Consider the following 144,179-nt stretch of genomic DNA (forward strand, 5'->3'; position numbering starts at 1 on the left):
ATGGCGCAAGTGAAATTATTATTTATTTTATTTAACGTTTTTAATTATTTTTATGTTTGTAACTTCTAATTACATTGCCAAAAACTGCAAATAAAATAGACTTGGACTCGTTTTAAGAAACATTATAATTTGAAAATATAAAAAAATGCGGAGTTTCATCCAAAATATCCTCAAGCAACCAGCACACCAGCAACATAATTCTGAAAAATAAAAGGTTAATAATACAAAAAATCTACATCTCCCGAATATCTGTAAGTTCAACATAAACTGAGGAACAAAACAAGCACTCTCCTCATCTAACGAGCGTTTTATAAATATTTTTCCGGAGGTCTAACCGCTGTAAAAGGTTTTTGTATACGTTGCTTTTTGGCTCCTTTTGGCAGCTAATCCAATATTGACCACCCCGCCAGGCTATTGACTTACGTTTGTGTTACTCATAATAATTCTACGGGCAACGCTCGCCTTTTATTATTCAAAATATCAATTTGCTCGACTTGCTTTCTTTTGGTTGAAGCGCGCCATTAATTTTATTATGCATCGACTTAGAATTATTAATTATCTGCTTACAATTTTAGAGATGGAATATCTCTTTATTTCTCTCTTCCCTTTTATACTACATGAATATACCCATAAATGAAAGATATGGCTGTTTTAAAATTAAATCCATGTGTATTTTAAAAGGGTGTAGAAGAAACGGTTTCCGTTGCGGACAAAGAGTCATCTGTGGTATCTAAATGTTAATCTTTGGTCAGTCGCGCAAAAATTATGTTTTTCGGACTGGGTCGAAACTTACTGGACTGGAAACGGACAACCCACGCAAGCTTCATTAAATTTACTTGTATGAAAACACGAATTTTAGTAACAGCTCGTATTTTACCACAGTCCAATAAACTTTGTGGAAGTTCAGAACTCGCCACAAATATTTTATTAAATCTGGACTTTTAGAATAGAGTGTCTTTCAAAAATACCATTACCAGGATCCCAACTTAGAGGACGCTATCAAAGGCTCCGTTTTATTTCGCGTCAATTTCTACAAAGCGAAATGACTCCAATTTGAATATGTAATGGCGGCTTAAGATAATCGTCTCTGGCTTACACTAATAAAGGCGCTCCAACTTTAAAACGAGAATCGTATCAAAAGAATCGAACAATCGTTCGATTCGGTTCGGGGGGTGGTATAATTTATTCGAGTGTGGACCGCCATTTTGCGGCGGGGCGTTCTCCGCTATCGCGCGCCGGAAGACGCTTTAAGACATTGATGCTGATTCTTTTTTTTATTATGCTCCCCTGGATTCCCTTAAAGACGCTAATATAAAGACGGCCATATATAAACAAGCCGCCTTTGTGAGGATCCTGAACAGACAGGAAACCGAACGACCCCTCCATGGAAAACAATCTAAATTACATTTTCACGCAACTTCAAATGTCTTATTAATTACGTACGACTTTTCAATGCTATACATTTTCTTTTAACGCTTCCTTCTCTAAATCGGCTTAATACACAACGCTGGCTCTGCATACTGATCACTCAATTGTATTGTGAGATAACTTGTGAAACTTCCATTTTTCTTTGTTCTCATTTACGTCTTTGAATTTGGATAATTCTGTTATTTATATTCCATTTCTAATGGTGAAATTTTTATCCAAGTGAAAACATATCTGGGATCCTTCACATAAATAACTGGAATCCGAACCATCTGTTTAAAAACGAGCACCCTAGTCAAATAGAAAATACCTGGCAGGTCATGATTTAGTGGGGCCTTTAGACAGCTCGCGATACCGCCTTCATCACCTCGAGAATGACCCGGCATCCCTCAAGCTTAGATAATATAGGGGATAGTGTCGCTTATTCCCGGGGGATTTGTCAAACAAATGCGTCGCCGTGTATCGGAAAAAATCGCCGGCTCACTAGTGGCCATTAAGGCTATTTATGGGCGATTCGCAGAAGCTTTTTTTATTAATAAAACGTATATTATGCGCGCAAGTGCGTTTTATATCGTGGACCGTCCTTTCTTCGCGGATATTATCGTCCTTCTTTGGACATCTAGTAATATCGATATGAGATAGATTGGGATTTTTGTAATATCTTTCTATTGTATTTCCTTGAGATGGTAAATTCAATATCGAATGTTTTTGTTTATCGTATTGAGGGAGAACAAAGCTTCGTCGTTCAGGTATGGATATGTTCGTGTTTACCCCACAGTGGCACAGCACAAAGTAGTTATGCAAACACAAGATATTGATACGGGAACTTTGTGACAGACAAGAAAAACAAAAGTCACATTTATATAAATACGCATCGGTATCGAAAATATTTTGACGTTGGAAATATTTATAGGGAAGGTAAAGTGTAGGGTCGATATTCCTATCTGTTAAATCTCAGGGTTTATCTCGCTTCTCATAAGAATTTAGAACATCAAGAAATTTGCTTAAATTAATTTGCATTTCCAAGAATAATACTGAAGTAAAATTTTAAACAGCTATAAACAAATTTGAATAGATTAAAGTGGGAATCTCAACCGGCTATCACTGGTAATTGTCGGAAATAAAATCATTAATTCGGAACCGAATAACGCATTAAAAGTAACAGCTTGTACGCGGCTTGCCACCGTTGCGCTCCCTAGAGGAAAACTGAAACAAACTTAAGTATACAGATATTATCAGAAATATACATTCTGGAGGCAGAATATAAAGATAGCATAAAATATTTAAGATTTAAAATTGATCGGTAAGGCAATTTAGGATCTGACTGATGTTAAACTTTTTGCAATCACACTCAAAATATCAAAATGACAAGACAAATCTCAGAAAGCTATTAGATAGAAGCTGATGCTGGTAGATAGAAGCCATTTGAAAAATAGTAGGTACTTTTTTGAGTTCATATTTTTTCCAGTCTAAAATATGGGTCACCAAAATTCTAGCATAAGTACAAACCACTTAAACTAAATCGAAAAGGTAACAACACCAATTAATCCGAACCCCCGCACATAACAATACTAATTCAGAAGGCGTACCTTCCAGCCATATTCTTATAAATTAATTACTTGTAATCTACTCATGAAACGGGTCTTACAGAAATGAAGTTACAACGTTCCGTAATACCGGCCGTCGGGTTCAAGGGTTCGTAACGACTTAATGTCGCTTGGAGAGAACAAGTCTGAATTAGAAATGAACCCTGGTACAAGTACTTGGTTAATAAGGCACACATGTCGCGTTTCAATGCTACTTTGTTACAATTTGTGAAAGGATTGGGACGTCTCGCGTCTGTCGGGGAATAAAAGTTTAATTGTGTCTTGAGCTGTTAGCTTATTGACTACTTAAGTTAATAGGGTGACCAGTTTTACGAAAGATTTCTTCATTAGTGATATAATAAATCCATGAAATTCATGTTATTTGGAAAACATAAACTTTGAACAAAATGACAAAATATTGAAATCCACAATGAGTCGAGTCACAAAATAAAAGATAGTTCGCGTCAATTTTCATACCACGCGTTAAGTCATCAACTATTGCATAAAAGAGACAAGGCGAACAAAACCGACACGTTATAAAAAGTACTTTTAATTTTTCGCCACTGCAGACTCATCTGAATGCCTGGGGGAGCTACCCGAGGTGTCCCCATGATCGCGTCTTATCCACTACGCAAACATTCTTTACAAGGGACTCACTCATTCTATTCACTCCTCTAGAGGTTATCTTTTATTATTTCTCTCGACATCCTCTTTTTATTGCCTCGCATATTGACTTTTTATGCCTCTCACGAATAAATACATTTTGATTTACGCTTGCGTAGTCACTATTATGCAGACGTTGAATTAGTACGCTTGAGGTGTCAAATGTTACTTTTACTTTTACTCCTTGATTATATTTTTCTTCGACTGCCTTTATTTCTGCTATATTTTTCTTGACACTTTCGAAGTGTTAACCACAAATACTTGTGTGGAATAAAATGTGTTTCCAGTAAGCTCTTGAACAAACATTGAGGGATTGCAAAGTTCGGGCGAGGAGAAAAACAAAGATAAATCCAAGTTAAAGCTTGACAAGTGCGTATCTAAGATTTGTAGATCTGCACCGCATTTTACTGGTTTTTGATTTGAGCTAATTATCGCTGGGGTAAATGTCTTGGAATGGTATTCATTATCTGGCGTTATGAATTATATTTTTTGTGTTTCATTAAAAATAGTAGGTACCTACCTAAGTGGAGAAACCATTTAATGCAGTTTATTAAAACTTTTTTCTATTGTCAAATGTTTGGAGAACTTATAAAATACTTTAAGTAAGTAAATACAAGTTTATATTATTTGTCAAAAATAGCAAAAAACAATCTAAACCAAGCTAAACCTCGTTACCGTCCCTTGATTCTCAATTCGCAATTCTCACGACACCGTCCCTAGAGTACGATTAAACATGTAAAAGTACCAGGATAACAAAGTATCTGGGAGTCTCGTTGTTCGGCCATTTAGCACGTGCCACGATATTGCAGTAACACGTTCGCAGAACTTAACGACCGGAGAAATAGGTGTCGTCTAACGTCTGCTGAACCGATCACTTTTCTTCCTTGTTTGTGTCATCTGTAAAAGGAATTTGAGGTTAGGCTGATTTTGTCTGTCTTATAATTGCCTAGCAGCGGATTTCAATGACCGATCCATCCTTTGCTTTTCGGCTAGAGATTGAAATATATGAAGATATGAATTGTCATGAATTATATGAAGCTAATGTCAAGATACAATCTTCAATCGCAAAACTACGAATATATCAGTTATTGAAATCAGCAGTAAATTAGTAAGAATAAAATGTGATGCAATTTATGGAACTTGTGCGGAATCGTACGCTATCAATTTTCAGTTTTAGCACTAGTAGTGAGATAGTATGAATGAAAAAAGAGTACCTCGAAGATTATGTAAGAAAAATTGTATTCATAATAACGATGGCAGATTTGTATGACGCTCCCGTATACGCTGTCTGGTAAAACAGGCATAATGAGATGTTTAGGTGTCGAAGTTTCAACGCTGGCGTCCTGCCAAAACATTCTTGTTTCAAATAACATTACACTTTATATTCTTTTTCTCTTGTTTTTGTTTAATGTTGAATATTCCCCGTTCTCCTCAAAATGATTACTCGCTTTATCAAGAAAGAATAATGACAAACTTACGACCATAATTACTTCTTTTTAATGAATTAACGACTTTTGTTTTTGAACAGCAATTAAAATAATTAAAAGTGTCATTATAAGTGCCATCAATTCGATCTCAAAGGAGACGTTAATGTTTTTACTGGTTGCTCCGTCATAATAATTAATAACTTTACTATCCAAAACAGTTGTAAAATGAACTTTTATCGTGCTTGGAGATTCAATATTAGTTGAATATTTTGTTTTACTCTCTTTTCAATCATCAATGATATTCATATTTTATTATTTAAGTACTATTTTTTTATTTGAACTGTAAAATATTGAATCTTAAGTTTTGGATTCAATATATTCAAAGTTAATTTAACATTTACCAGCACCTATTATTTATCACAAACACAGATTAAGATTCGCAAAACGATACAATTTTGCAAATTTAATTACTTTACCCAAGATATTCTTACGCGTTCTTATTGCAACAATTATTGTCAAGTGCGGCGTATTCATCCGACTTTTAATTGATCCTGGAGGGCGAGTAGGAGATAAAACTTGGATATCTAAACTTTCTCTATTACAGTTTAAGAAAACCGCCGCCACAGTTTTGTTTGGCCGATAACAAAATTTTCATTGCGTTCTCCCTGTGGCGCGCGCCGTGACGAGAAACGGCCAATCAGTTTAGAATTATTGTTGTTTTGTAATTTGAGTGTGGTGAAATTGAAAATTATAGAATATGAAATATTTTTTAAAGATATGCTATATGTTATAGTTTCTAAGATTAGACTAAGTATGTGTATGTAAAAGATTTAATCATCGTTTTCAATTAAACAAACAAAAAATCAATAAAAGACTATTTATTAATCTTTTCCTTCTCGTCTCAATCCTAAGGTTGTCTGGAAGAGATCGCTCTTAGCGATAAGACCGCCTTTAACTAGGTTAAGATCAAAAAAGTGAAATTGGGGTACCTAATAAAGTATATCCATCTATCTATTTATCCAACTGCATGTACATCCACAAACCCCTAAACAATAATCACAAAGGGGTATATTTCGGAATAAAACGTTTAGTGTAAAAGTGTAACAACGAACTTCCATATTTTATTATGATCGTAATCGTAAAGGCGGGAAGCCTGCCGTTTAAAAGTTACCCGTCAATCCCTTCCCCTTGCAACCCGTTTGGAAGATTTCATTATAAAATTAAACTAAAACTAAAAGTTTTGCCTATAAATCTAATGGAATGGAAGTTTGTTTTAGTTGGTGAGATAAATGAAATAAAAATACTTGTAAACAATAATAATTATCATTTTTCTTACGAGGTAAGTACCTAAGTTTTACCTAAAGATAGGTAGATACTAAATAAATTTTAGATTTATATTGTAATAAACAAACAGCTTTTACATTTGTTTTTCAGATTTTTTTCTTTTTACACAAATAAGCTGCAAATAAAAAAATATCTACCTACTAATAAGTGCAAATTATTATAGGTTCAGATGAAGAGAATAAGCGTCTGAACTCCTAATATGCCAATCAGAAGAAAAATCGGAGGGTAATCGCAAATACATCGAAGCAGAAGTTAGGGCCCCTCCGCCACCGAAACGTAAACACATAAATTCACAGAGAAACTCCTTTTAATTGTCTACCAGCTATACCTTAACGAACAATTACATGCTGTTATTTATTTGTTTTCCAACAATAAAGAATAGGTTTACATCCACTTTTACTCTCATTCGGAAATCGTTTCCTGCGTGCAAAATTCTGGTCTAGGTAAATGTTTATTTTTTATGAAGCACATAGGCTCAGTCGAGCGAATCGGAATCCAATTAAAAGAATAACAGAGGAGTAGCTTTGAATGCACGGGACTAATCGTTTTCTATTGTTCTTGGAGCCACTATCTGGCGGGCTTTTGTCACTGGATCCCGGCAGTGAACTAAAGCTGGCCATTTAATAAAACACGAGATTGGCAAACAGAGAGCACACGCATGAAAAGGACCAGACCATTGAGATGTCTAAATTAAAGGCCTTAAAATTTTCCCGAGACTGCCAAAAGGAATGGTGAAACGTTCGAAATAAGCTTTATTTCCACGTCCCGTGAAATCGCACTTTCGGCTCCACAGATAGTGGAACTACAAAACACAAACGCTGACCGACGACCGTTCGGCGTGAACGTGACAATGACGGCTAAGCCGCTGCACGCAAGGAACGTTTTACTCCTTTTATATCCAACGTATTCGGCAACACACCGCCGCTTTCTGACGACGTTATTTTTTAATCAAATATATCCGTGGAGCGGGTGACGGACGATAGGGTCGCAGCGACAATGAAAAACTAAAAGGAAAAAGTAGCACTCTTTTAAGCAAATAGAGGCGAGACCAAGTTGATTGGTTTTGTTAGCGAGCCTGTTGATTGGCACGGGCGTAAACAATACGCTTCCAATGTTTAAGTTTCAAACGACAATTGAGACTTCTTTTAAGCAAATAGTGACTAGACGTGTTGATTGGTTTTGTTAGTGAAACTTTTCTATTGAGAGTTACGATTGGTGTTGTCGATGTTTGATTAGCAACTTTATTCGACTAGAATTTGACAATGTTTTCAATGGGAACAATGCTGCCGAACATTGTGTTCTCTTTTCAACGATGCTTGAAAGTTTTTTGAATTTGTTTTACTGTCGACATGTGATCCAGAGCCGCTTATTGACGTAGCACATAACCAAATAACCGCAAAAAATATGAACGAAACGGTGGCCAGGTAAAACCAGAAAAGCGTTTACAAAGTAAACAATGTAGTTGGGTATATTCATGGGAATATTCAGAGGTCGTAAATTCTTGGTTATATTATTCACGGCGAGTAGCCGGGTGGTTATAAATCAGCGCTTCTCAGCCGCTATCAGCTCACGCTTCCATTAGTGACCTCCTCCGCCGTAAAAAGTGCCAACTTTACCTACTTATCCAAGCGTACACTTTTATATAACTTACAGACAAAGAAATAGAAAATTGCACTGAAAATAAACCAACCTGCTTATCATCATTAATTGGACTTCTTGGAAAATAAGCGTTTCTTTCTACGTATAATTATGTTTCCAAAATCTTAGACATCATTCCAAAACATAAACATAAATAAGTCTAAAACATCAGTTTTTATTGCCCTAGCTACTCAGCAATAGACAGCACCTCAATTTCCTCTTACACTCAATAGGAAATTGTAAGAAGAAAAACAGTTTCCTGGGCGAGAAACCCTTACAAGAGAAATGTGTGTTCCTAAAAGCTTAGAATTAAAACGTTAGCGGTTGAATTAATAGGGGTTTTAATATTATCCGTAGATTATTTTTGTATCAAAATTATGCACACTCGAATGGGTGGCCAGACTTGAATAAATTTATAACGGACGAGAATTTTGGGCCGCTCATTACCGCGTATTTATGTGAGCAGATAAAAATATTAGGGACACATTTTAATCGAAAACGGATGAATAGGGTGTGGGAGCGCCCTAGTGTTGGGTACCCCTGGTCGTGTTTTGTTTGTGAGAAAAGTGTTGTACTGAAGAGACGGTCAGTGTTTTGTTTATTGTTTGTTTAGCGTTTTGGGTAACATTTCACTTGGCTACAGTGGAATTACGTTTGTTGATTCCATTGTATACACGTTGGAAATAAGGAAAGTTGCAGCCTATTTTACAAACAGAAGAGAGAATTCATTTGCCAAGTTTACAGTCAGAAAAATTGTTTTGAGTAAGATACATTTATGAGCTATACAATTTTTATAAGTGGTTTGCTATATTTTCATCTATAGCCCCATGCAAATAATGCCTATTTCTCACCCCAATCAAACTTCTTTCAGCAAACTTTTTTCCACAGATAATGAATAACAAGCGACATTTATCAAACAGCACATAAAGTCAGGCCGGTGTTTAGGACAGTTTTAAACGCCTAAATTAATTTCCTTTAAGAAGTTGTAACTCTCGAAGTGGGGATAATGCGATGATATATAAAAAAAGGTCCCAGTGAGCCTGGGCCCCTAATAAATTATACCCTCGATAACAATGGGATTTTTTCGCCGGCCCTTTGTTGCAACTTTTGATATCACCTGAACGGAGAAAACAAAAAACCAGAGTGAAATTTTTCAGGATGAATATGTTTGAACGGAATTTTGGACACATTTTTAATCTTTAACAAGTATGTGCTCATTTTTTTTTATTAATTAATACCTACCTACAGACTTAAAATGTAACCGGTATATGGCTAATTTTCGAGCAGTTAATCTATTAATTTTTACAAGCAAGTGAAAAGATAAACTGCCGATAAACGTATTTAAAAACCGTAGTAGGTAAGTAAATGCATTTACATTATGTACATTTAAAAGTTTAAATATATCCCCAATCCCACAAAACTTTTCAAATTGGTTATGATCATGACTTTTTCATTTGTCAAAGGGATTATGATAAACAGTTATACCGCCATAGCCACTTCGTTCAATATACCGCTTGAGCACTTTTTGTCCCGAACTATAAAAAATAAAGCTCTAATATCGTCCAATGTTCCTTTGGGGAGTGACTGGACAAACGCGCGACATTCGAATGTCGTTAGGGCTGTCAAACCTCGGATATATTACATAGGATAGCAATTAACTCAAAATTGGCTAAAATAGGCAATAGTAATTATAGCAGGCGGGCAGATTTGGATGGTTTTGAAGCAAAGAAGTTAGACGTTCATTGCTGAAACTTCTGATTAACTGTCAGAATGAAGTGTACAGCGATTCAAATGACAACTATTCTATACCTTCTTGTTACATGACCCCGAAGGATCTTGTAGAAGTTGAAAGTCTAAAGAATGTGGAGTCGCTAAAACCTACATACTTACTGCTAAGTGGTTCAGTGGAAAATGGCGTCGAATATAAAATTATATCAAAGAATATGTATCCTCCGGCTTTTTGAAAGCTAGTTTTCTCATTTACTATGACTTTATTTTTAAAATATTTGGCTTTTACGTGTATAAAGCAGCAGCAAAGAAAATATCTAAATATTGCAAAAAATATCTCCATGTCAGCCCTAACCAATCGAATGGGCAACTGTGGACAATTTATATAGCAATAATCCGCACGGACATTACGGCGGCCAAGTCGCAGCCGAACGATATTATCGGAGGTAAAAAGCGTTGCTAGTTTGAGGACAAAAAACGAGCTCTCATTTATCGGCCAGTCGGCACTTTCGGCCATCGCGCCTCTAGCCACCCCTCTTTAACAGTGAACATTACTCGCCATCGCTTGAAGGCTTATGGTCTCGATTATACTTTCTTGTTTAAAAAGTATTGATGAGTTCTTTTTAAGTGTGTTAAGATAAGGTTAATTATTGAAGTTAATTTAAAAGTCTGAGTAAGAAAACTGGCCAAAAAAAAATTAGAAAATACATGAAATCGTTTCTATTTCTTTTCCAAATAAAAGCTAGTGAATTTACCTTTTCATTCCTACATATTTACCCGACAGTCAAAAGGGTTATTTATGCACCCCGTATAACAAAGAAGATGCAAAATTAAGGGATACTTTATAATCATCTCAGTTTAACAGAATAAAACTGGATTATCTACTTGCAAATATGAAATATGAAAACAGACACAAAAGATGTTCATAACATCGAAAATCAACAGAAAGCCAATTCAAAGTCTTATTTATTCGGCAGTTCGTGTTTGTCAGATGCGTGTACGCCGCATTGTGATGTAATTGAAAAATCGCTACTACGAACTACCAGCGAACGAGGGATCCATTATTCAGATGACAATCACGTGAATTTTCCGAAAAACGAAGCGAAAAATGCTCGCCTGTTGTTTCACGACGATGTGACGTAATAAAAAATTCAGCGACTTAATCGCAATGGCGGACAAACAAACGACGATCCGATGAATTGATAAAGTAAATGATCGACAAATAGTTGGCAATTTGTTGGTTGTTTGCGAAAACAGTCGTTTACTTTGGTTCGGGAATGGTTAATGCGAATTACAAATTCAATGAGGCCTTTTAGAAGCATTTACAGCGCTTTTTCCTTGTCCACTAGTGTTTTCCTAAGTTTAAGACAACCTACTAAGCGTGTGTTAATGACTGACCTTAGTTAAAAGCTGCTAAGGCATGCAATAAGTAAATGTAGGACATTAAGAATGAAAACACTTTTATTGTTTTAAGAAAATTACATTGTTACATACATTAAATCCAGCTTATATGACATGCTTTATCTTAATTTACTTGGGGTATACGTGAGGTCGGCGCACCATGTTTTCTTCTTCCGTACTCTGCTATCTGACGTCATCTCACAAATTCCATTCTTTCTAACCATATCGACACTCACACAATCTATCCATCGTTTCACCAACCAAATCCCACTTCATCCAAACAAATTGGGCTGTTCCATAGAACGCCAATTTCTTCTAAAAGTTATTTTGCTTCAGGAACAGCATATGCGGGCTTAGGAAGTGCACCCAGACCCTCGTGGTGGGGGAGAAATGGCTGACTCATCAAAACAATAAACAAAGTATCGGAGCCCTATTTTATTATGTTATTATGCACGACGCCCTATGATTTAACGCTGCATAGATTTCCGCGATGACAGCTATGTAGACAGTGTTTTTCTCTAAAAAATATACAAGGTGTTGATTTGCATTTGTGCCATACGTCAGGAGGAGGACATGAAATACGTAAATAATCGATTGTAATTACAGTAGACGGGAAATAGCTAATACGCACGGCTTTTTTTGTCATTGTAATGTCGTAGCATTTCAGAAGTAATCCAATTTTATGAATGAAATTTATGAATGATCGTTACGTATGCTTTCTATTTGGGTTTGTGTGAGGGCGCAGCACGGTTTTAAGGCCAGTAACACACGCGCCAAGTTTAAATACGGCTAAAATAAAAAAAAAAAACAAAAATTTTCCTGCCAATTTTTTTGTTGATTTGGGTTGAGAATCATTAGTATAATTACGTCCTTGACTATGGCACGGATGCAAATCAACAGCTTGTATGAAGACAACGTAGATATTTCTTACATAGATTTTTCTGCAAGCAAATCGCTTTCAAATTCGAGGAAAACAAAACATGTTCTAAAACTATTTAATTTTCAGGCCCATTTAATTTCTTAGACACTGTAATTCAGGATTCATCAGAGTATTGATACTTCTAGAAAATCAATTTACATTTGTCGTTGAAATTAGTTTGCATGTAATTCCTTTCGATTGAATTATCACATTTTGAACGCTATTAAAGACGTTATATATAATGGCTTAGATGATTAGATATTGGTTTTTAATTCAAATTAATTTTCAGTACTTTCAAATATTTCCACTAAGTACCACATAAAACTGTTTACGTTAAACTCTGCTCTGCTTCCCACAAGAGCTTGGAAAGATTATCAATCAAGGAGCATTTCCCGGTACAAATTTATCACGAGGTTCTTATTGTGACGCCGGATAACACAATATCCACCGGATATCCGGAGGGGAGGCTCAACATCATATTTTTATCATCATTATGTCAAGAAAAATTTGACGTTATCATCGTATGGATCGCATTTTAAGAAAAATAATTGTGCGACACTCAAAAAAAATATGAGTTGCTAAAATGACCAAGAGTGAGGATGAACAAGAAATATAGTTCTAATTTGGGGAAATTATACAATTAAAACTTTTAATTTCTATATATATATGAAGACATGATTAATTGTTTTTATTTTATTTATGTTTAGTCTTAAGAGGCTCCAAAAGAAATATTATTATAATTATAATAGATAACCAAATATAAAGAAAAATAACTTATTTAATTTAAATCATGGATTCTACGCACATTACAAAACCGCCCAACAGAAAAAAACATAAATCTGGCTTATCCATGATATTATTTTGCTCAGTATTTTGATCCGATGCTGTTTTCAACAGGGAGTGCATCTTATTGGCTGATTAATGATTGCATAATCACCTTAAACTTTGGCAAAACAAATTCTTATTTTAAATATTGCAAGGAAACGGAATGTTTTGAAAACCAGAAATAAATAAAGATTTAAGAAATTCTGGTTGTCTGTTTTCTTTAACTCCTAGGAAACAATAATGTTTCATTAACCATTGTGCAGGTCGTGTGAAAAACATTTATTTTTATTGCAAGGGTTACAAAGGTACTGCCCATTTTTTAAAAACAATTGAAACAGTAGATTCTGCTAATTCCTGTGCCTATCTAAGTGCGTGAAACCTGTAGACTTTCACCTGCCGTCGGCAGAAGAAGAACCTTAATACCTATTTCAAAATTTTGTGAAACCAAATTATTTATCCATAGCAAGCATACATATGATTGTGTCCGGAAGTAACATTAAGAAGATATGGTTGAAAAGCAAGAGCAACATTATATTTAAAATACTTACTTAGACAATTTGTTACGAAACATCAGAATGTTAATGGCTGTAAGAAGTTGGCCTCTTGTTTGACGGATGGATCATGTTTGGAAGGAGAAGAATAAACAAGAAACTCCAAGCACTCCGTTTTTTATATAAGTAGAATGTTTGTCTTTTTGTAATAGCGATCCTACTTACCTATAAATGTGAAAGTTTGTGAGAATGTATGGATGTATGTTTGTTATTCAATCACGCAAAAACGGCTGGACCGATTTGATTGAAATTTGGTACGTAGATAGGTGATACCCTGGATTAACACATAGGCTTTTTATCAACACACCACGCGGGCGAAGCCGCTGGCGGAAGCTAGTATATAATAAATATGAGGAGCATGCGACAGTCATTTATTCATTTCAGTATTGTTAAGGCTGTCAAGCTGCTAGAAGCCTATTCCGATTTTAGGAACCCGTTCACGAGAAAAAATAATTTTATGATCCCAAATAGAAATTGGGTTCAGGTCAGGAGGATGAAGATATCGTTATCAAAAGTCTTCAACTTTCTTCAGCTATTAAATGGGCTTTCAGCAGACACAGCCAAAGACTGCTACATAATTTATGGGTTCAAACATGTGAAGACACTGCAAATAGAAACAAGAAATATTCACGATCTCCAGTTTTGGGACAGAATATAAATGTACTCGTCCCTGCAAATACAAAAGTACCTCGTAGCTTTATTATAACCTAGTGCTTATTTAAAAAAAAAATCTTTATTTCTCTTCCACAAAGGTTCTTAAAATTAAGTTCACAGCATTTTTTTTAAGAACCATTCATTATTTGGTCACATTTTATCGTTACAATTCTGCAGAAGACTCTTTCTGCAGAAGATTCTTTAAAACAAAGTAGTTATCCTTGGTAAACGTTCAACAATCAAAGAATCACAGCTACTCTGCGTTGCCTGGCAATACCTAGGTATATACCATAAAAGAATATGATACGTAGTTTCCATATGTACATTTGGCGTACAGACAGAGTATTCCAACATAGGTACCCATACGTCTGTAATCCTCGCCTAGGTATTCAATCGTCTAGAAAGTTTGAAGGATCGATATCCCAATCGCCATCGTATTACACGACCAATCCAAATATCGCCATTTTTAAAACGTTTCCATCCGACAATGGTATTTCTACATTAGCAGTATTATCAAGGATTTTGTCTCGAATGAAAGAGTACGGAACTCAGAAACTGTGTGGAGGCGGTAGGCGTGGCGATTTAAGCCACGCCTATGGTATGGGCGTGTTGTGTAGGATATTAAAATTCATTATCTGTATATGTATTACAGGAATATGCTTGGTAGTTATTGAAACAAGTGTATGGGAGAGACATTTAGCTAAGCGTAATAAGGTTAGAGATAAAGCGTCACAGCAATTTTAATATGTCATATCATAAGAAAATACAATAGAAAATAACACTATTCAAGAAAAATTTAAAACACAATAAAACTAAACAGATTTCTTTATGCTGTTATTGTCACAAGGACGTTTCCAAACACTCTGGAGCTACTTACAAATTATATAAACAAATATTTCCAAGCATCATAAATAGACAACATAAATTAGATTGATTTCAATATTTGCAAAACTCACTCACCAAGACTTTTTCGACTTTGATATAAACTTGACTGCTACGATCATCTATAGTTGCTAAAAGTCAAACTTTTTTGATTTTACAATTTTAATCACCGTTCAGTTTATAAAGGACTGATTTAGCAAAAAACTTATTAACTTCATACCTACATAAACTGCCAAAATAATTAAAAAACATAATTTCCAAGAAAATAAATTAATTTCAAAAGGCTACAACCTTGCTACGACAGTGACTACGCTGTAGCTGTTATTGGCTACGTAAAGGCGGAGCCTGAAACGACGTACCCCGAAGTTTTCCGATCACGCACGACATGGACGACACTAAAACCAATTTTCCTTGACACTTTCTTCTCCGTAGCATTTCTCCGTAGTAGTAGAATATTGGTGGCTACGAGAGAGGGGTGGTAGGTCAGCGTATGTTGGCTGCTCTCTAGGAGAAAATCAAGGGGGTTGAGAAAAGGGATTTGCCAGGATACTGTTACGTAACGTCAGTTGAGCGACGGCAGCGCTCGCGGAAGGACGACTCGCGCTTGTTGTGTCCGGAAAACATAAACAACAACAACGTGTTTATTGACGTAAACAACACGTGGAAGTTTGTTGTCGGACTTTACTTCAGTTGCAGTTTTGAAGGTAAGTTTATTTTGGTGTTGTTGTCGTTTTGTTTATTAATAAACATGTGTTTGTTCGTTGTTTATTTGCTTGTCATAATTTTCTTACAACTGGTTAATTTTAAATTATAATAGTTTGGTTAATTTATATCATGACAAACATTTACAAAGATAGGCGTTTTTGTACTTGTATAAGTTAAATAAGTTTTTCGGCAATGGTGATAACATTACCTCCATTCATAAAAATCCTACATTTTTTAGGGAAACATAAAATAATATTTTATTTTAAAGGTTTCCGTAGTACCTGTTTACTCCTTTACTAAATATTAATGTTCAGACCACACCTAAGCCAATATTAATTATCTTCTGATCACATGTGGTTTCCTACAGACTGAAAACACTGGAATCACTTCAGTTACAATTTAATATGTCCATACTGACTGCTGTAAAAAGTTTCTAGACAAATCCGCTCTCAAATCTTAGCCACATAACAGAATACCTTGTACAATTTCTTATCAACGAAAGATAATACATTTAAATAGATCTTAAATTCTTATAAATTAGTGTTGCACGATTTCAAGTTACAAGCAGCGTAGGACCCAAAAGTTGCATTACAATTGAAGTTATTTCGGTGATAAGAATAAAAATATCTGAATTGGAACCCACTTGGATTTTTACTTCATATTTTTAATATTAGTATTTAAAATTAATTAATCTTATGAGCGGTGACCACGTTTACCTCAGTCCCGTTATAAAACGCATCAAGGTCGTTTTTAATTTACACAATTATGACTTTAAAATTGTAATATTCTATTGACAGTTATCGTAGCATGCCATGTTCTTCCAGTTTCATGCGGCATAGTGATCCTCTTGAAAATACAGGCATTTGATTTATTTTAGTAATAAAGGTTCGTATATTTGTCAATTTGATTAACGTGAAGTTATTTTCATTATCAGATTACATGAAAAAATAATTAATTAAAAAAAATAGATGATATTATAATAAATAACCAACTTTAAGTCTGTAATTCCCAGTATATTTTTAAACAATACATATTTTACTTAGTAATCAATTCAACTTAAACATTATAAAGTCTTCACAGAGGGCTGTAGGTTTACTTTGGCTTTTCGTCACTGAACAGATCGAAACTAAAAAGATGGCGTAGAAAATAAAGTAAATGATAAACTTTAAAAATATTTAGTAAATTACAATTTACTATATTTAAAACCCAACTGCTCAATCTTTCTCCCTCAAATCTTAACCCCCTGATATACCTAACTATCGATCACCTTCACGCGGCACTCTCTTTCGCAAAACCTGACTAATCAAACAAGATCTGAATATTTAATTGTCAAAGCCAGAGGGTAATATAGCGGCGTGTTAATAATGCAAAGATTGAACAATTCAATCCGCCGCGATACCTGTTATTAAATATGTAAATTAGTTATTTATTCAAGTCGAGCCACTTTCCGAGGGGTCTTTACGCTAACTTTTGTCGTAATGCGCGACTCGCTTGTCATGTCAATGTAAGATGAAGTTGTTCTGAGTTATTTTGAGAAAGATATGTTCGTGGTTTGTGTACCTTTATTAATTAGAAAATTACTTTTGAACTACTTTGTTAATAACATAAATGGAAAATGTGTCATAGTCACAATGATCTAAACTTCTATATTAAGATTGTCATTCATCTTTTTGGTTGTTTAAGAAGCACTACATATTTTATATTCTTACTCTCATAACGTCTCTTGTAGTAGTAAATTAAATAGAATGAAGTCAATAGTACACCCCGAATCATCAAATCTAAAATTCAGCCGCCTTCAACTCGCAATATCAACATAATCTCAAGTCAATTTTCTAAGAAAAACGAACCGGTCTTACTAATCAAAATTATTAATTGTACGTTATAAAACAATACAGCGATACAGTCCCCAGAGAATCGTTTAATTTAGATTATTTATCATAAGACGGGCGGGCACTGGCGGCGAAGCTAGCTAATTTACAAAATAAATATTAGCTCAATCAGACGGTCGGTCTTGGCTGTTGTTGCGACTAATTGTTGTTTCGTGCAGCTGAGAAATATAGACTTGGTTTGTGGTAGGACATTTTGGCTAATGGCTTTATTATTATAAAATATTGTAATTGATATAAAAATAGAGTATTTTATTGAAACCATGTTGTTAGTCAAACTTCTACTCAAGTCTTGGACCAATGCAGCAATGGTGTCCCCCTGACAAAACAGCTACAGAGCATCAATTGAAAGTGCCGATTTCCAGCAATCCCATGGTATCGCATGGTAGTGCATAATTTATTTTAATTTAAGTTCATAATTAAACATAAAAAGATATTATTTATAATTACATATGTTATGATAATTCATTCTAAAAAATAAGACTAACGAACAAGCCAATTCATTTGACCATGTAGCAGTGGCGAGGCGTCCTTATAAGCCGATTCCCATCGGCTTCCCTTTCGAATTTCAAGAAAGAAGCATAGGTATAAGTTATAATATAGGTATAGGTATAATTAATATAATCATTTAAACTGCACAATTTAAATATGTAGGTATAACAAAACGCCTACCACCGTAAAAAAAATTGTCTATAAATTACTTGAAACATTTTGCTCCTACTAAACAAGCCGCGGCTTCCTCCGCCATACAAAACTACGCTTGCGTGACGTCATCCACGCCGCGCCGCGCGATGTTCGCGGCATATGGGCGAGCGGTAAGCCGGCTCACGGAGCGGCTTCCAGCTTTCAAAACTCGCGAGTGAACGAGAAAGAACGCGTCAAGAGTAGAGTAGCTATATCTGTCTACGCGCGAGTGACAGCGCTTAGAGCTCTCAAATATGTAAACAAACAAATCAGACAAATTCACTCTCATTGTTCTTATTTTGTTTTAGATAATATCATTAACAATTTGTTCGTTGAATTATTTAATTGAATTTAATAGTGTGTGTATCATTTGGAAATAACATAGTTCGTGTGTGTACAATATTTTATGTTAGTTGAAGTGTTTTAGTTACATTATGTCAACATAGATGGCGTTGTGCATTTTTATGCAAATCCTGAATCGCGCTGTTAAGATTCTCCGCGATTTAATGACCCTAGTTGGGATTTTTTTTTTTTTGAATTCACCAAGTATATAATTTTGTTTAAGTATACTTCGGCCGTTCAGAGAATGCGTTCCTGACACCTATCAGTTAGTCACGACTAGGGACACGGTATCGAAGCAAAAGTATCGATATCGTACTCATGAGTAGAATCGATAACAAAGTATCGTACTCATTAAAGTATCGAAACAAAAGTATCGATACTTCAAGGTATCGAGTACTTTTTTAGATCAAAATTTGCTTGGTCAATATCAGTCAGTAAATAATGTCAGTTTTACTTCAGTTCAGCAGGACATAAAAAACAAATGGTATTGGTACACTTTAATAGAATAATAGAAAATGGAATGAATGAAACAAATCGAAAATGTAGCAAAAGGAAACAATATTAAGTTATTTGAGGTATACTAAAAACTAGCAGTGTCCCACAGTTTCACCCGCGTAGTAGATTAAAGATCCCATTCCTCCTCCGTACAGTCACTTAAAAATAGAAGTTTGTTGAGCCTTTTTGGAGATAAGCGGTTTCGAATTTTTGTGATGGTACTTCCTGCTTTAGAACATAATTGTTCTGAAGGTACTGACGTCGCAGGGATTGCTATATATTCTCGTGCCAATTTATATAATTTTGGGAATACTACTTTCATATCTTCCCATTGTTTTAAGGGATCTACTGAAAGTGGCGAAACCTGTGCCGATAAGTAGTAGCTTATAAGTAGTAGTGAGCTAGAAAGCGCTGTTAAATTAAATTCTTCATTCGATACGATACCTGGGAAAAAGTACTTATTGAGTAAAAATATCGAATGCAAAGTATCGAGTACAAAAGTATCGGTATCGAACTGGAATGTACTCGATACCACAAAGCATCGATACTTTTTTCGTGTCCCTAGTCACGACTAGTGATGGGCACAACATAACACTGAGTTCGTTACCGTTCCTTCAAAATGAACCGCCGCATTATTTTAAGATTATTTTCGTTTTAAATTGGCGGAATCATTTGTTTTATATTTTAGTTATTTAAGTGGAAACCAAAAAAAGGTAATATTCATATAATAAAATTGTTTTATTTATTCTTTGTTACAAGTACATTGAATTGAATGTGCGAACAGAATATTAATCAGACTCCGATTTGCTTGAGGAGGTGGTGTCTTCATCATCATCTTCGCCTACATGTATAATTATATTATTATCAATAACAGAATCAATCCTGATATCTCGGTCTAACAAAAGCCGGGTAATCAAATAAAAACAGATCGAAAACACTTGAAAAACGTGGTCTATGCGCACGAAACGACAACGGACGACTGTTTTAGCGTCACAAAATGGCGGCCCATAACGCCATTTGGGGTTCCCTTTTTTAATCTAAGTATAAAAATGCGGTTTGGTCATAGTTTTATTTTTATTTTTCATAAAAGTTATAATTAAGTCTTATAGTCCATTATTTTCCAATTCTTAAAAAGAAAATCAAAACGTATTATTTTATATTATAACTGTATAAGAACAGATTACGATACTTGCCTGTTATTTTTAGCACAGCACTACAAAATATAAACCGCTGACATAACCTTGTAATAGCGCAGTATAGATTTAGAAAAATATTGTTTACCAAGTTATTTGACACTCAGTTTGGCACAAAATTATAACATTCATTGATTATTGATATAATAATGTTGTTTTAATGCTCCTCAATTGTTAAAACGGTAAACAACCAGCAAAAATATTTTTATCGTAACTGCAACGCCATTGCAAAGTTACGTCGTCAGTTCAATCGCGACGTGTCAGGAACGCATTCTCTGAATGGCCGAACTATAGTTGGCTGTATCATTACTCCCTACTGATCCCCGCGATCGCACCGTGTGACCGACCTGGTACTCAGTACAAGAAGTACACAGTACTACAGTGTGTGTACCTAGTGAAAATAGAGATACCTACGTTGAATTGAGTTATTTTGATACGTAGACAGTTGGCATCAGGTTTCTTTTTAGTGTACCTACTTTTAAAACTTAACTAGGATAGCATTTATCGCATTAGACTGTTTTCCGACAGATTATTTACTTTAGGAAGGAACTTATTTTTCAAGGTTAAGTTTTGAGAATAAAAACGTGTTATAAAACTCGGGCACGCCGCTCGGGTGAATTACCTACCAATATTACGTCTATATTAAAATTACTAACGTCCTGACGGATAAATACCTACGATAAATATCAATGGCTAACAGGCCGTTGTAAATTAAATACTTAAAATGTATTGTTTCTAGTGCCAAGTTTTCTCAGATTCTAGTAGTTAATATACCTAACTAAAGATAATAAAGTTTTATAGATATTAATAATCTGCCGAATTCCTCGAGAAAACATGTTCAAACTATCAGTCTCTCAGTCAGTGCTAAAAGGTGGACTGAGAAATTACCTCCATTACCTCTCCCCCCCATCCCTGAGTACTCCCCCCCCCCAGTTTTTTTTTTTGCTGCGGCTTCCCTATTTCATTAAACCACCCTTCGCCACTGCCATGTAGTATATTCTATGGCACATAACAGCAGCTATCCGCCCACCATAAGATACACAGACACACACACATGAATACAAACGGACAAGACATCCTTCCACCGTCTCCAGCATTGTTTTCAATAAATTAAACGTAGGACAAGAGGCCCGGACTACGCAAACAGCCCCGGGGCTCCGTCAACACAATTATTATACTCGGACAGCTCCCCTCGTGTCGATAAACACCCTCTAAATAAATTAACTGGACTCTATCCAAAACATTTGTTCAGTTCGGTTTCGAAAAAAAGATAATTAATTTATGTCTTAACTAGCTTCGGCTGTTGTTTTGGGATGTCTGCAATAATAAAGTATACCTGACAGATAGTGTCTGTATAATCCTACTAATATTATAAACGCGAAAGTTTGTATGTATGGATGTATGGATGTTTGTTACTCTTTCACGCAAAAACTACTGAATGGATTTTAATGAAACTTTACAATAATATAGCTTATACATCAGAATAACACATAGGCTACAATTTGTAAACATATTGTTCGAAATACTAAACCTGCGCAGACGAAGTCGCGGGCACCAGCTAGTAATGAATAAAGCAAACATGCAATTTTTAAGTTGTTCGTCTTGGTCCGTCGGAGAACTTTTTACTACTGATGAATAGATGTCTGGGTATGATAAGTACCAAATGGTGCCAAGTCTAGTGCATGTTAGTTCAGTTATATATTCTATGCTTTATGATTCTTCAAATGATTAAATACCTACATCCAAGAAAGTACTTGGCACGAAGCACCACCAATTAAAACTAATCATGCATTAGGTACCCGTGATACAAAGTAAATATGCAACGATCTATTTTAATAAACCTTTCATGTTTTGTTGCAGATAAACAATGGCAGCTCGACCAGCAACAACTGTTCCCCGCACAAAGAAACAGAACCATGCAAACATTCCATGTCCTATAGAAAACTGCGCACGATTCACCTACGGCAAGCTACCCGACCATCTCACCAAGATTCATGGTCTCACCGGCGCTGAACGAGACGCCCTCAACGAACAACAACGTAAACGATTCTTCAACGGCGAGCTATGCCAAGTGCGATACCTCAAAGAATCAGCAATCAGAGATCTCTGGGGATCAGACTATGAAGATCCCAGAATTCGTGCCAAAATACACCAAAGTTTTGCTCTAGTCAAGATACGAATTATACCACTGGCAGCTACACAGCGAGCTCGCCCTCTTACTGAACAAGATGCTAATGTTCTGACAGCTTATAATGCCAGAACTGCACCAAGACCAGCGCGAGTACAGAAAACGAGGACTCGACCGCGGCCTTACCCTGCACCTGAGGCTAGTCCTGTTGAACGGAGAGCTTCTAGTGAATCCAGCGAAGAAGAAAATACTCAGAATCCATTACCACCATCACCGCCTCCGTCATCACCATCCCTTCCACCTTCACCAGCTCCTTACGAACTGCAACCAGTGGAAACTCGCTTACGAGACATATTTGATTCAAAAGTCGATGCTGGATATAAAGCTGTGATCGATGACATGAAGAAATCAATGACCATGGGTAGGACACTCGGAGCGAGGAAGCGCAAAGCGTATCGAACATACCGACGGTACGCAAAGAGATTGATCGCCTTCCTTCACAGACAACATTCACCACTAGCATACGATGTGGACGTACTTCTTTGTGGAGAAAGCCAAGTCTGCGCGTTCCTTGAACGAATCAGCGCTGAACATAAGACGAAAACTTTAAGGAATTATATTGTGGCTGCGATCAAGCTGCTGGATTCGCGACTCTTTGCCATCGAAACTGATCCTTCTTGCAAGGAGAAGGTAGCTTCAATGACACGAGTATACGATGTACTTCATGGACGTCTTACAGAATGTGACAGATTGCTGGCACAAAAAGAAGCCTGCCAGAAAAAATCATCGCCGTCTTTCGAAAGTGTCATGGAACACAGTTTTAATGATTCATACGATGAGTTGGTTTAAAAAGTGGAGTTTTAAATGACTGTATTTTATAATTATTCGGAACCCTGCTGCTAATTCGTCCCGGCTTTCTTCGTAGTCCGCTAAGCGAAGTGTTTCTAGAACTCGTTGATGTAAATAAACAGCACTTTGCAATTGCAATTAGAAGAATATGCGCTAAGATATTTATGAACTTAATGTTTAAGATAACAAGTTATATTGGAGTTTAAAAACCTTTGTAAATACAATTAACTACGTGTCTCAAGCAATAAGCTTATTAACCTGAATGTAGTAGTTAGTTAACATTATTATATTTCTGTGGTAATCAATGAGAGTGATACTTTCATTAATTGTGCAATAATTATTATGCCAAATATGACGTATTATAATAATTTATGAATTATGTGTATTTATTAAGTCACTCAAGTACTTTTCATGTAATGGATGGATCTCACTAGACTTATTTTCATGTAAATGTTATACATAATGTTTTATTGATTGTGTAAATATTTCTCTGATAGTTAAATTATTTCGAACCAAAAAGTTTTTTTATTTAAATAACCAAATCAAATAGATCTTAATAAACCTAACCTAACCTTGCACCCGAAGAGCCCCAAGTTTAAAATGTGCCGAGTTTGTAGGAAAAGTCTGATGCACAACTACGATTTCCCTAAACAGGCAACGTGTATGAACAAAATATTCTACGAAATATTACAGTTTCAAAAATAAAACTTTCTAAATGCATTTAATCAAATATGTTTAATCATTGTGGCAACACATAAATTATAAACATCGCACAACTCAGTTTCCCGCCATTTCATTCTGACTCATATCTTACTTGCTACCAGAAAAACTTTTAAAACAGCGATATCTGTTGACGCAATGAGCAGATAAAAGTATGCGTCATAGCAAGTTTTGCTATTGCCCGACAGAGGGCAGTAAATCCGTCTGAGAACGTCTACTCACTTCTGTTGTCCTAGTACATGGCGATCGTAACTGCCTGCTCCAGATTCTCCACCTACGTTCCAAACGTGCCATTCTTGGCGCCCCACGCGACTCGTTGTCTGTCTTGATAGCTGACCTCTTTATATCAAGGAATCTTTCAAGCCAGCAGTTTTATCTGGAACACGTTTGAATTCGAATGATGTAGACATTCTAGAATTCGTTTATAACAATAGTAAAGTATTCGAATTAATTTTGAATTGGTACAACGTGACACTGTTCCACTTTGAAATGAAAAATTAACGAAGGCTTCGGTTAATTTTGATGCTTATTTGTGGTTTCTGGGGTTATTATAGTTCGGCCATTCAGAGAATGCGTTCCTGACACGTCGCGATTGAACTGACGACGTAATAACATTCATTGATTATTGATATAATAATGTTGTTTTAATGCTCCTCAATTGTTAAAACGGTAAACAACCAGCAAAAATATTTTTATCGTAACTGCAACGCCATTGCAAAGTTACGTCGTCAGTTCAATCGCGACGTGTCAGGAACGCATTCTCTGAATGGCCGAACTATAGTTTGGTATTTCAACATGCTTAGTCTGAAAATAAAACTAAGCGCAATAAATTCTTAGAAAAAAAAATAGTTTTAAAAATATTGCTGGCAAACACATTTTCCAACTCTGCCAAGTCGGTTATACAATATAATTTGCCTCGTAAAAAGTAGCTCTGACTCATAAAAAACATTTTGTAAAATCGGTAATACAGCCTACACACATATTTTCACTGTTCTTAACTTAGACTTAGAATATTCTAGAAATATTGTGCTTTAAAAATATATTTAAAAAAATTAAGTATAGCGATCTTGATTCTTGAATATAAAGTTATTTTTCTAAGCCACATCGATATTACTTAGGTATTATTTTTTTAATAAAAATATTCTGATAGCTACGTTTTTTTAAATACTAGTACTTTTTAATTGCAGTATGACCAACTTTTGAGAGATTACAAAAGAAAATATTTTCGTCTCTCTAATGAGTTAAGGTTGTGTTGCCCCCAATATCGACTAGATGGTGCCGATAGACGAGCGAACGGAGCGCGAACGACATCTGTGGGATGATATTTATTTTAAGACGTTTACTCACAGGCTATTCCTGTCCCCATATACTACCTTGAACCGGTCAGAAGTACGACCTATTTCAGTTTACTGACTAACGAAACGTCTCGTTCATGACGCGAATATAACATGTTTTTCAATAACCTTTGATGGTGGGACGTAAGGACAAATACGTCAATGTGTATGACTGAGTTAGTCATTTTAAGCTAGAAACTTCTTTTATTTTATTATTGTTTAGCATGGAAGATCTGTATAAAAATAAAATTAGTGGTCTGGAGCAATGTGACTAATACAAAAATTGCATCAACGATCAATAGGGTGGCCCTAAAATTCCCAGGATAAAATATTTATTTTATTATTTTTTTTATCTTTGAAAAGTTGTACAGCCAAGTTAGAATTACTTTATTGTCGTTTCTTTTAATTTAATTACATTATTAATTTGTTAAATACAGTCTAAGAACAGGTATTTAACAGTAAACCCTATAAATCATGTCCTGTATTTTTCTTTATAATTTTAAATTATAAATAGAGCACGAAACACCGAGCAAAATATTGCGAGATACAACAGCACCAGTAAATGAATGATTACATTACAAAATTGCAATGCAGTGGTAAACAATGCAGCACGAACTGGGTGACGTCACGCTCATTCGGTGCAAAGTGCATGTATGCAGCTTAACCTTCTAGCGTTCATGTTACCCTGGTGCTCGTTCCTTTTGTGAGCGACACCAAAGGGGCCCTATCCCCTTCGAGCACCCTTCTCTGGGTCAATGCGCATCTCTCGGTCGTTCACCGGACCGACCTTCATCCGCTGGTTATGTCTTTGTGCGTATCTAGTTGTCATTTTTGCAATTGCACTTGCTCTCATGCGTATTTGAATAAAATTAAAATAATTTCAATTTAATCCTGAAAACTACTAGCAATACTTTTGTAAGAAATAGACAAAGGAAGTAAACTATGCTTTCTTTTGCCTTGGTACCTAGTTGCTCTTCTAGCTCTGAAGATATTTTCTCTTAGTTACTTTTTAAATTCATTTATTTACTTATTAAGGTAATGTTACCCAAAAATGTAAGTGTTAATCCCCAACATGAGTAAGTAAAATGATCTAAAAATAAATTAATAGAGCAATAGATCTTAAACTACGAGAAATAAATTCAGTTGCATGAGTCGCAAGTAAAGCTGACACATAATTTAGTCTGTAATCTCGAATGATCCGCGTTAAGATGCTGCAACAAAATGTCTTACCAGGAACTCGATGTACGAGGAATGCATAATAAAGAAGTAGTTCGATGCACAAAACCGCATGAACCGACCGTGCAACATAAATGCATCGATGTTGATGACTGATATGGCGCGAACGCACACTAACGCAGTTTTTATGGTTCACCTACACATTGATAGAACGTGAAAATTTAAATTATCAATGAGTGCTACTATTATTTTCGGCATATTAGTAATGTTCTGTACGTTGTTAGTGCTTAGTTTTTTTTTTTTTTTAAATCATTCTCTTTTTTTCATGTTATGTAAGCTGGTTCCTCACTGTAATCTATGACTAAGCATTGATGCAGTACGTAAAATCTGACCACATCAATAAAACTCGGATATGAATCGTAAAGCTTGAAAGAAAGTGTGAAAAGTATTAACCTCGTTTAATATAGGTCGGGATCAAACTGGGGCCCGATTCTCCTAATTTTACTTAAGCAATATACGACTCACGTTCGACTCGATTCGACTGATATCCAATCCCGACTCGATTACGATTGAAACGTATGTGGCATTCCGCTATTTTTTCTTTGAAATAAACGTTTTTATCCTTTTCTGTTATTCAATAATGAATCATTTTGTCTGTAAATGATTTACGATTGCAAAATGATTGTACAGCAAACTACCGTATTGACCAAAATCACCAAAATAGCAGATCAATCGCACACCAATCAAATGTCAATCGAATACGATTGGTCTTTTATTAGTAGCAGAATGACCGATATGGTTAAAACTGCTATTGCGATCATATTGCGATTCGATTTCTATTCGATTTTGACATTATTAACTTAGGAGAATCGGGCCCCTGCTTGCTTGTGATTCAGCTCTTAAGAGAACGTACTATTTAGATAAAGGCCTAACAGTTTGCTAATTCTGGATCAACTATATGTCCACTTTTAGTATTCAATTGTTTACTTTTATACTTACTGGATGTGCAATTTAGACCAATCGCATAATTCAGACTTGAAGTAGAACCTCTCTTTTTATTAATCAGATCATCCAGGGGAAAGGCATCCTTGGAAGGTTTTCAGTACATCAATTATGGAGCACGAAGATACCTACAACTCTTGCTTCAATTATCTTACTTAACTTACTATGAAATGAGTGAAGTCTCGATAAAATCTATTAACTATAGATATCTATAAATCACCTTACTGTTGTACTGTTACTGTTACAGCCTTTTTATCGTCCCACTGCTGGGCACAGGCCTCCTCTCACACGGAGAAGGATTGAGCATTAGTCACCACGCTTGCTCAATGCGGGTTGGTGATTTCAGACTAAATCATATAACTATATAAATCACCTTATTAACGCATAATTGTGTTCTCAAAATATAAATAGAAAACGGTTTTCAATCTTACTTGTCTGTCTATCCCTGTTAAAATTTTTATGATCCAGATTTCTAAGACACCTTAAATTATGGATATTCTAGCCATTAAATTTTCAAATTACTATGAAATATGATGGTAGGAAATGCCAACACGTGGATATACCACTCTCCATTGGAACAAAACAACTTGCAAGATGAAATCTATTTATACATCCTAAAAGTATAGACATGGGTGTGAATTATCATCGTATGTAGGTATTTATTTCGATGAAATTCCACAATAAACGTACTGACCACGTAAGGGGATATTTCTGTCGATCGTTCCCTCGTTTCTGCGTCGTGTTCCTTCGCACTGGTATTTACATCGATAGAATTTTGCTGGCGTATAAAACAGCTTATAGAAGCGGGTAACGCTTATTTTGTTCTCAACTTTGGTGAGAGAGCCATCTAGTGATTACTGCTTGAAACACTCGCGTGTGATTTTGTGTACTAAGTGACATTTTTTGAAAATCCTTGTGATCCAAAATGCCTGGACGTCCTATTTGGCAGGTAAATAAAATATTTTATTACTTTTGTTTTGCGGTTGGAAATCTTGGGATCAGGAGTGACGGATTACAGTGTTAATGATTTTACGGGTTCTATTTTTCATGACAAGTATAAATACAGAGGTATACCTAAGTAGGTACCAGCAGTTAAATTGTTGAGTTGTCTCTACCATTTATTAACTTTAGTTATGAAATATCGTTTCTAAAAAGTCTCAAGAGTTGTAATATTTTTTTAAGGTTAATTCAAATAAGTCATCGAACACTTCAAATGCTGAACATTTTGTAGTCAAACATTTGCAATGAATGCATGAGTTTTAATACAGTAAACAGTATTCTTAATTAAAAAATTTCTTTGGATAATGTAATTCTGTCTGATGACTAATGTTAACCTTAGCCTAGCTACCTGAAAATAACAGGTGTGTAAACAAAGTGTGGTTTCGTAAAAGTCCACGTTTTGGCACGGTGTCAAATTTCACTGAGGATAATTATTTATTTACCAAACTTCAGTAAAGTGCAAGGACGAAATAGAATCATTAAATCGTAGCACTACTAATTGGGTGGTTAAAAATAAAAATGCAATCAATCGGTGTTTATAGTTTTCAGTATTTACACAACACAACCATTTTTCAGTCAAGGTAACGCAACTTCATTCGAATTTCATACATCTCGCTCAGTTTCCAATAGATTTTAATTAGATTTGAGATTCAGGTTTCAAAGTATTTTACCTAAATATCACGCTGAAATACTTTAGTAAGTATAAACGAATAGTCAAATAAGTATGTACCTACAGACACTCATACACATAGGTATAATATTTCACGTCAAGATACTTCAGAATTAATTTAAAATTACGTTAAGACATTTTCTGAATAATCCTAATGTAACTAATTCTTTTTAAATAATTTTTTGTAACTTAAAACTATAATAATTATACTTTCTTATCCGTCTTTTTACTTGGCAAGTTATTTTTCACGTCCCCGATCATGAAATCTCCAGGTAAATTATTGAATAATCTTTGCATAAAACCAAGTAAAATATCTTCTATAGTCTTTGATAAAATCGGCCGCAAAGATTCGGAGACAGGTCGCCAATTAGCATTCAAATAGGCGTTAGTACTCTCCTCTGAAAAACAAACAAATAAATGTTGTAAGGCTACAAAATACATATTATTCAAACCCTATATCAAATAAGCTTTTAAATAACCATGACAATAAACCTACATAATAAAATAAAGATTAATAACAATCCAAACAAAACTAATGTTCCAACTGCCATCTATTGTTGAGTTAAGAAACAAAACTTCAAGGTTAGGAATACTCGCAAATATTTTGCGACATCGATCATTGAATAATTCCGACCATTATTTAGCTAATTGGCTTCATATTTAGTAGTTTTCAATGATTAATAATGTAATATAAAATCATAAATATATCATACAACCAATCAGCAAGAAATATAAATCAAATTAAGATCTCAAACGGACTTGCGAATAAAATTGGCAACAGTGAGCGAGCGGTTGTCAAACGTACAGCGACGTCTCAACGTCTCAACGTTGCAATTTGTAACACGTTAGTACTAGGGCAGCATAAACTGACAGAGGCAGAAGCGTCTGGTAACAATTCTCGCACATTAACGCCATCTACCAGAAACGGTCGCAACTATAGCAACTATTTATGCTACTCGATAGCAGATGGCGCTTTTATAGTTCGCTGTTGAAAACATAGATGGTGGTAGACGGTCTACCAATGTAGTAAAATAATTTGAATAACAATTTACAACAACTGTTAACTAGTAGTAGTGTCTACTTAAGATATAAGATATAGCACTAATGTAAAAGTACCCATTAAATATACGTTTACTCAATCCGTTTCTGCAATACAAAATAATATTTCACACTCACCCAACGACTCAATGCCGTCGAACAAATTGTTCATGCGTAATTTTAACCCTCCGATGGCATACTTGACATGTGCCCCAGTGACATTGAAAAATACAAATTCATCCTTATTGTACACTTTAACATCGCTGATGATATCAATTGTCATATTTGCTGGAAAGAGATTTACATATTAGAGATCATTAAATGAATATTTAGAATTTTTTGCCCCTCAGCCATTTACTTACTCGGCTCAAACCAACATACACCGCGACCAACCAAAGGAATTAATAAAATCTTTCCTTTCAGGTCATAAGTGCCTTCTATTCTTATTTTTGGAACTCGAACCTTTGTATGAAAATCGTAGGTTTTGCCATCCACTCTGAAAATAGGAGACAAATACATATCATCATTTTCTAAAACTGCTGTTGCTGTATCTACAAAGTTGATCAGTATAAGAATTTTTTATAAACTCCCAGCATAGATTTGTTACTTAACCACCCTGGGTTAAACTTTTGATTAAAGCGAGGTATGAAACAATCAATCGAATGAAAAATCGGGCTACTCGACTACAATTTGCTCAACTTGGTCGATCAAACAGTCGTCCACGGTACTAGGGTGTGAGAAATCCACAGCGATCATACTTACTGACTCGACAACACTTGCGTCTTCCCAAAACCTGTAACCGTGACGTCATCCAAAGCAGCATTGACGTTAACAGGACCGTCACCTTGCAAAATCCTTATTTTAGGTATTTTGAGGGGGTCTAAAGGTTCCATTCCGATATCTGGTAGACCTAAAATAAAAAATAGTGTAAAGAAATTACAGATGTCGCTAGTGGTTCTTATTGATAAGATTAGATATTAATGGTGAATATTCTGCATTTCTACTGGCTCGTTGTTAAATGCAACTAAAGGCATATAAAATCATATTTGATACCTCGAGGCGTCACATGAGTATGGTGAAGAAATAGCGCTTTCGCTTTCCGCAAGTTATGTACAAATGTTTCGTAATTGAGGCTATGTGACTAGCCCAGTGGCTTGTGAATCTACCAGCCCACTATCATACTTGCTATTTATCTACACTTAGGGAAATGTTTCTACCTTTGTATGCGAAAATTAGGAGGTAATTAACGGATAACCTTTGTCTACACGTAGGAGTTTCTAGTCTACTATTATTATAGTTAGGTATTGACTAAATTTTGCACATAGTCCGAATTATTAATGATGCAAGTTTATGTTCGCAACTAGCCAATAAAAATAGTTTATAAATATCCGATTATTAATTTGAAACAAAAGTAATTAGTCGTGTTATGACAAAACACAGTGGAAACGTTAACAAACGCGTGGGGGCACAATGTACTAGGAGCGCAGCGCCGACAAGTGGCATACAGTCGTACAAGGCGCGAAACACGAACAGCTGTGAGCAGTTGTGCAATGAACCAGGCACTCAGAAAGCGTGCCAGCTACCTACAAAGTTGACTGGTCGACTGGCAGCCACTACAGTACCTAAATAACAGTGTTCAACTCAAACCAATCAAAAGCGTTGCGCCTGTTTTGGTAATTTCTCTAATATATTGCAGTTACAAGCTATGGTTGTTCGAATATGTCTACAGATGTTTTGATTGAGCAAGACAGGTTTGATTATTTATAGACTGCGTATTAGTGGGTTAGCAGTTGCACAAGATAAGATATGCAAATCAAAATGTAAATACACAATCGGCAATAGCGGTCTGCAGTTCAACAGACCCAACCTCTACGATTGTTTTGTCTTTCAAAAAAAAAACTATCGTCAAAAAATTTGATGATAATCCTGAATGACAAGTTTAATAAAAATGTGAAGAGTTTTTTATTTACCTGGACCGAGCGCATTGAACAACTGCTGCACGGCTTCCCGCGAGCAATCTTCGAAATTTGGATCGCTTTTGTAGCATGTCTTCACGAAACTAGCTGAAATTAAGAAAACACAAAAGAATTAATCCACTAATATTAGAAAAAATAAAAACAGAACTACTTCTGTAAAGAGAAATGCAGTTGTAACGAAGAAATGACACGACGAGAACCACTTTAGACAACCTTGACATTGACATGAATAAGTGTATTCAAAACAGTACGCATGTTACCGTGACATCTGCACGACTCTGATGCTACGAGTAGTAAGGGGTTAACAATGTTTTCCTAAACAAAAAAGGACAGACTTACAAATAAAATTTCAACGAGGTACTAAATATAGTGCATCCAGTTCAAATCTTAACTAATGGTTCTGTGATTTTATCCCTGTTAAATAAGGAGACCTATGCAAAACATCAGCTTTTGGAACAACTGCGTATAATGTTCTTAGAGATTCTAGAACCTTTAGCAGAACCTACAGCATTAAATGGGTTATTAGCTTAGATAAACATCTTTGCATTGCTACACCTAAGTTTCATTACATAACATAGTTATTATACTCTGCTCAAAGATTAACATCAACTGCAAAGTATGCAAACATTAGAATAACAGATTTACATACAATAACGTCTTTTTTTAGGGGTATGAACCATTTGAAACTTACCGACATAACAATATTGCACTCTAAATTGCAACTAGGTATTACACTCGTAGCCAACGAAGTGGCCAACAGTATTGTAGCTGTATTTTATTGTAATGAACAAATTAATATTTCTTGATCCACATATTTGTAAACAATATTAAACCACTTTTACTTGCCCCACAATCAAAATAAGGACGCACTGTTACAAAAGACTGTTACTGCAATTCATACTGTGAGAAAGTTCTATTGCAAAAAGTATTTATTAATTGAACATTGCAATCGAGTATTGTCTCACCGACTCGATCATTCCGCTATCGATACCTTAGAAAATGCCGTAACGCTACATGATATAACGGCCGTAACCGATTTATGCAATACAGCAACATTATGGAACGCAAAGAACCGGCAAGCCAGGACAGTATTGCCAGATAATCACAGAAATAAAACGTTTTACACTGCATGTAGGTCATCTCATGAACTGGCACGATGCAATAGCGTGTACTATATACAAAAACACTTACGTTTCGTTTTAAAATATTCTCCGGTGGTACAGTGGAGCACTAATGTCACTATAAATAATTTAAACTGCATGTTTTGATTCGGCATCTGTTGTTGTGGAAGGTAGTCAGGGTGCCCCGAGCAGGCAGCTCGAGGTGGTGGTGCGATACTAAGGCCCCGCTCTGCGGGTCTCCACATGCCTCAACAGTGCCACGAGGAGGGGGGCTGTACGCAATTGTTAACTATGTAAATAAAGCTTAAACTTATCGTTGCTCAAGTTAATATTGCTAATAATGCATATAAATTTCAAAGTGAGTTATTTTTATTTCTACCGGGAGCCGGTTATGTCATAGAGTTGAGAATAGTGAAGCAATGTTTGTTAATGAAAATTACAAATGAAATAGAAGTGAACCTAACGTGAAGGTTGAAGAAAATATATTTAAAAGGCGATAGAAGTAACCTTAGTGGCAGTAAGAAGATTAAAAATCCAATGGATTCTAGACCACTGGTTACGAAACTTCTGATAAAAACATCAATGAAATTAAATACTAAAGAAAGGTACATTTACATAACTGCTGGAGAAGCTATTGCTGTTTCTGTAGAAATCAAGGAAATCTAGACGATTTCCTCAAAGACATGCACATAACTAGTTCAGGTTAAATAGACTAGTTGACTTGCAATTAAGACCTTACGTGTAGTAAGTAGTAAGTGTTACATTCGTTCCGTAACATCGATTCCCTCTTCTTCGACACGCCGAACGTTTGGTAATCGTCTACATAGATTTATAGTTTCAGTATTGGCTAGTTTATTTTTAATCTTAATTACAATATTATATTTTATAGCTTTACAATTAGGTCTTCTTAAATTACTTTCGTCATGCTTCACTACTCATATAATTAGTGCAATGGTGGGCAGTCTGGTATTCTAGTCGTGACTGAACAAAATGTATCATCTGGTGCATGTGGTATCTATCTATCAATTCTGGTAAAATTCCGAGATATTGCTCGAACGACTGAGAAAAAATGCATCGCAGAAATTGGGGCAACTATTTTTGTACAAGCAGACATATTCAACATTGCGTTTTCATGTGTGTCTATAGATTCGAAAGAGGTTGCGTGTGAGTTTTGTCACTGTCGATCGTGCGATGGTTTTCGTACAAGTTCTTTGCACAACCTTACAACACATGACTGCAGACAAACCCTCTTGATACTCGTAAAGATCATACAACTTGCTTTATAATTTGCTCTTTACTTTGCGTAACCCTAATTCATTGCTAAATATTCATCGCACATTAGTTCTACTAGAATCCCAAATGTGTTACGATGTCGTGATATTGCTAGATCACCTTGAACTCAGATAATGATGGTGTCTAGATTATGATAATTTAGTCTTTATTGATAAGAATCACACTCATAATTTATCGCGTTACATTTTGCATTTAGTTTATGATAATGACGTCAGCGAAGAGTCCTGAGATCGATAAATGTAAACATACAAATAAACTAGTATTTTTTTCCTCAACGTCACCTTGATCTATAAAAGCATCTCTCTGCCTATAAAAAGCTGTGATGCAACTTCTTTTCCCATAGAGAGGTTACGATGACATTATCAAGTGAATCTTATATCATTGCATGCCGATGACATAAAAGACTCGAGAAAAAGAACAAAAAGACTAATATTAAGACTTAAACTAGACTATGGATCGTGCTTCCTAGACCTGAAGAAAATATTAAAGACTAGCTGTTGCCCGCAACTTCGTCTGCGTGGGCAATATAATAGTCAAAATACTACTTATCCCGTAGGTGCATTCTTTCACGTGACAGTATAATTAGGATTAGCACTTAGCAGTCGCATAGATTCATGATCAAGGTTGTGTTGTGGATGTGACCATTTATCTAAACAAAAGAAGTAAAGTTTGTGACGCTGTGAATATCTCTGGATCTAGTCAGCCAATTTGGAAAATTATTACGTATGGTGCGTAAGTAATTTTAACAGGAAACAGCTATAATCTATGTCTATATGCTTTGAGTCTGACAAAGCTGTCATTTGTACATTTTCTGCAGCTGCTGCGACTAATCAGAAGCCAGAAAGTCTGTCAGTCTTACCATGGATATCGTCTTGTGTAGTTGACTGGATTGAAGATAGGTAGATAGGTAGTCGCTCCAAGCAAAATGTTGGTACTCAAACGGATTCGGTGACTGGAAGCCAACACCAACATAGTTGGGGAATAGCTGGATGGATGATAAAATGAGTCATCATCATCAGCAGGTGCATAGGGTAGGATAGTTTCACTTACTCACTATGGTAAGGCTGACCCCACATCAGGCGTGCGCGATCCTCGGGCGTGTGAGTAGCGCGGGAGTCGCGAGCGCGCTGCGTGAACGTGTTTTGCTGCCCTGCGGCATGTGTGGAGAGTGCAAGCGACGCGCTCGTGGCGAGCACGCGGCGCTCGAGTTGCGTTCTGACCACTTCGCCCGCTATCCCCGCCGCCCGCTAAACGCCTTAGCAGTTAAACGTCAAGGAGAGCGGCGCGTGCGCGCCGCGAGCGCGCTGCTTTGTCATTTCTTGGTGGAGCCAGCAAATCAAAAGAAACATAAGTGTTGTATACTGTGCGTCACTACCGCACACCGGGAAAATTTCGCTCTTGCGGAGGACGTTTATATACCATATTTTGTGTCACACGTAAACAGGACGACAGTAAGTATCCACCGAAACACTTTCAAAGATCGACGAACAAATCAGACCTGACTTGGTCACCTGGGGCCAATCAGAGCTCTATGAAGCGATAATACGCTTTGGCTCCTACTGTTATTGTGGTTTCTGAAAATTTATTCACCTCATTCAACGATGAATGTAATTCTGATGGTACTATGAAGAACACTTGCTTAGCGCAGAAGCTGACGTTGGCAGGTCAACTCTTTTGACTTCTCGAATAGGATACCATTGGTTTTTGTGCAATGGGTGTGCAATGCATTCTGGATTAGGATAGGAGGTGGATAGGATTTGCAACAGAGAACAATTCTGTCTTTGTGATTAAATGACATCAAACGTAGTTTTATATAAAAGGTGTTTTTAGGGTTCCGTACCTCGAAAGGAAAAAACGGAACCCTTATAGGATCACTTTGTTGTCCGTCTGTCTGTCTGTCTGTCTGTCTGTCTGTCTGTCAAGACCCTTTATCTTAAGAACGCGTAGACGTATCAAGCTGAAATTCACATGAAATACTCGGGTCTATTGTCCCTTTAGGCTGTGAAAATATCAAGCTTCTAAGCCAAGCCAATCAACAGATACAACCGATTATGTCGATATTTTCAACAAATTCTCGACATTCGCAAAGGAATCAAAACCTACAGGGTACTTCCCGTAAACTCAGAATCTTGAAATTTGGCATGAAGCATTGTTATATAATGCAAATATAGGAAAAATTGCGAAAATCTCATTTTTTTTGTTATATAATATAATAAAAAAATTTTAATAAAATGAAACTTACTACCTTATTTCTCACGAACGAATAAAGGTATCAAATTGAAATTTATACCAAATACCTAGGTCTATTGTCCCTTTAAGCAATGAAAAAATCAAACTTCTAAGTTAACGCGATCAAAAGATACAGCAGTTTTACCGACACCTTTGACGAATTTCCGCCACACGCTAGGGAATCAAAACCTACAAGGTACTTCCCGTGAACTCAGAATCTTAAAATTCGGCACGAAGCAACGTTATATAGTACAGATAAAGGAAAAATTGCGAAAATGATAAATTTCAAGGTACATAAAATATTAAAATATTATTTTTGCTTACATGACATAAAATATTTTTTTAATAATTATAAACTTACTACCTACCCTTTTTCACATGAACGCGTAGAGATATTAAAGTTTTGAATAAAAAGTGAAATTCATATCAAACACTTCTTAAATATAATGGCCTCTAAACTGTGAAAAATTTTAAATCATTCAAAGGTCATTGGGCATCTTAGTATGAAAACCATACCCACGGCGGATACGAACGAAATATAGCACAGTATAATGATAAAGGCTCTGATTTACTATGGCATTAGTCGCATCAATGTGAACCATGGGAATCTAGAGAAAATCAGGTGTAAACATCAAATATTTTCTTCATTTCAATGGGGAATTTAAACGACCAAGTTTGACGGATTTGAGAAATCATTTCTTTGTAGTGAAAGAGTATACTCGCCGTTTATTTCCATTGTCATCAGGTCAGGATCTGATGATGGAAATCCTGAGAAATCGAGGGCAACTATCAAAAATTGTAGGCATGCATAGGATTAAAACTTGATTCTCAGATGTATGTCTGGTGATACTATCAAACAGTGAAGGTTTAGAGCTTATCTGATGATGGAGACGTGAGAAAGTCGAGAGAACTCGGTATGTTTTAGTTACGTCGTGTTTGGGCTTATATTATTCGTATTGACGAGAACTTTTCACAAAAGTTATAAAAATAAAAACTTTTTACAAAAAAAAACAACTTCTAAAACAACAAGAAAACTGTTTATATGCATCGGTCTAGATCTCGGTGGTTAAATAAATATAGATGCATCCTCTAGACACCGACTTCTAGACCGATGCACCTAACATCTTTTTAATTTCTTTTTTGCTTTTGTTTTCTTGTTGCTTTTTTATATGTTTGAAGTTGGATTTGTTTGTAAAATGCTACAAAATAAAATAATGCCGACTTTATAAAACAAAGAAAGGGACAGAATTACACTTTTGTCAAGGCTCTAGAAACGTAAAGCCAGCAGCCCCGAATCCTACTCTCTAGAAGTCGTTATTACAATTCGACAGCTACAAGTCGTCAGGCGGTTTCGAAAAAAACCTGAAACTGGGGCTCTTTAGGTGATTAATCCCTCAAAAATAAAAGATCCCATTCCTGCAATGGCTGCTTTAACCCAAGTTAGTAGTGAATTCTCATCACCTAAAATAAAATAAGCTCCAACACAAGGTTACGTTATAAATTGTAAAGGAGTTCCCATAACTATATCTGATCTTAGCTGTCGATCCCACAATGGCAGTCAAACCTATCTTTGTGGAAAGTCTTCGCCAATACGAATAAAATAAGCCCAAACACGTGGTAGTTGCAACATACCGTTCGGGAGTTCCCTTGACTCTATGTAGTCTCCATAATCAAATCAGCTCCAAACCTTCACTGTTTACCAGTACCCTCAAAAATACACTCACATGTCTGGTTATGACTCGATGCGTGCCTACAATATTCAAGAGTTGCCCTCGATTTCTCAGGGTTTCCAGATCCTCATCAGATCCTGGTCATCCGGATTGGCACCTTCCTTCTTTATGAAATGTCTTTAACAATAAAAACTAGCATTGCAACCTGTACAATCCTCTGAAACTGCTTGTCTTATATTTTTCAAACGATCCTGGACATTCGTCTCCATGGAATTTTAATAAAATATTTATATTCAAAGAAACGTCATACCATTCTCCACGATTTAAAACTACTTTGATTCATGTCCGCCACGTTTTACAAAGCGGGTCAGATATGCCCCATGACCAAGACATAATTAGTTATTTTCAATCAGATTTCTGAATGATGACTATAAAATAACTTCAATAAAATAACTTTTACAAGGTACTGGCCTACTATTTTAGTTATATTATAAAATAAAAAATATTAACTATTTTGACTCTCACGAAATTACCATAACTATGATTGTTCTAAACTGAACGGTTGGCGCGAAACTCACTTTTTATCTATACAGCATTTGTACGGAACCCTCGGTGCGCGAGTCCGACTCGCACTTGGCCGGTTTTTTTAGGGTTTTTAGACTTGGCTCGGGTCTTACTGAGACTGTTCGTAATCGTGAACAGTGTATTTGCGATCAGAAGTTGAAAGTAAGCACGTCTCTGGAATGCGGCGCGTAATTTGTACGTTTTCAGACGCATAAAGCATTTTACGTGTGTATGGTATTAAATAGAGAGAGCTCCCATTTCTTATCTGCTCTTTGTATCTGGGCTTCTACCTCACGCTTAGCAGCGCTTGCGAGAGATAGATCCTCATTTCTTCTAGGATTAAGTTTACATATTTTGCATCAGAAAAAATAATTAAGGTCTACTTAATACTACTCACTCAAAGTTATTTGTTTTAAGGCCACCACGTTAGTGGAAGATAAGCTAAACTATGTTTATGAAAAAATCCTGATATGAACTCCATCTGTAACTTTAAATGATAATTAATAGTTCCACTAAAGTCAACATTTTTGACATAATGTTCAAAAAATAATTAAGATGGCACCGTTTTAAATTTGGCTGAGAACTATTAATTTTCTTTTCATCAAGGTAATAATTATAGTTGGATTTTGATGTGGCACGGCAAACTGACAAACACTATTGAAATGTCTATCGAAAAATTACACTACGTGTTAAAATATGGTGAATTACGGAAAATACACAACTCCATCTGTTGAAATAATAATCCTCTATAAAGAATGTATGGTAATATTGTCATTTACCACCTCGCTCCTTTGACAAATTGATTATGTATTTTATTTACCACAGATGGAGGTACTTTAACCTTGGCTAAACAAAATTTTCATTTTTTTTTTCTTCCGAAGTTACTTATAAAGGTGTGATTTTCTGTGTAAAGATTAATAATAGGCCGATCAACTAATATAAGTACAACATTCAAATGTACAGTTTTGACAAATAGACTGCGTGTCGTAATATTTTACATCTTGAATTCACAAAATTAATCATATCTTTTGATAGAGTGAATCGATTTCGATGAAACAAAAACTAAGTAATACCCCAAGTACCGTAGAATTTTTGTATATAAGCATTGTCTGCATTTAATTCGTAGATTTTACGTGAATCCCGAACAAACAAACAGATAAACAGACAAACAGACAAAAATGACAAAAATGATGGAAATGGGTTCTGTTAGTTATCCTTTAAAATGCTGGCTATTTTTTTTGTCAATTTCTTCAATGTACAAAAATTACTTTTCTACAGATTTAATAAATGTATAGATTGTAAGAAAAGATTACATAAAGATACTTTATTAGCTACCACTTAGCGTTACTGAAGTCTGAGTTAGCTAAAACCTACATGATACTGAAGAATACAGAGAAGAAAGAAGCTAACGAAATAAAGGTACCTACCCGACGTATCCCTGACCTCCATTAGGACACTTTAAGTAAACAATGTTTAAATCCATAAGCACATTTAGTTGTTCAATAACATTATATAATTTGGACAACAACCGAGCATACCTTGAGTGATTCATAAAAATTGGAAAACGAATATTTCCAAACAATTTTACGCTGGACTAGTAAAATTAGCCAATTCGTATTCACTTATGCGTTCAAAACAAACAATGTAGCTTCTAGCGTGAAATAAACTAGACAAGCTTACATAGGTATGTGTTTGACCTCATGCTATAGAATTGTGCAAAGGGACAAACAGGTCATCGAGCTACGCAACTACGTGGGACAACAGACAAAATTAACGGCGAAGAAAAAAGAGAAAGGAGCATAAAAATAATTCTCATTCCAGACACTCTAACTGAAATGTCATCATGATACATTTGATTTGCGTTTACAGATCATAAACAACCTTCAGCCAACTAGATACATCAACAGTTCCACATGATGTTTTAAGTTTATTTTCGTCTGGGATATTTCCTAAGAGTTTTATAATAATTCTTGGGTTTGTCCTCGCGGTCGCTGAACGACTTTGACCCGTGGGTGAGATGCAATCGGTGCAGTTTAGTAAACCATCAGTATACGACTCGTGGTAGCAGTTACCCGGGCGCTAGACATTTAGAAGAGGTTGGTCGTTGTGAAATAATAGTACTGATCATATCTTAGAAGGAAAGGTACCTAATTGTTGCACTTATTTGCATTAACTAAGTGGGGGAACTAGTACTACACGAATATAAAACTAAAGAAGATTTGACTCATTACTTTACATAGGAAAATAAATGCAATACAATTCCAAAAAGTGTTTGGAATGCCTTAGGGCAAAAGTGACTGCATGGTAGGCTTGTCTAGATTATTCCGCAAATGATTTCAATGAGCACTTGTGTTCATTGGACCCATAACCGGCCCTGCAAGTCAAATTCTATAGCGGTATTTATATTAATACTAGATGTTTCCAACACTTTATTTTTCATATTTATAGCATTAGCAAAGATTACTCTTATTTTGCGAAACCGACTAATTTGCAATTTACCTATTGGCGTAGACCATGAGTCTAGACTAAATACATTTATTAATTCTAATAATTTATGAAATTGGAGCATACTATATATTTATAGGTAACAATTTCAAAATGGAATGATATCATAATTTAATTGTTAATTTGCTTAATGAGGTGAATAATTCCTCTAATAGGAAAATAACTGAAAATCTTACGATAATGTTACGCAACGACGCTGAAATGTTTTAAGAATATTCTAAAACAGTGTTGTTGTCAAGAGAATTACACGGTTAGTGTAAACTTGTAAATCCCTTCGTGTACAACGTAAAGCTTTTTATAAACGAACCCAAAACATGCCAAAGTTGAACCATTGCCAAAATACTGGCAACAATGTGGATAGGTACGTTGTAATTATCACACTTTAACTAGAAATTTGGCGTATACCTTGAATATTGCCTTGACCTTGGTGAAATGTCTAGTAATTACAAGTAATTAGTTCTTAAATATAATACGTAATGGTGGTCAAGGTGTCGTGTGTCGTGAGGATAAATCCAATAGCGGCTTCGGATCTTGGCCGTGGATCAAGATAAACAATCTTCATAGTAACGTCGAACCCACGCTTGGATGATGGAACTACTCTTTCTGGAACATTAGCTAACTGATGTAATAATTTATTTATTTTTATAGTTATATACAGAAGCACTTTAATGCTGGCGTAAAATAAATAGTAGCTACTGAAACTTTGCACGCCTGTTCGCAGATGACTTAGCAAGGACTAGGCTAGCAGCCAATTGAAGAAGCGTAGTGTAGTGTATTGAAGTAGAGGCAAAGTAATGGGTGTTTGTGCACCCAGTGTTGATAATCCTATCTTTAAAGGATTTTAAGGCCCTTATTTAGACAATCAATACCCTGAATGATACCAATAGTTGACATCGTCAGTTTTCAATTTGGAACATTTCTGTTTCACTGAACACAAACAAATCATGACCTAACTCTTCAATTTATCACAATCGTAAAACACTTAACCTAATATTGTTACCGACATCGCAAGGTCACAAACATACAATGTACGAGACTATTATTTCCAAGACCACCTATTTTCTGAAGATCACAACAAAAACACACAGTTTGCATAGATTCAAGAATGAATAGAGGTTGAACGACCTCCTTATGTCTTTGCGCTAAAATGTTAATAATAATCAAAATGGCGCACACTTGTGTGCCATCGTAAATTATATTGCACACTGTGACATTGGACGCTGGTATTTCGTAGAACTTCCTATAGGACACCATGTTTTTCAACAAAATGCATTAATTAATTTGGATATGTCTTAATTAACTCGTTAAAATGCCAGTGGCAGCTAGCTCTTCACTGGTTGTTGATTTTCAAATAAACTCGATCACTTAAATCGAAAGGCTTGGAAAAACAACGTCGGTGAAAATCAGAGAAGAAAATAAATAAAATATATCTGACCACAAAAATGTCTGCCGGATGAGACAAATAAATTAAAAATCTGTTCGGAATTTGTTAAGAAAACACAAAATGTTACAGCACTTTAATCTATTTATTTCGAATATGTATTTATCTGGCACAATTTTAGACAGACGAAGATTGAAATGAATAGATGAGACATTCGTTTCTAACACATTTTAAGCCCAATATTTTAAAGTAACAATTCTTTTCTCGTTATTGATTGGTTTCATGTTTGTTTTAAGAACCTTATTATAACAACAATGTTTATTATTATCACAGATATTAAGTTCTGGATAAATCTAGTAATGAGATAGGTTATCACAAGTCGGAGTATTATAATATAATCAATCAGACGACAATGTTTGATAACCTTACCTATAATGACGAATTCCAGTCAGGTGATGCATGACCTTTGGAGTGACCCGTTCAAAATTAGACATACCAAAGGTGTACAAAGGTATGCATGACCTATTCGTCCGATTAGTTAAAGGATTACCTGCAATTAATCGTAGATAAGCAAAAAATAATAATGAAAGATATGAAAAAAGGACATCTATATCCCTGGATTAAGTTTTTTTGTTGAGAATGAATACCTGTGTTAATCTTAATAAGAGATTAATGATTATAGAAACAAAGCAATGACAAATAGTGGTCGATGGTAACGACTTGGGACCTTTGGTCGAAATGCAATTGATAACGATTAAAAGGATATACATAAATAGTAGCTTACCTCTAGAGAGATGTGTTATGTTTTGATATGTAAAAGAAATGTAGAGTTTGGCTCAATGGAGATTTTGGATATGTTTCTCGTGGCAACCCACATCTTGGGGGAACTTCTTTCTGCACCTATCTAGACACACGGCAGTGTGTCCGCCAAGTTCGAGCAAAAAAGGCGACACACCGGCCGTGGGTTATATTACACGAACCATTTCGGGCCAAATTCGACCCCCCTGTAACTCAAAATCTATTTTATTTACGCATATCAAATTTCTAGTATCTGTTGAGACCACCTCACTTATCTAAAATACAAAATTTCATTAATATACCTATTGTAGGTCTTGAGATATTGACGTCAGAAAATCGCTATTTTTACTATACACTCACTGACTGACTCACTCATCAAAAACCTAGACCACTTCCAATGGTCGTATTGACTTGAAATTTGGCATGGAGGTAGGTCTTTATGTCAAGGTAAAGGAAAAAATCTGAAAATGGCCAAGTGTGAGTCGGTTTCAAAATAATGAAGGTGTTTTATACCCGGTGTAAATTTATACCCCTAAGGAACTAAAACGAACTAAATTTATCTATATTTATATAATATATCTTCGAATGGTACAAAGGTTTGTATTTAGTCAAAGTAAAGTAAAAATCTGAAAACGGCCAAGTGTGAATCACTTTAGAAAATAACGAATGTGTAACTTTGATCCACGAACATAATATATGATAACATGTCATGTCAGTCAGTTGGTAAATCTAGTCATAGTTAATCTAGTTCATTTCTTTGTAAGAAACATAGTGCATATTAAAAAATCTAAAAGATAGTATAAATGAGACATTTCTTTAACTAACTTCATCATAAGAAAAAAATAAAATAAACAACCTTACAAAAATAAATTAAATCCCACCCAAAACAAAAATGTGAAAGACTGCCAAGTTCGATAATATGGGAATGCTTTGCCTATAAAAGAAGTGAGATCTGAATAAGTACCAAGTTCCATACACATACCTCAGTTAAAAATAGTTACTTTTTAATGATGATTACTTGGCAAGTTTTAATAGAAAATTAAATACTTGATTCATTGCGTTTAGTAGGTTTATAACAAGGTGTATGAAAACTTGCCAAGTAACATCATAAAAAGTAACTATTTTTAACTGAGGTATGTGTATGGAACTTGGTACTTATTCAGATCTCACTTCTTTTATAGGCAAAGCATTCCCATATTATCGAACTTGGCAGTCTTTCACATTTTTGTTTTGGGTGGGATAAAATACAGCGAATGTCACCCGGTGATTAGCTTCATAGCAGTAAATGATTTTTTCGAATCGTTTCGGTACTCTAAAAGCCCGTGGGGTCCGAAGAAACAAACATTTTCCTGTTTACAATATTGGTATAGAAGTATATATAGAGCTGTAGATTAATATAACGATGAGAGTCCACACTCCACAAAGGACTTATCATAATCATAATTTTGTAATATATATATGTGTTTAGTATTTTAAAGTGGAACCCTTTCAGTCTATTCAATCTTTACTTGATTTCACCATTATTGATTACACTCAGCCTATCATAATTATAATCCTGGTCTTAATTTAGGTAACACTTAAATGCAAATGCATAATTATTAATTTTATTTGCATCCTAATAATTCTGCAAGCTGTCAACTAGAATTTGGCACATGCGCAGTACGTATGATGGATTTGGTTACTAGGTAATAATTCTTAACAAGTCATAAAGTTGTCATAAAATTGGTGCTGAAGGTAACTTCTATTGCTAGACATTGTAAGGCATTTGGTCTAGCCTATAACTAATTGCAAAATCATCAGGAATGAACTCATTCCAAAATTATAAAATATTTCCATAATTATCATCATCATAAACTACTTACAAGTACTTCCCAACTATTGTTGTGACACCTTTCATTTTTCAGGTTCTGATATCGCCGACATTGTAGATGTGTTCCTTCTTGAACATTTACAGTATATTATCTACTGTTGATATTCGATCATTTTTTTAGATCATTTCATCTCTCTGCTTATTCCCATTTCACCCAATCACATTATTATCGTACAGTCTATGCTCACGCACTTTCTTTTCGAAACTCATTATAGATTAACTATTGTAGCACTAGCAGGATAGGTAATAAAGAAACCATAATTACTTACAAATGATATTTAATAGATAAAGTTAAATATTTACAAATAAAATATCGGTAAAAAAGACTTATCGAAAATAGCGCTGTTAGGAGTTATAATAGGTCCTACCTAGTTACTAAATAGTAATAATTTAACACTATCACACAATCTTTGACGTTGTTAAGCACTGCAGACATTATTGACTTAGAAGAGAATACAAATCATGTAATTTCGACCTTCATTTGACATTCATAAAAATACTGTTTTACACCGACATGTTCGGCTGGTCTCATTGGCAAGCTTGTAGGAAAGAAGCGATGACTTGTTGATAGAGATTTACATATGGCGGGTGTTGCCGAAACCACCGTGGCCTGACTGGGAAGCTCCCTTGTTGTAACCCATTTGGAGGTTCAGTTCGCTTTCGTGAGCACGGAGCTGTTCCTCAGTGAAGGTACGCTCGTTCTTCTCAGCCATCTTGGGGCCAAGCTGAGGACCGGTCCATTCGGGGTGCTTTTGGGTCTGTAAAATACAAGAATAGAATTTAATAAATAATTGTTTTAGTTACTTCTGCTTCAGTTTGGTTCAGCTATGAAAACTGTACTTACGATCCTTCCCAAAGCGTATAAGCAAAGTGTGACTTGAGGAATGTTACGCCTCTCGAACAGATCAGCGGTTTGGAAGATTTCTTCTTCAGGTACTCCGTACTTCTTAATGGCGGCTTGGAATCTGAAAATATCGCAAAAAGATACATGATTAAAAACTAATATTTCTAGGAAAATTCTCGAAACAATTATTTATATGAAATTGTTACTTTTAAACATGACAGTCATATTTTGGCAACAGACTCTGTTTATTTTTTGTTTACAATGCGCTAGGAAAACAATATTTTATGATTACCTCTGAATGTTTTCCATGAGCTGGAAGTTGGTTCCTCTCTCCTGGATCTTCTTGACGGATCCTGGGGACAGTTTGTTGATGAGCTTGCAGAGGATGACACCGTCCTTCAGGTAGTCTTCGTAGGCAGCGCTGGGGAGGGGCTCTCCGATGACAGCGCTGATCCAGTTCAGGACCTCCTGTTCTTGTTCCTTGTTTCTGGGCTGTAAGAAAAAAACTTTGTTAAAGATATCTCATCTCCAGTACTAACAAGATCCAGTTTAATGTCTACTGAAAAATTAGGGAGCATAACGACGGCATGAAATAACATTACCCGAGTTTTACTACGCTCATAAATTACGTTTGAAAAAATCGAAACTTGCAAGTTTCGAACGGAGGCCGTAAAACATTCGCTCCAGTGCCAAATCGTTTGATGGCGGGCGGGCGGATTCCAGCATCACCGACGAAAATAGCTCAGTTTACGAAACAGATCGCTGTTATCCCTTACTGACGAGATGGGGTACATCTGGAAAGCTTTTAAGAGTAACCTACAGCAGGTTAGAGGTATGATGGGCGGCACACAGCTGCGCGCGCGCCGGTCATTAATCTAAAGTATTCTAAAACTATTGACGTCATCAAACGTTCGGTGAGTGTGTTATTATAATGTATTGTAAAACAAACTTTTAAGATGCTTAGTTTGTTGTGTTATTGAGTCAATAAATGTTTAGTATGTAGTGTTCAATAACTAACTACAATGTGAGATAGATAGATAGTCGTCGATGAAAGTACAGTAAGAGGAAAAGAAGACAATTAATGATTTTTTAATGAAGGAATTTTCTGAAGAAGGGAATAGAAAGTGAAAATAGAAAAGATAATAAAAAAAATGTCCAAAAATGCAGAAGTCTAAATGAGAACATTGAGAAATTAATTATCAAATGATTAGTGTATAGTGTAAAACAGTGTAAAGTCTAAACGATACGTACAGCCATGTTACTAAATGTCACTAAACTTTTTCTATTAACACTAGTAAAGCGAGCTTTCGCTTCGAGATCGTCTAGTGGACTGTAGGCAGTGCACTCCGCCCGCCCAAGCCGGCTCGCGGGGGCGGGAGTATTCACCAGCTCTTCACAGACTTCGTAACGTACATAATATACGTAAATATAACATGGCGTCAACGTTATTTACATCATGAAGAAGCTACCGTTGAATAAAAGACGATTATAAACCCTTTTCATTCATGAGGTCGGCCCACGGTTACTGTCGAATAAATACAACGTTCATTTTTGTTCTTTGTATTCAATTGTTTATCTTTGTATTATTGGGTAACTGTAATTTACTTACGGTGGTACATCTGTTCTGGTTTTGTAAGTTTTCTTTCAGTTTTCATAGTTAATAATGGGGATATTCTATTCTGCCTCCAAAGATGTTTGATGAAAACTGTCTAAATGGATTTCCTTAAACTTGGGCTTATTACTTTTTCTTGTGGTTGTAACTTAACTATAGTCTGTGTACTTAGGTCCTATTTTGCTTTTAGTAAATGCAGTACTTATTGATACAGATCTTTGTAATTTGTAAGTAGCAACTCTGAACAATTAAACAGCTGTTGAATGTAGTCATTATTTCGTCGCCCTTTGCTCGGTTTCGCAAAAACCTAGAGTAATTTGTAAGATGATTGCGTTAAACAATATTTCCTATGAATTTTATAAATATGATGAGGTTCATTTATTCAAAGTTTTAGGACAACCGGACATGGTTCAATGATTTACTTTCAGAAACTCGGCTAATGATGTTATTTAAGAAAATATATTTCATAACAGTCGGATTATCTTCTTATATAGTACTATTTTTAACTCTAATTTGCGTGTTTTTCCGAGTTTCGAGGAAATATGGAAAAACACCGATTTCCACACAAATGTTTCAATGTAAACAAGACTTATTCGCAAAGAAATAACTTTCTGTAGAAATATAAATAATAGTTCTGTCTGGTTCTCGGTGCGTGGAACAATATCTAATCACAACGGACAGTCGTATGAAAAACCTCAACATTAGATTCAATTCACAATTTTCCATTACGTTTTCGTTTATGTGTTCTTACATTCTGGCATTATTTTACCCTTACTTTTTTATTTTAAAACCCATTTTTTTAAAACATGACAATAATGGTATTAAGGCGTATGTTTTTAAGGTAAATAATTATTTTTCTCAAACCCTGTCGCCTGAAAAATCGTAAATACTTGTGAGTGAGAGTTTTCGGATCTTAATTATAATTAATACCTACTGCCGTCAGGTTTTCCATCATGTGAAGCAGTTAAAATTCTTACTAACATTTCATGTAAACCTGACGAGTAGTGCCGTGTGGCGAAGATAGTATTATAAATAAAGAGCTTAGCTACAAAACAGCTGTTTAATACATAATGTAAGGCGGGTTATGCGTTTAATACCTCACATAAAATTGGATCACTTTTGAACGAATGACGATTTGATTTTAATTTTAGAACCCGTGACGTCACAGTTTAACGTCAATCGTGCGTGTAGATCAAGATCCTGGTTCTAGATATGTGTAAACGATTTTTATAAATGGCTAATGTATGTTTTTTTGCCTCTAGCTAACGATAGTTATAAGTCAAAGAAAACGAAGTGTTTTGTAATTTTATCGAATTGTCCGTTACGCCCTCAAGAATTGAGACCTATGGTCTAACCGTTTTTTGTTGCAGTTGACAGTCGGTGCAAAATATACTATTTTCCCTTAAAAATTGACAGCTACTAACTCCAAAAAAAATCAGTACCTCTATACCTAAAAAGAGATTTTTATCTAGTTGCAGGGTCCACACTGAACTTTTTTAATAGACTACTGAAACCATTATAAATCAGCCTGTATTGAGAATCTTTGTTCTTGTCATAGTCACGAATGAAACATTAAAAGTAATAGCATTGTGTGTAATGTAATATCCTTGAAAATAGTGTTCTAATAATTTTACTGTTTATGAGTTTGGCATAGCTGGTAGTTTATTGCTCTGTCTTTGTTGATTTGAAATTTAAACCATTCATTCCTTTTCTATCGATAAATTTTCCTCCATCTGATTTTTTTTCGAGATTTCAAATGTTTACTTGATCGAGTATTTTAGAATAGTTCTAAATTAACGACTATTAGTTTCCTGTCGGATGCTGTCAATCAGTCTCCGGAAAACTCAAAACATTTTTTTCAACTCTTCAAGGCTAAAAACTGTACCATTAATTTATCAAAAAGAAAATGGTTTCCAATTTCCTACCATTCATCAACTTCCACATATTTTTACACCTAAGTATACATTATTTGACATTGTCGCTATTGCAGGAGCTACGAACATCTAAAACTAAAATCTTATTTAATACAATATGCACACAGAATGCACCCAACATACTACAAATTCTACGAACAAGTCAAAGCCAAACATAGATTAAATGATTTACAGACACAACAACATACAGATGTGACATCTAACACAAGTTATGAATATGGCTCTGTTTATGCCTACGTCGGAAGATGCTCAATGTATTCTATAAATATAAGCCGAGTTGGCAAACAGCCAAGCATAGAAGCACGTCCGGAGTTGCGGGAAACCCCTGGGGTATCAAATTCTCGTAATCTTGTCCAAATTATGCAGTTTTGGTAGTAAAATTAATTTGTTTTTGGGAACATTTTCACGAAAAAAAAACTCGTGTCGACTTGAAGATACTTTTATTTTTTGGAAATCAATGAGTAGATTCAAGTTTTCGCCTAATGCAAATATTTTTTTTAACATGACCTATCAACGTTAGGCTGATATCGAGTCTTCTAAGTAGCCATTAAAATATTTTAAAAATTACATTAAATAACCAGTTTAACGCAAAAACTTTAGATAGCTCTTAAGCCCGACATGGCGTTGCCCTAACCAAGGTTTCAATATAGGTAACAGTATTCGAGAATGATATAGAAGGTCCTAACCTGAGCCGGTATCAAATGCAATTAGGCCCTAATTGCAGTCACTGGCCTTAACCAGATTAATAACCAGTGACATAAGCTAAATAACTGTACGCAATTGTAAATGTTATTGTGCCATGATTATTACAGCTAAGCATTTGCGTATTAAATTACCTATATTAACTGTAAAATGCTATACATTTCCAAAAACTTTCGACGACGACGATGATTAAAAATAAATATCCCACATTATGTCAAGTGGGTGAAGCGAATTTTATACCTAAATCAACCACTTTTTTGCCAAATCTTTTTGAAATTATTTTAAAAGGCTTTTCGTTTTTATCTCGAAGGTAGTCTTAACAGCTTTGTGCATACATTTTCTTTATTTAGATTGGTAGTGTTCGAGGAGTTTGAGTCTAATCTACCACAGTGCAGCCACCTCGTGTACCAGTTTGAAACTATGTAGGTACAGGTTTCTATGCTCTGAGAGCCTCTAGAGACTGCAAGTGCAATTCATATAGCACGTGAAGGTGATCACTTCATTAACACCGTTCACTTCCAGCTAAACTCGACAGGTGGCGTTGTTAAAAGCGGCCCAGAAAATTTAAACCCTTCACTTTTTTTCAATCTATTGTGGTTAGTGGTATTGTTCATGAGCTACCAACGATACCAAACTCTGTGTTTTTTTAGTGGAAAGACCTAAATACACTGTATATGTCTAAAAATATCTACTGCATTAAAGAAACGACAATGTCAAACGGCAGATGAAAATAAAATAAGGTTACAAACCGTTTCAAAAATAGAGAATTTTTAAAGGACCATGGGCAAAAATGTATGAAGCCTGGGCTCACCCACCAACAGAGATGAGACCACTTTGAATATACTTGTAAAGCACTAAATATAAAGATTTAAACTCATTTTTGCGAAGAATCCATGGGGTTATTTTGCTATAAATATTTTTCTCCGACCATAAATAAACTAATATTCTGCAAAAAGTAGTGCTGTTATGGCAGTGTAGGTTTTGTTATTGAACACCTTTAACTAGTTTTAATTCCAGGTTTAATGTATACATAAAAAATAAAACAGCTGCTAACAGTTAAAATTATTTTTGTTAACATTTCAATCAATATCAATAATAATGTCGTCTAAATATCCTGCCGGTGGATAAAATTGTGAGTGCCTGCCTCACCCTAGATACCATATTATTGAAATGATATGAGCACAACTTCCTACTGAGCGTCTACCTGTTAGACACGAGCAGTAATACTGAGCGATGGCATCTCGACCCATTTCGTTTCTGTTAACCAGAATGTATACCTACGTAATATGTAAACCTATTTAGGTGCATATCTTTTTTTTGCCATGGAATTGAAGGTAGTGCCCATAGTAACAATTTTAGTACAAACAAAAACCTACACAACGGCATATGCTATAACTCTGTTGGACAATGAGCCCAATTTGACTCATGGTCCTTTAAGTTCTAAAAGTTACTTCTTGAGTGCTATCATTATTAGGGTCATTGAGACATCAACCTCAAAAGAGTTAATACATATATCAAAGAAAAACGTATCCTTAAAAGATGTTGTTTACAAAGGAACATCAGATCTATGACTATAGGTCTACATGAATTTTATTATGGTTAACATAGCCATTGTGTGTGTGACCACTTCCAAGGACCATACCACAACCATAAGGTAGGTGTATGGCATAGCAATACCTCTACATAATGTCTGCCTGCCCATTGTTACATTGTTTGGCGCAAAAAATGCATTCCAAATTGTTCAAACGATGTGGTCAAAAATAACTCAGGACTTGTTGCATTACCGGTTGCCTTGAAGAATATAATATCGTTATAGGAATCTTTACACTTCTACCTATTCTTGCTGGGGAGTTAACTGCGCCACTACTTATCGCAGCAAAAACATATAGGAAGTGGTGAAGGATGGGCGTTTCGGGTTTTTTCTTTTTGACGTTTGAAAAGTGCTGACGTATCTGCCTTATTTAAATTATAATAACCTATTAGGTATAATTAAATGACCAATTTCATTGTCCTCATACAAAAATGGCAGGCAGCCATTTATCTTGTAACTTTTTTTGTCATAATAATTTAACATTAAAATAAATAAAACGTTATAATTTATCTTCCTGTAAACTGAAATCTTAATTGGCATTGGAAATATTCCTAACAAAAGTCACAGATGAGTTATTTATGAAAATGAGACCTTGTATCAACCTTCTCTCATAACAGTCATAAGCCTCTTGTTGTTTGAAAAGGTACCAACGTCATATGCACATTAAACGCTGAATAAAAAACACATTAGGTACCTACCTATTCTAATGAGAATTTTTATTAGGTACTATTGTAGTACCTCCTTGTATGATGTATACTTTACTAGCTGTTCCTTGTGGTTCCACCCGAGGCTCTAGAGAACTACAGCGGGGCCCAGCAAGGCCAAGGCCTGCCGGGGCTGCAGGATTGTTCGAAAGAGTTAGCGCGGCTCTGGTACATAAAAGGCCTACGACGGAACACGATCATTTTTAGTCAGTAAAAGTGTGACACTTCCTCACCGCTGCGTTGGTAACCCGCAGCGGGAGGGGTCATTTGATGATTTTTGACGTCGTTAAAAAAAACGAAAAAAAGGCCCTAGAGAACTATGTACTTAAGTTTACTAACGTAAGTTTAGCCCCGGCAAAATCATAGTCTATGCGCTTTCTCAGATCCTAGACTATCATCTGTGTTCCAAACACAAAGAGACGGAGTTACTGTCGCATAGCTTTTCATAGAATTCTCAGGAGCCCGAATCTGCCCCTTATTAGTTTTATTAAATGTTTCTAAGGTCCTAGCTATTCTGTACTTTTTTTGAAAACGGTAAAGAAATATTGCAGAAACATTAAATATAAATAATTGCCAAGAATACTTATTTTTACGTACCTTGCTATAAGCAATCCTTATTTGTCTAATTATTCCGCCAATCACACTTACTGAATTTACCAAAATATTAATACTAATAAAAAACTATTGATAAAAACTAAACCAACAATAATAATCAAACATTAAAATGTCAAAGAGAAATGTTTTGGCACATAGAAAAATAAGAAGAGCATAATAAAGGGATGAGTTTTCACCGCAGAATATAATAGCACGGAACATAAAATTATGAGCAACATTTTTAAAACATGCAAAGTTGGATAATCACAAATAATGTTTACGCGGCACTTGTATGCACTACACGTTGCACTCAATGAATACAGTATTTTTGTTAACGTAACTTAATATATAAAAATAAATGAAAGTCAAGGTTTGTATCAGTCGGAGCGTTATCAATGACTACCGATTGTTCGCCGGCGCTTGACATAAATGATGACCTGTAGAACAAATAAATATCTTTTGTCTGCACATTAATTACTGACCGTAGATGTCCTGTGCTTAGCATTTGAATTGCAAAAACTTGAACGTGTTTTGAATAAAATGAGATTTAAGAAGAGGTACTTAAGGTACAATTTACATGTGGTAGTGTTTACCTATTAGTGTAATTTTAATTTACTGTAGGTGTTTTTTCATATACAACAATGAATATGCAGTAGTCTTTTTTTCCCTATTAAGACTAATTACTTGGTATATTTAAATTCTAGCACCTTCCAGTATTAAAATAGCTCATTTTATGCCAGTAGATAGGTACTTCATTTAATTCTTCCAAAAAGAGAATGAAAAAACGTTAATTAAATTAACTCAAAGTTAGTAATAATTTCAAGTTAACACAAAGACTGGAGTTTTAAATAAAAAGAGCAGATTAAATTAAATTAAGGTCAATTTTGACTAATATTAAAGAGTAAATCATGATTATATTTTGGCAGCTATTGTTTAAGTAGTTACTTAATTTATGATAGTGAAGATATCGTATCATTGTTTTCATTAAGTAGGTCCCACATTCTCACCAACAAGAATGATGGAAATTAGAATGCCCCTTAAACAATCAACATCGTACTATCTTTATTTGTTATCGTTGGCTTTTATATCCTTTATCGTTGGTTCTCAACTTTTGTCTTATCCATTCCAGTGTGCTGGTAAGCGCGAACCCGAGAAGGAGCAAGAAGCCCAGCAATGGATCGAAGCAGTGATCGGCGAGAGGTTCCCCAACATGCCTTACGAACTGGCTCTTCGCGACGGTATCATCCTGTGCAAGCTAATGAACCGTCTACAGCCTGGCATCATCACCAAAGTCAACGTTTCTGGTGGGGACTACAAGTACATGGACAATATTAACCAGTGAGTATTTAAGAAGTTCACATAAATGGTTTGAATGAGAGCTCTTTATTGGAAAACCAGTGTTCCGTGGGACCTACTGGCCGTATCGGAATAAAACGTACCTAGGGAACAGCTATAGCTTTCCAACAGTGAAAGAATTTTTCAAATTTGTTCAGTAGTCCCGGAGCCTTTTAGAGTACAAAAAAACAAGAAAATGTTTCTTCTTTTTTATTATGTAAGATACAAAGCTAACTGTATCCATACTTATTGTGTGTATGACACATCAGGATATGAACTTGTAACTTGCTTTTAGGTTTTATTTTATTTCCATTCTACTGGCTTCCTGCTTTAATATCAAAATCGAAATTGAAGGTTTACTACTTACACGGAAAAAATATCTCGTTCAAAACTTTTAGTTAGCCTTCAAACTTTTCCGTTACCATTCACATGTTTTGTTTGTTTATCTTAAACAACTTTTCTGTGCAATTTTCCTTCGATAGTAATAAAAGACTTTCCTGCAATAACATAATGTCATTGTTTACAGGTTCCAAAAAGCGTGTGTAAAGTACGGAGTACCTGATGTGGACCTCTTCCAAACAACAGACCTTTGGGACCAGAAGAATATCGCTCTCGTCACACAAACCATCTTCGCTCTTGGCAGGACGGTAGGTTCCAACTTTGTTCTAGTCAGTAGCTTCCGCCAGCGGTGTTTACCCTCGTAACGTGAGGACTAGTCTGCGCACCCGGATAAAATGAAGCCTTTAGCCTTCCTTGATACATGGGCTATCTAACAGAGAATGAGTTTTGAAGTTCTAGAGATTAGGGCGTTCAGACAATATCTTTAGCTTTATAAAACCTTACCTAGGTTTTATTAACTAAAAGATAGGAACGATACCTTATTTCAAATACCAGACATCCAATTTACATATTTTTTGGTAAAAAACCAACAGACAAGGTTACATTAATAATTCATATTTAATTTTCAGGCATACAAACACCCGGAATGGCGCGGCCCCTACCTAGGACCCAGGCCTGCTGAAGAGAACCGACGTGACTTCAGCGAAGATGTGCTCCGTGCTGGCAATGCTGTGATCGGTCTTCAAGCTGGCACCAACAAGTTGGCCAATCAATCCGGCCAGAACTTTGGCGCGTCTCGCAAAATCATCCTTGGCAAGTGAAGTACTAGGCTGCCAGAAATCAAAGATGGTATTTTCGCAACAGTACTTAATTGTTTATTTATTTGTGGAATTTGTCACTTTGGTTTATTATTAATTTTTTTTAATGTAGAATAAGTTTATAATATATGGTATTTTGGTTTAGTTTAAATATCTATGTATGTATTGATTGCCTAATTTTTGTAGTTTCTTGTCCCAAAATTGTTTGTAGAATTAATGTGATCCTAAAGATTGTTATACAAACGTTTACCTACGTGTTATTATAATTTTCAATTTTGTTAAAAGCCAAAATAATGAATAGGTATAATTTACCAAAGTTTTTTGACTTGTCATAGAATTTTATAATTTTAGTTATTTCTATATTTTATTTGTTTATATTTAAATATGTTTTATTTAAACAATGCCTACTTTTAAGTTCTAATCAATAAACTGTGATTTATCGAGTCGGACGGGGCTTTACATTTGGTACAAAAACTTTTATTAAATTACAACAACGACTGCATACAAAATAAATAGTATAAAACCATCAAGGATAATTTATTGTGGTCAACACAGAGCTCCTTATATTTAATTGGATGAATTACCTACGTGCCTTTTATAAATAAATGTATGTGGTACCATCACACTTTTTTTATTTTCTTTCAAAAATTATACCCACATCTACTTTCTTACATAAAAAAAGTAAAATAAATAGGTAGCTAAGTATATTACGTCCCGATCGTCATTTTTTAGGGTTCCGTACCTCGAAAGGAAAAAACGGAACCCTTATAGGATCACTTTGTTGTCCGTCTGTCTGTCTGTCTGTCTGTCTGTCAAGACCCTTTATCTTAAGAACGCGTGGACGTATCAAGCTGAAATTCACATGAAATACTCGGGTCTATTGTCCCTTTAGGCTGTGAAAATATCAAGCTTCTAAGCCAAGCCAATCAAAAGATACAACCGATTATGTCGATATTTTCAACAAATTCTCGACACTCGCAAAGGAATCAAAACCTACAGGGTACTTCCCGTAAACTCAGAATCTTGAAATTTGGCATGAAGCATTGTTATATAATGCAAATATAGGAAAAATTGCGAAAATCTCATTTTTTTTGTTATATAATATAAAAAAAATATTTTAATAAAATGAAACTTACTACCTTATTTCTCACGAACGAATAAAGGTACCAAATTGAAATTTATACCAAATACCTAGGTCTATTGTCCCTTTAAGCAATGAAAAAAACAAACTTCTAAGTTAACGCGATCAAAAGATACAGCAGTTTTACCGACACCTTAGACGAATTTCCGTCACACGCTAGGGAATCAAAACCTACAAGGTACTTCCCGTGAACTCAGAATCTTAAAATTCGGCACGAAGCAACGTTATATAGTACAGATAAAGGAAAAATTGCGAAAATGATAAATTTGAAGTTACATAAAATATTAAAATATTATTTTTGCTTACATGACATAAAATATTTTTTTAATAATTATAAACTTACTACCTACCCTTTTTCACATGAACGCGTAGAGATATTAACGTTTTGAATAAAAAGTGAAATTCATATCAAACACTTCTTAAATATAATGGCCTCTAAACTGTGAAAAATTTTAAATCATTCAATGGTCATTGGGCACCTTAGTATGAAAACCATACCCACGGCGGATACGAACGAAATATAGCACAGTATAATGATAAAGGCTCTGATTTACTATGGCATTAGTCGCATCAATGTGAACCATGGGAATCTAGAGAAAATCAGGTGTAAACATTAAATATTTTCCTCATTTCAATGGGGAATTTAAACGACCAAGTTTGACGGAATTGAGAAATCATTTCTTTGTAGTGAAAGAGTATACTCGCCGTTTATTTCCATTGTCATCAGGTCAGGATCTGATGATGGAAATCCTGAGAAATCGAGGGCAACTATCAGAAATTGTAGGCATGCATAGGATTAAAACTTGATTCTCAGATGTATGTCTGGTGATACTGTCAAACAGTGAAGGTTTAGAGCTTACCTGATGATGGAGACGTGAGAAAGTCGAGAGAACTCCTCAACAGTATGTTTTAGTTACGTCGTGTTTGGGCTTATATTATTCGTATTGACGAGAACTTTTCACAAAAGTTATAAAAATAAAAATTTTTTACAAAAAAAAACAACTTCTAAAACAACAAGAAAACTGTTTATATGCATCGGTCTAGATCTCGGTGGTTAAATAAATATAGATGCATCCTCTAGACACCGACTTCTAGACCGATGCACCTAACATCTTTTTAATTTCTTTCTTGCTTTTGTTTTCTTGTTGCTTTTTTATATATTTGAAGTTGGATTTGTTTGTAAAATGCTACAAAATAAAATAATGCCGACTTTATAAAACAAAGAAAGGGACAGAATTACACTTTTGTCAAGGCTCTAGAAACCAGGCGGAAAAAAACCTGAAACTGGGGCTCTTTAGGTGATTAATCCCTCAAAAATAAAAGATCCCATTCCTGCAATGGCTGCTTTAACCCAAGTTAGTAGTGAATTCTCATCACCTAAAATAAAATAAGCTCCAACACAAGGTTACGTTATAAATTGTAAAGGAGTTCCCATAACTATATCTGATCTTAGCTGTCGATCCCACAATGGCAGTCAAACCTATCTTTGTGGAAAGTCTTCGCCAATACGAATAAAATAAGCCCAAACACGTGGTAGTTGCAACATACCGTTCGGGAGTTCCCTTGACTCTCTGTAGTCTCCATAATCAAATCAGCTCCAAACCTTCAGTTTACCAGTACCCTCAAAAATACACTCACATGTCTGGTTATGACTCGATGCGTGCCTACAATATTCAAGAGTTGCCCTCGATTTCTCTGGGTTTCCAGATCCTCATCAGATCCTGGTCATCCGGATTGGCACCTTCCTTCTTTATGAAATGTCTTTACCAATAAAAACTAGCATTGCAACCTGTACAATCCTCTGAAACTGCTTGTCTTTTATATTTTTCAAACGATCCTGGACATTCGTCTCCATGGAATTTTAATAAAATATTTATATTCAAAGAAACGTCATACCATTCTCCACGATTTAAAACGACTTTGATTCATGTCCGCCACTTTTTACAAAGCGGGTCAGATATGCCCCATGACCTTTAAGACATAATTAGTTATTTTCAATCAGATTTCTGAATGATGACTATAAAATGTTGTATATAAATAACTTCAATAAAATAACTTTTACAAGGTACTGGCCTACTATTTTAGTTATATTATAAAATAAAAAATATTAACTATTTTGACTCTCACGAAATTACCATAACTATGATTGTTCTAAACTGAACGGTTGGCGCGAAACTCACTTTTTATCTATACAGCATTTGTACGGAACCCTCGGTGCGCGAGTCCGACTCGCACTTGGCCGGTTTATTTTTACCATTGTGAAAACTATAGGCGTAGGTCAATGACCTAACAACTTTTTCGTGTAGCTTCAAAAACGTTTTCTCTCTTCCGTCTACATTGAAGATCTTCAAATAAAATTTACTTAGGAACACCTAATTATTATGTAATACAGTAGTATAAATCACTTCAACCTACTTAATATTTATTCAGTGTCGACACTATATCCATGTGCGAGAAGAATGATAATTTAGCAAAGCGCTTTATTCAATCAATCATTCAATACACTTAGCAGAAAGCTGTTGGTATCGTACAAAAATTATAAAGCTGAAGAGTTTGTTTCTTTGCTTGAACGCGCTTATCTCAGGAACTACTGATCATATTTGAACAAAAATAATTTCAGTGTTAGATAGCCCATTGGTCCTTATGGTTCAGATATTACCTAATGAGAAATTGGATGGGAAAACTTTCTTAAAACCCTCTCTAAGTACCTACCTAGGTAGATATCCATGAAGGTTTATTTAAACACTAGCTTCTGCCCGCGACTTCGTACGCGGATCCTGTCCCTTATGCCAGCGACTACGGGGTCAGCAAAATCAAAGATCTGAATTGTCTGATATTGAATTTTAAGGGCCCGTTACCTTGAAAACAACGGAATACGCATAACCATTAGAAACGTTCCATATATTTAATTTTTGTACTTTAACGCCAAAAGCACAGCAGACTAAACAAAACGCTGAGAACTGAACCGCAATAGACGTGACCATAGGGATAAAAGTAGTGATTCTAATTAGTCCGCATTTAAGTTGTGTGTGGCAAAAATATTACACGTATTATTACGTAAAAAAACATTAAATAGATGACAAAGTCGTGGTGACTTAGTGGAAGTCGTGGTGGTTTAGTGGGTAGATAACCAATCTCTCAAATATGAGCGTGCGTCTTTGATTCCAGGTCTGGCAAGTGCCTGCCAATGCAACTTTTCTAAGTTCGTATTCGTACTTTCTACGTATATTTTGGATACCAATGACCGTTATTTGGAGGGGATGTTAAACTGTAGTTGGCAGTCGTTATGGATAGTCAGAAGCCAGTAAGTCTTACCAAGGGGTGTTGGGTTGAGCGGGTAACCGGGTTGTGGAGGTCAGATAGGCAGTCGCTCCTTGTAAAACACTGGTACTCAGTTGCATAGTGACTGGAAGTCGACCCTAACATAATTGGGACAAAGGCTCTTGAGATAATAACGACAATAATAATGAGATATAGGCACCGCAGGACATCTGAGGCTGATGACGGGGAGTAGCGACCCCGCGGGGCTATATATACTGAGTTCTCCAGGGAAAGTATACTGCCCCCATCTCCGGCCGGTCGGAGTGAACCATGACGGGGGTAGGTCTCACGCTTCTGGCTTGGCTTGGCCGTCCAGAGTGGAGTCGCTAGAGCACTATTAGTAGCCCTGCTCGGAGGGTGGGTGCCTCATGGTAAGCACAGGGAGCGCGTAATCTGCGTTTAAAGTCCGCCGAGGTATCCTCACCCTTCAGCCGCTCATGTCCCTGTGCCCTCTTGTTGCTATTCAGTGACTGGTTCCCGGGGGCCCAGTAAGTGAGGTGGCGAGTCTCCACCTGCCATTTTTACATGTACCTAATACATTGTCATCCACTAACATCCCATCACAATAGCCCAAGTAGTTTCCTCCATAGTTAGCAATAGTTTAGCACAGAACCGGGGATTGTCTTTTTTTTAACGACGTCCACCGGGGATTGTCCTTGGGTTCATTTCTATAGTGTATAAAGGGATAATCGTCGGTTTTGTGTCACCATTTAATTAAAGTTGTCTCAAAAGGGCTTCAGCGTGTTGGCTTCGGCCCCACGTTTGCCTCCCAAAAATTCGGAACTCTGTAGTCCCGAGGTATGGAAGAGACATACAAAATAATAATGAGATATAACGCAACAAAGTCGGAGAGTGGGGGCTCGTGACACCACGTCTAGATATGTAAAATTTGTACTAAGCAGTGACTTAACACAAAATTCAAGCGTTGTTGCATCTTCGTTATTATTTGTTTGTGAGAGAGAGAAAAGAAAAATACGTGTCCATTATTTTAGGGTTATCTAAAAGACGGACTAATTACTTTTTTTGATTCACCATACCTATTTCATAACATTCATTTCTATACATTTCAAGTGCAGTATTGCTCTTGAAGTTCCACATCAGGTGTTTTAGAGAGTGCTTATCAGATTGAATAACTTTTGCTAAAACGTCATACCTCTATATGCAATAGTCTGGCTAGGCCCCTGGAGTTCCACATCAGGTGATTTAGATCTTCAATTTGTATAAGTCAATAGAAAGTGCTTATCAAATTGAACAACTTTTGCTAAAACGTCATACCTGTATATGGTACAGAGAAGCTGGGCTCTTGGGGTTCCACATCAGGTGTTCCAGATCATAAAATTTATTATCTCAGCTGAAAATGCTCATCACATGAAACAATTTTTGCCATGGCATCATTTTTGTATCTCTTATAATTTTGTTGGTCTGTTGGTGTTCTGCATCAGGTCTTCAAGTTTCGAAGATACATTATAGCCTATATGTTGACCAGGCTTAATACTGATACAACAAAGAAAAAATCATTGAAATCCGTCCAGTAGTTCCGAAGATTAGCGTGTACAAACAAACAGACATACAGACATACAGACATACAGACAGAATTTTTTTTTTGGATTTGTGCTCCATTACTGTTTCTAAACCCCACCCAATTATTATTTTTTTAGTATATTCAATGTACAGACACAGTTTTTTTACAGATTTATTATATGTATAGATTATTATATGTATAGATAATGTTAGAGGCCCTTTGTACCTACACATCAATAGGTATCAATCATTTATTCCATCCGGCCTTCACCACAATAGGTGCATGTCCTACCATACAACACACAGCCTTTTTTGGAATCTTCATAAATAATGACCTCTGTTGCATTTTTGGACTGATTTGTTCATTATTATTCTACTCATGACGGAGGAAAATGTGTTGTTAATCTCTGCAGATTGACCACCCAGAGAGTGGAAAGGTATTCTTCATAATGGTGAGGGCATGGTGAGGGTCTAATTACTATAACGCCATCATCATCATCCTCCGAGCCTTTTTCCCAACCACGTTGGGGTCGGGTTCCATTCTAACCGGATTCAGCTGAGTACCAGTGCTTTGCAAGGAGCGACTGCCCTATCTGACCCTCTGTCCCGACATATCCATGCTGTATTAGATCCTTAACGATAACGAGACACATATAATAGGTACTAATATTCTGAATAAAAACATTTCACATCCATAAATATACATAAATAGGTAGTGAATTTCAGTTTGATGTTCAGAACTTCTACGAGTCTACAAAAAGCAGGTGTAGGTTGGTAAGTCCTTAAATACTTACCTGTCAATAGGTAAGATGGAATAGAACAATTTTATGGTTATTAGCTAAAGTAATGAGGCATTAGCTGGACCCGTAAGCTAGAGACCATAAAGCAGCATCAAATGAAAATGAGCCTTCTGTGCCATGATTTCAATGCTACTCGATTCGATAACGTGTGTTACCTGAAGTGGGTACAAACAAACGAACAAAAAGTGCGAACTGTCTAACGTATAAATAAGGCACTCTTACCACCAAAATCTAATTACTATAACATCGAAAATAATAATTGTATTTTTCATTTTGAGTAACAATAGTAGTGACATCTAGTATGAAGTAACGGAACTTCTATCACACACTAGCCAGATACACAATTCTCAAATACACATTTTTGTAAATAGGTGGCGCTAATTCGTCAACTCAAGGCCGCGAATAGTGATGTCCACGTTCAACACGATTTCCACAAAATCTTTATGTGGAATGTTCAAAAAAAAAAATATATTTTGATAAAATATTATTTTATAGTTTTCGCTTCTTCCTGTTATTTGTTTTGCACATTTTGTATGTCTATAAATTTCAAGAAATATGTGTGAAAATGGCTAGTTGGCTACTTTTTATGGACACAGTAATCTGATTTTTGTGGTGCTATCAATACTGGAATATAAATATAATAATATATACACATAATGGTATATCCATTGCACGTACTAGATAAGATTAATCAAAGTGTATTTTTATTCTAATTAGAAATCGAAACTAACTGAGAGCATAAAACGGTTTACATACAATGACACAACCAACAGTTTCAAGTTTTGACACCGACTACAACACAACAATGTTGATATCATGTGCGCTACGACTGCGACTGCGAGCGGTGCACATCACTAATGTTAAATAACACAAGCCCGCACAAATACTTGTTGCGGAATTTATTTTTTATGCTGCGTAAATTGAATGTGAAATGTGTGTATAAACTATCCAAATGTTAATAAACACGTGAGAAAATGATAACATTCGGCGGTGGGAACAATTCCACAGCGTTAGAAGATACAGGTGCGGTGTTGTGAACTTTGTTTTTCCGTTTTCGTCTTGTGGGACTTTGAGTTATTGAATTGTTATTTTGTAGGGGAAGTGAGAAGTATCTGCGAGAGTGTGTGCAGCGATGGGTCCAGCGCGACCGTGCAGCCCGGGGGCTCCAACCAGCGGCCTCGGATGGATATAGCATGTGTTTTGGATGTAACCCAAACATTGAATCTTGCTCATAGGAAAAGAGCTCTAGAAGAAGTTCGATTGGCATCTGAACTGGTCAATGCCAATTTGCATCATATACATGTAAGTATTTTTTAATTGTTCCTTTTTTTATAGAAAATCACCAAAATATTGATGGTCATAGATGTCCTTCAAATACCTCTTTCCTGTTACCAAAGTTGCTCTCATTGTAATTTAGAATGTAACCAGTGTCTGCTTTTAAAATAATGTGTTACTTTTGGCATTGACAACAGATAAACCAAATAGGAAAAACCCACATACAATAACAGTTTACTCTCATTACCATTGAGATTGCATTAAAACCTTTATTTATCTGTTTTGAAGACTGTTCTGTACCTATATTATTCAATAGTCAACTATCAGCTGTGGATACTTAAATAATCGCCTTATATTTGAACATAAATAGATAAAAAAAATTACTTACGACCAGCCGGTACATCATTTACTTTCATGACTATCTTCTTCAATTTGATACACATAAAACCTTTTCTGCCAATCCGACCTTGCTGATTGACCTTGAAATATTTTTATAACCTACATGGAATACAAATAAATGTTAATGTACATACTAGCAGGCATCGGGCTTTCCCCTGAAACTATTTGTAAGATATTGTGTATGTACATAATATACCTATGTACTTGGTTATCATTGTTTCCAAGGAAACACTGAGTCTTGGCAATTGTTAACGTAAACAAAACAGTCATTTCCTTTGATCAATGATAAACAACAATGCATTTATCTGCATTTATGTGTTATGTAATTATGATAAGTTCTCTAAAAATCAGACAGATGTTCTTATAATCCTCATGCTTTGTCATGATGAACAGTATGTGCAGAAAATATAATTTAAAGCATCTAATTGTTAACAATACTTCATATTATAACAAACAATAATAATTGATCTTGGATTGATGCAAGTATATGGGTCATTCTAAGTTAAGAAGTAGGGACACGAAAAAAGTATCGATGCTTTGTGGTATCGAGTACATTCCAGTTCGATACCGATACTTTTGTACTCGATACTTTGCATTCGATATTTTTACTCAATAAGTACTTTTTCCCAGGTATCGTATCGAATGAAGAATTTAATTTAACAGCGCTTTCTAGCTCACTACTACTTATAAGCTACTACTTATCGGCACAGGTTTCGCCACTTTCAGTAGATCCCTTAAAACAATGGGAAGATATGAAAGTAGTATTCCCAAAATTATATAAATTGGCACGAGAATATATAGCAATCCCTGCGACGTCAGTACCTTCAGAACAATTATGTTCTAAAGCAGGAAGTACCATCACAAAAATTCGAAACCGCTTATCTCCAAAAAGGCTCAACAAACTTCTATTTTTAAGTGACTGTACGGAGGAGGAATGGGATCTTTAATCTACTACGCGGGTGAAACTGTGGGACACTGCTAGTTTTTAGTATACCTCAAATAACTTAATATTGTTTCCTTTTGCTACATTTTCGATTTGTTTCATTCATTCCATTTTCTATTATTCTATTAAAGTGTACCAATACCATTTGTTTTTTATGTCCTGCTGAACTGAAGTAAAACTGACATTATTTACTGACTGATATTGACCAAGCAAATTTTGATCTAAAAAAGTACTCGATACCTTGAAGTATCGATACTTTTGTTTCGATACTTTAATGAGTACGATACTTTGTTATCGATTCTACTCATGAGTACGATATCGATACTTTTGCTTCGATACCGTGTCCCTATTAAGAAGTACTTTCGACGGCAACAACAAAAAAATACATTTTTTTTCAATAAACTTTACAAATAACCTATTTATCACTTAAAACTAAATGTTTCCTATGTGGTCACTCAAATTTATTGCAGAAATGTACGTAATTAAGTCACAATAAGCTCTAATATATGAAAAATGTCTCTCCCCTGGTCTGTCCCCCAACCGACTTTATTTGTAAATCAGTAATTATGAATGTATTAAAATTCAATAATTATTATAAACTCTTTAATTTTATAGGGACAGTAAACTTAGTAATAGTATCTTACAAGTAAAAGTGCTTTTATTTCAATTCTTTAAAAAAAATATGAACACCGAAATTTGTCCACCGAGTTTCGTGTCTCGTCCCCTGGTCTTTTGTTTTCGTTCAAAAATCAGTTTTGCTCTCCTAGTCTGTAGAAGTTGTGACCTTGAATGCATAGTGTGTAACGTGAAGTTAGCAGCAAACGGCGCATAAGCAACTGCGCCGCCTTTATTGTCGGCCATTTCGTTCACGCTACTCGCTGGGTGCAGAAGAGTTATGTGAATGCAGTCTTTCCTCTGGTAAGTTTTACATTGCAATTTTTTGTTAAAATACTAACATATACTTCAATATTTACTATGAATAGTGTGTACATTGTTATGTTTGTGTGTGAATGACGTGCGCGAAATACTTTTACGGCTATTTTAGATTTCCATCGAAAATGGATCATAATCGAAAATGTATCTCCCCTGGCGTATTTCCCCTGGCTCTTTTGATGGCAGGGGAGATACTTAATGTCCAGGGGAGATACATTTTTACGCGTTTCCATTAATACTTCTAGTTTTCTCTAATCCTTTACTTGGCGTTATGCTTATTTTAGCTTTACAATACAATATTACGTTTTATTTACAGAAAAATGGCTTGAAAAGAAGAAGATAGCAAACGATTACGATATCAAAGAATTAAAAATGACCCGGATAAGTATTTCATCGTTGTACTTGTTTTTTTTTTTTGTAGCGTTGGACTGCACAGATTTAAGTGGATCTATTTCTTCCGCTTGTTTTTTTATTTTCAGGTTTCTTGCTTTTCTTGCTCGAGTGGACTTTTGCTGCACGATCTCCCGCGAAGCAGCTGGCCTACTGCCAGACTGCCACCGTGGGATCTGGAGGCGAGAGTCTTCTTGCGCCTGTACTACTGGCGCGAGGAGGCTCAGGAGGGCCGGGAGGGAACTCCGTTGCCGCGGCAAGTTGTCGAGCAGCGGGCGGAGCTCCGGCGCGATCTCATGGTGGCCTGGAGGGAACGACTGTCGCAACCCAGTGCAGGGCACGCCACCATAGTGGCGGTAAGTCCCCTCTTTGAGGAGTGGCTCGGGAGGAGTCACGGCGCCCTCACGTACCGCATGACGCAGGTCCTCACTGGACACGGTTGTTTCGAGAGGTACCTGCATCGAATCGGTCGTGAGGAGGCGCCTGGGTGTCACCACTGTGCGGACAGCCCCGAGGACACGGTGGACCATACAGTCCAGGAGTGCCCTGCGTGGGAAGGGCACCGCCGGGTCCTCGTCGAGGCTTTAGGCGGCGGCGACCTCTCGCGTCCGGCCCTGGTTCAGGCCATGGTCCGGGGCGAGAGGGAATGGGATGCCGTCGCCTCCTTCTCGAGCATGACTGTTTCGCACCTCTCATCCCGGCCGCCGCGCTGGAGCAGGTAGACACCACGGACGCCGGGTGTCGCGAGACGACTCCCGGCCACCGTAGGCGTAGGTCTGTGAGCGGTGAGTTCGGGTGGCTCATCGCTCATGTCTATTTTTAGACAACAGACCCGTGTCGGCGGCGCGCGTTGTTCCACGCGCTCCTCAAAGAGATGTCAGCATCCCCAGCGGGGCCCAGTAGGGCCAAGGCCTGCCAGGGCTGCGGGTTGTTCAAAAGAGATACCGCGGCCCTGGCACATAAAAGGCCTGCGACTTTTGATGCTATTTGACGTCGTTAAAAAAAAAGTTGACTTTTGCTGTGCTGCCTGCGTTCGCCTGTTTATATTTTGAGGAGGCGGTGGGCCTTCATTATCTGAACATGGTGGTGTTACAAAAGCATTACTTATATCTTGGAGTGCTAAACGTCTTCTACGAATTTTTGCTTTTTCTCTCCATATTTCAAGTTACTGTTATTCAAAAGAGAATTTTTTGTTTTTGTTTCTTTTTATTATTGTTTTTCATGTTTTGTACCTAGCACATAAGACTGCTAAGAAATGAAAAGTCTGATTATAAATAATTCATAATTAAAATAAATAAAGATGATTCTTAAAATTAACCTTGTTATATTTTTTATCTCTTCCCTGTTCATGAAGTATCTTCCCCTGTACACCTTGTCTCTCCCCTGTATTGTGTATTTCCCCTGGTCACTTATAAAACGAGATAAACCCAAAAAATTGACTGGCCCCTTTGTAAACGTTTTCAACGTAGCCGTTTACATTTAAAAATGTATACTTAAGTAAAAATATATAAAAAAAAACTCGTGCCGCCATTTCATACAACGAATTACCTCTTAACTTAGAATGACCCATATATTATAATAGTAGCTGATCCCACAAACTTCGTTTCGTTTAAACCATCCCTGAACCAAAATTAGCTAAACCGGTCCAGCCATTCTCAAGTTTTATTAAGACTAACGAATAGCAATACATTTTTATATATAAGAAGATTACTTATAAAATTTATTTTTTAAGGATCTAAAATATTGTCCTACACAAATAACCCAGAAAGCCTCAAGTGTAGTGTTTACCCTTTTATTTTTATAATAAAACAAATTTAACTATTTCAGTTTGAAAAGCTCGACTTCGGTGAGACAAATGTGCTGGACACGTTCTACAATGCTGATGTGGCACTGGTGGATCTCAGCTTGCAGCTGCAGCAGAGTTCATTGTTGTACCATCTGGGAGTACGGGAAAGCTTTGACATGAAGGAAAATGTTCTGCTGTACAATGATGTTGATGCGGACTCCACGCTCAGGCTTAAGGTAAATAAAATAAAAGTTAAGTAACATAACGTAGCACGTTGAGATTCATGAGTTTGACAAAATGGCCCAGATATAACATTGAATGAAAAATGAGGATGTTTGACAGTTATTCTAAGGTTCATCAAGAAAAAAATAAACAAAATATATTCCTGAATTTACTTAATAAATACACATATGCTATCGTCTATCTATAGCCATCAAATAAGTTTCCTTTTTCAAAGTGACCATGCAACATGCATAGCTATGCAAAGTAACTAACTATTAGATATTTGCTAACACATTTAGATTATCGGGAAGTGATTAGAACCCAGTTTTGGCTGAGCAAACCATAACTAGAATTAAATATGCACTGCCAGATGTTAATCTAATATTTAAATATGAATCAATAAGCTACTTAAGCTTGTATGATATAATAAATTGTTATTTGGCTTCTGAACGCAGACTGTCATGCAATCGTTTCTCATTGTTTTGACTTTAGTCAAATAGATTTGACTGTTTAACATTGCTATATGGGCCAATAATGAATAAAATTCTTACTTTGGAGCATTATTATTTATTGCATTTGCATTGAGAGAGACTAGATTGCAACTATCAATGGCTTAAGATATTAGATTTACCTACATACATTAGTTATGAGCATACTTAAGTTCTGCTACCAAAAGAGTAGCTATTTGATACTGACAAACGAGTAAAAAAAAACGAAAGAGGTTCTCAGTTTAAACTATGTTTGTGCGCGATTATCTCACGTTTGGCTGAAGCGAAATTGATTCAGTTTTCAGCATGTTTTTTCAGCATTATTTGTCAGAATTAGGAGGTTTTAGGTTTATTATTATTGAAATATAAAAAAAATATATTAATATATAAAAAAATATATTTTTTTGTTAAAAGACAAAGAAAAATATTCAACCAGCATTAACAATATCTAAGCGCCAGCGACCATCGCGCCACTTATCTCAATAATAGACAAAGTCGCTTCGTACCTATACAGCACTATTAACTGCTTTAACATGTAATCATGTTATAAGTCTATATGCACCTGAAACTAAAGTTTTATTGTAATTTACCTACAAAAACAAAGTGCAGCACTTTATTTTTGTAACCGAGTAAATATTGGACATTATTGTAAAAGCTGTCATTAATATGTACTTCTGTGGTTGGAGTTATTTTCCATGTATTTTAATTAAAATATTGGTATTTTTTTTTTAGTCAGACAATGCTTTGTAACATAAAGCCCCATTAACCACAACCAGTTAAATGGGTCGCAAACAGTTTAAGTATAGAACAGATATATAAAAATCATACTTCCTTTGAAAAAAAAATCGAGCTAATAATTTTTCGTCTGGGTAACGCTTCAGTTCCCATTCATTAAGACATTGTTAAGAAGACGCAGCGTAGCCCTCTTTTTGCGATAGGGTATTTGATAATCAACTGAAAAACAATGGACCATAGAAGTTTTATAAAAGTAATTGAACTGACATACTTAATTACTAAAAGTAATAAATTACACTTCAAGTAAGATGTGGTCACTAATCTCTTTAGCTGACAGTACATGACTAATATACTCCATTAAGTTTAAAACCATTACATGGTATTGTCCTATCTTTTCGTGGGAAGGAGGAAAATTATCTCCTTGCTTCTTTTGTTTACTGCATGTAAATTAATTATGATTTATTCAGATTAGCACACGAGTGTCATACATCATCGTGCATTTATTGTTTGCGTTCTTTATTTAAATTATGGATGTAGGTACAGTAAACTGCACATTAGTAGTAACTGTCATACACCTTAACTCAATAGTAATAAGTACGATTTTTCTATAAAACTGTTACCACTGACCTGAAGTTGACTGTATCTTTTGTTTTAACTGTCCCCCAGTGATTCTCCCGTGTTGCGTGGGAACTACTTCCCGCATCTGTATAAGTAGGGTGTCCTATAAATATGTTACTGTAGAAAAAGTCGGTGGCCTAGTGGGCAAAGAACCAACCTTTCAAGTAAGAGGGCTCGGGTTCGATTCCAGGTCAGGCAAGTACCAATGCAACTTTTCTAAGTTTGTATGTACTTTCTAGGGATATCCTAGACACCAATGACTGTGTTTCGGATGGCATGTTAAACTGTAGGTCCCGGCTGTCATTGAACATCCTTGGCAGTCGTTACGGGTAGTCAGAAGCCAGTAAGTCTGACACCAGTCTAACCAAAGGGGTACCTATTGGGTTGCCCGGGTAACGGGCCCGGGTTGGGGAGGTCAGATAGGCAGTCGCTCCTTGTAAAGCACTGGTACCTACTCAGCTACATCCGGTTAGACTGGAAGCCGACCCCAACATAGTTGGGAAAAAAAGGCTCGGAGGATGAGAAAAAGTACTAAACAGAATATCTTGATTGTTTGAAAAGAATATATACAACGTTGGCAAAATCAGTTCATGGTTAAAATAATCCAGAGCTGTTATTGCTTGATACACTGTTATAACAAACCTCGACAGCTGCATAAAACATTTTCAGACCCCTCATCACCTAGGACGTTTAGATGCAATTTTCCTATTACATAAATACATATGCTATATACCTATTATATACTTACGGACTGTCAACTGCGTATTACATGCACCTATCAAGCTATTACTCTCAATTTGTCAAATTGTCCCATTGCTGTGTTCAATCATACAAGAATGACAATTCAAATACCTCTATGCCTAATTCAATTATGGGTCCGGTTTTTTATTTGAGGAATTGTATGTGCATTGTATTGGGGTCTACTGTTCAGCAATTGCTGGTCTTGTGACCTATATAAACTCAAACTCAAAATCGTTTATTCTAATTAGGCTGATAAATCAGCACTTTTCGAACGTCAAAAACAAAAGACAGCCCCCAAAACGCCCGCCCTTCAGCACTTCCTATGTGTTTTTGCTGGGAAGAAGAAGTGGCGCAACAAACTCCCCAGCAACACATGTCTGTCTGTAAGGTTTGAAAAACCAAAATGTATACAATACAAGTCAAATAAAAATATCATTATCACATGATAACTATTATATAAAATTAAGAAAGAAAAAAAAACAAACTGAACACAAGTAGGCTAGCACACAGATTTACACCTATAAAGACTAAGTACTCAAGCATTACTTATAGTCCATTAAGTGTATCTAAAGCCTCCTGTTAATAAAATAAAAATGCATTTTTAATATAAGCATAAAATCGGCGTGCCCACCTACATGCGCAGATGTTTATGTTGTAGCTGTACAACACAAACAAGGTGTACCTGCTAGGACTACAGTATTATTATTTTCTTAAAAAAAAAGCTAATAGAAAATCATACTACCCGACCCCCAACGCTACCGCTGGCTATAAACTGGGGTACCAATCTATAAGTACGGTTTAGGTCAGCAATAGGTACAATTGTTTTCTTGTTCATTTTTATGCAAGACCATATAAAAATGTATGTCTTAAAACTGTGTGAGGCATCGCCTTAATCCAAATTTTGATTAAAAAAATGTTAATCGGATTTTTATATCTTTTCAGTAGGTAGTTTTTACATGCAGATGGCATACGATTTTTATTGAGATTTTTTTGTCTGACAATTTATAGTAACAGTCGACCACACTTCAAGTAAATAACATAAACATTACCACTGTAAGTAGGCGTTATATTTTACCTACCACATTGAAGTTCACAATAATACTTATATGTAGATACCTGACTACCTTATGGAGTACCTACCGATATTTACGTACTTACGTAGCAGAAGCATGTCATGATTTGCGTGGGCCTACACTGATAATAATTATACCACTTACGAAGCTTATAAAAATGATAATCGCGTATTATTCACCAATAATGGTTTCCTATATAGATTCCTCATGTAAAAGCTGTAGTAAATAGGATTTTTAGGCTTTATCTAAGATATATCAGATAAAAAATCCCAGTCATAGTTCTATTTTGGATGTTGACTCTCTCAAAGTTTACAATATGTATAATGTTTTCCTTAAGGAATAATTGAAGTCGCATGATTTATATTAAAATACTATTTATTTTGTTTATGAATTAGGTACTCAACATACACTCAATGTTCCTATTGAATGGATGACTCAGACAGCTTCAATGATTTGCTCATTTACAGTTGTCAAATCTGTTATTTCCCATTGGCAGTTATCTCTTCCGAATTTCCTGTTCGTGTCATACAAACTCACGGATGCTGGTACCTGTGTGACCACCAACCCTGCTGCTACGAAGTTCAAGGGTGAGGATTCAGCTGATCCCAAACAGCATCTGACCTTGAGGTTGAGGAACATACTTCAAGATGTTGAGGTCCAGACGAAGTAAGTATGATATTGACTTAATAACTCCTCAATTTTAATATTTAAGTTCAGAATTTTGGATCGTCATCATCGTATCTGCCTTTGTCCAACTATATTGGGCTCGGCGTTCTTGTTATCATGTTTGCGCAATAGTCTTATTTAGACTGCAATTTATTGGTTGTTAGACAATAAAATATAAGTTAGAATAAATATGTAAATATTTTCCTGCAATCAAAACTAATTCATTTTTTGTTTTCTTGTTTTTCTTTATAAATCTTGTTAAAAGTCAATGTCATGTTCATTGAGATGTTTTTCGCTCAAAGAACAAGTTTCTGTGGAAGTCTTATATTATTATTAACTGGAATTAATAGTCCAGTTGCAACGCGCGATGTAAACACATTAAGTGATTTTATTGTACCTCTTCCCTGATACCTACGTCTGTTGAACGTTATTTAATGATGATCATAATGATTTAGTCTAGCTTCATGTATTGTAGGCGTATTTAATGCCGTGACGTTTTTATCAATTTTTTGTCTATGGCATTTAGAATGCTTCAATAAAAGTACCTTTTCTGTAGCAAGTTTATATAATTGACCTTTCACGTTTAATTATGAAAACCTTTTCTTCCCCAGAGCCCACCTCCAAGAGAAATTCCTATCAGACTTACGGAAGGCGCGCGAAACATACACCGGTATCGAACTTGCAAACATGTTACACGCTATGCGCAGACGCCTCGACGACCCAGCAGTCCTTTCAGGAGATACCATACTTAACATGCTTATATCCTACCGTGAAATACAGGATTACGATGCCATAGTACATGTGGTAGACGACCTCAAAACCATAATGAACAGAAAAAATTACGTCAACATGCCTATAATAAGGTTCATGTACGCCTTTGCTATGAATCGGTGAGTTCTCTTTTTAAATTGTTATTGTATAAAAAAGGTCGCATTGTAATGTTGCGAACGACAGTTGTTTGTTTTAAAAGTATATTTTCCAAGTATTATAGTCGTTGGTTGTTTGTGATTCTCGCCTATTTGCCTACTAGAAATCCTGACTTTGTTATTAGCTAGTTAATTAAACATGATTTCATAGAACTTTGGCACGCTTCTTTGTCTATCATTGTGACTAGCAAATATGTCCATATACTTAATTTTAAGTGGCTCTTTAACGGCTTGATAATACATATTTCCACCAGATTGATAGATACTTGGAATGCCATTCATTTATATCTGGGTGATAACTGGCACTCGAGCTCGTGATTATCAATCTTAAACTTGCTTGTTACCTTGATAGTTGTTACTTTGTATACCCGGATAGAATTACATCCCCATCGGTTCTTCCCGTTTAGCAAGCATGAGCGCCTTAAAGAAACTTAATTTCGCAGCACCCGTTTGTTCTTGAATCTCAACACAGGTAGGTATAGTTGCATTTGCGAAACTCGATAGCGGTCCTTCTAAATTCCGATCACCCTTATACCTAAAAAAATATGAGAATCGACTCGCCAAATATCCTGTGATGACAGCAAAATTGGCGAGAACTTATACCTTATGTATACCCATCAAATGGTACATGGTTTCAACTGAATCTTAAAACATATATTTACTAATTGTTTCTTCCAGTCGCAATAAAGAAGGGGACAGGGAGAATGCTCTAAAAGTCTGCGTGAAAGCGTTAGAGAAGAAAGAGAATAGATTCCCCGATATGTTGTGCCTTTGTGGCCGTATATACAAGGATAAATTCGTCGAATCTCAACACACGGATAAGGAAAGCTTGGATCATGCTATACATTGGTATGTATTGTACTTAAGTTTATTTATTTATTAACAGGAAATATATGATAGTTTTCTTCTAATTCTATTTCTTTTATGACCAGTATCGGTGGCCTATGATTTTTTTTACGTGGACTCCTAGTAACTATATCTGATTATTGTTATGTTTTTGATATCGTTGTTCTCTATGTATCTCATGGTGAACCTAGGATGGGTTAAAAAAAAAACAGTAGATACATGTACCGAAGATGCAATTGGATTATTTTGATGCAGCTGTCCTCCATTAAAAAAAATAAGCGGAAATGAAAGAATGCTAAAAGTGTAATAATACTTAGCTATTTTGTAACAAAAATAGATGAAAGGAAGATGATATTTCGCAGTGAAAGTGAACATGACTAAAAGTTGCCAACTTTTCAATCATATAATAAACAATTACATTAATATTTCAGGTACAGACAGGGTTTCGAAGTGCAGCCAAACGAATATGCGGGCATTAATTTGGCAACACTACTCGTTATAGCTGGCAATGATTTTAAAAACTCACAGGAATTACAGCACATTGGTAAGTTACCTATGTAATTCAGATCTTTGACAGATTGGTCTAACTTGGTTTTAACTATTATATTCTTCATTTCGATTCGCCTGCGTTTCAAGGGAACTATTTTATGTAGCTAAATAAAAATCGGTCTTAACCGTCTTAGGGTTTCATCTAATTATATTCTTACCTAATTTAATACTATAATATCTATCAGCTAAGCCGGCTAACCGTGACATACAAGATAATAAATTATTGCGGTCAATACCTGGGGGTAAAATAATATAATAAAATAAACTACATAAAGTTCCTAGGGAATGCTGGGTTTAGAAGTGGTTATAATTCTAAAGTATTCTGAATAAGTTAATCGCAAATCTAAAAACATACTGTAGATTTTATATGGGAAGTCGAATGAAGGATTTCTTTGAATAAATTGTAGTATTCAAACGACGCCAGGTGCTACACTTATAGAATTCAATGCAACATTATTGAAATACTTAAAATAATAATGTTTGATGTGGCATTGGTCTACCGCGTATTACTCAGAAATTCTTTCAGTTACATTCTGGCTGTCAGCCAAATAGTCAAATGTCTAATGGTTTAATAATTTTATGTGACCATATTTCAAGAAGGTTGACACTATAAGTTGTGTAATAAACTTGTTTATATTATGATTCGTTTTATCGTCGCGGCTTCGGGTTAAATAGCAAATGCATTTATCACATTGTGGTAGGTTTTAGCCTAGTAATGTGAGTTTTATTACGTCATTGTTTTTTATTGATAATAAATAATGTAAATAAAAAATTGTGTTTTTACCTATTTATCGTTTTCCTTAATGCCAGTTTTATTTCATATACTTACGCAGGATTTTAATCTGACTACCAAGCAATCAATATGATATGGAAAGAGCATATCCCGTGGGTTCCAAGTTTTTCTATGTATTTTCTTTATAGCTGTACTTTCGTTCTTTAATTTTAAGTTACATACCATGACGTTTTTCTTCTATATACTCACCACATCTCACATTTATTATATTTCTACCTGGAAATCAACAAAAAATATCGAAGTACGTTAAACTTCTTTCTTCAATATTTATCTTGCTCAATACTATGCAGAAGTTCAAACCAAGCATCCATAAAATACACTCTAAAACTATTACCATTACCATTTACTGCCATTTTGCATTACATTTATTTTGCATTACATTTATTTTGCATTACATTTATTTTGCATTACATTTATTTGCATTACATTTATTTTGCATTACATTTATTTGTGGCCATTTACTGTTTAGTTTGTAAGGAAATATAGTTAAGGAAACATATCTATTTGTAAGTACTATGTCGAATTAGATTAAGTTATCTGTAAGGGCAAAGTAAATTTGTGATAAATAAATAAATAAACTCTGAAACGTATCTGTTTGTTCACAGGAATGGTATTGAATCATCTAATAGGCAAAAAAGGCAGTCTATCATCTCTCAAAGACTACTGGGACGTGGCTACCTTCTTCGAAATATCAGTACTGGCCCAAGACTATGTGAAAGCGATACAGGCAGCAGAATGTATGTTCAAACTCAAACCACCGAATTGGTATCTCAAGTCTACTATTGGGAATATCGAATTGATTGATAGGTAAGCTTCTTGTTCTTGTAAGAATATTAGACATTTAAATAAAACTACTTTAACGGATTTTATCGCGTTTATATTAATATTATTTAATTCCGACGTTAAGTTGTTGTACGCCTGAGTCTGCGCGTGACCATGGATGCTGTAAAGGATCCGAAACGTCGGGATTAAATAATCTATACTACCTAATATTATAAAGAGGAAAACTTTGTTTATTTGTTTGGACGACCTCGATGGCGCAATGGTCACCATGCCGGACTGCCAAACCTGAGGTCCCGGGTTCGATTCCCGGTTCGGTCGACATGTGTGTGATGAGCATGTTTGTTGGCCATGGTCTGGGTGTTACAATATATATTTATCAATATGTATATATATGTAGCTATATGTAGTTTATCAGTTGTGTTAGCACCCATAACACAAGTTAATTAATAACTTACCATGGGGCTAACCGACCGTGTGTAAAAATGTGTCCAGACATAAAAAAAATAATTATTATTATTGCTTCTTAGAGAGCTGCAGCAAGATAAACAATGATGCATTTGTTAGCAACGAGCTTGTCCGGCACTAAAAAAAATTAATTAAATTTGTTTGTTTGGTTGTAATGGATAAACTCAAAAACTACTGAACCGATTTTAAATATTCTTTCACCATTAGAAAGCTTTATTATCTGCGAGTAACATAGGCTATATTTTATCCCGGTGCCGGCAGTAGATCCCACGGGACCCGGGTGAAACCGCGGGAAAACGGCTAGTATTAATATAACCGCGATAAAATCCGTAACAGTAGTTTTATTTAGGTGACTTTCTTGTTGGAAGTAGTGCAACAAGTTTATGGTGGGTCGCACCATTTAAATATAATAATCATCAGCCGTCCAATCGCCCATGAAACCATTTTGCGGCAATTTAACGGCAGGTTATGTTTCAGTTACCGTTATATTTTATTACCTACTTACCTATATAAAATGGAACTATTGTAAATCATTAAAATATGCATTTTTCCTTCTAGATTTAGGAAAAGTGAAGATATATCACCAGAACAGCAAGTATTTTCTTTCTGGATGGAATACTTCGTAGAGGCAACTAAAAGTGAATGTGAAAATATTATTAGGTTTCCTGTAAGTACAATTTTAAACCTTCTGCTTGTATCAAACACTGATAACTTGAGAATATACCTACGTTTCAAATGTCCAGAGGTCACGCACTTATTCACATGTACCAACTAAAACATCGATGTTTGCACCCCATAAGTCCATTTTTTTGCAGATAAATTTTCAGTAAATGCTTTCTTAATTTTGATCTTCTTTCCAGGTGTTAATATTAGAAACAACAAAAGAATACATACCGTCTTACGTAAATGTGAACATGGGTGCGGAACAAAAATCCGTAGAAATTCTCAACTTGTGCTTAGAATCTATGCGGGGCCAGTGTCGACGAGTACATCGGTGGCTTTTCACTTCCGATATGATTAGGAGCTACAGGTAATTTACTGATCTATAAGATATGTCAAATTGTGTCGTAATTGTAATAATATTGACCTCGAAGTTTTCGTATGATTGTCCATCTTTCACTCGTTATTTCTTAGTTTTCTGGAACTATAACTCTTGCGTTCTAGATAATTCTATGCTTAGCTGATATTGTCTGCTATGAATTAAAATGGATCGTGTTTTTTACACAAGAAGAAAAAGTAATTAGCTCTTTTTAACCGACTTCCCATAGAAGGAAGTTGTCAATTCTAGAAAGAAAGCAATGTTTTGATGTAGTATATTTTTTGTCACAAAAAAAAAATATCCCTGTTTTATTCAATTTATTTTTAGCTGGCAACACTAAACCACAGTACTTTTAATTCTCATTTCACCCCACAGTTTATACAAACGCGATGAGCGTTGCCTCTTTCTGTACGTGAGCGAGAATTCTGACGACTTTCAAATCTTTCTGCCGTCTCAAGCGTGTCGACAGCGCTTACATGATCTTTTAGGAGAACTGACGGCAGACCATGAGAAGGTCACTGATTTGGATACCAGTGTCATGCAAGATCAATTAAAGGTAGGATTTGGTGTTTGAGAATATTTTTCTTGTAAAAGATATGATGATTTCTGGTTAATATTTTATTTTTTCACCAAGTATGTCATGTATTTGTATAAAGTACTTTTACTATGTTCTACAAAGTTTAATTTGAATACAGAATGATTTCAACTCTCGTCAATTAACCTTGTCTTTCTGAAGTTTACCACTAGTAATTGCTATAGAATACATTGCGCTTGCGCAAGGCCTCAAAGTATAGCCTTTACAAATGCAAAGTTAAATAACGAAGTGCTTGTACATCTAGATTACCATGAAGTCGCGGAACGGCTGAGTTATTTGTCGAGACCTTTTCTTCAAAAAATCTTTATTAACATTTTTTTAATTGTCTTTTTCCCCAGTTCGAATACGAGCTAGACGACAACAACAAACGCGTGGTCCTAGGCAAAGGTACCTACGGCGTAGTGTACGCCGCTCGGGACCTCAACACACAGGTCCGCATCGCCGTCAAGGAGATCCCCGAGCGCAACCTCGGCGACGTGCAGCCGCTGCACGAGGAGATCCTGCTGCACTCGCAGCTGCGGCACAGGAACATTGTGCAGGTCATCTATACTAATATTATAAAGCTGAAGAGTTTGTTTGTTTGAACGCGCTAATCTCAGGAACTACTGGTCCGATTTGAAAATTTCTTTCAGTGTTAGATAGCCCATTTATCGAGGAAGGCTATAGGCTACTTTTTATCCGGGTACGGGAAGTAGTTCCCACGGGATGCGGGTGAAACCGCTGGCAGAAGCTAGTATTATATAGTCCTCGGCAAGGGTACATACGGCGTAGTGTACGCCGGGACCTCAACACACAGGTCCGCATCGCCGTCTAGGAGGAATAAGGGTACGTCTTGCATGGGCAAATCGCGAACGTGAAGTAACTGGAACAAATTTACGCTGCGCCGTACCGCACAACGTCGCATTGGCCACTTTCACAGAATAAGGAAAGATGAGTGGAGATTCCATCAGGAAGATAGGTCAGGCGCCTTCTTGTAGTCAAGTAAGATAGGTGTCATAGTCGGTAGGTGTAATCAGTTACTAGACCTAACGAGGCGTTCGTATTCCCTGTCAAAACCAATCTGGCAAAGATTGGTCTTAAATAAATAATATGCGGGTTCGAAAGAAAGCGTGAAAGAGCGGAACTAGTAACGCACCTCGTTCCCCTAACACCCGCATTTTGGCGCACATTCTTCTCAATTAATACGAAAAAGCACTATTTTCTTTTTAAAAGTAATCCCTATTTACTAACAGGTGTGTTTTTTTATTTCAGTATTTAGGTTCAATATCAGAAGACAACTACTTCAAAATATTCATGGAGCAAGTACCTGGAGGTTCGTTGTCCGCACTGCTTCGGTCCAAGTGGGGCCCGCTCAAAGAGAATGAAGCCACCATAGCTTATTATACCAAACAAATATTAGAAGGTAAGTCAATTCGTCATAAAAAACATGTTTAATGAAAAAAGTAATTAGTCCGTCTTTTAGATAACTAAATAATGCACACTTATTTTTTCCTTTCTCCCATAAACAAATAAGAAAGAAAATACATAACGTTTGAATTTTGTGTTACGTCTCTTCCTGGTACAAATTTTTTTAAACGTGACGTCACAAGCCCCTCACTCCCAACCTATGTTGCGTTATATCTTAGTATTTCATTAAGCTTAATTTGAAAGACGGATTAATTAGGATCATTTTTTTTTATGTAAGCCTATCAACACGCCTATTGGTTAGGTTAGGTTATTAGCCAATGTGAGAAAGCCCAGGAAATAGTATACATGATGTTTCTTATCAACTCTTCCTATAGGACCTTCTTGCACTTAGTGTATTTTTCATAAGGTTCTATTTGAAATAGTATTGACTTTGAAAAAGTAATAGTTGAAAGAGATTCCTTTACAAGCAGTCATATTTAGTGATAACTTGATGTAGTGTTTTAATCGTATATTTAAGTGTCGCCACTTGTATACCTACACTATTTTAGTGCTCTCAAGTGACTCTTATAATTGTTTTGATTGTATTACTTACAATATAGTCAATACGATATACAGACATTTGTCGTAGCTTACCAGACATTTTGGTTTTACCGTCAAATTATCACAAACCAAAAAATAAACCAACTCACTAGCTAGCAACCCAGTAGCAATTAGGTAGCAACTCTTGATGTGTATTTCGAGGGGATCTTTGAAGAATAACAGCGATTCTGGCCAGACTAGTTTTAATATGTATATTTTCTGCTTATTTTTGTTATTTTTTATTTCAGTACATATTCTTTACATATTGAAAAAATAGATTATTCTTCATTACATATTTTTTAAATTCTTTTTTTCAGGATTAAAATACCTACACGACCAAAAAATTGTTCACCGCGACATAAAAGGCGACAATGTCCTAGTGAATACATACAGTGGAGTTGTAAAGATATCGGATTTCGGTACTTCAAAGCGTCTAGCTGGGTTGTGCCCTTCGACGGAAACTTTCGCGGGAACATTGCAGTACATGGCTCCTGAAGTTATTGATAAGGGACAGAGAGGGTATGGAGCGCCGGTTAGTATTGTTTTTTTTTTTCATTGAGGTTATTTGAGAAAGAAACTTAGTATTGAGGATACAAAAAATATATATCTAAGTATATTATTTGTGTGCACCAAAAAGGCGTAACATTTTTTGTCAGTGTTGAATTGATAAGTCTTACTCTAAAGTGGTGCCTTTCACACTCTAATTTAGAGCGGATATTTAAAACGTTTTTTTATTGTACTATAATTTTCGAGGTAAATATTTTTTACCCAATCCATATCCTTATTTATTATGTCCTTTTTCTTTCCAGGCTGATATTTGGTCACTGGGTTGCACAGTGGTTGAAATGGCGACGGGAAATCCGCCGTTCATTGAATTAGGCTCACCTCAGGCAGCTGTTTTCAAGGTACGTTATATCTTCATACGAAATAACTTACTTTTTTGTATCCAATTATTATCTATCTTTAACCCGGTGGTTGACTGGTAGAGAATGCCTCGCGGCATTAAGTCCGCCAATGTTCCAATTTTGTACATAAAGTATAAATAAAAAGGAGGCACACTATTTCCACGGTTTCTCAAAAAAAAAAATACTCATGTATTTTTTTCTTTTTTTAAACAATTCTAGGTGGGTTACTACAAGATGCACCCAGAGATTCCAAGCGAACTATCAGCCAAAGCAAAGAACTTTATACTGCGATGCTTCATACCGGAGCCCGAACAACGTGCTACGGCCGCCGAACTGTTAGAAGATCCCTTCTTATGCGAGTATGTATCTTATTATGTATTATTTTAGGTTTCAATATTGAATATTCGACACTTGTCTGGTGTGTCTCATAGATATAAGAAAGAAAGAAAAAAATTTTCTTGACACGATAGGGATGAAAAGTTCAAAAAAGAATTAGATGATTGTGCCAAATCCGTGGTTCAGCATTATGCCAGACAGGTAGTGCATGGTGCTGGTTAAATTTTGTACAAATAATTGATTGAATAAAGTCTGCGATGACGGCGAATAATAGGTAATTAGGCTCAGTTATTTAAAAATGATATAATAGAAAGTTCTGTGCCCAAATATACTGAAATATATTGATCAAAATAATAATGAACTTTACAACATCGATAAGAGAAATAAACTAGTCTTACCTTTGTAATATATGCTGTAGAATAGTATTTAGTATAGACAACTGTAAATATGTTATCGTAAATATAAGATTTATTTGCAAGCGTCCGGCGATTCGTGCGTTCCGCTCAATCGTCGCCCATCAAGTGAGTACGGAGGCGACTCTTGCGCATACATTAATATTGTATTTTCGTAATAAACCCTTTCGTAAGCTGACAATCCATGTTATTGTTTGCAGATTTATCCCAATGTATCGATGTTGGATGTGGACGTATTTGTTGTAATTTTATTTACTTATTTAAACATTAAAAGACCGAATGCATTTGTAGTGTAGTCCGTTATTTTTATGTCAGTTTTTCATGTATGTGTTAAACGTTCTCATTATACATTTTGGCTAAAAGTTTTATCCTTTAGAATAGATTTTCTAGGTTAGTTGTCTAACGTATATGTTTCATTCTACTACTGATTACAAAAGTAATTAAAATTTCGAAAATTGCAGAAAGAAAAAGCCTTCAAGTCGTCTTGGCAGTAATATGGATTATAGTCGGAGCATTTCAGTGCCTGCGGACAAGGCCCGCCCAGTTACAGCTCAGAAGAAAATATCCGAATCAAGCATACCTTGTAATCTGCCTAGCTCCCCAGAAATCGAGTACGTAAACTTATTTTTTATAGTAATAGCATACTGAAGTTGCTTTAGAGTTTGCAACGCATGGTAATGCGCTAGAATTTTACTTGAATAAAATGTAATCCGATTTAATACGTCCGCTGTTGTCGATTTGAGTGTCTTAACTTTCCTAGTAGATGTAGCAAGTATCAAGATTGTTTTTGTTTGATGATAACTGTTTGATTTGATGTTGTAATCATCAAAATTTCTAACAACTTATATCGATGGTTTGATGTCTTGATGAATAAGGCTTTCAGAATGTAACAAATGTTCCATGTTGCTTAAATTAGACCTTATTGCATACTATTAAGGTACTTTTTTCAAAAAGTGGACACATAAATTGAGCAACAACGAGCGTATTAAAAGCATGAACTTTAGTATGAAAGTTTGATTTCTTAGCGTTCTATACATGTTCTACGTTGTGTGATGTTCTCATGCCATCATACATAATACGGTGAGAGGGAGCTTATGTATTGGGCGAGGACATATCTTAACAACTATGTTCAATGTTGTATTGAGTTTTACATAAAACTATTGGCAAAAGTACATAGACTCATTCACACTTCACTGTGTACATGATTCGATACATGCCTTCTGTGACACGGAATTTTCTGTTATATCCATACAAATAGAAAATTTTCAAAAATGTTTCAAGCATAATTGCAAATTTTTGTGACTATAGTTCGGCCATTCAGAGAATGCGTTCCTGACACGTCGCGATTGAACTGACGACGTAACTTTGCAATGGCGTTGCAGTTACGATAAAAATATTTTTGCTGGTTGTTTACCGTTTTAACAATTGAGGAGCATTAAAACAACATTATTATATCAATAATCAATGAATGTTATTACGTCGTCAGTTCAATCGCGACGTGTCAGGAACGCATTCTCTGAATGGCCGAACTATAATAATTGTTCCTCTCTATGATAAAGTTTAAGAATTCTCCATAATTACGTTGTTACAAAAACGGCCCATAACAGGAACCAACTGTATAAATTAATGACATCAAAAATCGATAGATAATTCCGTGTCACAACCCTAGCTCCAAACAAACTCCAAAACATAAAAGTGTAATTGTACCCCGTCACACAACAACACTTTTATGACCATACACCAACCAAAAAACAGTAAAAAATACCAACATAATACTTTAACAAAATTAGTGCACACCCAGACGTGTAACACATGTCGTAACATTGTCGATTGCTTGGCACAAAAGTGTGTATTTTTTCCATTTGTTCCCACTGCAAGGGTGAAAACGATCCGGTCTAATCCAACAATCACTAGGACTGCGTCGTCGATGCTATCACCAATACTGATTTACCCACCGGACTTGTCGAATAGCAGGTAACATTCACTTTATATAAACGCACCTTTTTGATGTTCCAAATTCATAGAATACCGTATTTTTGGTTTCGGATTTCAAAATTTTTGGTATTTGAAACTTTTGTGGGACGAAATACTGTATGTAGAATAGTATTATATCCATCGACATGTTTTCATTATCAAATATATTTTAGAGTATGCGAAAATGTGCACGAAATAAGATTATCATTATTGCATAAGAAGCATGATATTTAGACTTCAATATACAATGTGACGTAATAGAATAAATAGTATAATTGTTGTATGAAACATTATCGGGAATAAAATATTGCATTCTATGAAATTACATCTGTATACGTTTTATGCACTGTACGCGAACTGACTGCGTGCACAGCTTTTAGAATCCATTAAGTAACATAATGAATGGAAGTGCTAAAGTATGTATTGTAAAAAATACTATTATAAATGATAGATAAAATTTCATTCCAACCAACATTATTATAAAGTTTTTCAATCATAGTCCTTGATTTATAAATGTTGTAAATTATAGATTTTTATTTTTCTATATTTTTTTAATAAAGTATCAAGAATTTTACAACATTTATAATTCAAGGCATTCAATATCAAATCTGTGTTCAAAATCAATCTAATCTATCAGTTTTCGTGTAAACGCTCAATCATTACTAATGCTTTGTCTTTCTAACGTGGATCTATGAACTAACTCCACTTTATATACAAGATTTTGCTGATGTATTTTGCCTATAATTTAAAGGTAAATAAAAATGTTTGGTGAACTTTTTAGTACTATGCCCAACACGCCGTCTACTGATGAAATGGAGGGCAGCGATACGCTTCTAAATCGTAGAAGTTCATCTGGTGGCCTGCTTTCTCCAGAAGTACGTATTTATTTTTATTTTAACTTTCCCATCTGCAGTTTGTAAAGGATATCAGTTGCCTCTGACTGCCTGTCTTTTCTCAAGTATCTTGGGGGTCTGCTTCCAGTATAATTGGATGCATTAAGTCCTAGAGTTTTGAAATGGAGCGCTGCCTATCTAACCTCTACAACCCAGTTACCTGAGAAATCTGATACCCCTTGGTAGACTGTTTGTTGGACTTTCTGGTTTCTGGCTACCAGTAACTGACATGTTCGAATGATAGCCGGGACCCACCAATTGGAGGTGCTTTCCGAAACATTTCTGTATCCTTAAGAAATAAAATAAGTCACTATTCTTTAATTTCTAGGTGGATATGCCAAATGCGTCTCGTTGTTCAATAGACGGTCCCGAACACGATGGCTTCTACCTTCTAAAGAAGGACTCTCAACGAAGACTGACCCTGTCTCGCGTATTGGAACAAGACTCAGAGAAAATTTGTTCCAAATGGATGCTCAGTATACACCAGGACTTTGGCACTACTGTGCTTACAATGGTAATGTATAGTTTTGATACTTACTTTATGCTGCGTCAAAAACTTAATAGTTTTTTGCTATCGATTTCTTTGTTAAGTTGCTCTTTTAATTTTGGTTTAAAAATAATTCTAGACCTTTTAAGAACCAGTTTTGTTGGAGATAAGACAACCTTTTGTAACAATATAATTTTCTAACCGAACTAAACATGTAGGTTTTCGGGTCAACCGCAATTTTTTTAAACATAGAATTTCGTCTTCCTTACATAAAAGTCGAAATGTTTTTTCCTATTTATATGAAGATATAAAAAAAACAGTCTTGACTTAAGACTTAATAATGATTTTACAGACCCACCTCGAAATGCTCCGCTGTGCCCTCAAAGAGTACATAATGGATCAAAACAGAAGCGTCATAGAGCAAGCTATTATTACTCTTAAAGAAGAACTGGACTTTGATTCAAATGCCATCAATGAGCTTCATTCAGCCATCTACATGTTTCAAGAAGCTGTGAACGCAGTATTGAGGATGCATAGCATAAAACCTCATTGGATGTTCGCTTTGGATAATTTAGTTAGGAATGCTGTTCAGGCTGCTATTACTGTGTTGTCGCCAGGTATGTAATTTTTGTAATAAAAATTTTGGCATTTATGATGTGTGAGATTAGATTGAATTTATGAGATGCAACGTTAAAAAGTACATATTAAGATGTGAACTAAGAAAGTGTAGGGTAAGTTTTTTTGCGTGTAATTTTGTTTTTTTCGGCACTGCATGCCTTATTCTTACTTTTTTACCCCATTTGTAACAGAGGGGGTAGTTTTGTTGTAAATATTTTCACAAGATAACACGACGTCAATGTAGTGATAACATTCAAAGGAACAGTTGCTGACAGTGTCAAAAATCGGTAATTTAAACAAGTCAACTGGTTGACTTGTTTAAACAGACAATACAGAAGATTTAGGCCTCTTGTTAACGATAACGGACCACGGAACGATTTTTACGGACTCACATCCATTGCAACGAAACATTCACGTGTTCAGTTCAGAAACACAAACACAACACTGCGGGTTGGCCCGTCGTCCATCTAAAATATCGGGCCGCTGTTATCCTTAAAAAGAGGCCTAATAGCCGTTCCCAATATTATATCTATCGATACCTTTGCTTACTACAGATAGGAATTTAACATAACTTGTATAGTGCTTATGTCAAAATTCATAATACCCGTTTCGTACCACAGAGCTAGGCGCCAACCTAGCGGGCCAGGAGGGTCGTCGCGGCGGCGCGGCGGCGGCCGACGCCACGCCCTCCGCGCTGTCCTCCGAGCACTGCGCCCGCGACGCGCATGCGCTGCACGACCTGCGCCACGAGAACCACAAGTTAGTATCTCTACTTTACCTTTAGCTTCAGCCATCGTCATTTCAGCTGATAGATGTCCGCTGCTCTACGCAGGCCTTTAACGACACGCATCCACTGTTTCTCGACGTCCTTAGTCAGATTTTCCGTCCATCTGTGATAGGCCAGCTCACACACATAGCCTTCACTACCAATCTTTTCGGTCAAGGATAAAAATAACAGAATTATAAGCAAGATGAAAAGATTATGGCTTGCATTAAAGAAAGGAATAATTGGACAGAAAGCTGTATAAACTTGATTATTTTAATAGTCCAGAAGTGCCTGAGAATGGTCTAAAGTGAATTGAATATTTGCACCTTCCATTTTCTTTTAAGTGGTGGTCCTTCCAAAATGGAAATATGTAACACACTTTCCAAGAAGAGGTAGTACATAGTCTTTCTAGAAATCTACAAGATTACTTTCTTCCTCAAAGTTAGCATCGTCCATTTGCATATTTATGAAGAAACCAACAATATATTTACTTTCAGATTACACCAAGAGCTAATAGAAAGTTACCAGCAGAATCAGAGTCTGCTGCGACAGATGTTAGAAGACCAGAAAGCGCACATGATGTTACTTAAAGAAATCGTCGAAAAGAAGTCGAGGTAAGTTTTATAGCCAACTTTATCAACTCATGTAATAAACAATACGTGTTCAAATGCAATATAAATTAAATATACTTTAAATAACGTAGTCTCAAAACCTAATTAATAACTCATTTACGAATCTAAAATTTGAAGTTTTGTGGTCCCGTGAGTTAGGTTTCCAAACTTCTATGTTTTCCATTTGTGTTAAACTTTCCCAAAAGATTAAAAACTTTTTCTCAAAAATTACTTCTTCTTATATTTTGAACCGAAATAAAATGCAATACAAATAATTATTTTCTTTTAACCCACAGAAGTGTAACCCCAGAAGTATTCTCCAGCCAAAGCGAGTTAGACGGTGACGTGACAGACGGGGTCGACGAGACCGAGGCGACAAAACTACGTGAGTGGGTGGCCGCGAGAGGGTTACCCACTGTCGTCGCTAATGCCTTGCTGCGGCATTGCTATGTGTTACCTGATCTATTGATGCATGCTCAGAGGGAGGATATCGCCAGGTTGAATTTGAAGTGAGTGGACTAATTACATAATTATTATTAATTCCCTTTGTGTTTTCTGCAATTTCAGCCCTTACAGTATTTTTAACCGACTTCAAAAAGGAGGTTATAAGTTTGACAAGTACATGTGTATGTTTCTGCACGATTATCTTACGACTAGACAGGTTGTGTGTGTATATGATTAAAGTCGGTATCGCTTTTGTAGTCTTTATGTTTCACATACTTTTAAGATCAAAATGCATCGTAAACGCATTGAAATTATCACTTGATGCATCTTTACCGGGACACCCTGTATGAACCTGTATACCTCAAGTATCTGCTCGTACATTTAAAAAACGTAAGATAACTAAAATGTTGTCTCGTTTTACAGAGGTGGCATCGAACTCCGACTATGGCGAGCGATCCAAGAACACCGCCTACACAACTCCACCCACCTCCGTCGCACAAGCAGCACAGAAACCGACATAGACACGAATTCCATCGTCGTAGTCGACTGCCAACGCTGCAAGGCGAACCGTAGAACTCTCTCGAACAATTCCACTTGTTCTAACAACCCTACCATAGTAATAAGAGACCAGGTGAATGGAGACGAAACCGTTGCCGAGTACTATGGCGAAAACGGGGTCGTCAACCTTTGACTACTGCGCGGATGGTGCACTCTGCAATAAGGTCTCTTTTGTCACGGCCAGGGGGTGTCAATCTTTGGTACTACATGTAGATTGGTGTTTCCATAGATTTAGAATTGTTCTACCGTTTGATAGATCGGCAATGCGGGACAGATAACTGTATATGTGGTATGAGCCCAAAAAATTGATGCTCTAGACATGGCCCCATATGTATCAAACGCAAATTTTATCCAAAATATTCTATGTTTTAATATAGAATATCGCGAATAAAATTTGTCGCGGGTAAAATGTTCTACGATCAAAATCTAGACGCGCAACAGATACCCATTTTTAAGTTGAGGAAAGGATCACATATTTAATCACACATGAAAAAGTCACTCTACTAATCATTTTTAATTTCTCTGATAATCACTCGATTGCCGATATATCTTCTATTCTATGTCTATGAGTACTACAATGTAGATTTTTTCAGTTAGTAGTTATGTTGTGCTCAATACTGAATAGCAATACCATTGACTACTTGGTCGTTTTGTGTTGGTAAAATGATAAGCAATTTTGAGACAATATCTTACCATTAAATTCTGCATGTTTTAAATGTTTGTCAGTGTAAAAGAAATTTGAATGAAAGAATGTCACAAATGTCGAAATTGTATGGTCATAACATTAGTGTGCTGTAGCAATAATAAAAATTAACACAAGTAGTTTTGGAATATTATAGTTGTTTACATGTTCAAATTGCTATTTCTAATAAAAAATTGTAATAACACCGCTTGAGGCCTAGAGTGTGTCATCCGAATAACAACCGTGTAAATATAGCTTCGTATTTATTAATATATTGTTACTAGTCTCTGTAAATAATTATAATTTTCTTGTTGTTAAGCATAATAATAAGGTACCGCTGAACGAAAATTAATTTTCGTAGTTTTGCACAAAACATCGCTTAAATGGTGCTACCGCGTTGTGAGTCGTTTAGTAACAAGTGCCTTCAATGTGTTATTAAATGAAAAAAGTTATGCATATTATAAATATGTAATTTAAATAATGACTGTCACTAAATAGAAGAGTTTCTCAATATAGACCTGTAGCTTTTTTGCTTTGATAATTTCCCGGGATATTCTATCGTACATTAATCACATGAAAAAAGGACTAGTGATGTCCAATTATCGAAACTTTGACTAACGCTGATCCTTTTGTGTAATTAAAACACCATGTTTAAAATGGTTGATAGTGGAACATGAAACGACAGCACTAAATCATTGTCGATAATTTGCACTACCAGCACTATAAATAAAAATATTGGAAGACATCTAGATGAAATGTTTCATGGAAGGTAAAAGTGACTTGTCGGTCTCAATCTTGTGACATTTTCAATTATTCATCACCACCTGAAACATTTCTCTTACAGCAATTCACCTACAAGCATTGCTTGCTATTGCCCCACACTAAATCGAGTATACAACACTATAAGATATACAATAAATATATATTTATCCTAAGAAGCTATGTAACTTCTGAGTGCCATACGTACATATTTTCTTATATAATAAAACTGTATATTTTCTTAAGAATAATGTTTACTGTTATTTACTAAAGATTTTATTAAAAAACTTATCAATAATCAACGTGATCTGAAAAAGCTTAAATATAATAATAATAATTCAGAATTATTAATTATCGCTAGTATTACTAAGATATTGGGTCGGAGTTACGTAACTGATTAAACGTATATAATGTAAGTCGCAATGGCTTCTATAACCAAATATGTAATAATATTCAATGTTTATTGTCAGTTTGTAAGGGCTAGAAGCTAATATAAATGGTACTACTGTTATTAAAATAAAAACTAAATCTTCGTATGAATGGTAAATTTGTATAGCAACAATTGCTCAACATTTTTGATCTGCAACGAGAATGTTGCGTCGGCCGAGAACTTGTCAACTATTATTATGTATTCTGTAACACGCAATGTTGCCAGCAATTTGTTGATGCAATTTTGAGTATAATCCAAAGTTTACCCTGGAGTAATATTTTCTAATATTTTGGAAAACAATGTTTCACTTTGTGAACTATTAATCAAGAACCGATTTTAATAGTAATTATGTTTAATAGTTCTAGCTCTTCAAAAACTCAAACTAATGATCTATTATCCTGCTCACAGTATGCCATACGCTAACGCATATTGTATAGCGATTTAACAATACTCAGTAATACTGTTGTGAAGTACAAATACAATACCTTATAGAAATAGATTACATCTGTAGTTTCATAGGTGCAGCCATACTGTCCTCGATATATCGATAATCAATCGATAAGGTTGAATGTATCGATTAAAGTTCCGTAAATGTTCTCACGTAAATATGGTCGATTTTTCTCGAACTACTGCAGTGTAGTTGCACCTTTACAAACAAAACCTACGCTTGGGCTAAACCCCAATAACTATGAATTGTTCTTAGATTTATTTAGTAATAAGTGTTATTAAAACGTCTCGCGTTAATTTGAGCTAAATAGTAGAAAAACTACTAAAATTATAGCTTTAATTTAATATCATTAAAATTAGGCGTAAAATTGTTTTGTTTGGTAATTCGCAGATAATTTTTTATATTATATACCTACCTACATACTTATTAATTATGTAAGTAATCAAGTGTATGCCACTTATAAAATTGTTAAATGATTCTATTTTTGGTATTTATGATACCGCTATCCTATTAGGATAGGATCCTAATATGGCTTAAATTCTTCCAAAACATTGATCAAACAAAAAAAAGCAAATAAAAATGTATCCAGTAAGAAAATTGTTGGCTTTGAGAAATAAACATATATTTACAATATTATAAATATCATCACACGTATTCACTTTATTGATACTGAATTTATAAAACGAGTATTTATATACATTTAATATTTACATTAAATCAGTTTTTTTATAGGACTTAATCTCAGTTTTGGACCTCGAAGACAAGATACTGACGAGGTATTTATTATTGTATAAGATTTCTTAGAATTTATATTTATTTATCTACCTTTATATGTTTGCGAAATAATTTCTTCGACGAAATATTTGCGTTCCCTTTCTTTCAAACAACATTACGACGTAAAAACAGGCTGTAGGTATAATGAATATCGATCCATCACCTTGATTAACTAATTACCTATTGCTAGGTAACATCTGCCCATATTATATAATATGATTTCTTTGAGTAGCTAATTAATAAATAATTAATTATGAATTGTCTTTTCTTTTACTACACCCACCTCATTACAGGATTAAAAACAAAAAGATCCAAGTTACAAAGGCTGATAGACAATCGGTTTACGAAATATTTGTTTGGTTAATGAAAAGTACTCTAAAATGCATGGATTTGAATTCTTCTACTAATTAGAAACTAGAGGTATAATTTTATGAACATCTTTGGAATGCGCTGGTGATCTAATGCTAATGATTGCGTTTAAATGAGAACAGATGGCGCTGCCTGTCTCGTTTTGCTCTAGAAAGTCTATTATAAACTCCAGAAACTAGAATCATAATTATGCAGTCTGAGTAAATTGTACAAAAAAATAATGTCTGCCTTGAATGCTTTTGTGGGTAGACTCACGATAATCAATTGAAGCTGTAACTAGCCATAGTAGCTTTTACCTAATTATGTAGCGGAGGGAAGAAATAAAAAAAAATATAGTCGATAGCAGTTTTATTTCGATACCGAATTGTATTTGTTTCGTTAATAACCAGTGACCATACTAGACTTATCTATAGTGCCTACTTATTTAGGAAAGTGCCACGGACATAAATAAGGCTGCCACATACAAATCTACCATCAAGGTGAGTCAATATTGAAGCAAACTCCTTACTAATTTATTTATAAGTCGTTCATTTAGCGTACGTATTGACTTACACCCCGCTAACTTCTGAGATCGAAATATAATTAAATGTAAAACAGGGAACTTGGGAGACACATCATCCTCCCGGGGGACGTAAGACGTTCAAGACATTAATTCTGCCAGTGTTTGCGGCTAACGTCTGTTCTAATTTACATACAGTAAAACGTATGGGTTCCGTACCTCTAATAGCATTTGTATTAGTTTGTTGTTGTAGTAGTTTGTTGCAGTAACGTTAGATGATTTGTTGTGATCTTAGGTGGTATTTATATTTCTATGAACCATAAAATTCAAAACTGTTAGACTCTTTCTAAAGAAGTGATACTTTTCTTTTATCTCATGAGTACATATTTCATCAGTGTTTAAAGCACTAGTACCCAGCTACATCCGGGTAGACTGGAAGCCGACCCCAACATAGTTGGGAAAAAGGCTCGGAGAATGATTTAATCAGTGGGTAAAATTTGGTACACAGATACTATAGAGCCCGAGAAAAGACAGGATACCAGGCTACTTTTACCAGGTTCCCAGTAATTCTCCCATAACGTGGGATCGCGCAACGGGGATCAGCTAGAAGGTACGTAATATGCAAACTATATCAGGAATTGTTATTACAAAATCTAAGACTAATGTTTACTGACAAGACAATTTTGTTGCTTGATGTCGCTCCGTTATGTTATTAACTTGTGGGTGTTAGGAATCTTACACGGTTGGCATTCGAAGAGGATGAGGATTGACAAGATAAATAAACTTAACAATTCCTATTAGGTAAGTCTTGCAAGGATGCGATTTAGGGGTAGGATCTACACACCTAATATAAGCTATGATTGACTAGCTGTTCTTCGGGGTTCCACCCACATCCCGGGAGAATCACTTCCCGCACCTGGATAAATTACAAGAATACCAAGTAGGTACATCCTTTGGCTCTAGACTGTGTCGATAGGAAATTTCATTTAAATCAGTCTAGAAGGTTTGGTGTCCAATTAACAGAACATAATATAAGTACTGTCTCATCATCAATTTGAATAACTTACAGGTAGGTACCTAATAAAACGTGAATCCACTACCATTACAGAAAACAATCTCAGAACTTCTCACAGATTTTTACAACGTTTTTATTCGTGAAAGTTTCCATCTTAGACATCTTGGGGTGGATGTCTACTCAATTACTGAACCGTACTAATTATATTAGATATGCTTGAGACCGATTTAAATTTCAATTCTGCACCCTACACTTTGTTGGGCGAAAGAATTCCACTGTTAATTTTATTAGCGTCGCCCGAAGGCTTTTTAATGTAAATCTTGTGCTGATCATGTTATTCCTTCATATAATTTCTATCTAGGTGCAAACTGAGGATGTGTTTTCAAGTAGACTTCATTTGCATAGTAATAAATAAGCTATGTAGCGGTCGGATTAGTAAACGTACTTGCTTAGCTGGTTTAGTTTTGAATTTTAGTGTGATGTTTTTTTTCATATAATATACGCGGACAGTTAAATGGTAACATTCCAGAGTACATACAGCCATTGGCTACGGCCATTGGTCACCGTTATCTTTGAACTGTTTAAATAACGAAATCTAAAAGCTATAGGAATTCCAAAATCGACGTTGAAATCCATATAACATGATGCATTTTTTGTCAAAAACTGATAAAATCCCTCTTTTTTGATTTCTCAAAACTAACATCGTTTGTTTTCTTTCATTACAATGCAAGATGGACCTTAGCAGTCAGCTAATGACAATATAACTCTGCTATTTGTTTACATACCATTACTTAATGACAAAGCCTGGTCTGTGTAGAACTACAGTTTATCGGCCGTGCGTGCTTATCGCATGCAGCTCAGCAATTACACAGCCGAACTCAATGGTCAGTTATTTCAAACAATGCTAGGCGCGCCCTTGATTTTCTATATCCATTTACATACAAACTACGCATTTGTTGTACAAAGACCCTTATTCTTTATCATTGCGTTGTATTGGCTTGGGAAATAAACGATTGATGGATATTGATATCGTTTAATTGCGAATTAAATAAAGCGGGTTTCTTTGAATATGGTGTCTGTCTTAAATCTTTTTGTTTGGCACAAAACTGAGGCGATCTAGGTACGTATGCTTCTTTTCCCGACTGTTTGACTCATGAATCAAGATCGAAACTTTTACTGCATATTCCCTTAGGCAAACGCTTATTTTTAGTAACGTCACAATAGGCCAAAAACTTTGATTTATCGAAGACTCAAGTTTAATGTACACGCTGTACACGGGTGAACCTTAGAACGTGTGCTATGCATATTATTATGTACGCCAGTCGGCTGGCAGTGAACCAAAACGTTGTTACTTACATAATGTGGATTTATATCAGGCGAGAGATCGCTTAAGCGGAACCCCGCCGTCTGAGCCGGTAGCAATTTGCAAGAAGTGATGCTCTTTAACGCGCACTCTAATACGTTATCCTAATCTCAGATAAGTTATCGTGAGAGCTCTGCTCGGTTATTTGTCCTCTGCGATCGATAAGGTATTTTTAAGAACCAGAAGCAGGTTTATTTAACAAGGAAATAACAAGAAATAGTTTTAACATGAAAATCAACTATGATTGAACCAAAATATTCAAAAGCGCGGCAAAATCGTATTCCCGTCAAACTATCACATGTTTTGTCACAATGACGTTCGAAAATGGAATCCTCCAAGTAGAGATACACGACTGAATGGTGGGGTGTCGATGGTCGCTCGTCTCTGCTGCCCTTTATGTAATCACTGGCACCTAACACGGCCTCTCCTGACACCCTGACGTCCTCGGCAGGATCTGGCTGAGCCTGGTTGTGTCTCGGAACACCTGCACATTCAATAAGCGAGTTGGACCTGGCTCAATTTCGTCATAATTGAATCTCGATTGGTTAACGTGCTCGTCATCGTTTTCTGGACACATGAAACTTTCAGAATAAACATTATTCGAGGTATTACAAACCTCAAACAAAGAACTAATTCATTTAAACAATGAAAAATAAATAACATCAACTTTAAATCAAATAACAGGTACAAAATTAATAACAGAACACTGGTATACCACCCAGCGACTCGAAAATAAATAACATCAACTTTAAATCAAATTATTGGTACAAAATAAAAAACAAAACACTGGTATACCACCCAGCGACTCGAAAATAAATAACATCAACTTTAAATCAAATAATTGGTTCAAAATAAATGACAAAACACTGGTATACCACCCAGCGACTCGAAAATAAATAACATCAACTTTAAATCAAATAATTGGTTCAAAATAAATAACAAAACACTGGTATACCACCCAGCGACTCGAAAATGAATAACATCAACTTTAAATCAAATAATTGGTTCAAAATAAATAACAAAACACTGGTATACCACCCAGCGACTCGAAAATGAATAACATCAACTTTAAATCAAATAATTGGTTCAAAATAAATAACAAAACACTGGTATACCACCCAGCGACTCGAAAATAAATAATTTCAACTTTAAATCAAATAATTGGTTCAACATAAATAACAAAACACTGGTATACCACCCAGCGACTCGAAAATAAATAACATCAACTTTAAATCAAATAATTGGTTCAAAATAAATAACAAAACACTGGTATACCACCCAGCGACTCGAAAATAAATAACATCAACTTTAAATCAAATAATTGGTTCAAAATAAATAACAAAACACTGGTATACCACCCAGCGACTCGAAAATGAATAACATCAACTTTAAATCAAATAATTGGTTCAAAATAAATAACAAAACACTGGTATACCACCCAGTGACTCGCCGACATAAGCTCAAAAGTTTGTATATCGCATAAGATTTCCGCACCGTAGGCATAGGCTTCAAAAGTTTGCATACCTCCCAGTGACTCGCCGGCATAGGCTCAAAAGTTTGCATACCGCGCAAGGTTTCCGCACTGTAGGCATAGGCTCCAAAAGTTTGCATACCTCCCAGTGACTCGCCGGCATAGGCTCAAAAGTTTGCATACCGCGCAAGGTTTCCGCACTGTAGGCATAGGCTCCAAAAGTTTGCATACCTCCCAGTGACTCGCCGGCATAGGCTCAAAAGTTTGCATACCGCGCAAGGTTTCCGCACTGTAGGCATAGGCTCCAAAAGTTTGCATACCTCCCAGTGACTCGCCGGCATAGGCTCAAAAGTTTGCATACCGCGCAAGGTTTCCACACCGTAGGCACAGGCTCCAAAGTTTGCATACCTCCCAGTGTTTACTCATACACGTACACACATACAACATATAAAGAAATCATGTAAATTATTCAATATCAATCCGTGTATCAATCATGTAAATTATTCAATATCAATCCGTGTATCAATCATGTAAATTATTCAATATCAATCATATAATTATTAACTTGGTACCGTGTACAGCGAAATATTGGGCCTCCAAAATTTAAGTTGCCATCGACTCGCCAAGAAGAAGAAGAAGGTACCGTGTATAAGGCTGAAGCATATATCATAAGAAAAATGTAAGAAGGAATAAAATTTACTTGTTAGTTATACCGTGAGCGCAAGCGTGCACTCAAGCGCCCCCGGGCAAAGGTCTGTAGAAAGATGTTACTAAGAACAAATACTTCAGACTTTACACGAATATAGATAAAATTCAGTGCATCGTGAATGACAGAATCAGTGTCACAACGTGATATATAATCCAACATGGATTATCGCAACAATACCACGTCAATCAGTGGCCCAACACATCAGGACCACTAGCATGCTCTCAACTTTCAATAAGGCTGAGCAGACCACAGCGTCCACTCGACTCGGCAGCAACTCCAGACAGAACAACCAGAGTCGTCTTCTTTCAACGCCACATTGACGTCATCATGGCAAGCTACGACAGCAATCTGCCAGCAGCACTCGTGGCGAAACCAGCAGCACCGGCTCAGCAGTGCTCGTGCCACGACCAGCAGCACCGGCTCAGCAGCCTCGTGCCGCGACCAGCAGCACCGGCTCAGCAGCACTCGTGTCACGACCAGCAGCACCGGCTCAGCAGCGCTCGTGCCGCGACCAGCAGCACCGGCTCAGCAGCGCTCGTGCCACCACTAGCAGCACTCAAACAGCAGCGCTGGTGCTAAGACCAGCCACACCGGTACAACAGCCCTGGCTTGCTGCGACACGGCCGTTACTTATTCTAGTGTACAACTCTGTGAACAAGCACTCACGACATACATTTCGCTCGGCTACTTCTGACCATCAAAATCTGGAAAGCTTTTCGCTTTCAAAGTAATAAATTCGAGGCATAATGTTGATAAACAAACTCAACTTTAGAACTATGTCTCAAAAATCTGTGTCAGTACTAATCATGTGTCAGCAACGCTCAAAACACGACCATCATTATATTTTGGTAAATAACTTCACTTCATATTTTGCTACACAGTATACTCATGTGCAACAATACCAATGGTTGGTACATTATAACACATTTTCCTCTTAATAGAGGTAAGAGCACACTAACTTCCAATATGGAATCAAAAAGCCATATGAAAAATAGAACAGATCACCTGACCTCAATGCATGATATACCAGGTCTACCATCCACTGGCTATCATTACTGGAGTATGCCAAACGAGATACTGGCAGTTGGCACCCTATACAGCATGCAAAGCTTGTGCAGCAGCACAGCACCCAAGGCGCTTGAAGTGTCACAGCACTCGTAGTATGTCAAGTGGCGCAGCACCTGCAGCGCTTACACCATCACCACGCATGGTTCTCACAAAGGTGATCTCATAGTGTTTTCTGGCTTAGGCTTATCCTCAAAACCTGTAGTCAAAAGACAAGCAAGCAAGCATCTGGCTATAGCAAACAAACATTCAATTGAAAGACTCTCATGCATTGTCATGTTACAGATTTGAAAGTTGACATCACCAATTAATGCACCCAAATTACATAATCAGTAAAATAAAATAATAACCAAGGTTGGTAAACAGACTTTCAATTTATAAAATGCAAATTACGCCATTGCCTTCCATTGGGATCTTAGATATTGGTTGTATCCCTTTCTTGAGCTCTACAGGCCTTCGAAGGCCACAACTACAGCGGCATAACACCAACTGTACCAAAGAGTTTAAAAGAGTACACAAGTCTCTTTTCGGGCACCTCAATGCCATCAGACAGGCCAATGGGTCTTTTCCAAGTCACCCTGATATCCATCATAGATACTGCACAACTCAATAGAATCAAAAGTAGAAACAGATAAATAAATCAAACCAACAAATCTAGAGGCTGATGCACAATTTGAACTATTCCACTTTGGTGTAAGGAAATTGAGTAAGTCAATATCAAAACAGAGTGCAGTTATATCACAACAGCAGTAAACTTATATTTCTGTGTACTTGTTGAAACTCTTAAGCAGAAAGATTAGGAATAAACATTACTGAGCTCATTTACATAATAAGCCTGTTAGTTATTCGATTTCATGGGACAAAAACATTTTAAATGCAAACAAAAGATGCACATTATTATTCCAGCTTGTATATCATTTTGTTCAAGCTCTAAAACATTTATCTAAGTTTTGTATTAAAAAATCAACCCGTTGGTCATTAACGGTGGCACCTGAGATTCTAACTCAAGGTTTCACTCAACACTTTCTGTATGTTTTTAACCAATAAGTTACCAAAATGGATTACAAGTCATGTATTACATAAAGGCTAAATAAAACCAGATTGATCTCACCATTTACATACAGGTAGGCACATTACAGGATACTTCTCGTAACATCTGGAACATAGTGGGAGCAAAGCATGTTGTTCACAGACACCACGGCAATACATAAGCAGAAACTCATTCCGCCCGAAGCACACAAGAGTCCCAACAGCATCACCGTTCTAAGCTCAAGCAATAGGCACTGCTTGCGCTATAAATCGGAAGCATCATAACTTCTCAACTTATTTCATCGTTATATCCGCATGAAAACAAAAGCAATCATTAATTCGGTTATAACACAAACATTTTGATTAATAATTTATCATGTGACTATGTTCAATCAATTTGTTGACCAACAACCATAGTTACCAGACCTGTTATTTCCATAAAAATAAATAAAATCAATGTTCCTTTGTGATTTTTCCAATAATGGAATTTATGCAGTCCACATTAATGCTATCCTTCAATGTATTCTTCCAGTTATTTGGGCATTGATGTCATTAACTCTTCAGAATACGATAGACCTTTTTTTTTTTTTTTTTTTTTTTTTTTTTTTTTTTTTTTTATCGACGTAAAATCATCAAATGACCCCTCCCGCTGTGGGTTAGCAGCGGTGAGGGAGTGTCAGACTCTTACTGACTAAAATCGTCGTGTTCCGTCATAGGCCTTTTATGTACCAGGGCCGCGGTATCTCTTTCGAACAACCCGCAGCCCCGGCAGGCCTTGGCCCTGCTGGGCCCCGCTGGGGTTGCTGACGTCTCTTTGAGGAGCGCGTGGAACAACGCGCGCCGTCGACACGGGTCTGTCGTCTAGGAAGACAGAGGGACGATGAGCCACCCGAACTCACCGCCCACAGACCCACGCCTACGGTGGCCGGGAGTCATCTCGCGACACCCGGCGCCCATGGTGTCTACCTGGTCCAGCGCGGCGGCCGGGATGAGAGGTGCGGACTCTCTGGCGTTCCGCCTCCTCCTTCTCGAGCATGACCGCTTCGCAGAAGGAGGCGACGGCATCCCATTCCCTCTCGCCCCGGACCATGGCCTGAACCAGGGCCGGACGCGAGAGGTCGCCGCCGCCCAAAGCCTCAACGAGGACCCGGCGGTGCCCCTCCCATGCGGGGCACACCTGGACTGTGTGGTCCACCGTGTCCTCGGGGCTGTCCGCACAATGGTGACACCCGGGCGCCTCCTCACGACCGATGCGGTGCAGGTACCTCCCGAAACAACCGTGTCCGGTGAGGACCTGCGTCATGCGGTACGTGAGGGCGCCGTGACTCCTCCCGAGCCACTCCTCAAAGAGGGGACTTACCGCCACGATGGTGGCGTGCCCTGCACTGGGTTGCGATAGTCGCTCCCTCCAGGCCACCATGAGATCGCGCCGGAGCTCCGCCCGCTGCGCGACAACTTGCCGCGGCAACGGGGTTTCTCCCCGGCGCTGAGCCTCCTCGCGCCAGTCGTACAGGCGCAAGAAGACCCTCGCCTCCAGATCCCACGGTGGCAGTCCAGCGAGTAGGCCAGCTGCTTCGCGGGAGATCGTGCGGTACCCCCGGATTAGCCTAATGGCTATCACCCTTTGGGGCACGTTCAGGTAGTGCACAGCCCGCGGCCGTGCCGAACGTGCCCATACCGGGGCCCCGTAAAGGGCCATGGACCGCATGACCCCCGCGTAGAGTTTACGGCAGGGGGCGTTTGGGCCTCCCAGGTTGGGCAGGAGCCGCTTGAATGCAGCACCTGCCTTCTCCAGTTTGGGGCCCAAACGTCGGAAGTGCTCGACGAAGCTCCACCGGCCGTCGAGGACGAGTCCCAGGTACTTCATCGCCCTCTCGACGCCGATGGTAGCCCCCCCCACCGTGACTTGGGAGCCTGAAGGTGGCGCGTTCCGAAGCCCATGAAAGCACATGGCCTCGGATTTGTGCAAGGCCACCTCCAGTCCCAGCAGCTGGATCCTCTCGATGACTATCGCAACCCCGCGCGTCATTATGTCGGCCGCCTCCTGGTGCGACCTCCCTTGTGCCAGAACCAGCGTGTCGTCAGCGTAGCACACCACGCTGACGCCGCTAGGGAGGTCGGCGCGCAGCACCCAGTCGTAGCCGATGTTCCACAAGAGCGGCCCCAGTACCGACCCCTGCGGAACACCGCACGACATCTCTCGCCGGTTCCATTCCCCGTTATGACCAGGGTAAATGATGGACCTATCCGACAGATAGGCCTCGACCACGCGACGAAGGTAGGTCGGCACCCGGTGATACCGGAGTGCCTCCCTGATGCAACTCCAGGGAAGGGTGTTGAAGGCGTTGGCGATGTCAAGAGACACCGCCAAGACGACCCCCCCCCGGGACACAGCATCCCCCGTCGTGAGAGCTCTCACGCGCATGATGGCGTCCACCGTTGAGCGCCCCTTGCGGAAACCAAACTGGTGGTCCGCAAGGTCCGGCCCTATCCCCCCAAGGTGCGCGACGAGGCGGTGTGCGACAACTCGCTCAAAGAGCTTGCCCACCTCGTCGAGCAACACGATAGGCCGGTATGCGGACGGAGAGTCCGCAGGGCGCCCCGGCTTCCGTATGAGGACCAGTTTCCCTGTCTTCCAACGAAGTGGGAACTGGCCCCTCTCCAAACATGCGCTGAGAAGCCCCCTAAGTCGAGGCCCGAGAGCCTCAAGGGCCAGGACCCAGGCCTTGCCAGGCAGGCCATCAGGCCCTGGGGCGGTGTTTTTGGCTTTCAGCCTAGCCACCGCCACTCTCAGGTCCACCCCAGTCACCTCGGGGACATCGTCGTCGTCGGAAGTGTGGTCCGTACTTGACACCGCGGGTTGCAGAGACATGGGCGGGGGAGAGTGTTCCCCGCGCGAAGGGAACAGAGCGCTCACCACCTCCTCCACCAGCTGAGGCCGAAGACTCTGGGTCAGCGGGGGGGCCCATGGGCGGAGCTTGCCCCGCACCATTTTGTACGGGCGCCCCCACGGGTCCCTGTCCAGAGACCCCAGCAGCTCCGCATTGGCCACCTCCTTGGCCTGGACGATGGCCAATTGGAGGGCGGTCTTCGCAGCTCTGTAACCCTCGTACAGCTCTGCTTCCCTGGCTTCTGCATCCGGAGGGCGGATGCGCAGCCTGCGGTGTCTGGTGTACAGGTGCCTCGCAGCGACGCACGCCTCTCGAAGGGCGGCGATCTCGCGAGACCACCAGTACACCTGGCGTCGGGCGCGTCCTGGCGGGACTCGGGGCATGGCCACGTCACAAATCTCGGACATGGTCTCCCGGAACCACTCCGCCTCGTCGTTGATGTCGGCGGGCCTGTCCGGTGATGACACCCAGGCCTGCACGACTGAGGCTTCCAGGAGAAGCTCCCGGTCAAGGTGCCTCAGCGCCCAACGTGGACCACTCGGGGTCTGCAGGACCGGCGCGCTAGGGTTCTGGGCGGAGACGTCAAACCGGATGTACCGGTGATCGGAGTAGGTCTCCACCCCCTCCTCCACGCGCCAGTCAAAGACACGCGGTAGCAGAGCGGGGCTGGCGAACGAGATATCCACCACTGACTCGCCCCGCATCCGTACACACGTGGGGACAGAACCCCGATTGAGGACGACTAGGCCTGCTTCCAGCGCCCAGTCCTCCACCATCCTACCCCGTGCATCTGTGCGTCGGGAACCCCAGGCCAAGTTCTTGGCGTTGAATACGATAGACCTTCCGTATTATTTTTGTTCCACAACAAGTAAACCAACCAACATATTTATTGGTATCACTTACGCTGCCTGCATAGCATCTTGAATATACCAATCTATGCAGCGCACTGCAATCCATTACAAAATTAAAATAGAACAGCAAAAACTTTGGTCGGCGGGTTTCCTTACACCGCGTCGTACTTAATAAAAAGTGCCAATGAATCTAAACTGAAATCAAAAACTTTATAGTGGGAGTGAGACTATCCCACTTCTGATTTTAAGAACCAGAAGCAGGTTTATTTAACAAGGAAATAACAAGAAATAGTTTTAACATGAAAATCAACTATGATTGAACCAAAATATTCAAAAACGCGGCAAAATCGTATTCCCGTCAAACTATCACATGTTTTGTCACAATGACGTTCGAAAATGGAATCCTCCAAGTAGAGATACACGACTGAATGGTGGGGTGTCGATGGTCGCTCGTCTCTGCTGCCCTTTATGTAATCACTGGCACCTAACAGTATGAAATACGATATCCGATGCACTTGTGACTAATTCATTGATGCATTCGCCGTCTAGCAGTATTGCTATGTACCTAAATAAAAAACAAATGAATCTGCAATTTTTACAGCAATAGATGTTGCTACAACAACGATAGCACCTTTTTAAACAATTTATTTAAGGTCTTGCTTGGCGACACGTGCCTCACTGCAGTGAACACTTTACTTTATACCCAAGAGAGGCGAGAATCGAAATCCATAGATCGCAACGACAGACGTTTCTACCACGTGTTGAAAGGTCTTAGATAATATAATATAAAAGCTTTCAAGAGAATAGCGCTTCACGGCGTGTCTGAAGTATCAATTCAGCTTGTAAGATGACTACCTCTAGGATGTTCCAGACCTCTGATAGCTGTATTGGAAAATTGCTACGTCGCGCTCGCTACCAAGCGAAATCTCCAAGGAGTTGATTTTTATTAAAAACTTTATAAAGGATATACTTGATCATGCACGTAGTGATTCCATTACACGTTATCACTATTATTAACAATACTGTTTGTGATGAAACTTGAACATTTTCTACAATATTTAGGCAGTGTAGCGGAGAGTACCGAGGTATCGTTAAGCACAAAGATGTTTTCCGAGCCGGTGGTTCGCGCACGGAATCGTAAGAATGCGTACCGACTATCTTGTGATATTTTATCACAGATAGAAGGGAACTTAGGGATTCCGCTGTTTGTTTGAACAAACGACTAACAAATACGTTGCGGAAATGCAAAACTCGCTTTTATTTACGTAGGTATATAAACAATACAAAGAGATACCGAGCTTTTGAGGTAAAGACGTACCTAATAGTTACATTCACTAAACAAAAAGGCAATTCGTTGAATTCATTCTTGCTTTGAAATGCTCAAAGGGTTGCTGGGAGTACAAGTTCAATCGTAGCGCGTATACAGCGTGATGCCTCGTTGCACTTTTAGTAAAGTGAGTGGTGTATAAACAATATTTGTTTTGAACGTAACGTGCATACGGCGGGGACCGGGGAAGCCGACGCCGGTATTTGCATATTGGCATCGCAAGCTGTCTTAATTTTGTCGTAATGTGTGGCGGGGTCGAGATTGTGCCGACTGTTCCCCGTTACACAATATGCACATAGGGTGTGGCGCCCACATGTTGCTGTTACAATGCAATTTATTGTTTCAATCTGTGTACACGTTGAAATTAGAATGACATGAATATTGGATGCGTACAAATGTATGTATATTTTGGCTGGAAATTCACGGCGCCTTTATGAATTCACAGCAGCAAATGTAATTAAAGCACACGCCAGACTAGAAACATATTATGCAATCAGACAGAGAGTCGTATGTTGTGCTTCCGTGTATAGGTCCCTACTTCCTATTCCCAATTGTAGGCAATAGTCTCTTTCAGTGAATGGCGTTCGGGTACTGTACCTATGTGTCTTTATGAATGATAGACTAGAGATGACAAAAGCCGGTACAGACAGATCCCGGTTTCAAGTCGACACAATAGACACGAGAGCAATGTCCGATTTCGCCCTTTGTACATAACATCGGTATTAATAGAGTTAGATTTCTCTCTTTGCGTTTCTATAAAACATTGAAAGCGTTTTATGATGAAATTTCTCTCTATTTAAAGGAGAGATTGTTCGCATAAGTGTCCTCGAGAGGCCAAAACACCGGAGACTCAGATGCAATAAAAATACCAACGGAGGGTCAATCAGGTTAAGTGTTTTGTCCGGCGGCTCGCGTCTGTCCAAATAATATATTTTATACGAGGTTTATATTTGAGTGGATGAAGAAATAGTTGGAATATGTTGGTGCTGGGGTGAGCACGCAGCCTGACGGAGTGCGACGCGCGCTGGTATTCCGCTGGCGCGCAAACCTTCGCTGTATACATTCCAATCTCGGAAGAAATAAAAGGCATTTGCTCAAAAATCTGTTTCTATTACGTGACATTGTGTAAGGTGTCGCAAGTATTTTTAGAATAACAGAAGAGCGTGATCTGTAATCACAAAGTGTATCGACTATCGAGTGAGTTTCTTGAATACAATTTCCTTCAGGACGCCGAGACTCCCGACTTATAAAGTATATTTAACTTTCGCGAAATCCTATTGAAGCGTGGGTGAGGCAGGTTTTTCTCATTTCTGAGAATTTTCTTTCAATCGTTCCTTTATTTATATTTTTATTAAAAGATCATTGTATATCGAAATTAAAACTAAGTGTGTGTTGTTGCCTATACCTACATATTAAAATAAAAACGCAAAAATATTATCGAACACACTTTTGTTAAAAGACAATCTGTCTCTCTACTTATCAGAGCAAGACAGAAAAGTGAACTTGTTAAAGATCATCCTTTGCTAGAGATGTGGCTAACATAATATTTTCTTTCGTTCTAAACCAAGTTAGACTAAGTCCAAGCAACAGGTAGGGTGAGGGGTTCTCTCCGAGTATGTAGTGTTGGTTCGTCAACCAGCGTCTTAGGGGTGGTGTTACATAATTCATATAGCGGCTGATGGAAAATGTTTCTAGATTTAATGAGGTTGTTTGTTTACTCGGTCTCAGCCTTTTGCTTTACTCATTTTTTTATTCAGATTGAAAAGTGATCGGTTTTATGTGGTAGGTAGGATGTGTTCCTAGAGGTATATTCCTTACCTAAGCATACTTACTACTACTTTAAGGTACTTAAGTAGATTAAACTAATTCTGTAACGTCTGTAACGTTTCTAAGTTACAAAACAACATCTGAAAAAATCAACTAATTTCTATTAGGTACACCTTTTGCATAACTATTAAAGTCTATGTATTTTATATTGTCAATGCAAGTCAAAATGCCGGCAGGCGGCGCCATTTTAATTAGCACAAAGCCGTCTGCAATGGTCTTGCAGTTTCATAATTTATGGAATGCCAATTTTTCTCTTAGCAGAGCACGTCCCTTTGTAATAATGAGAAATTAAATTGGAGTGTCGTCGTCGCTGTAAATTTTAATGGTCGTAACTACAGCAAAACACATTGTCAACAACTTAGGTATTAACGAAGAAGAGAAGATCAGAAGGTATGCTGGATAGTACCTTTTGACATAGTATGAATACAAAGACTATCTAAGAATGTTTGTATCGAGATTGTTCTCAAAATCTTCGAATGAATGAAGCGAGAGCATGGTAGCATGGCCGGCCGTTGCCAAAAGGTTGCAGGAACATGAATAAGAAGTAGGTACATTGTATATGGGTAGATCAACTATGTTCATCATTATCATCAGCCTATCGCAGTCCACTGCTGGACTTAGGCCTCTCCACGTGCACGCCACTGAGATCGATTTTCGGCTTCTGATCAACTGTGTTATTGGTATTAAATAGATAATTATACCTAAGTTGCAAATATATAAGTAGAAAATAGCCTAACGTGATGATCTTGTAACATATTAAACAAAAACATTTTAGGCCCACAAAGATGCAAATCATATTAAGGTCTTTTAAATAAAAAGACTGGACCTTCTTCTCCTTATTTCTGAGCACGAGGTTCGTAAGGAGCGAAGGTTCAAGTTGCGTCGCGCCCTCTTCACCAACTTGATTGAGTTGGAAGACATATTTAATCGATTTTCAACTCGGTAAGTTATAGTGCAGGTAATTAAAACTTCGATAGAATATAGTGTTGTTAGAAATATTTTGTTTTGGTTACGATCATCTCAAGTTTTTAGTAATTTAGAGCATTTATCTAGATGATTTTTCAACCCATGCTTAAACTACTTTTTATACGTCAAACGTATTTGAGCGTGGTCCTAAACTTTACCTAGATGTTCACAATTTAAAAAAACGGAATTCAATACAAGAGGACAACTGTAGACTTGGGTATCTAATTGTTAGCAAATAGGTACATAATTCCTACAAGTACGTAAGAGCATCTTAGAACAGTTTCGTCTAGCGAAAGGATCAAAATGTTTTATTTATAAAAACCTGGATGCACCCGTGGGGAATGGCGGAAAACACGTAGACTTGTCGCGAAGTTGATCACTTCTGTTAAACTTCTATTGAAGGATATTTTTATAAGAATGGCTTGACGGTGATAGCGATTGTGGTGACATTTTTTGCTTAAAAAAAACTTATTCGTAGTTTAAAAAATATAACGCATAAAAAATAGGTGGGCTATTTAAAACCCACGATTAATTTATGTTTCCATTTTATCAACCATTCGCATTGTTTCGTGTTTTATCACCGCGGAAACAAGCGTGTCGCGAGCATTGCACCAAGTTATTATATACAGGAGTGGGGGGAAGGCACTAATTGGAAATACATGAGAATTTGCATTTTACTTTGTCTGCCGATCTCCCGACGGAGGAACGTCTCGCTGGGATCCCTTTGTCGATGTTGAGTGCGACACTGAGCACTTTCCCATTTATTAATACTAGTTGCAGCTTAAAATTTCATGAGCGCCCAAAATATATTAAGTACTGTCTGCTGTTTTGAACGCTCCTTGATTGTTAAGACTAGTCAGACAATTCTATATTTAAACATACACATAGATAAGTACTGTTTTTTGATTAAAATAAAATCCTAGATTTTCAGGAATACCCACCCTGAACTCCTACTGCATTATGTTTTTTTTAAAAAAAAACCCGCCCCAGTTTCTAAGACAATTCACACACGCACACCGTAGCAGATTTAGTATCTGGTCTTAGCACAGTCAGCCAATGTACCTACATATCAAAGGTTTGAGTGGATGTTACAGAATAACAAGAGATTTGCTTCACCACCAACCACTACAGAGTACACCTTCGTGTGTGAATCACCTTCTTTTCTACTAAATTGTCCAAAGACTCAACTAACCGCCAAATTTTTCAATCCATTTTCTGAAATCTCATAAATCCCTATTGTCCCATTCCATTAACTCGAAAATCGCGAACAACACCAACATTGAAACGTACCATTTATATATCGTTTCAATAATAAGTTTTGTTTGTCTGTTTATATTCCCCACGGAGTCTGGCAATCAGTGTGAACACTCGAAGCTCGTTCTAAAGCCATTACGGATAAATTAAGGCGGATCACAAGCCCATATGCAAATCTAACAGCTCTGGCACCTGGTAAAGCCATGTATTCACTGAGAAACAATTGTTTATAAACACTGTTTCAGAAACAATATCTACGTGTTTCTGAAACAAATAATTTTGTTTCAGAAACATATAATTTTGTTTCTGTGGACGATGTGGTCGGCAGAGTTTCCGATACATTGTTGCTGTAAACATCTACGTGATGTTTCAGAAACTGTGTATCTGAAACATTGTTTCCCAGTGAATACATGGCTTAACTCTGCTTTAGTAGCATCACTAACAAAACTTGAATTAAAACAGCTGAGAATTGTTCGCGCGTTCCATAGCTGTGTTCCATTTTCTTGGAAAACAGTTGTTTGAGACATTTCCATAATAATATGCTCCCTTTTGTACTTAGCCCATTGACTTCCTTATGTACTAACTCCATATACTCCCTTATGTACTCTCTCTCACCATATACTCCCTTATGTACTCTCCCCATGTACTACCTTATGTACTTCCCCATATACTCCCTTATGTACTCTCACCATATACTCCATTATATACTCTCCCCATGTACTCCCATATGTACTTCCCCATATACTCCCTTATGTAATCTCACCGTATACACCCTTATGTACTCTCTCCATGTACTCCCTTATTTACTTCCCCATATACTCCCTTATGTACTCTCACCATGTACTCCCTTATGTACTCTCCCCATATACTCCCTTATGTACTTCCCCATATACTCCAATATGTACTCTCCCCATATACACCCTTATGTACTCTCTCCATATACTCCCTTATGTACTGTCACCATATACTCACTTATGTATTTAAATAGACTCCTTTATCTCTCCTGTCCTCAGATGCTCCCTTATGTACTCTCCCCATATACTCCCTTACGTTCTTACCTACTAAACTGATAGTCGGGTCTAAGACGGATATGCAGAGATTTATCTTTATTTTTCTGTGACCTTAAAAATATCTGTGACACATAAAGCTGAGTACGAGTAGGTATTCTAACCGAGTAGATATTGCTTTGTTTCAATATTTTTGTAAAATAGGTACAATATTTTATGTTGCGGTTAGCTTTGTGGTTAGTTTACGATAAACTGTTGTAAACTGAGCGTTATTTATAAATCAAAAAACCTACAGCTAGAAAGAAAACGATCATAAATTTTAGTTAAATAATATTTCTAATGCCTACATGACGTCGTTTCAACTAATTAAAAAAAAACCTTTGCTAAATGTTTCTATCATTTTGCACATTAATTTTATATGTAATTCATAAAAAGTATGCAATGAAAAGCTTAAAAATATCGTGTGAAATATTGCACACAGTTATTTGACAGTATCGCCCTCTGAAATTAACTTTTTAATACAAACGTGTATGGCTTCAAATTGACAGACTACGGGATCATTTATCTTACGTGCACATATGCATGAAGAGTGCCTTAAGGATATTGTAGATAGGTAAATCTTTTATAATATCATATTCTAGTTTTTTTTATAGCTGTAAATTAAATTAGATACTTACATAAGATTTCTTAACACTGTGTAATATAGTTTAGTGGGTACTGTATTTAAAACGAAAAAATATGTGTGTTTCGTAAGAAAATGACGGTGTGAAACTGATGAAAAATATAAAGAAAATATGTAAAAAGTAGGTAATCTTAATGTTTCAGGTTAATGAACCCTATAAAATTTAATTTCACATATTTTAATTTAACAATCAAAACTTCAGACTTTTTAACTATTTGTAATAAAATATGAGTTTCCCTTAGGAAATCATGGTCTCCCAGAATTTTCTGCACCCAAAAATGACACGAGCCACTTACAACGCAACATATTAAAAATCGCACACATCAAAACGATTAGGTACACGAGTGGACGACACAACATAATAACCTCCTATACTTTCTATCCATAACCGCGGATTTCAATAACCGATCTTTCCTCTATCTGCGATTACAGATTGAATTTTGACTATAGCTTCATACAAAGTTCAATCTCTAATCTCAAAACAGCGGATAGATTGCTTATTGAAATCCTCACTGTAGATCAAAAAACAGGGACAGATATTGTTTAACCCGCGCAAAATTTCATTTCGTCCAAGGGCTTGAGATTAATGGTGGCCGTCACTTCGCCATGGGTTTAAAAAATGGTGCCGGGGAGGGGGGGGGGGTCGTATCATTGTGTCGTTAGTTTGTCCGCCATCACTCATGCGTATGCTAAATTCGTTTTGAATCGAGGATATAGACATGTTGCTGAATTTCGATAACGGATGACGTGTGCCCTTAAATTGCGTTTAGGCTGTTATGACGCGCGGCTTTTGTTTTTGGGTGTTTTTTTTTTTAATGTTGATATAGAGTGAAGACTTGTAGATATAGTTGTCTAGTCTAGAACAACCGTGTACACGTTCAAAATCTCTAGGCTTGTTATTAATTAAGTTAACGAGCGAAAACCTTTCAATATTAATAAGATCAATCGAAATGTAACTGAAAATCAAACCAGCTTCAATTACAAGTACCTAAGTACTTAACTTAGTAAGAATTCGTAAAGAAATGTTATGTGCAGCGATCTAAAATGCTCATTGATAAGGAAACATTCAATAAAGTTAATTTTAGAAGTAAACGCTAAAAGATATTAATTTCAATCGTTGCCCTGGACAAAATGGCGGCAATTAATACTAAAACTCCAATTAGTGTTGCGGTATTAATTTGGCAACGGATCGCAGGGTTATAACGTGAACTGCAATCAGTTGCGCCACAATTGTCCAATTATGTAGCGACTTATTGTAATGTAAAAAAAATATATATCTGTCTACATATACATATCTTTACTTACACTGATTAGGTACTTACACTGTTTCCTAAATAATCGAAGTAATTATCTTCATATAAGTATAATAAAATTGAAAAGTACGTGTGTTTGTTTGTTTAAATAAGCTAATCGTATGAGCTTTACTTTTCTGATCAAAATCATATTTCAGTGTTAGATAGCCCATTTATTTTATTGACTACTAGGTACTTTATGTAGGCACGCAGAATGTTATCTAAGCTAGCAGAAATTACCAAAATATCAGCAGAACTCCCATAAAAAATAGGTACCTACGAATATATTAATACTGAAACGCATTTACAATTTTCGGAACAACGATCAGTCGCGGTTGCCAAGCACTTAATAAGTGAGAGCGGTGATCTATCACGCGGCCGCACTAGCTCCGACTCCCGGGACAGCCCGCTATTCATAATGCATGGCTCCTCACACGATACTCCACAGAAATGTTAAGGCTAGCGGTTTTCCGTAGTTAGTTTTAGAAAAGTTTCTTATTTCATATAATTGGATAAGAAAGTAATTTCAATTTTAATAGTAGCATGATAAGACTGCTTCTTTAAATAATGTAGATTGTAGATGCTTGATGTCTCTCAATTAGGTCTCTTATTAATTGAGGAATAGTATGAGGTCCAGGACGGATGCCCGATATCAGTCATTTCTTCTTTTTCATTTATCTAACTTTGAGTTTTTTAGTTAATTTATTATTTTATTGCTATTGTAATGTCACGAAACTGAGTTCTTATCTCCATATTTTATTACATAGACACGGTATAATATAAAGACACAAACTGCAACTTAACAAAAACGCGAACAACGCGAATACTTATTCCAATACACAAAATATATTAGTTGTTATAAACACTTACCTCTTGGTACTCCACAGTACTACATCAACAACCCATAATTATAATTCGATACCGTCATAAGAGCCGGTAAATTCCTATCGAAAGTTCACAAGAGCTTAAATTCAAACAAACGCATGCCTAAATCGTAACAAAGGCGTTTATAATCAGTATCTAAACATTAATAGCATTACAGAATTAGGCATGCGCCAATGGTTTACAATTCGGCCATATTGGCAGTGTTGTTCCGAGATACGCAGCTTATAATAAAACAATATTAATTAGCAATTGATGCTCCAACGAGTCCTTTGTCGGGGCGAAACCCGGAGTTTAATAAGGGAGGAATGCGTGCATTAAACCTCCGGCATCTGAGCACTTTTGTTTAAATAATAAATTGGATTTCTTTATACGATGCAGTTAAGAATTTCGCTTGCGATTATTAAATATTTTTAGATGCGCCTCGAGTGAATATCTTGCAGTTATATTGGTTGGTGCTATTGTTCTTTTAATTTATTGTTTCGTTTAATTAAATTTTAGTTTTATGCAAGTTTCTCTATGCGTGTAAGCTATAACAAAAATAATATGACGTATATAGAGGAATGTTTTCTAAAGATGGTTAGGTACCCAACAGCATAAAAACCAATGAAAGTACTTTTAAAAAAATCAATTTGTTTCCCCCTCAATAGTGAACGCGAGAGAATCAGTTCATTAATGAATTCAAATTTATTCGTTGATCGGGCGCGTCTCGTTGCTAACGTATTTAAAAAGTAATTAGAAGTTAAATTGACACAATATGAACTTTTTGTGTCGACGTGACGCGTAATCAGAAACAAGATTATTCAATTTTGAATACAAAGTACAGTGTAACTGAAAATTGATTGCGCGTCATGATTCTATTTACATTTTAAATTCCGTAAAACGAAACGGAACACTTCTTAAAATTAAGTGTGATAAAAATGTAAGTGGCTGCGGCTTTAAGGCGCGGTACTTGGGTTATTTACAATGTGAATTGAGATTAAATTTACATTGTTGGTTTTACGGTGCGGGCTTAGCTCAGTCTGTTATGGTAAGGTATTCATGAAAGCAAATGTTTAGTCCCGGGGGCGAGCAAAATTTCACAGAGCACTTGGCGGAATCATTGGACGGAGCTCTAACGTATGATAATTATATTTGCAATAATTCGCCGTAAGTGTAGTAAGCGAGCTTACCCCCTTTCCGCGGTTCCACAGTCTTTAAGCAAGAGTAACAAATTGTAAATTCTGTCTATTCTTTCGGCCGATTAACTGGACTTTAGATCTGTAAAGGCATATTAAATACATTTAAAGCATTCGTATCATAATTAACTTTAATGAACATAAAAACTACACACTATTACAATGTGCTCCTATATAATCTGTGTGCTTAATTGAAAAACAAACTAAATATAGGTAATAATAATTATTTATCTTCTCATATTTATGCATTTTAAATTAAGCATCCAGTCTTCTTTCTCGAAGGCTCAAAACTCTTATAAAGCGCTTTACATAAAACGTCGTATTCCTTCAAATCCCTTTGTGCATCGTGGGCTTGTTTCATAACCCTAATATCTTCATCGAATATCTGCTTTGTTGCTACCTTAACAATCTTTTGATCTAACGCTTCTAAATTTTCACAAAGTCTAAAGTACAGTCTTTCTATGTTAAGCATTAGAGAAGTTGGAGTATCTCTAGGATCCTCTTTCGTGTTTAAAAGTCTGGTATGGACAAATTGCAAACTAGTAAACAACTTGGTAGCATCGTAAGAAGCTACTAAACGGTAAAATTCATTTGCCAATAACCTATCAAACGCAGCCTTGTAAGCATCCCGTTTTTCTTCCAAAGCCTTAACTCTTCTTAAAAAATACTCTATAATGCTTTGCAGGTCTTCGTATTGCTCAATCATCATTTCTTTATACGCTTTTCTTTGTTTGTGTATTTTGTGAAGGGCCGATGAAAAGTAAGCGACAATTTCCAAATAGTTTAAACACTGCCTACCTGCATCGTCCATTAAAGTGCTAAGCTCTATTGGTTTTTTGAAGTATAGTTGCGGCTCTAATTGCGCTAATGTTACAGCACTCTTTTTATACATAGTTACTAATTCTACCTCTTCTGATTCCAAATTAGTAAACAACTCGCAACACAGCGCCGTAGCTTTCTCGCATGACCCTTCGTAGCGTTCCCGCCACCAGTTAGGGGCCATGATTGTCAAAAATTTCTTATACCTGGTCAAATTTTCATAAACAGCAACTATGTCAGAAAATTCATTCTTCAAGCGCACGAACTCAAAACTGTAACCTTCCAATTCGTCAGTCACCGCAGACAACTTTTGAGCAACATCATCCGCTAAAGTCTGCACACGTTTAGCTTCTTTGTAGCTTTCTTCAGCAAATACCACAAAATGTATTTTCATTGAATGACAGAGATTCACAATTCTGGCATATTCCTCTTGCTCTTCTGCGATTCCTGTCTCAATTTGTATTATTTCTTCTTTCAAATAGCCAGCGTCTGCACGAAACAAGGTGATATCTCTAATGTGTCTCATGTACGTTTTGATATCATAAAAGGATCTGATCGGCCGGCCTTCTATTATTTTGTAAAACGATGGATCGATATCACAAACTGTGTGAATGTCGCCCATTATAAATGGAACAGGTTTTTTCTTTCTAGGCGGTAAGCACTTGGTAGTGACCCTCAGGCGCTCTGGCACGGAATACGGGTTACGGTAATCATCTTCTTTTAGTTTTCGATCCTGTGTCTTGAACTGGGCAGATTTAGCATAAGTGTTTTTGTGGTCTAATGGTTTTAATGTCTTTTCGCTAAGCATTTTTCTAGAGCATTCATTAGGTTTATCCAGCAATATCTTATTGTTGCGTGCTCTCTTTTTGAGCAGTTGCTTAGGAGTCGGTGTGGACCTGAAATATTACACAAGACGGTCAGATGCAATGAGGTTTTTATAATATCATTGGTCAGATGGCTATTAAATAACACTATGGAGTAATGTCAAATGACCCTAAAATCTAAAAATATCATGAATTTTCATGTTGTACTTACTTCTTCATTATGAAATATGTCTAGCAAGCGCCACTTAGCTAAACTAATAATAATATTTATTTATTGCTTATTTAATACCACAATAGTAATTACTTCTTACATCAAATATTGAAAAACTGAAAACTGCCGTTTCATTTTTTAAATGACGTTGCAGAGAAAAACAATTTCTAGCCAGTTGCCATCAAAAAAAACTTATTACCCTTATCTTTCTAAATATAATTAACAACAAGTGATACTAGGTATATTTACAATCATGGCATTGATCGAATATTGGAAGGAAAAGCCTGAGAATATCCAATAAAGGCTAATATTATGAAATTGTTTAATAAAAATAATATTATGACCAAGAATGATTTTGACATATTTATTTCAGTTACCTATAACTTTATCTTTTTCAAAATTTTCTACCTCGAAAAGGGGCTCTAAATTTTAAACTGGCATTTCTGGCAAAATTATTTTACTTCTTTTATTCTATTCTTTATTCAAAAACAGCGCGCGAACGTCTCGCGTAGTTTGCATGTGATATTAAAACTTCTTGGTGTTACCCTGAAATAGTTTAGACGCCAGCTTGTACCCTTCTTGTCTACCACAATGATTCAAACCATGGGGTCCCTAATAAGTCAGTACACAAGACGGTCAATTAATTTGACTAGCCGTGTAGTGACCGCGACCCTTCTGTCCCGTGCCTCTTCGGAAGTGATGTTTCTGACACCTGAGACCAGCCCAAGTCAAAGACTGATTCACTAATCATAAAGAAGTATTTAGGAGCTCAAATACGATTGAGCACAGAGTTTAATAAACCCAGTTTGAAATGTACAGATTCCAGAACTCCAAGTATATCCCCAGTGACCGTAGGATTGGTAAAAAAATACTTTCAAGGTCTATCTCGTCCGTCCATCCGTTTTAGTTCCATCGGTTTATTTTGATAAAAAAAATCCGTTTCATATGAAGTGAATAGATCTACCTACACACATCCGAATCCATCTTAAGGCATAAGTTGACGTTTTGAAATTCGCTTATTCCTTGGGCCACCGGTCAGAGGACTGGACAAAACCCTTAGACATGAAGAACTGCACCCATGGGTAATAAAGTGACCCTCATAGCTAATTTAATTAATATCCGTTCAGCTATTAATTTAATTAAACGCTTTTAGTTTTGATAGCCGATCATTTATTAATTAATAGGTATACCTACTTGCTGTTGGAGATACACTCACACGGAGAAGGATTGAGCGTTAATCACCACGTTTGCTTAATGCGGGTTGGTGATTTCAGACTTTATAGTCCAGGTTTCCTCGAAATGTTTGCCTTGCTTAATCAGTCATTTGGTGTCCAAGATATGCTTCGAAAGTACATACAAACTTAAAACAGTTGCATATTGGTACTTGCCCGAACTGGAATCAGACCAACACCCGTAATCGACAGCTTGGTTCTTTACCCTTTAAAATAGTTTAAAATATTATTATTGTCATCGAAAATAAAACACATAACTCGGTTTACTTTCTATGGGAAAGTTGGAATATTAACTGGATTTACTGTCGGAAGTAACGATAAATGTTAAGTAAAATTTATAATATAACCGGAGCACTTTCTAGCGGTTATTATGGCTGAAAAGTTTCCCACTAACTGTAAGTTACGCGTCTGCTAGTTAAGTTTGCTTTAGTTCCCTCCTGTTTTTATATGTGTTGATGAGTAGTATGTTTTTTCAGATTCTTATCACACAAACTTTTTTGGAAAAAAAATATAACATACTGAGCACATATCAATTAAAAACAACGATCCCGACGAATTGAGAACCTTCTCCATTTTGATAAGTCGGCTTAAAATAACGCAAGCTCCCACTGAGGCTTATAAAAAATATAAGTAAGTACTTATTGACAACAACTACTTATTGATTCCAAAAAGTGAGCTAAAACCTTCTAGGAACTTAAATAGTCGATTTAATTAAGTATATCGTAGAGCTAGATGTCACAAACAGTATTAAACGCTAACAAGGCTCAGACGAGCGATCGCGTCACTTCGTACAAATTTAATCAGCCCCCGGCGATTATGCAAACGCGTCGCAAATGAACGGATTTACCCCTCATTCAAATTAGGCTTAGAGCCTACTGCCACCTGGAAAACTGCTTATTTATTGTACAAACAACGTCAAGCTTCATGTTAATTTGTAAGAATATACTTCGTTAAAGTAAGCCTTGCTTTTAATAAATTAACAATTAGTACGATGGGTGCTTTCTAATCACCGTATCTACAGGACTTGTTGTTAGAGTTCTCATTTTGTATTATAAAATAAATAAATAACTTGTCAGGTTTTACCAGCAACCTTGTAACTTTATTTTTAACCATAACTGATTTAAAATGAAGAGGTCTATCTACTTTTAGATTGTGAAGTTGTCAACTTTAACTTACAAATATAAATGGAACCCTACAATGATGCAACATGCTTACTCAGTACCACACTGTGTCAACACTTCTTTTCGTGAAAACAGCGCCTTTTCGTTATCTAGGTACTATAGCTTCTTAGGCCCAAGTTAACCAACAACACATATTACACACAATAAATATACAAACAATTGTTTTAAGAAAATCGGAAGTTTATTTTGTCGGTGACCTTGAGCCCTACGTATTGCTTCTTTAAAATTCATATATGTAAGTACCAAGAATTATTTGTATGTCAGTTTGCCAAACGAGCTTAAATTAGTTTACAAGTCCCCCGTTCTTTGAGTTGGGGTCACCACATTGGGGACCACATCTTCGTCTTATGCAGGGGTCAAGAATAATTGCAATCCTAGAACCGACGTCTGCGGTTTAAGTACCAGCAGATATTAATTAGTTGAAACCCTTATCTTTGTGTTTTGATATCGCTCGTGACTTTGTATTTTAGTAGCTTAAGCCAAGTTTAGAACGACAGAAATGACTTTGCTATGTTGACTTACACAGTTGGCTTCTAATAGAGCCACGATAAATGTCAAATCACTGCTTTCTATGCAGTCACTTAATGCAATAAGTATATGTATAGGTATATTACAGGTCAAAGAAAAGACAGTAGCTTTGACACATGTGTTATTACTAAAAATTATTGTACCTACCCACAATTCGTTTTCTTTTTTGGAGGACTGAGAGCAATTATTTTATAAGTGTTAAAACTTGCTGCAATTCGTTAGTTTATTTAATACTTAGACAATATTATTTTAATTTAACACTTATAAACCCGTAATTTGCACTTTCTCCGCTTTCGTTATAACAAATGGTGAATGAAGGGGTTTCTGAATTGGAAAATTTTGAAAAATCCATGTAAGCAGCCCTTTCAAAATGTTTGGAGATAAAAACTTACTTAATACCTATAATTATGAATAACAACAACTGGTTTCCGATTACACCGTAAGAGTAAGGGTGCGTTTAAACCAAACGAACTAACGATCATTCTACCCTTAATTGCAAAATTTCCTTAGTGAAATACAAAATAACGGTCTGACACGTTCAGATAAAAAAAAAACCCTAGCAAAAAATACTCTCTAGTTTAGTAATAGGTGTTTCCGCAATATCTTCCCAGAGCTTTGCATTTTTGGCAGAGATCTTGTGGATGTCTCTTGTTCGGATCACTCTTGTCCAAGCCATCCGGCTTCAGGAGAGGTCTCTGAAAGGAAAAAACTAATTCATAGATAATGTTGACATCTGAACGAAGGAAAAAGAAAGATTCCTTTTCTTTTTTTATTTCTTCTCTGTCGTGAGGAGTTCGTAGTGGCTTTAACAGCCCACGTATGGATATGCGATCAGGATTTATATACCCTTGCAGTTCCTTCAATCATTTATCGGTATCTCTGATTATTAATTATCTAGTCGGTCGGAGTAATTTTATTATACGTTGACAATGAGACTTCATCGAGAACAAGAGCACCTATGTATTTAGTTTCTTGGCAAGTATTATTTAATATGTAATAATAACCATCAAGACCTACTTAAAATCGGATCGGGCCAATATGAGGCCTACGAAGCATTATTAAAAAAATTACGCTGAAATGTGTTTTGAGATGCATAAGTACTGTATAACCTTATTAATCCTCCGTATTATTACACTATGCTTGGCATGTACATAAAGATATCGTACCTGTTTATGAGGCATAACGTTAATCTTGCACTGAGTGCACTCCTGACCGTAATTTGCCCAGGAGTTAGCACTCATCCAACCCCTTTTGCATTTCGGACACCTGTACTCCCCGAAGCATCGTCCTTTGCCTTTGTAAGGAGTCTGGAATTAACAAATGAATATCTAATTAGAATAAAGAAGACGCTCGAAGTCACACCAGTCGATCGACTGAAGACAAAGCTGAGTTTTTGGCAGTCGGCCCGTGGATTACCTCTAGATTCTAGATGGTATAATTTCATTCTAAACTTATGTAATGAGGCTCTGAATTCATTACAAACGAGAACTATCCAAATATGTATCTGTGACCCATTAACTGGACTTTAAGGGAGCAAGAAATACGACCCTTCTCACCTAGGAAAAGGCTGCGGCTGTTGTAATTATAAACATGGCCTAGTCACCCACTATTTCAGTATTACTCTGTCCTGCCCCAGCACAAAAGCGTTCGGTATAACCATGTACCCATATAGGACTAACAAAAAGTCATTTAGAACATAATCAATACCCATATAATAAAGGGTTATACAAAGTTAACATTACTTCTAAATAAACAAAACAAACTTCACATTGGCTACTCACCGACATTTTTCACCCAAAATCAACTGAAGATAGGTAAAATCAAATATGAGAACACACTGTACTTATTGTCACCACACCTACTTGCATCCAGGTCCCAAAAGGTATAATAGAACAACCCAGAACGGCTGTCTTTTATACAGACGTTCAATAGTAGGGACGTGGATTTGTGATGGAACTAATACTTTAATCACTGTTACTCATTCACTAATCACTGATACATTACTGCGTACCGATGCGACTATTGTTAATAATCTTTTGTGCTATCAGACAGATATTTGTTTTTAATTACGTTTATCTAAACGAGCTTCTTTTTAAAGCATCGCCCGCTTAAAACCCGAACTGAATAGTATTAGGAACGTAGTGGAAGCGTTCCAAATATTAGTAGTGACGGTTGCATTATAACCGTTATCCATGGAACGTATTCGATAAACGCATGCACTAGTACACATTTTGCGGGGAAGTCCCCGATCGCTTGATACAATTACCAGTGCTATTTTTGTATAGGTACAAATTTCATATCTTTAGCATGATTGCATGAATATATGTTTTGTAGGTTATTAATTCAGTTTATTAAACCAATCAATAAACCTACTGTTTTATTGTATTTTGAGGTTTATTTAAGAAGGTTTCCAATACTTTTAGTTTGAACTTGGTAAAGTTCCCTCTTTAGACTAAACTCTTCCGATTTTACGGTTGTCAGCTTATTCGTCTGCTTAATTGCGCCTGCATACATACCCCTAAACAAACAAACAAATTATGAAATTATGAACTTTTAACGATAACACAATAAATAATATGTGATACCATCGATTGGTATTAAATTATTATAATATAATTAAAGAATAGTATTACAAAAATATAAGTAACACTTTTATACGATTTCTTAAATCACGGAATACATTTTCAGTACCCATATTCAAACAAGTCAGAACAAAAACCTTGTAGCAGCTTAATAAATTCTTAGAAGGGGAATCTCATCGTAAACGATATCCGAAAGTATCGAATAGCGATGTCATTTTATCGATATATCGATACTAGTGCTCGAGTAAATTGAATGCTAGCTATGTACAAAGCCATATCACTTGTGTGCTACCAACTTCGATATAAAACTACAAAATAAAAACACTTGACTATCTTAAAGGATTTCTGTGTTGTAGAAAGATTTTCTATAAACACAATTTAATGAAAAGTTTTCGTTGGTAAGTATGCTTACTTCAGTTAAAATACTGTTCAATGTCATAATTGCTGTCGTTTTTTGGACTGTCATAGTACGTGACTTTTCTCAGGCATTAGGGGATCGATTTGAAATCCAAGTGCGTGGAGTAGTTCCCCTAGGACATGCGTATAACCAAGTAGTAATAAGCCAGTAGTAGGATATAAACGCCTGTAACTTCATCAAGGGTAAAATACAATTGACCAGTAACATTTTTTTCGATTCCCTCGACAAAATGCAATATCCTCTCTCAACTCTAAGCCATTATATTACACTCGTCATATGCTTCAAATTGCATTGCCGGCTTTTACGGGCTACGTAAATGGCGCCAATTCCTAGGTACAGTCGGGTATAGTCGGGAACAATCGGGTACTGTCAGCCACAGAGTGACGTGGCATTCCGCCAAGCGGCTAACTGGGTAATCCCTGTTCTCCTACCAAACTTCCAGCCCTACGCCCTTCATATTAAAGTTAAATGCCATGACGTTGTCTGTCTGTATGAGGTAATTTCATAGGTTTCATTTTGGGAAGTTGGAATTTTCTGGCTTTGAACCTGTGCCTTATATTATGTTTGTGTATGTAAAAATGTCACACGATGAATTAAGAAATGATCCATTTTTATAATTAATTAACTACAACACAAACCAGAACATGTAACCAGTAATAAGCAAACAAACTTCAAGTAACTTGACGTAGATAACCAAAATCTAAAACATCCTGTAAAACTGAACTGACAGGCACTTAATTAAGACTTATCTCTCTTCAAACCGAATCTCACACGTTCCAACCCCTTACATCTGTAGCAAACAAGTGAATAATTACCTTGCAAAAGAAACGCAAATGTTAGCTACTAATTAGCAACAGTTGACGGTTTCCATATCACAAAAAGCGACGTCTCCGAGGGATGGTCGGGTTGCACCGATTAACGATTCAAGAGGCCGCCTCGTGCCTCCTCTAATTACCACGGAGCTGACTCCCGTTCTGTTTACTCACACTTAAGACAAAATTACGTTAAGAATCTCAACCTCCTCGAGTAAGCGATGATTGAGAATTGATTACATCCCTCAAAATAAATTGATGCTTACACTTTTTTTGCCTTTTATATTTCGAGTAGAATTACGGCAATATCAGTTCAAAAACTTTACAAATATGCGATCGACTATACATAAATTGGCAAAATTCTTCATGTCCCGACGTCCGCATGTAATTTCTCTCACATACCGAAACCCGCGGCGCGTTCAACTTGAATATATTACCTATAATATTCACATAAATATATGCAAACACACCCAAACCGTATTCACACGGGTGGCCGTCCAATTCCATCAGAAAGGACCGAAGCCATCCAGTTTTAAATATTCCATGTGCGGTCAAGAGTAAAATCCACAAAGAAAATGTATTACATATCCTTTATTGCGCTTCTCCCTCTTTTTCAGTGACCATCGCTAGGGGTAACACAATTTTATGATACTTTTATCAATAAAACGAGCAGTGCACGTGCCATAAATATTATAAAATTGTCTGATATAAAGATCGTCGATAACTGACGTGGTCTGTGTGAATCTTAAATTGTAGTCGTAAATTATTTGGTGGGGTGGTAACTATACTGAATTATTATGTTCAAACAATGACTTTGTTAACTGCCCGATATACCTTCTTTGTGTCGTTTCTTTTGTAGTATATCTTTCTTTTGTTTGAAAGTGTTTTTTTAATGATCCAACTTGATATCAAACGGACACAGCTTATAAAAATACCCTACAACAAAATCTTAACCCTTTCTCTGCCTATAAACAAAATAAACAATTGACACAAGAATTCGTATCTTGAGTCAATACTTAATTATCGAGCGGGGTGTTAATTAGAGACAGCTTTAAATGGCTAAGTAGGGTTCTAAGTGTCCTCTCAATCAAATCCTTTACCTTGTGACACAACCCTTTTTCTTAGATGTCAACGGTTTCTTTTCGTGTCAATTGCAAGGGGTAGGGGGACCCTATAATTGAAATAAATATTTGGCATTAGAATTTTGTATCGTAACGAAGCTTCTCGTCTCTCAATTAGGAACCGAAATCCTTTATATTTATGTACTTAAGGTATTTATTTTGTTATAATTAAGCCGGGTTTGTGCTCGTCTTTGAGAAATAAAAATGGTACGTAATTAAGTAGCTACATATGACGTTGGATATGATAATATTAAAATGATCAAAAACGCTTTCTGGGAAATCGATGTTCTTACAATAAATGTAAAATAATAGACTCCTTTTATTTACATACAAGTACCAATGACGTTCTCCACTTCTAGATCCAACAGCAATCGAATACCACTAATGGGGGGGCACAATTGAAACTGCTCGCTGGAAAATCGTGCAATAAGTATGCATCGCAAGCCGTGGCTGTGGCTGATGGCTGATGGCTGAGATGTCTGTACTCGTAGACTCAATACCATTAGTGCTGCGCTTATGTCGGGAGGTAAAGGTACATGCATATCAGTGGGTAACGCTAAAACTGTTTTTGTTTTTGGGGGACAAAAAGGCATGAGGAGTAAAGGTGTTCTGGTCATCATTCCTATATATCTTGTGTAGTGTATCTCAAACTCTGTATATCTCTGTGCGTATCTGAGTCTGTATAGCACTGGTCCGATGAAGTCAGATACAAACAAATGGCCAGAAATGTGGAGTGTATGAAAGTATAGCTTCTTTTAAACCATTGGGAAAAAATATTTAATACATATTCAGTGACGTGACGTTTATATTTTCATTTATGGCATTTGTAACCTATCAAACAAATCGACGTGCCCAACGGCTGTATAGCCACAACCATTTATTAATTCCCCAACTTCTGTAGCACATCTGTTCTCACCTTAGCCAGAGTAAGTTTTCGTGCCATCCACACGTCGGGTCATACCAATATAAGTAAATAGATATCGAATGGGACCAGCTCGGATTCCACAAACGATAATAAAGTTCTAAGAATGTCCTTTGAAAGAAGCGCGTATAGTATTTGTTTCTATTGCTATCCTGAGTAGGATCTGTGTGTTTATTGATATTGAAGCGCATAATGCACTTTGTATGTGACCTGCATGCTTTTTTAGAATATTTGACTGCTTATCGTAAGTCTAAATGTGATGCTTTTTTTACTTTTAAATATAAACCTGAAGAATTTCGTGATTGTCATCATGCCATCATTAGAACCAAGCTGCAAATTTTGGTAAAATTCTATCGTCTAGCTAGACGAACATTGAAAAAAAAATATCTACAAAAGCATATACTTAAATATTGTGTATTTGTGTAGTACTAACATAGTTTATAAATAAGTATAATTGTTACTAACACTATGAGTCCTGTTGCTCGAAATAAATGTTTAAATAAAAAATAAAAATGTACCTACTTAAAATTGTTCTTTTATTTTCTGTTGCTTATTTTATTTGGCTACGAAATTAAATGTCCAACTAAACACCTAAACATAAAGGCATGTTCACACCGCAGACAAAGAAAAATGAATGAGACAACGCAGGAACATAAGGCTGGTGGCACAAGTGCTGGGAATGGCCACTACGCCGTGTTTACGGTTATTTGAGTGGGCGTGTACCGTAAACGTCCTAATTTATAACGTTAATACGGCGCATGATAGGACTATGCGGAATTGCACTTATGACGTGAGTGTCCATGTGACTGCGTTATGTGTTGTTATGACGCGTCCGCTTGTGTGGACTGGCCTTTATGGTTATGCTGTATGTTACAGTAGGTTAGGAAAAAAGGCTGGATTTTGTAATATCGGAAAAAGACAAGTAATTGTTTCAATAAAATTAGAAACACAATAGCACGCATAATATTTGGTATAATAATATAAAATTACCAACCGATTTAAATATGTCCTTTATGCTCGGGAAACGATCACTTGATGAATGATTACGAATTTAAATTAAAAAAAAAAGATTGTATGCTTAGAAAAACGTTCCATTTTTATTCGAAGCAGATTAAATCCATTTAAGTATTCATAATTTTATTTATATTTTTCATATAAAACGTGTATTGAAAATTAAAATGTAGTTACATCGGATTACGTTCTTACATTTTAATCCCTCTATTATACAAAATGTTTGCAGATAGAAAACTCAATTTTGAGTTAAGCTTTCTTTTGTATATGTATATCATTTTAAAATTAATGATTTGTGTACCGTAAAGGATAAAGATAATAAAATATGACAATGAAGTTTAATCTACAATAGCAATAAGTATTGTAAATAGATAAAGTTGTTTGTAAGGACTTTATCTTTGGGACGGCTAATCAGATTCAGATCATACGTTTGCTGATAATAAGAGAAATTATTATCTTGTGTGCAACTGGTTATTTTTATTCCATCAAAATTTCTCTACTATACAAAGACAATAACTATGTATTTTGCTAAAGTCATTTAGAACAACTCCGACAAGGTCACGAAAATCAATTGAAACCGGGAAAAAATAAATCAAATGGCCACACAATATATTCAGCAGCAAAATACAGAATAGTGATAAGGCAAGGAAAAATAACTACATAGATACATAGGTACTATAAGTGTAGCCATTTTTTAATAAAACGTCAGCTTTGTGTACCCAACAATAGACCACAATTATATTTTTCATGAGTTTTTTTACTCTACTCCAAGTCTTGTATTTATTCCTTTGAACAAAACGCAGACAGTCTTTTTCTATCTTCAAAGACCTTGTTTTCACAAACACTACTTAGGTACTTGAGAAAGGAACGTTTATAGAGAGTAACAGACTTACAAAACATTTTTCTTCACAGTTGAGAACAACAAAATAGAAATACACAAAACTTGATATTGCGGAGATAAATATGCTGTGTTCAATAATAAAAAACAAAAAATTGCAAGTAAGTATGCTTATTGAATGGCCGTGGTAGGATATAATTTTAAAAATGAAGTTACCTAATATTTCTTTTGATAATTTTGATCCGTTGTTTGATGATCCATTTTACAGTTAACAAAGTGGAAATTAAAACACATATTTTTCAATGACTAATTATAATTCCTATGCAGATAAAAATTATACCTCACGTGCAATAACAATCGGGATTAAAGGAGCCACTTCTATCTTAATTAATATCTATAATCACAAAACAAACAGCAGACTAAACTTTCATGAGGTCGAATACGAAATTCATTTACATCTAAATACTGCACATACCTTGGTGCTACACTCTTTTTTATTCCCCTTCCGCTAGGTGCAGATGGAATATCAGATCTTACTGACTAAAACCAACCACATTCCTTCTTGAACCCTTTATGTACCAAGGCCGCGGTGACGAATCATCCCGCATCCCTGGTACCTATTACTACACTACTTAGTAGGTGGTACTTACACTACTTACCATTTACGTAGGTAAGTCGATACGTAAATGCATATACATCCGAAACCAAATTACTTGTTTATTGAATATTGCCAAGTGTTTTGACGTGCATGAGAATTACATGAATGAATACACGTAACAGTTGCATATGTGCGCGTTAATAAGTCTATAGTTAGAACTACTAATATCACGACCTACCTCAATGAGATATTATTAAAGTTTTGTGGTACCTCCGGTTTGCCCTCGTCAACGGTAGGCGTAGGAATATGCGCATACTATTAAGTATTTTTGAATAAATTTAGTTACTTACTAATGTTATTTTAAACACGTTACTTTTTTACATTGTATACCTATATTACTAGCTGTTTTCCCGCGGTTTCACTCGGATGGGTTTATAGCCTATGATACCAGTAGTTTCGGAGCCTTTAGGATTTTACAAATAAACAAAAAGTTTCCTCTATGTTATATTTGTATTAATATAGGTACCATTGTTTCTCCGGCAGGTTTTTTTTAATATGGATTACAGATTTTCAACACAAAATATTTTACAACGATGAATTTCGAATCGAAACCATAGACCGAAGTATCGATAAACCGTCAATGCGGTGAAAAATCCTGAATACAACAGACACAAATCAGCATTAAAATCGAGTAAATTGCGGGACGGTGTCGAATTAAAATTTTGTTGCAATCAAGGTTCGCGAGGGATTCAGCAAGCCGATTGTTTGAAGCACAAGTAACGAACCTGCCCACTACACAGGCTGCATAACGATTCATTGATTTTAGGGCTGGCAATACCGAAAAATAAGGAAACAAGTTGGAGACAGCCGATGTCTTTAAGTAGAACCATTTTAAATAGGCGTAGCATAAAGCAATAAAACATAGATGCATATTTGTACAGGCAATACTGAAAACTGAAGGATTAATGATAAAAATTAAATAACTTGAATAATAGGGAAAAAAACTCATCAAGTAATCTAGTCTAAACTTCTCATGCTCATTATTTCATAAAAAAATAAAAGAAATCCAATATACCTTTTTGTAAATATCCATTCTAAAATTACCGTATCCATAATCCATACACTTTATGATTCAATTTTTAAAACATAACATCTTTTTAAATTTTCAGCTGGCAACATTAATGCGGGGGAAAACATTAAAACATATACTGAATGCAATTACTGCGTAAGAATCGTAAATAGGCACCTCCGCTCAATGTGTCATTCATTGCGAACTGGTAAAACTTGCAGTAGGTATAATACTAGGAACAAATTCATTGTGCCTTTATCAATGGCATCAATTTTATCGTATCTAAAGGTATATAAATATAAATACTGCAAATACTGCAATAATTCTCAACAGAAAATTAGTGGCGTGCAACGCCATCTATCCCGTTGTGTATGAACAAGTTTGGTAATTGCATTGACTACTTTCTTCTGCTTATAAAATTTCATTGATACCCAAAGTACATGGTACCTAAAGAAAAATAAATTAATAAGACAGTCAAGCAATTTCTTCAGGTCATGAAAAGTACTGAAATCTTGCACCATGCAAGCGTGCATGATAAAACTATAGCATTCCCTATGATTTCACTGAGTTCCCTCATAACGCAAAATAGAAACAAAGAATCATAAATTCTGAAAAAATCAAAAGAAAATCGGTCAACAATTACCTAAATGTTTCTTTTACATGAAGTGATTCAGTTAGGTGAGTCATCGCTGGTTATAATTCGAGGTCAACTGTTATACTTCGCATTGACTCACCGATGTATTGCAAAAATAAACACAGGCAATACGTTACGCTCACATGCACTAACAATCAGATTTTTGTCTTTTCATTTGTTTGTTTGTCTTTGTTTCACTGTATTTCAATTGGGTCAGCTGTCTGAAAGTTTATTATCGTTTTGAATGATTGCAGTTACTGGTGAAGTCAATTATTTATCATTAGCATTTTTATTATTCTCTTCTCATACAAAAGTCGGATTATATAATTTTATGAAGTATTCATTCTTAGCCCTTTTAATGTGCCCTCTGAAGGGCTTATGCCTCTTCTCATACAGATGCCAGATTTTGAAGAAGTTCCTTTTTCAAAATCTGGCCTGCTATCAAAGAAGAACTTGTCATATAAAAAAAAAATACTAATAAGCGATCACGGACAGCCCTAAACTTAGTTTTCAGGTTGAAACGAACGGTCGGATGCCCAGAATAACTTAAACAATGCGTCTGAAATCTTGTCTAAGTGCTTGACATACCGACTGTTCAATTCCCGACGCCGCCGTCTGTGGGAACCACTACCCTCGTATACCTCCAGATCTTGACGGCATTCAGACATACCTTTGTGCACAAACATCTTTATATTTTGCTTAGTACCTGAGTTTTTCATTATAATAAATAAAATCAAATATATATTTGATTTTATTTGAAAATTCTGTATATGTATGGAAAGCTATTGAGCAAATTTTCAGTGACAGTGAATACTTACTGAATGATTTTCATGAAGGCCAGGATTTATGTATCTATAATTTTGAAGCTTTTTTAAGTTACAAAACAGGACATAGTTTCAGGATAAAAGTCCCAAAAGTATAAACAGTCTCTATAGATGGGCTATCTTCCACTGAAATATTTTTTCTAATCGGTTCAGCAGTTCTTGAGATTAGCCTGTTTGAACAAACAAACAAACTCTTCGGCTTTATAATATATTACGAGCATTAAGTAAACTTTTCAAAACCTGCTGTATTTATCAAAGCACACACAAATATGGAGTCTATTACGAACATATTCGTAATAGTCTATCTTACGCTAAGAAAAATGGGAGCGCATTGAAATAATGTCTGCTGACATGCAGTACTTTTATCATTTTCCTATGTTAGCAACGTCTGTCGTACATTAGTTAGAATGCATGTCTGGATCTTATCTTAAATGTTTTCGTGTCGTGTTCGTACTATACAGCTTATTTATTGCCGCCATTTTGGTTCGTTTAGCAAAATATTGCAATTTTACTTTGAGAAAATGAGGTGTGCCCTGTTTTGTGAAATTCGTTAACATCGTTAAAAATCCTTGTTACTAACTTTTTCATATTATGCAGCAGAAAAGTACACTTTTTATCAACAATTTAAAGAGACCGAATTTTAAGCCTGTCAGTTAAAATTTCCCTCAAAAGTACACATTCTCCTCCCTTTATACCCAAAACTCCCTTGAAATTCAAAACTGCACCCTCTAAAGCCCTAGTTCTTCTACTAGAAGTACTATAACGTCCCCTAAAATTGTCAGCTTCCCTAAAATACAGTGAACATTATTTTTCCCGTCACGTGAGGAGGTTTCCATCAAAGAGGAGTCACTCTCAAAAATCGCACTCCATTAACACAAGCTCGATAAGGGCTTTAGCACACCATCCGACTTGGCCCACGATTATTTATGCAAATATTATGATCTTGCAGAAACGTGTTATGCAATGTTTTTGTTGGAATACACTTACTGACTGTACCTACAGACACTAGAACAATTTACTATGGTAAAAATAATCACCAAAGTTTTTCCTCAGCAACGATGCTCGTTTTGTACTTTTGATTGGTTCTTAATTTGTTTATAACCTAAAGGCTACGAAAATATTGAACCGATTTAAAAATTTCTGTCACTTTTTGGAAGGGAGTATTGTCATATACAACATGTAACGTAATTAACGCACACCCTCAAACACGCCAATTAGAATATTATGTTATAATCATAATATATATACACTGAATTTTTAATTCAACATGTATATGCATTGTTATTTACTAAATTAGTTATACCAATTCTTGGAGAACTTTTTGGTCATACTACTACGCACGCAAATATCGCGCCGCGCGCCGCTCGATTCGAAACAACATAACGAAACTACGGAAAAAGCCGACAATACACGAAGTCTTAATACTTTGAGTTACGGTCTATTTGAATTTGTTTTGACTGTACAGGGTTAATATGACAATAATATACGTAGTTTTAATTATTTTTGGAATAAAAAATTACCTATATTAAAAATGATATAAATCGATTCAGTAAACGATTCTGAACAAACTAATTTCAGGATGTGCGTTAATTAAGTTACATGTTGTATATGGGATAGTGTAGCTAATAATATAATATAGTATAAGTGTAGCTCAAATATGACATAATAATCCATATTTTATCCGAGTACGGCAAGTGTAGGTCCTTTAGGACGCGTTAGAAACTGCCTGGCAAATATATATCTTGTTGCACAAACATTCGATAAAAATCCAATACCTAATAGCATCGATAAAGGACTTGATATCTAAACATAAATGCGTACATAACGAGGCCAATCCTCATAAAGCTTACTACTGAAACACGAAAGCCACTCCATCGGGCCGTCGGCAGTGAGTGCATAATTTTCATGCACAGAGTAATGAGTGAATGGATACAGCAAAAGAGCTTAAACATCTCAGTGGCAGTCAAAATAGTGCACTAGAAACTTTGTGGCTTACAATGCAATATTTATGTCGCCATGGTGTTGGTTCGTAATCTCTGTATCTTCTCTCTATCATCCCTGTCTTCTACCGTCTCTGTATTCTGTCTGTCTTTGTCTCTTCTCTGTCTACCGTACTGGTAAAGATAAGACACTTTCTTTCTGTCTCTTCTCTACTTCGGATAAATTAAACTAATCGTTGATTATTTAACATTATATTTCATTTATTACCTCTGTCCATGACACCTCTATTTTAGCTACCAAATCTCAAATGCCACTGAGTACTCCATTCATTATTTACTCCATGTTAAAAACAGACTGCCTCGATAACGACCGCCATTAGCCACTCGTTAACAAGATCCTGGCTAAAAGAAAAATATTTAAATTCGAAATAAGATGTTTTCAAAACTGGCAACTTTTAGCTCTGAAATGATGATGAATGCTCAGTTTGTTTTGTAAGATAAAAATAAATACTTAGCTTTCGAGTGAAAATATTTTTTTGCTTTTGTTAGGAAGGGATTATTTTAATGTAGTTGTTTATATTATGTGCATACGTGCAAATTGGTAACATGTGGTAGGTGCGTATTCCATGAATAGGTGCATGATCTTTTACTTACCAATTATATTAAACCTTTTAAAATATAATATTTTTTATATTATACATACTTAATGTAATGTTAAGTAAGTTTATCACATGAAAAATATAAAACAATTGTTTTTTTTTTCACGTAAAAATACCATTCGTGGGAAACGTGAGTAACCATTTTATTTCTTAAAAACTAAAACGAAACAAAATAAGTGGTAAAAACTTTAACCGTACCAATTATTTAAGGAATAAATTCTACATTTTATAGTTCAGTATGAAATAAAAGTCAAAACATAAACGATGGCATAAAAATTAGTCATGTAATATGTTCCACGAAAGTCTGGGTTCGCCACGAAATAGTGCTAAAATTACACTTAATTTTGCACAACTGTTTTATATTTTAGTGTTTCAGCCATCGTCACGAATCCTAGAAAGTCTGATAAACAAAAAAATCTAGTTGTTAAACACCCATAAAGAATTTTAAAGTAAATGCTAAGAACCACGAGCATATTTCGTTGAAATAATATAAAGATTTACAATGAAGATTAAAATTAAATCACACCTTTTCTTTTAAGAAAAAAATATTGTCGTAAAAAATACGCTGCACATTTTTAACGATTGTTATGTAAAAACACACATTACTCTCATTGAATATCCATTGAAATTATCAAACTTTATGGCCCTGATCCATGTCTAGAAAACTTTAGAAAACTGTTTTCATCCGAGGTACATAATAGCAAGCAATGGCTGGGAGATAGAATAAATCGCTTCAAATTCTATTCTTAGTATTTTCGGAAAACACTTAAAGGGGATTTTATTAAATTACCCACACGAGCAACATTCGTTTTACCCGATTTACCTGAGAATTTCATTTCCATCTGCTTCAACTTGCACGAGGCGTAAGCGATATACGCTCCGATATTTATTTATTTGGAGTTTTCTTTCATTCCTCCTTCAGAAAGGACTTTACTTATAAAGACAAGGAACTTTGATCCTGTATTATCTGTGTTCATGTTTATGATTATTATTCTTGGTACACGTGCAGAAAAAAAAAACACAAAAACACCTGAATGTTTCTTTTTCTGAGTCTAGTTATGATCTTTTTTAGGTTTTTACCGCTGAACAATTTTGAGTGACAATCAGCAGTTACAATATAAGGACACCTTTTACACACTGTCGACAAGCTATTAGCTTATGTTATGGATACTAACACTATATTTATAAATACATGTTAGATTGACCTGAAGTCTTATCGGCATAGTATCCTCTAATCAAGGCATCAAAACTTAGAATGGACATGACAAAATCACTTTTTATTTGCACTATTAATCCAGTGTAGTCTTTTAGCATTCTAGTCTTACCAACCAAGAAAAACAACCTAGCTATAAATAAAACAACCACCGTTTATCCCCTAAAATAGCCTGTCAGTACACAAAAGCGCACCATTGTACAAAGTAACGCTTGTTCCCAACATTGTAACTCGTCTACCTTTGTACAAACCCTGTCTGCGATACACTTTGTTACTTCATCTTGACCGGGACTTATAGCTTAGTGAAATTGTATTATGGGCTATAGGTGTTCTTTTTACAAACTCTTTTATTTTTCTTTTGTTTTTAAGTTGCTTTTGATGGAAAATTAAGTTCTTAACATAATTTTGTGCATAATGTGTGTGTGTTTTTCATAACCAAAAAAACACCAAAAATAAGTAGGTACGTAATTTATAAATTAAATAAGTTTAATCAAGAATTTGAGCGCTAAGCAAGTGCTCAGATAGGAAGTTAACAAATGAATGGTTATCACGATGGATTTTGCTTCTGTATTTACTTTTTTTTAAGGAAACTGTATATATACTGTCTAATGTGGTGAGAGGAGAAGGCTATAAGGTATAAAAAATCGCTATGTGCTCTAGCAAATTGCTAATGTTAAAAACGAAGATCGATCAAAAGTTCAGATGTGCCCTTATAAATATAAATATACCTGCTTATATATCACCAAACATTTAAACATACCAAGTTAATTTCGCTTGCGGTATTTAATCTTGTCCCTAGTCCCATTACTATTAGTTTTTAAGCCTCAAAATTGAAATCGAATTCTATTAGATTTCAATCCCTTTATAATTGGATTTTGCGAAATTGAAATTATACGAACGAAGCATAGATCTGTCACTCGTGTGTACGAAATTATTGATATTAGTAATTATTGTTAATGATCATGTTACCTTTGAGAAATATGTTCTACATAGAACAATGGTCAGAATGAATGAATGGCTATAAGACTGTTTGAATTTGGAACGATAGTCCAATTAAGAAAAAAATATAAATAGTCTCACCATCGATGTTGTATCCCTAACTTGTTTTACATAATATCCTTTGTCAATGAGTCAAGTACATACAGAGATTAATTTTCAACAAAAAACAAAATACATTTCCTTTCTCATTGATGTTGTTGAATGAAGACATGAAAATGTTTGAATGGAGATATTAAATAAAGCAAAGATGACTTTAAAGGCTACAAAAATCACACAAATACCGCTCACACAATCCTTCGGCACAAAAGGCGTGAAATAACTGTTCAGTAACTTCAAACCTTCGTACATAATACACGAAAAGGAGTCAACTAAAGAGACCTCTCATTCATACGGCTTTCCTATTCCGAACGCTGCGAAAACATCTTTTAAAGTTGTTTTCCTAAGAATTCCCTCCATATTCAACATTTGAGTCTATTTAGATCGGTATAATGGTTCGACCTGCAGACGACTGGGAGAGGGGGGGGCAGTAAGTCAGCCACTTCTCCCTCCCCTTGTAATGGTCCTGACACCTTAGCTCCGTTTGCCCCATACATTGGGTAGCCCGTGAAATGTCAACCGTATACTTTTTGTGTTGTCAACAAAGGGTATTCAATGTGCTTCAATTTTGGGCTTTTGTGATGATTTTATCGGGGGACTGCCTTTATTAAAATAAGTGTTGAATGTTTCAGATAAGACAGTAAAACGTTGTGTTTATTTACTAATAATATAATTTCTATTTTTCTATTACCTACTAGCTTTTGCCCGCGGCTTCGCTCCCGTCAACTGACTTCTCTTCTTTACCCTATTTTTTTTTTCATAAGAACCTTCTCCTGACAATAACAAACACCACAAAAAAAGAATTAGCCAAAGTGGTCCAGGCGTTGTTGAGTTATGCGCTTACCAACACATTTTGCGATTCATTTTTATATTATAGATTAGTTTTATGCATGCACTTTGGGTGATCTTTTTCTATAATAAAATTAGACAAGTTTTGTACTATAATTGATTACGTTTCCGGAGCGTTTGGTTTAACCAAATTAAACCACAGGTCGACATTGGCTGCACGTTTAGTTTAGATTCTCCCCCAAAAGCGGCAGCCGTCAAAAACTGCCATTGCAGCAGAGCCGTCGACAGTTCCAAAAAGCCTTTTTAGAAAAATAAACCCGCGCGGAAATTAGCCGGACGAAATATTCAGCGTGCGGATGGAAAAAACGGTGAAAGTGGAAAGTGTCACGAATAGCATTTGGCATTCAGCCACCACTGGTATTGATGCGGCAGACGGGGGCTACTTACTTATTCATAAACGTTTAAAAACTTGTCAGAGGTAGCGCACCTACGACTTGCATATTAGTACGGTTTCTGTTTATTTTATTCTGTGAACATATTCGGATGCCAGACGCGGCCGCTCTTTTTGCGACTACAATCGGAGAAAACGTCAGATGGTGGGTAGTTTGTGTTTTTGTTTCGCGACGTCTAGCTACACTTCGATAAACAACGAGTTTTGTTAATCGTACTCCTTTGACAGACGAATATGAAAGCGAACAGTTTGTTTTCGTTTGTAAACTGTTTGATATGTTTGCAAGGGTTATTTTTACGCTCAGCTAGGCTAAAGCAAGCTTTCGTTTATTAGTTTTCAGAGTTATTTTAAAGCAGTATTAGTTATTTTGAAGTTTTAATACATTCACTCGTGATGTTTAAAGCCTATAAAGCGTAGTCTGTGCCCGTTCACCTTCATTAAAGTGAACGAGCATCAAGCTTTTATTGAATAAACTAAAACTTTAATGTACATACCTATAAGTAATTCTGAAATATATTATAACGCATGTCTATTATAAATAGGTGACATACGAGTTTTTTCTGTAGGTTAACGTAGCCGACGACACAAAAAAAAAGGAAAAGACCCAATGTATTTTCACTCTGAAAAATACTTTCTTGAAACAAAGTACATTCCGTTCCATTTCGTATTTCCAAAGGTACAGTTACGATAATATTCTTTGACAAAGTCGTAGAGATAGCGCAATGGTTCGTAAAAGAAAATCTGAAACAACTGTATTTCATTCTTTTGAAGAAGCCAACTTATCGTGTAACTTGTCAAAGTAGACGTTTAGCGCTAAAAAACTTGTGAAACTCATTCCGTGCTCACTAGCTCTTAGGTTTAATTTTAAGTTTTAGATTTCAATAAAGACGTAATACTCAAAATGGTTTGTTGCACGACACCGAAATTGGTTTTCAGTGGCTTTCGATCAAGTTGAGTCGCGTCCGTCCGATTACAAGGTAAAGTAAGTAAGCTTGGTTCAGCAATAGCCAGGTTTACGAAGAATTAATGACCCCTGCGTGACTGGGCTCACTTTTCATGGACGAAGGAAAGTTTTATGGTTTCGCGGTCCCGTATCCTTGTCATAAGTCTACTAATCTGCTGAAGCGCTTTTACTTTGATGTGATTTGTCCGTGTGTGTGTGTGTGTGATATTGTACGAGCGATTGATTGAAACTGATGGATTAGCTTTACGTCTGCCGCGCACAGATGCGCCTCTAAACGGGGTTTGTTGTAAAATCGATTTTTGATTATGTGGGCAATCACCTGCGAGGTTTTGTTTAGCTATGTTGTTTTCCGTTGATTTGGTAATGGGTTCGTAATAAAATAGTGTCTGCAATTATTTTTGATAATTGACTGATGTAACGCTCCCTTTTAAGTAGGTAATGTTAGCGGAGTTTTCACATGGATGGCTTTTTTATCAATAGCTAGCCAGAAAACTACGTAGATAGTAATGTACAGATGGACATATTTTCATATGAGGATTTCTAACAGATTCTATTCCTTAACATCTACATGCAACCAGGCAATTAACAACCAGGAAAAATAATTTTGAAAAAGTTTTAAGTAGATCGGTAAAAAAATCAATAACCTATACCTAAATACCAATATTACCATACAGAACACAGTAAAGCCATTACCACGTACTCATCTAGCAAATAAAATGTAAAACTGATTGTAAAACTTTGAAGTGGCGGGGCTGAATAAAAAACGTACCTACATAGAAACTTTTAAAATGGTCGTCAACAACTCATCAAAATCTAATAATACGGGCTTAGTGTCTCCGAGGATGGGACTCCACGGTAGGGTTACCAGATAACAAGAATTTTCCAAAACAGTCCTGAATTATATTCCTTGCATATTTATTTCTAGTACCTATAATGTGTGCTATAAGTATAGTGTGTGTGTAAAAATATGAAGGTAAAAAGTGTTTAAAAGCATGTAAATGAAGCTCTTTTACACTTCATTTAATTTGAATTTCCCGCGCATACTGGCTAGACATACTTTAAAGTATTATCTGTGGTGACAGCACTTTTTCCTCAGAGCAACAACTTTAGTTTTTTGTTTCAACGGCAAACAACATATTACAAGCATATGGTAAATATGAATATTATAGTTCGGCCATTCAGAGAATGCGTTCCTGACACGTCGCGATTGAACTGACGACGTAATAACATTCATTGATTATTGATATAATAATGTTGTTTTAATGCTCCTCAATTGTTAAAACGGTAAACAACCAGCAAAAATATTTTTATCGTAACTGCAACGCCATTGCAAAGTTACGTCGTCAGTTCAATCGCGACGTGTCAGGAACGCATTCTCTGAATGGCCGAACTTTAAAGTACCTAATTATTAGAGCAATTAAAAAAAAAACAGCTTCGGCTATCAAAATTCTGTATTTTCTTAATTACATTTTTAGGAATAACATTATTATGATCCTCAAAAATTGCAATTAAGAACCAGATATTATATTAAAAAAAGCAAAACAAACGAAGCGACGCTAGCTGCTACAAATGTATTTTCTTTCAAAGCCAAAGCCAGTCAGGACACATCCTCCTCAAACCTGGTAACCCTACTCGGATCTCGTCATCCAAGTCTAGACAAAGATTCGTGACTTTTTCACAATTCGCAATCCCACGACAATCGTACCTGTAGGGAAGCCTCTTTGGTACCTACCCACCTTAGATATCGTCGAATATAATATTAAATTTTACTTCGAGCTCCCCGACTATCCATTATACCATGACATCGAAATTAGACTTTTGTAGTTGGATACGAAATGAATTCTTGAGAAGAGAAAAAATTATATGAGCGGTTGGCGACCTCAACTTGTGGGATTTAATTTTTGTTGGTACTGAGAAATAGACACTCATCATTTATTTCTTTTTGAAATGTTTTAGGAATGACAGATAACCTGGCAAACTGTTTGACAGTAAATGATCATATCAACAAATACTAAAGCTTAGAAACACTTATTATGCTTGCAATAAAACGAAAATATTGTCTCAATTCATTAAAAGATCGATAGGTACTTTGTGTAGTTTATTTATAAAAATCGTTAATATTAAAACACATCAAACAGCATTTAAAACAGAAACTTTGAAACCACAACTCCAGTATCGCATCCTATTGACACGTCACTCAGCAATATTTAAAAGCGCTTCGAATATCAATATGAATCGATATGATTACGTATCGATTCTGTCGCTCGATGGCAGCATCGAGTCGGCTAGCCAATTCTCGACCGCCACCGCTCAATTTCCGCGTCGAAAACGAAACATGAGTGCCTATTTTAGTATTCGAATTAAGTATCATGTTTATTCGAAATTTGAATTTCGAGTGACAGAGAATATAGCGCGAAAAATGTCGCGACAAGATGGCGTGTAATTCTAGAAGTGTAAGTACAACGGCTTTTAGTTGAAGAGGTGATTGTATCAACAAGGATAGAAATGTACTTAGGTTTATCATAGCAGCTATTACCTCTAGTTTCAATTTTAGACTATCTGATTGGCTGACTTAAACCGCCAAAGAAAATTAATTGACATCTTGATATGTCATCTGTGAATAACATGTTCTAAATATAATTTAAGCTCCATAAACATAACTTAAACTTCAGATATATAAAAATGCCGTAAATGATGTGTTTCTTGATTACTCGCTTACTTATAAAGAAGATCCCCATTTCATAATACAGTAGTTCTATCTTTTAGTCTATTGTGATTTGAGTATATGTGGAACTTAGTTTCCTACCTAATTGCCTTAACTAACTGTGTTCATGTCATAAAACTATAAACTTTGCCGGCATTAATCACGATTAAAAGTTGGCGCATTAGTCGCCATCTTCCGTAGTTTCAGGAACTGAAATATTATCTTTAAAGGTGGATATTAATATTTTATGTTCCATGCAGCTGAATGGGACAAATTAGTAAAGCCATTTCTTATTTTGTTTTATGTTGAGAAATATTGCTTGCAACTTTGATGAAAGTATTGACTTTATAGATGCGTTTAATCACTTACATTCACACTGGCTGACGGAGATAAATATTGCGTCTAAATGTTAAAATAGTTTTTCAAAAGTATTGACATACAATACAATAACTATAGAATAGAATCTCCAAAGAATTTCATGCTGTAATAGTAGGAACAACCGTTGTACAGCCTCTGTCATGTGAGCTTTCACAAAAAACATTAGATCGGATTCTTATTTGCACGTTTACCTAAACAAGATCTGAATTAAACTCGGGATACCATAATATACGCCGAACAAATGTGTTTTCTTAGTCCTGCTAGACTTATCACCTATAAACTGCTAGCGCAGAATATATTTTACAGGAATATCGAGCGCTTTAGTAATAGGCCCCGAGCTCCGGCGCCGAACGTGTCAGATACGTTTCGACTGCCACGGAACCACCAACAATGACGCCTGATACACCAATGTTAGGATATTTCACGCCCAAATATAGCATTAGACGTATCATAGGGCTGCCCAATAATTCTGATATTTATACATTTAGTCGACTTTGTTAATAAGTAGTACCTATATTCCATTTACTACAACCGCAACAAAACTTTAGCTATATTTACAAGACCATTAGATATAATTCAAAGTTAAAACGAAAACTGAAATTATTGAAACTATAAATTGCAATGTATTTATTTATTTATTTATAACACTTTGTACAATGGCGGACTTAACAATATGTATATTGTAAATTTAATTGACGACGTCTCACTTACTATTTAAATTTTGACCGACTGAAAATTCAAAATTAAAATGCAAGGTAACCACCACAATTTCGCATTATTACATTACTAAACCCCTGTCCAAATTGAAACCATAAAATCAACGAACCTGATAAAATCATAACATTTACATGACGCGTCCATTGTTCCGAAAATATAATGCTAGGTATCCACAGTCCCCACGTTGCAATATCATTGCATTACATCGCTTCAAACTAGCAGCTGTAATCTGGCGTCATACATCGGTGTCACGGAGTACGTAGGAAATGGAGACCATAAATTGTTCAAATCATAGTACCTAATAATTCCATAGTCGATTGAGTTACAAAACAAAATAAGTGTACTAAGAATATTGAGGTCTAGTGTATGCTATTATAGCAAGACTCTGTTTTTATCACTTCCAATTTCCAATCCATCACTCCAAAGAGAATGCGAGGCATTTGACAATCTTCACATTAGGTAAGGTCCACAACACACATATTATTTGACTAATTTACTTAAAAACGTCTAAAGCATAATTAATCGCCATTTTTTTCTCGATCTTTAGCAACACACATCCAATTTCACAGTTCGTCCGTCTGTCTAGTGGAGGCCTTAGTCCAGCAGTACCTACACGTCTTTCGGCTGTATCAACGACTTACAAGCCTCAACCTAGCACTCCATTTCCTCCTACTCAATGTCCGTCGTCAAACATCGCATATTGTGTTTGCTCTGGTAGCAGACCATTGTCCGGCCGGCCGACTATCTGCTAATATCACTTAAGCGCCACCGAGCCACGGCCAGCGATGTACTACGCTCTACATTGTCTGACAAAATTCCTTTATAAAACGTCTGGCTACAGCAGCAACTATATTTTTATGGGAAAATGTTTTTTTTTTGTTGATAGAGGTTTTATATACCTCGGTATTTGTATGATTTACTAAAGGGTTAGAATCTATTTTTGACCGACTTCCTAAAAAGGAGGAGGTTCTCAATTCGGCCGGTATGTTTTTTTTTTTTTTCTATGTATGTACATCGATTACTCCGAGGTCTATAAAAGACCGATTTACATGATTATTTTTTGTTCGACGCGGAATAGCTGCCAGTTGGTCCCATAGTCATCAGGTCCGGATCTGATGATGGAAACCCTGAGAAATTGAGGGCAACCTTCGAAAGTTGTAGGCACACATAGGGTAAAAACTTGACACTCAGGTGTGTGCCTAAAAGCACTATTCAACAGTGAAGGTTTGGAGCTGACCTGATGATGGAGACCAGGGAGGGTTGAGGGAACTCGACAACTGAATATGTAAACTACCTTGTGCTTGGGCTTATATTATTTGTATTGACGAGACCTTTGCAACAGTGAAGGTTTGGAGCTGACCTGATGATGGAGACCAGAGAGGGTTGAGGGAACTCGACGACTGAATGTGTAAAATACCTCGTATTTGGGCTTATATTCTTGTATTAATGAGCACTTTCCACTTATATGGATAGGGACAGCTATTCGTATCACTGAAAAGCTGTAAATAAAAAACTTTTTTACAAAAAAATTAAACCGACTTCCAAAAACACTAAAAAGCAAAAAAAAAAACTAATTTTAGGTCGGACACCGACTTCTAGGCCAATGCACCTAAAATTAGTTTCTTTTTTTTTGCTTTTTAGTGTTTTTGGAAGTCGGTTTAATTTTTTTGTAAAAAAGTTTTTTATTCTGTGTGTGAAATATTTATTGATTTGGTATTACCAGTGCCAATAATAAATATCAATACACTTCTCAATTTAAGTAAGTTTTTCTTTAAATCAACAAAAACAACGATATTGTTCTTCTGTGCGCGCCCTAATGCGTATCGATCATCAATTTACATTACATAACTCAGCTCTTTTTACTGTTATGGACCACGATAAAACATACTACGATTAAATATAATACTTACGTAAGTAGGTTCCCATTACAGTATGAAATAAGCGATCATTGTGGATGCTAAGTAGGTAATTTAAGTAAATTTCTTATCGCGCCGGGAGCGGAAAGCTTTTCCGAAGTGAGGGTAGGTACGTACCTACGTACACAGTTGTAGTTTATCGGCTGCGGGCACCGAGGTACTGCTGAACCGTGAAGATAGTGTTTATATGGAAAACAACGGAATAACGCTTTATTTGCATTTAATTTTAAATGTAAAAACAGTGTCTGCTTTTGAAGTTCGTTTTAAATTCGATTTTTGTGCCGCGAAATGAGGATATTCGTTCGAAAGATCGAATGCCTTTCGCGTGCCTTTGGATCGGAAATTCTTTCAAGTGAGTACCTAATTAATTATTTCATTAAGTTACTATCGGCATTTCCGTTGTAGATAACAAACTTTAGCTAAAAATCATCACCATGTTGTAAAACTATACCTGCCGCTTCAGATTAAAAAAAAACTTCCAGACGGCATAATTAAATCTTTCCCAATTTCGCGCGCCATTTTAATACACGAACCCTTTATCAAAGCGTAGTAAAAAATAATTAGCAACACATCGGGTTTCCGGACAGCTGACAGTCCCACCTGCGGCACCCTTGCTGCCGCAGCGGGCACGCAGCGGGAACGCTGCGGGGCGCCGGCGGCAAAAGGCGATGCCCCATGAAAAATGGTCAAGATAATTTACGTACCTAGTAACGTTTTTGTGAAAATCGCAGATTTATTATGAAATGTTTTAGTCAAAATGCTACGTTTTTTTTTAATTTTAATTAGTAACTCGGAAAAGTTTGTACTAAAAGCCGTAAGTAACTAAGATTTTAAGAACATATCCTTTCAGATATCTAAAGAGCAGTATCTCTTATAATTTGATTCCATATAGGGGATTAAACGAGTTACACTTCCATCCAACAAAAATCGAACACACGTACGAAAATTCATGCTACATCATACCAACCGAAAGACGATAAAACCGCCAACTTAACAACATTAAAACAAAAGTTTTCGCCGTAATTCCGAGTCACGTAGAATTCATTATATTGCACCGTATGAGCAGAAATTATTAGCTGGAAGTTTTGACTTTATCGCGACGCTCCATCGATAGGGAATTTAGAACTTCTTGGTAAACCAGTGATGGGATGATGGTAGCCTGAAAGTAATTGCAATCATGATTCTGAAGATAACGGAAATTGGTTGATCGTTGTTTTAGTCACTCTCAAATTGGTTTGTTTATTTTCGTGATTAAAATTTTGATGGTAATAGACAAAGGTTAAACTTTATTTGTGGAAGATTAAGTTTTTAATGGTTCATTTTATGCCTGTTTGAATTAATTGAAATATGTACCAATTTAAAAAAGACGTAAAGGACTTCTTTTCAAACTCCATCGTTAGCCTCGTCGTTCAATTTCGTTCATCAATACCATTAAATGATATTCTTATATAGCAACCCACAAAAAATACAGCCCATTGTTAATATTGTCTACAAGCTCCCCAAACGATAACAAGGAACAAGTAAATTGGTAATTAATAAGCAGGGATAAAATCTTAAGTAGCTTCAACATCGACATCCCTAAAAAAACATCGTCGAGAAATTCGAGATAAAGGTATCAAATTAATTTTTAACAAAGCATAGAGCATTTTTCTTTTGTGGCACATTACAATGAAAATTCGTTTTGAAATTCGAATATGACGTTAGAAAGCGCGGGAGAAAATATAATGATTTATTTATGTCAATGGGCCGTTTCTTGGAACGTCGAAGAACGGTGTT

At 36.3% G+C, this 144,179-nt stretch overlaps 7 protein-coding genes across 10 annotated transcripts; 3 read left to right on the plus strand and 4 right to left on the minus strand.

Moving 5' to 3' along the window:
* The first annotated feature begins 22,215 nt into the window (after nt 1-22,215).
* On the plus strand, nt 22,216-23,503 carry LOC124630076. The gene has a single exon (XM_047163797.1). The coding sequence runs from the start codon at nt 22,216-22,218 to the stop codon at nt 23,323-23,325; it is 1,110 nt and encodes a 369-aa protein (XP_047019753.1). The 3' UTR covers nt 23,326-23,503.
* Nucleotides 23,504-28,352: 4,849 nt separating this feature from the next.
* LOC124629763 (muscle-specific protein 20-like) lies at nt 28,353-56,767 on the plus strand. Its single transcript, XM_047163295.1, has 4 exons — nt 28,353-28,506; nt 54,782-54,990; nt 55,514-55,634; nt 55,956-56,767. The coding sequence occupies exons 1-4, from the start codon at nt 28,483-28,485 to the stop codon at nt 56,145-56,147; spliced, it is 546 nt and encodes a 181-aa protein (XP_047019251.1). The 5' UTR covers nt 28,353-28,482; the 3' UTR covers nt 56,148-56,767.
* Nucleotides 29,086-33,767, minus strand: LOC124629761 (circadian clock-controlled protein daywake-like). Of its 2 annotated transcripts, none has more exons than XM_047163293.1 (6): nt 33,432-33,767; nt 32,235-32,327; nt 31,027-31,174; nt 30,627-30,760; nt 30,403-30,552; nt 29,086-29,624 (listed from the first exon to the last, which is right to left on the minus strand). In XM_047163293.1, exons 1-6 carry the CDS (start codon nt 33,604-33,606, stop codon nt 29,431-29,433), a joined length of 894 nt encoding a protein of 297 aa, XP_047019249.1. In that variant the 5' UTR covers nt 33,607-33,767; the 3' UTR covers nt 29,086-29,430. The 2 variants fall into 2 exon arrangements, with proteins under 2 accessions (XP_047019249.1, XP_047019250.1); XM_047163294.1 differs by lacking the exon at nt 33,432-33,767 and adding an exon at nt 32,932-33,338.
* LOC124629764 (myophilin) lies at nt 45,933-47,851 on the minus strand. Its single transcript, XM_047163296.1, has 4 exons — nt 47,767-47,851; nt 46,808-47,007; nt 46,516-46,636; nt 45,933-46,429 (listed from the first exon to the last, which is right to left on the minus strand). Exons 1-4 carry the CDS (start codon nt 47,770-47,772, stop codon nt 46,247-46,249), a joined length of 510 nt encoding a protein of 169 aa, XP_047019252.1. The 5' UTR covers nt 47,773-47,851; the 3' UTR covers nt 45,933-46,246.
* Nucleotides 56,768-63,785: 7,018 nt separating the features above from the next.
* Nucleotides 63,786-92,983, plus strand: LOC124629717 (mitogen-activated protein kinase kinase kinase 15). 3 transcript variants are annotated; one of them, XR_006984317.1, is made up of 26 exons: nt 63,786-63,950; nt 64,024-64,229; nt 68,695-68,889; nt 73,027-73,196; nt 73,808-74,086; nt 74,801-74,971; nt 75,400-75,512; nt 76,916-77,117; nt 78,117-78,225; nt 78,419-78,588; nt 78,973-79,153; nt 79,531-79,731; nt 80,444-80,594; nt 81,496-81,710; nt 81,988-82,083; nt 82,303-82,442; nt 83,294-83,443; nt 84,711-84,806; nt 85,588-85,681; nt 86,028-86,213; nt 86,539-86,803; nt 87,425-87,563; nt 88,068-88,184; nt 88,478-88,690; nt 89,049-91,635; nt 92,597-92,983. XR_006984317.1 is itself a non-coding variant. In XM_047163232.1 (25 exons), exons 1-25 carry the CDS (start codon nt 63,902-63,904, stop codon nt 89,314-89,316), a joined length of 4,176 nt encoding a protein of 1,391 aa, XP_047019188.1. In that variant the 5' UTR covers nt 63,786-63,901; the 3' UTR covers nt 89,317-92,983. The 3 variants fall into 3 exon arrangements, 1 of the variants encoding a protein (XP_047019188.1); XR_006984318.1 differs by lacking the exon at nt 84,711-84,806; XM_047163232.1 differs by having other exon boundaries at nt 89,049-92,983.
* Nucleotides 92,984-114,203: 21,220 nt separating this feature from the next.
* LOC124629653 lies at nt 114,204-115,815 on the minus strand. Its single transcript, XM_047163154.1, has 2 exons — nt 115,808-115,815; nt 114,204-115,668 (listed from the first exon to the last, which is right to left on the minus strand). Exons 1-2 carry the CDS (start codon nt 115,813-115,815, stop codon nt 114,204-114,206), a joined length of 1,473 nt encoding a protein of 490 aa, XP_047019110.1.
* A 3,041-nt stretch (nt 115,816-118,856) lies between these two features.
* Nucleotides 118,857-120,682, minus strand: LOC124630058 (zinc finger CCHC domain-containing protein 24-like). The gene is made up of 3 exons (XM_047163773.1): nt 120,530-120,682; nt 119,915-120,055; nt 118,857-119,443 (listed from the first exon to the last, which is right to left on the minus strand). Exons 1-3 carry the CDS (start codon nt 120,533-120,535, stop codon nt 119,327-119,329), a joined length of 264 nt encoding a protein of 87 aa, XP_047019729.1. The 5' UTR covers nt 120,536-120,682; the 3' UTR covers nt 118,857-119,326.
* Nucleotides 120,683-144,179: the final 23,497 nt, after the last annotated feature.

The sequence above is a fragment of the Helicoverpa zea genome, chromosome 4, assembly GCF_022581195.2.
Source record: "Helicoverpa zea isolate HzStark_Cry1AcR chromosome 4, ilHelZeax1.1, whole genome shotgun sequence".
NCBI classification, from domain to species: domain Eukaryota; kingdom Metazoa; phylum Arthropoda; class Insecta; order Lepidoptera; family Noctuidae; genus Helicoverpa; species Helicoverpa zea.

Bases quoted from the DNA above. Each gene is read 5' to 3' on its own strand.
- LOC124630076 (XM_047163797.1), top strand. From the start codon at position 22,216: ATGGCAGCTCGACCAGCAACAACTGTTCCCCGCACAAAGAAACAGAAC.
- LOC124629763 (XM_047163295.1), top strand. From the start codon at position 28,483: ATGCCTGGACGTCCTATTTGGCAG. The intron at 28,507-54,781 runs GTAAATAAAATA...TATCCATTCCAG, and splicing joins CTGGACGTCCTATTTGGCAG to TGTGCTGGTAAGCGCGAACC. The intron at 54,991-55,513 runs GTGAGTATTTAA...CATTGTTTACAG, and splicing joins TACATGGACAATATTAACCA to GTTCCAAAAAGCGTGTGTAA.
- LOC124629761 (XM_047163293.1), bottom strand. From the start codon at position 33,606: ATGTGGAGACCCGCAGAGCGGGGCCTTAGTATCGCACCACCACCTCGA. The intron at 31,175-32,234 runs GTAAATAAAAAA...TTTTTATTTTAG, and splicing joins GTTCAATGCGCTCGGTCCAG to GTCTACCAGATATCGGAATG. The intron at 29,625-30,402 runs GTGAGTGTGAAA...TTTGTTTTTCAG, and splicing joins CGACGGCATTGAGTCGTTGG to AGGAGAGTACTAACGCCTAT.
- LOC124629764 (XM_047163296.1), bottom strand. The intron at 46,637-46,807 runs GTAATCATAAAA...CGATATTTTCAG, and splicing joins CTCATGGAAAACATTCAGAG to ATTCCAAGCCGCCATTAAGA. The intron at 46,430-46,515 runs GTAAGTACAGTT...TGTATTTTACAG, and splicing joins TATACGCTTTGGGAAGGATC to ACCCAAAAGCACCCCGAATG.
- LOC124629717 (XM_047163232.1), top strand. From the start codon at position 63,902: ATGATAACATTCGGCGGTGGGAACAATTCCACAGCGTTAGAAGATACA. The intron at 63,951-64,023 runs GTGCGGTGTTGT...GTTATTTTGTAG, and splicing joins CACAGCGTTAGAAGATACAG to GGGAAGTGAGAAGTATCTGC. The intron at 85,682-86,027 runs GTACGTATTTAT...TTTAATTTCTAG, and splicing joins GTGGCCTGCTTTCTCCAGAA to GTGGATATGCCAAATGCGTC.
- LOC124630058 (XM_047163773.1), bottom strand. The intron at 119,444-119,914 runs GTACGATATCTT...TTTTCCTTTCAG, and splicing joins ACGTTATGCCTCATAAACAG to AGACCTCTCCTGAAGCCGGA.